This window comes from Carcharhinus amblyrhynchos, chromosome 1 (assembly GCF_965287045.1).
Source record: "Carcharhinus amblyrhynchos chromosome 1, sCarAmb.v2.hapA, whole genome shotgun sequence".
NCBI classification, from domain to species: Eukaryota; Metazoa; Chordata; class Chondrichthyes; order Carcharhiniformes; family Carcharhinidae; genus Carcharhinus; species Carcharhinus amblyrhynchos.
In genome coordinates this window covers 79,102,389-79,246,567 of record NC_137324.1, presented here as the reverse complement: position 1 = coordinate 79,246,567, position 144,179 = coordinate 79,102,389, and the positions used below count along the sequence as shown (strand labels likewise).

At 41.0% G+C, this 144,179-nt stretch overlaps 1 protein-coding gene across 1 annotated transcript; it reads right to left on the bottom strand.

Annotated features, from left to right (window-relative positions):
• Positions 1–58,834: 58,834 nt before the first annotated feature.
• Positions 58,835–126,966, bottom strand: LOC145342189 (cysteine-rich hydrophobic domain-containing protein 2). The gene is made up of 6 exons (XM_080187529.1): positions 126,786–126,966; positions 97,862–97,916; positions 87,611–87,766; positions 66,450–66,506; positions 66,212–66,271; positions 58,835–61,733 (listed from the first exon to the last, which is right to left on the bottom strand). The coding sequence occupies exons 1-6, from the start codon at positions 126,929–126,931 to the stop codon at positions 61,683–61,685; spliced, it is 525 nt and encodes a 174-aa protein (XP_080043655.1). The 5' UTR covers positions 126,932–126,966; the 3' UTR covers positions 58,835–61,682.
• Positions 126,967–144,179: the final 17,213 nt, after the last annotated feature.

Here is a 144,179-nt window from a genome sequence, read left to right as displayed (position 1 = left end):
ACTGAAAAAAAAAAGCTGCAGTGTGGAATCACCGCATTGAGACCAATCAGAGGACAGCTAACCATTTACCCCTTTGTTTTATCTTCTCCATGAACTGTAAACATTCCTTAAATCTATCCTCTTATTCTGCCATCTGGACTGGTATATGTGTGGGTCCAAGTAAGTGTGTGTGGTGTAGGAATGGTGGTTGTGATTTACCTAGTGCTTTTTTTAATTCATAAACTGCAATAAGCTTATCTTGTTCTTTGTTTAACTTCAGGATATCTGCCTAACTACTTTATTCCAATCTGCAAACGTAAATAGTGGAACTCCAGCAGCATTGGCAAAGTACATCCTCTCTAAGTTTCCATGGCAGATTTCCATCTCATAAGATGATGGTTTGCATTTTGCTGGTCAACTATGTGTTAAGCATTGCCTGATGTGGCTTGGGAGCCCCACTCTGGATTGGCAGTCTCTGCTGCATTTGCTACAGAGGAAAACAATGGGTTGAGAAGATAAGAACATAAGAACATAAGAAATAGGAGCAGGAGTAGGCCATCCAGCCCTTCGAGCCTGCCCCGCCATTCAATAAGATCATGGCTGATCTGTCGCTGCTCAGTTCCACATTCCCGCCCTCTCCCCATAACCCTTAATCCCCTCTCTTATCAAAAACCCATCAACCCGCGTCTTAAAAATATTTAGCGAGGCAGCCTCCACCACTTCAACAGGCAGAGAATTCCAGAGATTCACCACCCTTTGAGTGAAGAAGTTCCTCCTCAACTCCGTTCTAAACCGCCCCCCTTTTATCTTGAGGCTGTGCCCCCTAGTCCTACTGTCTTTTCTGAGCGGGAAGAGTCTTTCCACCTCTATCCTTTCCATCCCATTCATCATCTTATACGTCTCAATGAGATCTCCCCTCATTCTTCTAAACTCTAACGAGTACAAGCCCAGTTTATTCAGCCTCTCCTCATAGCTCAACCCCCTCAACTCCGGTATCAGCCTAGTAAACCTCCTCTGCACTCCCTCCAAGGCCAAAATATCTTTGCGCAGGTGCAGCGCCCAAAACTGCACACAGTACTCCAGCTGCGGCCTCACCAATGCCCTATACAGCTGCAGCAAGACCTCCCTACTTTTATATTCAATCCCCCTCACTATGAAGGCCAGCATCCCATTCGCCTTCCTGACCACCTGCTGCACCTGCAAGATACACAATTCACAGGCTGTTTTCTCTCAACCCTTTTCTCAACCATCTGAGCTTTTCGTTTCTGCTCACCTCTTCCAATGCCTTAACAAATGGTCAGCCTCCAGAGGTCATAGCCATCAGCGAGTGATTCCCAATTGTCAATTTCAATGTCAGCAATCCTCATTTCTCACTTGCATGGGGTCCTGTTGTGAAGGAAACTCAGGAGGTTTTGACCCAGTAACGCAGGTCTTTGTTTAGTTGGCCATAATCCATCCAATGGACATGGCCAAGCCAGTGCAGGGGATCATTGACTTATCAATCAGTGTACACTGACAAGATTAGCACCCTCCAGGACTTCTGAGTTAGTGACCTTGTCCCGCTGAGGATGCATCTGTGACCACAAAGCTGGAAACTCTTCAGCTTTTTCTTCTGCCTAGCAAATGCTGTCCAGGACTCACAGAGTGAGTATGCTGAGGATGCAGGCTTAGTAGGCTCACAGTTTACTCAGCTTGGGCATAACTGCTGTGGCTTTTGTTGCGTGTGTGTGAGATTCAGCATCAAGTGTCAGATTGCTGGTGATTGTGAAGCTCCAACTTCACATGTTGGAGCTGACAGATGGAGGAATAGCAACATCACATTGTCTTCCTGATGCTGATGGTCAAACCAAACTCTTCACTGATGTGAGTTTGTCCATTTGTGGTTAAGGTGTTTCTCCATATGGGAAGCTGGTGTGGCCTTGTCAGCACAGAGCAAACTCTTGATGAGGATTTGGTGCGCCTTTGTCTTGAGTTGAGCAAAGCTATACAGCTCTCACATGTAAATAAATGGTCTGAATGGAGCAAAATAATATGCCACAAAGTGTTGGTGCCAGAAGTGAGATCTCAAATGATTCCACTGTTCCCCTGTTCTGGCTGACCTTATCAGCCATGCTGTCATGTCAAGAGGGGAATCACACAGAGCAGCTCCAGTAGGCAGCCAATATTCTCCAGCTGAAACACACCACCTCTGCCCATGTGGCCAAATGCTTTGATCAGATTAATGAAGGTTATATGTATCTCAGTTCTTTTGCTGAGTTACTGAACTAACATCATGTCAATTGTAAATCCTTGGGTTCTGAAACAACACTGAGATTCAGGGTAAATGTGTTTGTCAGACTTTGCTTGTACTCGTTAGAGTTTAGAAGAATGAGGGGAGATCTCATTGAGGCGTATAAGATGATGAATGGGATGGATAGGATAGAGGTGGAAAGACTCTTCCCGCTCAAAAAAGACAGTAGGACTAGGGGGCACAGCCTCAAGATAGAGGGGGGGCGGTTCAGAACGGAGTTGAGGAGGAATTTCTTCACTCAAAGGGTGGTGAATCTCTGGAATTCTCTGCCCGTTGAAGTGGTGGAGGCTGCCTCGCTAAATATATTTAAGACGCGGGTTGATGGGTTTTTGATAAGAGAGGGGATTAAGGGTTATGGGGAGAGGGCGGGAAAGTGGAACTGAGCCACGACAGATCAGCCATGATCTTATTGAATGGCGGGGCAGGCTCGAAGGGCCAGATGGCCTACTCCTGCTCCTATTTCTTATGTTCTTATGTTCTTAAGAGCAATGGGGAGATGCCTCAATGGTTGTTGTACAGGGTCACAATCTTTGCATCGTGCACACCTGGGGCACTGCCCCCTCCTTTCAGCATAGACAGAGAATCATAGAATCCTTACAGCCCAGAAGGAGGCCATTTGGCCCATCGAGTCTGCAGCGACAACAATTCCACCTAGGTCTTATCCCCAGAACCCTACATATTCACTCTATTAATCCCTCTAACCTACGCATCCCAGGATACTAAGGGGCAATTTAGCATGGTCAGTGCGCCTCACACATCTTTGGACTGTGTGAAAGAAAACGGAGTACTCCGAGGTGATCCACGCAGAAGTGGGAAACGTGCAAACTCCACACTGTGACCCAAGCTAGGAACTGAACCCAAGTTGTTGGAGCTGTAAGGTAGCAGTACTAACTCTGTGCCACTGAGCTACTCTGAAGGATTCTGCCGATGTTATAGGGATGCCAGCTTCCCATGCTTGATGAATTCAGTCAGTATAACTTCAGCATATAGAACTTTGGCAATGACAAGTAAGTCAATCGCTTTGCTAAGTTTCTCAATATCTAGCTCTGCCATGATAGACAGGCTTTCTATGGTGTTGTGTTTCCTTAGTGACTATGCTCTCCCCAGAGAACAATTCAAGAGAGTGTTCCATCCATCTCTCCAATAGTTTATTGTAGTTGGTGATGATCTCACTTGTATTTGTTGGAACTGTTTTCTATTCCTTTAATCCCTTCATACATACCCCTCAGCATTCTCAGTGTCAAAGGACATCTGGATATTCTGGCAAGTTGTAACCAGTAGTCATTGATGCATCACCTAGCAATCTGTTGGACTTTACTCTCAGCAGCTCTTAGTCCAGTCATAATGTTCTCACTTGGATTTCTCTGGGCTTCACTTGGATCACTGGGCTTCAGTGACAGATTTCATCTCAGTGATTTTGAACCAGTCAGCACTTTTCAATTTTTGCTTTCCATATGTTGAGCATAGTACCTTGCAGTCTGATCCATTTCAATTTGACACCCTCAAAGGGAATGCTGGAGAGCACCTATTCAAGTTGAGGAACTGTTGTTTTCTTATCTGGGTCAGCAGTATGGTTAACTCTCTAGAAGACAGCATCTCTGCTTTGAATTGCAAGTTTCAAGTGTTGCATGCAACTCTGGTGCATACCAGGGAGTGATCTGTATCATGGTCAGAGCTGTGACAGCGGCTTTTGTTGAGAATGTTGTTCAGAGAACCATGACTGTTGATGTCTAGATGCAGCTAGTACCAGTGTCCTGCCAATGGGTGTCTTCAGAACACCTTGTAGCATGGTTTATTCTGAAAGAAAATATTAGTTACACAGAGTTCATTCTAGCAGCAAAGTTTCCGTGGTCTCTGTCCATTCTCATTTACCTATCTGAAAAGGAGGAATGTGCAAAGTAACAGGGATAAAGTAGGGGAATGAGACTGGGTAGAATGCTTTTTCAGTGAACCAGTGCAGATAAGATGGGCTCAATGGCCTCCTTCTGTGCTATAAAGATTTTGTGATTTGATGACCTTTGACAGGTTTGATGTTTGAGGCTGGAGGACCATGCCTCCTGGTCTATGCCCACTCTTGCATTGGAATCCTTCAGTAGGTAAAGATGTTCTGACTTGGGGATTCTATTGATAGCAAAATCAAGCTCTTTACAGCTGGTTTTTGCCTCTGTAATAGAGCACAGCATTAGAATGTGAGGTAATTTCATAAGGTTAATTATGTGAGTGGAGAGCTGGGCAGAGAGAACACGTTCTGAACTATTTGTGCGGATGTTCTATCATTGAGTGTAGCAAGTTCCTTATAGCAAAGTCTACACCTTGCGCACACATTTCTTCTATTCCCCTGCCAGATGAATGTGGCATGTTTATCTTTCAGTGATCCACTCATGGTGAGCCTAGGGACTTGTATGGATGCTAATTCGATATTCAGTCTATCAGGTTTATGTTGTTCATGGCTATCGAGGTGTGTTATTTACCAACTGCATATCATCTGTTAGTCCTGTGTGTGTTGCTGACATTTCAGTATGCTAATCAAAGAGATGGCATCTTCTTTCTTTCCGTTTGGTTTGTTTGCTTGCCTGGTGACATGGTTACAATCCACACGTTGAGCCGAGATTCTAAGCTCCAAGCACCTACTGAAGAAGGTGGATTGTGTTGGGTCAACACCTTACTACTTGGGGTCTGCCTGACTTGAGGTGGATGATGGGTGACCAGTGAGACATGATGGTGTCTCCCCCCCATCAGAGACACCCGTTCTCAACATCAATCGAGCACGCCTTATCACTCATAAATGTTGTCCCTGGTGTTGATGTTCTGTAGCGATACTGGAGTATTCTGTCCAGGGTGCAAGCCTGGGCAGAATTTTTGGAGGCCTTGGCTATTCAAATGTTTGGTTGCTCTCTTAATCTCCCCAGCTGAATCATTTGACACAAGGTTAGTTGCAGGAGCTGCTGGAAAGATGACATATATAGACATCAGCCTTTGGGCTGTCCTCAAGACTATTTTGTCAGTTTTTGCTGTTAGTTTTCAGCTGTCCGAAAGTATCCACAAGGCAATGGAACTAACCTCCCATAGCTGGAAGTTTGAGTCTTGAGTGCTAAGGAGTGTCCACATGCCTGTGGCCCCCTGCCAGCTGCATGTCTGGGGGCCAAACCCCTCCAAGTTTCTCTGAAATATTATCCTGGAACCCAGCTTCTGTGTCTCACCAGGAGCAAGTGATACAGAGGCTGTGTACTGACAGGGAGAGAGTTACACATTTAGCTCTATTTTTCACAGTACTGCTAGGAAGAGGTGTGGACTGAAATTAAGAAGCAAACTAGAACAAAATGCAAACACTCTTCACTCACACAATAGCTGTACTACATTGATCTCTTGGACACACATAGGATATTTTTAATATTCATGCCATTACACAAAGATAAGTTTTACTATTCAACATTTAAAAAGAGTGTGGGGGATAGGCTAGATAACTATAGGCTAGCCAGCTTGACTTCAGTCACGGGCAAATTATTGGAAACAATTCTGAGAGACAGGTTTAACTGTCAGTGAGAAAGGCACAAAATGATTGGGGATAGTCAGCAATGTTTGTTAGGGGAAGATTGTGTCTTACTAACTTAATGGAATTTTTTGAGGAAGTAATAAGGAGGATTGATGATGGTGGTGCTGTGGATGTTGTCCACATGGATTTCAGTAAGCACATTTGACAAGGTCCCACATGGCAGACTGGTCAGAAAAGTGAGATCTCATGGGATGCAGGAGTAGGAGACACATTGGGACCAAAATTAGCTGAATGACAGGAAACAAAGAGTAATGGTTGATGGATGTTTTTGCAAATGGAAAACAATTTTCAGTGGTGTTCCACAGGGCTTAGTGTAGGGGGTCTTGTTATATATATTAATGATTTACAATTAAATGTGGGTAGCATGATTGGGTAATTTGCATATGACACAAAAATTCGTTGTGCAGTTAATAGTGAAGAGAATAGCTGATGACTCCAGAATAATATCAATGGTTTTGAGTGGGTATAGGAATGGAAAATGGAATTCAATCTGGAAAAGTGTGAGGTAGTGCATTTGCAGAGGGCAAACAAAGCAAGAGAATACTCAATAAACAGGAAGATATTGAGGTGAATTGAGGAAGTGAGAGACCTGAGAGTGCATGTCCACAGGTCCTTGAAGGTGGTGGGACAGGAGAACAAGGTGGTCAAGAAAACATATGGAATGTTTTTCTTTATTGGGTGAGGTAAAGGTGAGGGCAAAATATACAGAAGGTTATGCTGATGGGGTTAGATGAAGTGAATGCTCTTCTGGTGCAATAACACTGGCACAATAACACTAGGCCAGTTGGAACAAATGGCCTGTTTCTAAGTGTAATTTCTATGTAATATATAGTAAACGACTTAATTATCTTGCACAAGTCATGATGTAATGCTGCTGTTACATTTCTGTATTATGCTATTGCACCAACAGATACAAGGCAGTCTGAGTCAACCCCCCTAAAGACATAAGATACTAAAACCACCTTAGGAAGTGAATGACACTACTAAACCCAAGAAGCCATACGTGGTGGATCTAAACTTGTCTTACCATTGTCTTAATAGGTGGTTTAGTCCAATATGTATGGAGGGTGCATGATCCAGTATTACGGTTCTTGTAATTTATAAAATTATATCCCTGCATAATGAACATTCCTCTGTTAGAATCTGGAGATTTTTTGATTGACCTTTAAACATCAGTACTTGTAATATTGGCCTGTAATTTATTCTCTCAACTTCTTTTACTTTGTACATAACTGCATATAATTTAATAGCTAATTAAATTCCTTAAACCTAGACATTAGTTGTCTTTGCTGTTCCTTTACAGTACAGTCAGAGGAAGAGTTTTTGCATCTGTTTTCACAATTAAAGGTACATCTAGTGGAAATTCTTTCTAGAAACAACCCTGCAAGGTAATGATAAACATGTTATGAAATGCATGGGCTGTTGTGCACCAGCAGCTTTCTGAGTTCTCTGATATAGCTATTAATAGATTACTGCACTACAAGACACACATCCCATGGGAGCAGGCATGAAAACATATTACTGTACCCATAAAATTACCAAACAATAATTATTTTGACAGGTGTTTTAATACTTGAGTAAAGTAACTCTACCTGAAAATATGGATAAAGCAATTTTATTTTTGCTCATTACAAGTTATAAACCTGTTAAAAATGTGCTTGGCAACAAGCACAAATGCAGTGTGAAAGAATACTATTCTTATTCCATCATGTGTACAGGAAATGTTATGAAACAGTTTGGGTGAACTACCTCCAGTTTGGACTCCCCTGAAACCATTGAAGGCAAACAATGAGGCCATTGACTATTTGATTCAAAACCACCAAATATGTTTTTACATATGTGGTATCGTTGGACTGGAAGCATGAAGTTGGCCCAGGCAGCCATGGGAACATTCAATTCAAAATCTGATAGATTGCCAACAACATATAACACAATGTGCACTAGTTTATAATTCGCTCTCCATGACAATTTATGGGCAAGATTTAATGGTTCAGCCTTGCAAAATCATCATATTTCAATTTATTATGCTTGTCATTTGGAACAAATTATCTCTTCTTATGTTTCTCTGACATAACAAAAAAAATCTCAGTCGACTGAATTGCCTGTGCCAAATGATCTCACAACTTAATGCGTGTGTTGTGGTAACAAATCAATTCAGCGTCTGCTTTAAGTGATGTTTCATTACTGGCTGTTTCATTATGGAATACCCTTTTCTATCATTTATTTTTCACTCCTTTCCAGCTAAGTAACTTCAGAACTTGTTGCTTGCACCATTGTTGACTGCTGTCTGAATTAAGAGTGGAAATTGAGGGAGAACACGTTAAGCCATTAGTGCTGGCAGGATTTCTACTGGAAAATGTGAAACTTAGCATTTTATCGTTCCAAATGCAATAATTATACAGGTCAACAGATTTCTCATAGTTGTCAGTGTTTCCAAAAACGTTCTCAAAATCCATCCATTCAGTTCAAAATTGTAGTTCATTTTTAACATCGAACCGGTTACAACATGTCAAAATCTCCAATCTATCCACATCCTCGGTGAACCAGTTTAGCTGCTTTATAACCAGATGAGCAAAAGAAGTTTGCCTTATTTATACGGCAATTTATAAATTGGTATCTTAAGGATATTCTGCTGATGTAGTGCAGAAACGCTTCTGTTCAGCTTTAAATGTCAGCTTCAACAAACCAGCTCGGAGCATTCTGTTTGCCAAGGGTGAGAGGAGTTATAAATTCTTTTCAGCCAAAAAGAAGTTGGGGAAAAAAAACACTTACCCACACCCACAGATTTCAACCACACCAAAAGTACTGTAATATGAGAGAAAAAATGGAACTGCCAGAGTATATCACTGCACTGGCAATCAATCCTCATCACAAATGCAATAGAAACACCATCATGTTGAAAGAGAACAGATACAACCATGGTTACTGGGCCCTTCATTTTAAGTATCTGCTGTAAACTACGAATTAAAGATGTGCTGGCACTATTAGTAGCTCTTCTTAAAAGTAAGTCCTTACAAAGGATTGTCATTAACATTCCTTTATCTAATTGTGCTCATTTTTATTGCGCATTTATTTTAAATCTGTGAGTGCTGGTGATATATGTAAGGCATTGACTGCAATGTGAGACCAGTAGAAGCTGACAGTTTGAGGGAGCTGAATTAATATCAGAGGTACAAGTCATCAATCTAAAGCAGGCATTTCATCCTCCAATGTTTCCTCCTCCTATAGGAACCAACTCATACTGTGTTATGCTTCCATGAGCATTGGGTTGCCACAGATACCTCAGGCCAGTATATCATGTCTTGCTCTGTTGTGGAAGGCCAACCTAGGCTAGTGAGTGGGCCGCAAGATTGAAAACAGGGCTGTTCACCAAATATGACTCTTGAATAAGAGTGAATGCATTTAATACAAGCTGAATATTTCATAATAAGTTATAGAAATTGCACAATCATTCATATGTTAGCAGAACTGTTATCAACTTCACGTGGTAAAAATAAAACAAATATTTACTCTTGATTGGACACAGAGGGAGTGCACAGCTCTCACAGTTATTGTTGTGTGAATCAACACGCAATTAACTTTACTTGTCCTTACTTGACATGCGTATCACTTCAGTCATATCAGTAGGGAAAAGGCTATGCACAAGGAAACCAATAGTATGTGGCAATTCTGAATGCGGGCAACAGTCAACAAAATGCCTAGTGGGCTGAATGCAGAATCCTGATGGACTGCATGTCTCCACCACTGCTCTATAGAGTGAATGGTCAGTCATAGAAAACAATAGAGCAGACCGGGTGTTAACGATGGAAAGATGGTAGGAGTTGAGGGCCTGAATGAGATCATTGTCACTAGAGAGGTAGTGCTTGACAGACTAGTGGGACTGATGGTGGACAAGTCCCCAGGACCGGATGGAATGCATCCCAGGGTTCTGAAGGAAATGGCGGAGGTGACAGTGGATGCCTTAGTGATTATTTACCAAACCTCACTGGATTCCGGGGAAGTGCCAGAAGATTGGAAAACAGCTGATGTTACACCGCTGTTTAAAAAGGGTAGCAGGCAAAAGGCAGGGAATTATAGGCCGGTTAGTTTAACGTCTGTTGTAAGAAAAATGCTTGAATCCGTCATCAAAGAAGAAATAGCGAGGCATCTTGAGAAGAATTGTTTGATAGAGCAGATGCTGCACGGATTTGTTAAGGGGAAGTCGTGTCTGACGAACTTATTGGAATTCTATGAGGATGTGTCTAGTGCGGTGGACGGAGGGGAACCGGTGGATGTGGTGTTTCTCAATTTTCAGAAGGCGTTTGATAAGGTGCCGCACAAAAGGCTGTTACAGAAGGTTAGGGGGCATGCAGTTGGGGATAAAGTATTAGCGTGGATAGGGGATTGGCTGTCAAATGGGAGGCAGAGAATTGGTATCAATGGGTGCTATTCTGATTGGTGGTTGGTGATTGGTGGTTGGTGGTTGGGCCGAGAGGTGGCGGATGGAATTTAATGCGGAGAAGTGTGAGGTAATTCACTTTGGTAGGAGCAACAGATGTGTCGAGTATAGGGCTAACGGGAGGACTTTGAATAGTGTGGATGAACAGAGGGATCTAGGTGTGTGTGTACATAGATCCCTGAAAGTTGGGAATCAAGTAGATAAGGTTGTCAAGAAGGCATACGGTGTCTTGGCGTTTATTGGTAGGGGGATTGAATTTAGGAGTTGCAGTGTAATGTTGCAACTGTACACTACTCTAGTGCGGCCGCACTTGGAGTACTGTGTGCAGTTCTGGTCCCCGCATTACAAGAAGGATGTGGAGGCGTTGGAGAGGGTGCAGAGGAGGTTTACTAGGATGTTGCCTGGTATGGTGGGGAGGTCCTATGAGGAGAGACTGAGGGATTTAGGGTTGTTTTCGTTGGAAAGAAGGCGGCTAAGAGGGGATCTTATTGAAACATATAAGATGATTAGAGGTTTAGATAGGGTGGATAGTGATAGCCTTTTTCCTCGGATGGAGAAAGCTAGCACGAGGGGGCATGGCTTTAAATTAAGGGGGGGTAGCTACAGGACGGATGTCAGGGGTAGGTTCTTTACCCAGCGGGTGGTGAGGGATTGGAATGCCCTGCCTGCTGCAGTTGTAAATGCGTCTAGTTTGGGGGTGTTTAAGAGATCTCTGGATAGGTTTATGGACGAAAAGGGATTGGTATAGGCTAGTGGGTCATTGTTTTTGTAACTGGTCGGCGCAACATCGTGGGCCGAAGGGCCTGTTCTGCGCTGTAATGTTCTATGTTCTATGTTCTATGTTCTATGTTCTAGTGGAGTGCCCCAGGGATCGGTGCTGGGGTCTCAGCTATTTACCATTTATATAGATGATCTGGAGGAGGGAGCTGAGTGTAAGGTGTCGAAATTTGCTGATGACACAAAGATAAGTGGAACAGCAAATTGTGCGGAGGGTGTAGAAAGTCTGCAGAGGGATCTAGATAGGCTGAGCGAGTGGGTGAGGACCTGGCAGATGGAATACAATGTTGGCAAGTGTGAGGTTATCCACTTTGGCAGGAATAATAGTAGGAAGGACTACTACTTACAGAGCGAAAAGCTGCAGCATGCTACGGTGCAGAGGGACCTGGGGGTCCTTGTGCATGAGTTGCAAAAACCCAGCCTGCAGGTGCAGCAGGTGGTCAGGAAGGCAAATGGGATGCTGGCCTTCACAGCGAGGGGGATTGAATATAAAAGTAGGGAGGTCTTGCTGCAACTGTACAGGGCACTGGTGAGGCTGTAGCTGAAGTACTGTGTGCAGTTTTGGTCGCCGCACTTGCGCAAGGATATTTTGGCCTTGGAGGGAGTGCAGAGGAGGTTCACTAGGCTGATACCGGAGTTGAGGGGGTTGAGCTATGAAGAGGGGCTGAATAGACTGGGCTTGTACTCGTTAGAGTTTAGAAGGATGAGGGGGGATCTTATTGAGACGTATAAGATGATGAATGGGATGGATAGGATAGAGGTGGAGAGGTTCTTCCCGCTCAGAAAGGACAGCAGGACTAGAGGGCACAGCCTCAAGATAAGGTGGGGGGGGACAGTTTAGAACAGAGTTGAGGAGGAACTTCTTCACTCAAAGGGTGGTGAATCTCTGGAATTCTCTGCCCGTTGAAGTGGTGGAAGCTACCTCGCTAAATATATTTAAGATGCTGGTAGATAGGTTTTTGGTAGGCAAGGGAATTAAGGGTTATGGGGAGAAAGCGGGAAAGTGGAACTGATCCACTTCAGATCAGCCATGATCTTATTGAATGGCAGGGCAGGCTCGAAGGGCTAGATGGCCTACTCCTGCTCCTATTTCTTATGTTCTTATACCTGGTTCAGTCCTCATCTAATATTCACATGTAGTCACTTTCCATATGGAGTTACTTGACATTGATCACTAGTGGAGCCTGGCTGTTTTCCCCTTCTCTAGCCCAGGGATATTGCAACACAAACTAACACTCTAGCTGAGCTCAGTTAACACTGAACAAGAATCGGATCTGTAATCCGCTCGATTTCTATGGCTTAGTTTTACACTCTAGAGGCTCTACTGGTCCCTCTGAAGTCAACAGATATTTGAATGGCTTACCATATCGAGCTGGGAAATCCTTACCTAAGTCATAGATTTATCAATTAAGCTATTGAGGGAGCTTAAGCGTCAGTTTTATTTTGACCACACCTGTCAGTTCACCTCCCTCAATAGCCGCAACACCTCTCAAATGATGATTTCACCAAATGTTGAATACGTTTTAAATGAACAGGAAATGGATGGGACGGTGAAGTTACTAATCCTTTTCACCTAAAGTAAGAATGATGACAACATAATTTCACCATTTACCAACACTAGAAAAAAACTTAAAAAATCAATAATAACATAGTAACAAATGGTTAAGAAGCACTTCATCGAAATACTGTTACATACTGACTAATATCTCAGCAAAGCTATAAAACAATACAAAATAGTTCATAAAAATTTGAAACATTGTCTAACATCTGTTACTAATTTGAAATGTAGAAAGGTTCTACTTATTCCCTTCAGGCACCGAATGAAATAAAACCCAATACCACTTCACTTCAAATCGTATGGTTAAACATTATATGAGTTTAAACCACATGATCTGATTGGAGACTCCTTTTATTCTAATGTTGCCTTGTCAGGCACCCACTGCAGACAAAACAAAAACTTGCAAAAATGGAATAAGATTGTTCTATGAGTTCTACATTTTGTTGATCATATGCATAATTAAGATTGGAATATTCCATTTCCAATTCTCTTTTTGCACCTAGTGGTGTACTAAGGCAAACTTTCATTCACTCCCATAATTAGGAATGCCTGAAAGAGGTTGTTACTCTGTCACCAGAAGCTTATAGCTTGAGGGGTACCACTCCGCATCAAGTGTGGCTGACCAGAAGTTTCAGCCACACTTACTACCAACCGTTGGCATGTTGGAAGGATTTGCAGGTTGACACAAACAATCTGTTTGGACGTGTTACGAATGATCAAGTGCTAGGGTGAGATTTTTGAACCCAGAGCTTGTGGCTCAGAGGCAGGGAGGTTACCCATTGAGCTACAAGACCTCCTGGTTGGAAAATGTGCAAGAGTATAACATACCCCTATGTTTGAAAATTGCTGATAACACATGAATTTTGTTCATAGGCTCTGTTCATTGGCTGTAAAGCACCTTAGGTTTTCCTGGATTCACAATGTAAACACATTGGATTTTTTTTCTCAGTAATAGACGTCTCACAATGTTTCAGCAAGAGCAGGAGGGTTTGAATAGAAAACAAGACAATGCTTCCAGAGGAAGACTCATTTATAGGATGGAATGTTCTCAGAAAAATTCTAAGTGTAAAATAGGCGAAGAAACAGGAGGTTTTCTCACCTGTTTTTCCAGTGGGTAACTGGTGGCACCCTGTGTAATACAGAGGCCATAATGTAATCCTCACTAGTTGGGGGTAGACCTGAGAGATTGGTCACACCCAACCATCACAGTCATTGCCCCCCCTAAAGACATTGCCCTCCACCCGCACCCCCCGCAACATGGACTGCCCAGCCTCCAATTTCCATCCCCTGATCACCATCCAACACCCCCCAATCAGCTCCCACCACCCCCTCTGGATCAGACCCCACCCCCTGATTGTCACTCCCAATGCAGAGGTATTCCCTTCCCAACCCCCCTATGGATCTCTCCCCTCATCAAGCTCAACCCCATCAGACCCTGGCCTGTTTCAGCCCCACCACCTCCAGCCACATCTCAGTCAGGCCCAACCACCTTGGCAGTGCCAGGGACCTAGGCTGGCAGTTCCAGTCTGCCATTGCTAAAGGGGCATTGCCTCCCTGCCCCTGACCACCCAAATGCTTCAATGGCCTCCTGTCCCATCAGTGAGGCCATCATATCAGATCCCCATTGGTGGGGACCATCTATGGTCCTTGCCAGTGAGGACTTTGTCCAGCGGGATCAGCAAGGTAAGTGCGCCCAGACAATTGTGTCTTGGTCTAACTAATGACACGCTAAGCATGTCACTCATATTTAAATCACCCTTGCACCCTCCGGGGGCCTGGCTGATTTCGCTGGCAAAGGCGAGAAATTGGGCGTGAACTTGATTTTTTGTCTCTCGCTCATATTTCCCACCCGACTACGCTACTCAACCAATGCAGTGGGGCAGAAAAATCCCACCCATAACCAAAATGTCTTTCAGATTGAGGACAAAATTTGCCAGAGGTGAGAGGTGAAATGGATTTGGCTTTCCTAACTGAAGGACTTGTATCTTCTCTTCCTTCTCAATCCAGACAATGTGAACTCTGGTGATATTCCTTACAAATGGAAGCCCTCGTATAGCTAAGTGAGTACACTTGAAATTTGCACATATTTGCTCTTCTGATTGTCCTTATTTATATCTTTACAGGAATGTCACAATGATTAGGCCTTCGAATCTGGGTTATCGACGTAAGATTCTCACGGTGAGGGAGGTTAAGATAAATGTATTTACTTAGAGAATTGTTGGAGCTTGGAATGCTGTGGTGTAGCAGGGAATTGAGGCAGACACCAGTGCATCGTAGAAGAGTAGATAAACATTTGAAGCAGTGAAAGATGCAAGGCCCTGGGATTGGTTATAGATTGCTCTTGAAAAGACTTGCTGGTGTAACTGCACTTTTCAATTCTCCACTTCCTATTCTGTGTTTGCAAAATGGAAGAAGTTGAAAATGGGCAATGAGGAGGTGGGGTTGTGATATTGAAGCTTGTCTGTAAAAGACCAAGCGATCCTGCTGCTTCAATCAGAATGTAGGGCACTTAAGAATACTATTTAGGTCCTAGCTTGGGTATAGGACTGAGATTAAAATTTAGACACAAAAATAACAGAGTTGATGGTGTGTACATTCTGCCCTGCCCAGGCCCCGAATAGCCTAGCCACTAGTATCATTGAATCATACACACTCTACAGTGCAGATGGAGGCCATTTGGCCCATCAAATCTGCACTGACTCTCCAACAAAGCATCCTATCTAGGCCTATTTCCGTGACCCCACGTATTTACCCCACTAATCCCCCGAACTTACACATCTTGGGACACTTGCATGGCCAATCCACCTAACCTGTACATCTTTGGACTGTGGGAGAAAACTGGAGCACCCGAAGGAAACTCATGCAAACAAGGGGAGAACATGCAGACTCCACTCAGTCACCCGAGGCCAGAATTAAACCTAGGTCCCTGGCACTGTGAGGCAGCAGTGTTAACTACTAAAGGGACATAAACAGGGTGTCTTCAGCACTTGCAGTTTCTGTTTCAGATCATCAGCATCTACAGGATTTTGTTTTCTATTTTTAAAGGGCAGGATACTTTTTTAGTGGTCGATGGCATGCTCCATTTGGGGCCCATTTAGCCCACTTCAGGCCCTCCCTCTTTCTCCAATCCTGATTTGCCAGCTGGCTTGCGTGAGATCCAGCACATTTACTGTCCTCTCTGATTGGCGAGCAGCAGCAGGGCATCGATTTGGCTCAGCGAGAAATGCACGTCTCAGGCTGGTATAGACTGGCAAGCAGAGATGGCTGACCTTTACGGGCATTGGTCCAGTTCCTAGGCAAATGTGCTGAAAGGACACTTCCTATCCTGGAACTTGCTTTGATTCCATGTTGGTTGCAAATGGTTTAAGTCAATTCTCTTTAGTGCCACTATCCAAAGCTTATTTCTTCATGTATAATTCTCATTTAGTACTGCCCAAGTATCAAGTTCAGTAGATTTTTCAGCGTAGATCGAGTAATCTAGTTACTCCAGTTATCTTTCACATCTGGTAACAATCTCCACATAGCAAGAAGGGAACAAAAACATTCACTTCCTGTCACCATCTTACTTTTTAAAAAACTTTCTGCCTTGTAATGTTAAGCCATATGGAAAATCTCAGCAGCTGTACCAGTGGCAGTGAGTGAATGCAAGAAAATAGTTGGCAGTTATAATGGAATATCCAATCCTGCATAGCGAAACATCGAGAGGGAAGGATCACTGATGGCAACATGCTGAAATATGCACAGTATAAAGTATAAAAACGTCCGGGAATGTACTGGAAATTGATATGCCCTCTTGGGATTTGTCTGATGATCTTGCCTATTAATTGCACAAGCTTTGTTCGTGTGGTTTCTGACATTATTTGAACTATAGTTTGCTCCTTCAAACACCAAAGGGAATATTCCATTCCATAACCAAACTCATAAATGTGCTGGAAATATTCAATGCTTGATGGCGGTATTGAACCAGTTTTGATTTAACTGGTGCTGATTAAAGGTAATCTCTGTTTTGTGCAGTCTTGTATTTAGGGTAGTTCAGACAGCAATTTGTTAGAAAGCATTCCCATCAAAGAACTGAAATGAAGTATAATCAATATGAGCAAAGCTTGACACAGCGCAAGCTATGATATATCCTATTCACCTATCACCACATTAGTTCTGGGACCAGCAATGCCTCAATTTTAGAATGTTCACCTTTAGGGGATTTTCACAGTAACTTCACTGCAGTGTTAATATAAGCCTACTTTTGACTCTAATAAAAACTTCTTTTAAAAACTTCCAATTCTTCATGGCCAAGCCTCTCCCTATCTTTGACATCTATTATCCTACAACCCTCTAAGATCTCTGGATTCCTCCGATTCTGGCCACTTTTTCATCTCAATTTTCTTCAGTTCACTATTGTATTTTCAGCTACCTGGGTTGTAAGCTCTGAAATTTCTTCCTAAAATGTCCCTGCCTCTTCATCTCTCTCACCTCCTGTAAAACTCAAAATCTACCTCTGGTCAAGCTTTTGATCACCTGTCCTAAAATTGCCTCATAAAGTTTGGTGTCAAATGAAGTTTGATTGCACTCCTGTGAAGCACCTTGGGATATTTTACTATGTTAAGGGTTTCGATTTCAATACGAATGATGTGTTAGATCCTTGAATCATAGTCATGTTACTCAATCATTTTTAATCAATTGGATTTGACTGACTTTCAGCAAATCATTGTTCTTGCATGCACAGGAAAATAGGATCATGCAATTCAAAACACAGGTAAATTAATGAACTTACAATATATTTGTTTACCTCTTTATCGACTATACAGAAGAATGTGTACAAAAAGAATGAACTATAATAACTGGCTCTGTGGATTAAATACAAAATTGGAGCTTGGGGTTTCGGGTTTAAGGTCTTTTTGAATTAAGGTTGAGATACCACAAATATTTGGAAAAACTTGATTGCAATTCTTGCCACAAACTATGTACATTTGAAGAAAGTTGTTGGCTCAAAAAGGGAATCTACAGATGCATTGCTCTTTAGTGAGTGTTTAATTATACTGAAACTGTATATTAGGCTCTTGCAATCTCCATTCATAGCCACCTGTACAGTTGTTGGACTACAAGCTTATGATCATATTCTTGTATCCTATCTCTATGTGGTATATCATGCTTTTGTGCGCAAACGGATATTTTGACCGATTTGTTTTCAAGATGCTGCCCAACCATAAAACAAGTATTGCAGATTATCCCTCTGTTATAGAAGCTGATCTGTTTCAATTTCCATTGATTTAAACAGACAAAAATGGAGCAGTTTCTATACAGACAGTATTGTGGATCCTGTGTATTGTCAACTTCATTTATGCAAAGACTTTATTTTAAGATACTTCTGCCTATGCAATTACATTTAAATGTTAAGCTTTTAAAGTTAACTTGACCACATTTTAAACTCAGCAGGCATGCTGGGATTAGCTGGAATAATTGACTGAAATTACAATGCACGCAGAAACAGGCCTTTTTCATAAGCCAAAACAAAGCTTCTCATGGCCAGAGCTACAAATTGTTTGTGAAAAATTAGCGACAGCTTGTACTAAACACTTTCAATACAAGATAACAGAAAACTTATAATTCTGTATTCAACTCTACACTTAGTTAGTTCAGTCCAGGGTATGTTTTGAGTTCTTTGGCCAGCACAATAATGGCTTTTGCTGGTATCTCTCTCTCTCCCCCAGTTTTTTTCATTTTCTGTAATCTATTAACTTTTAATTCTGTTCAATAAAAGAAATCCAATGTATCAGTGCTGTCTTCATCTATTCTGAGGAATGAATGGACCCTATAGGCAGCTAAGCTGCAATGATAGTTTTAGGCCTGAATTAAATATCTAACCCCTTATCTCCCTGTTATGTTACCATCTAGTTATTAAGATATATTTTAAAAGTAAGATGGTAAAGCAACTGTTACAAAAAATAAAAATATCCATTTTTGTACAAAAGATTGATTTAACTATACTTTGTAAAACATACTCGAGATCCATCTCTGCTGAAGTGAAAATGACCTTCATAAACTGCAGGGAGCAGAAAGACAATTGCACTTTGCTCAGTTCTGTACAGTCACTCATGTTACAATCTATTCTTCATTTAGAAATGATAGTCAGAAAGGAAGGTAATATAAATGTAATGATGCCATTGACATGGTTCTGCTATTAATGGGAGTTTTTAAAATATTCGCCCATGATATAGGGGAATTGCTGGCTAGGCCAGGATTTATTGTCTATCCCTAATTGCCCTTGAGGAAGTGATGGTGATCTACTTTGAACATGGTTGCCGTTAGGGAGGGAGTCTCCGAATTTTGACCCAGCAACAATGAAGTAATGGTGATATATTTCCAAATCAGGATGGTGAGTGGCTGGGAAGGAACCTTGTAGGTGGTGATGTTACCATGTATCTGCTGCTCTTGTCCTTCTAAATGGTAGTGGTTATGCGTTTGGAAGGTGCAATCTGAAGAGTCTTGGTGAGCTGGTACACACTGTTGCCACTGTTTGTCAGTGATGGAGGGACTGAATGTTTGTGGAAGTGGTAGCAATCAAGCAGGCTGCTTTGCCCTGGATGGTGTCGAGCTTCTTGAATGTTGCTGGAACTGCTCTCATTCATTCTATCACACTCTTGATTTGTGCCTTGTAGATGGTGGATAAGCTTTGGGGAGTCAGGACATAAGTTATTTGTCGCAGGATTCCTAGCCTATGACCTGTTCTCATAGCCACAGTATTTATACGGCTAGCCCAGTTCTGTTTCTGGTCAATGGTAATCACCAGGATGTTGATAGTGGAGAATTCAACAACAGTAATGCCATTGATTTTTGATTTGATTTAATTATTATTAGCATACAGTGAAAAGCATTGTTTCTTGCATGCTATATAGACAAAGCATACCATTCACAGAGAAGGAAACAAAAGTTGTGGAATGTAGTGTTATAATCATAGCTAGGATGTAGGGAAAGATCAACTTAATGCAAAGTGGTTCATTCAAAAGTCTGATGGCAGCAGGGAAGAAGCTGTTCTTGAGTCAGTTGGTACATGATCTCAAACTTTTGTATGTTTCTCCTGACAGAAGAAGGTGGAAGAGAGAATGTCCTGGGTGTGTGGGGTCCTTAATTATTCTGGGTGCCGAGACAGCAGGAAGTGTAGACAGAGTCAATGGATGGGAGGCTGATTTGCTTGATGGATTGGGCTACATTCACAACCTTCTGTAGTTTCTTGTGGTCTTGGTCAGAGCTGGAGACATACCAAGCTGTGATACAACCAGAAAGAATGCTTTCTATTGTTCATTTGCAAAAATTGGTGAGAGCCACAGCTGACATGCCAAATTTCCTTAGTTTTCTGAGAAAGTAGAGATATTAGTGGGCTTTCTTAACTATAGTGTTGGCATGGGGGGATCACGACAGGTTGTTGGTGACCTGGACACCGAAAAACTTGAAGCTCTCGACTATTTCTACTTCATCCCCATTGATGTAGACAGGGGCATGTTCTCCACAATGCTTCCTGAAGTCAATGACTTTCTTCTTCGGTTTGTTGACATTGAGGAAAAGTTTATAGTTGCCACACCAGTTCACCAGATTCTCTATTTCATTCATGTACTCTGTCTCATCATTTTTTGAGATCCAACCCATTACGGCAAATTTGAAAATCAAGTTGGAGGGGAATTTGGCTACACAGTCACAGGAACGATGGTTAGATCCTTTCTTGTGGAGATAGTTATTGCCTGGCATTTGTGTGGTACTTATATTACTTGCCACTTGTCAGCCCAAGCTTGGATATTATCCAGGTCTTGCTGCATTTGGATATGGACTGCTCAGTGTCTGAGGAGCTGCAAGTGGTGCTGAACATTATGCAATCACCAGCAAACATCCCCAACTCTGACCTTATGATGGAAGGAAAGTCATTGATGAAGCAACTGAAGTTGGTTGAACCTCAGACATTATCCTGACAAACTCTTGCAGTGATGTCCTGCAGCTGAGATGATTGACCTCCAATCTCCACAACCATCTTCCTTTTTACGAGCTTTGACTCCAAAAAGCAGAGAGGTTTCCCATTGACTCCAGTTTTGTTTGGGGTCTTTGGTCCATAGGCAGTTAGATGCTGCATGTCTCTCTCACTTCATTTCTAGAATTCAGTTCTTCTGTCCACGTTTGAACCGTGAGGTCGTTAATGAGGTCAGGAGCTCAGTGACCCAGGTCACTCAGCTCCTGAACTTATTACCAACCTGCATGAATACATTTTCCCTTGAGGGCAAAATTCATTCATGCATTAACACTTCAAATAATTTAAAGTTTGTCATTTTAACTCAACTAAAGTTGTTTGGTGCTCTTCAATGTCATCTCTTTTCTGGCACCTCCTCTTGTGATGCTGTGGGCCTGTATGCCTTGAGGTCCCTACTTATATACCCTCCCAAAGTTTGCCTATGTGCAGTTTGGCGCTAATCCCCTGCCTATGTGTGACCCCCTTGGCCATGTGAGACCTAGTTTTCTGATCGGATCTCCTGATGCTCTGTCAAAAAGAAGCAGGGGGTATGAATTCTACCATCACTCTGGCAGGACAGAGCCTGATAAATTCCAAAAATAATAACCTTCTGGGAAAACGCCTTGGCTGGGATTTCTGGATCCAGCCACAAAGGGACTGGAAATTCCCACTTGAGGTCAACAGACCTTCTAAAGGTCCATTAAATTGTCCATACCGTCCGCAATGATTGCCGTGGCAGGGTGGATTGGAAAACGTACCTGTGTGTGTCATACATTTGAGACAACAAATTGTAATGAATACAATAATAGTTAAATCCACTTGAATGGTTAGCATGAATATGGATGTGATTCAATAGCATGGCCATTGATGCACATAATGGACAGGATTTTATAGTCCCACTCATTCCTAAACCGTAAAATCCTGTCCTGGTCAATGGACCTTCCCATTGACCATGGGCAGGATGGACCAATGGACCTTCTCACCTGCTCCAATTCCTTTGACGGGCGGGGTGGTAAAATTCCAGCCTACATGTTATGAGTCTTTTCCATGCTAGTTGTGTCAAGATTCCATATTGTGCTGTTCCTGGTTCTTTCTTGACAATAACGACTGTACATCAGACCAGTCATGAAGAGGACCTTCCACATACCAGCTCAGCTTACGTGATAACGAAACATGGAATCATATTTCACAGATTCAAAATGGTTCAGGTGATCCCATTTAGTTACTTTCTTGCCCACTTTTGCTTCCTGCAGGAACTGAATTAAATACACAGGAAGATCTAATTGATCAATTATTGGAAAGGTCCCTTCTGTTTGGGATTGCATGTGTTTTCCTTTTTAACTATAGCTTCATGCCATTATAATATCCCCACCTCTCTTTCAAAGGGTCTAATTTTTTTGTCACAGTATTTTTGACTTGACTTTTTGATTTTTTTTTCATGTTTTTAGCCACATATTTATTCATGTTCTACCCATTTGCTCCAACCATCCAGAATTCCATGGTCTGTGCAGAAATGGGATGGCACCAGTCAATGTTAAATAACCAGGTACTCACATTAATCATCCTGTCATGGCCTGGTATGGTGACATATCTATGGTTCTAAGCACGTGAATCGAATTGCCATTAGACACATAGGTAAAATGTTCACTCGTTGAGTGGGGCGGTCTGTATACAATTTTTGCAGCATGCTTTTTATGATACGACTGCTGAGATCCCAGAGGACTGAGAATGGTGTGCTATATTCAACTTGTACATAATTCCCTCAAGTACCTGTAATTTGGAAAGCACTGCACCAGCAAACACTACACCCTGATTACTACCAGCTTGTACTGGTAGTGCCCTCAATCAGCAGGATATTCCTCCCTGCTTCATTAATGGTTCCAACACAATAAGAGTTTGATGGCAGTAAGCATGGTATTTGACCTGCAAAGGAATCCTTTAATCTACTTAGTGAACTGGTAGATAACTACAAGGGCATATATAAAATTATTCTGGGACAGTGGTAGGGGTCCAATAAACTCTATATGGAGATGAGTCCAAGTTCTATCTGAGGCTATTTGACTCCGAAGGACAGCCCAGGACAACACAGTGGCACAGTGGTTAGCACTGCTGCCTCACAGCACGGGATCCGAGTTCAATCCTGGCCTCGGATCACTGTCTGTGTGGAATTTGCACATTCTCCCCATGTCTGCGTGGGCTTCCTCTGGGTGTTCTGGTTTCCTCCCACATGCCAGTGATGTGCAGGTTAGGTTGAGTGGCCATATAAAATTGGCCCTTAGTGTACTAGTAGGGTAGATATGTAGGGTTAACAGGGATAAGGCCTGGGTGGGATTGTGGTCAGTGCAGACTCAATGGGCCAAATGGCCTCCTTCTGTACTGTAGGGATTCTATGATTCATACATTAGAAATTTCTGCTGTAAACAAAGTAGAGACAGGGAGATATGGAGATTTACAGCCTCTTTTATTCCACTCCACTATGCAGCAGAAGCACTTCTTTCAAGTAGTTTCAGCAGAATAGTGACCGGCCATATGGTGGGAATGAAACAAAAACAAAAACTCATCTCCCAACACAGGGGAAACACAGACCACAGGACGACAAAGCACAAAGCACAGGATCCTGGTCCAGTGTTGCCTAATACATGAGCAACAGTAGTGATCTTTCAGGAGAAAGGTAGGTCTGAGAATCCAATGAGGTAGGTGCAGGCAAAGGTCGGCCTTGTTTCTGTTCAAGGATAACAATCTGCTACAGATCATAGTCAATTTGGAGACAGACAAAATCAATTGTGGGACCAACAATGGACCAAAAAGTTACTATTTCCTCGCCTTCTGGCAATGGGTCTCTGAAAAGAATGGCTGCCATGCCTGCAGCAGTGTTGCTTTGGATACGCGTGGAACTATCTGGCCAGTGGGCAGAAACTTCCCCCCGAATGGCAAAGCGTTTGATGTTCTTTTCTGCCAGAGGAGAAGGACACGTGGTCCACGGATGAAAGGTTTCTTGTCAGTAGTATGGTATAAATGTTTGTGGGAACGAGGGAGAGATTACATTGCATTGATGGCATTTGCACTGTCAGACCATACATTCAATGGCTGGGGGGTTGAAAGTTTCCCAGAAGAGCAGTATGGATGGCCATACATATGGCATACTGAGATGAATGTGGAGAACATTAGAACTTGATGCATTCAGGTCAGGCCACTGTGAATCCTGCATAAGGAGAGGCCCTTACTGGGTATGATGTTCCATCAACACAGACATCATGTTCTTCTTTATAGGTGCACAAAGTACTGCAGGCAGAGGACTTGTGAGGATGATCTTCATTGGCCATCACTGTTGATAAAAGAGTTGTCTGTTTTGGATGTCAATATCACAATTAAGTAATTCTAAAGTTTACTTGCTCAGTCTTTGTGAAGACTGCAAATTCAAAGGAGTGTGTGGAGAATGGATGATGATCTTCCATCATTAATAATGTAGGTAAAGTGCTGATTGACCTAAAAAATTGCCAGAAGGTGGCGCTTGTATGCCAAACATGATCCCTGTAAAATCGCTGTAAAATAAATTGCTTGAATTTGGTTTGGATGCTCTTGGCAGAGGACAGCTCTGAGATTCAGTTCTGAAAAACACACTTCAAGATGAGGCAGTTGTGTTGGGTCAAGTCATGTAACCTGCAAGACTACATTCTTTATGTTCTTCACTTTCATGGTTTGCTCCAGGATCTAGGACACACGTATCTGGTTATCTTTCCCTTCAGATGTTCATAAAGAGGATTGGCCAATTGTTCTCCTGAAATAGAATTATGTTGGCTTTCCATCAATCTTAAGAACAAACGAAGAGCAGTTTTAGACAGATGAAGAGGTAATCGCTGAATAATCTTGACCTTATGGGTATTTGGACTAAGACCTTGTGGAGGTTAATGGAGAATCTCAGGAAGCTGACTTCTTCCTGCAACAACTGAGTCAGGGTTTGATCTTTACACCTGCCTCTGACAGCAAAGTCAATAGTAGTAATTAGTAGTAATTAGATGACAAGTCATCCACATACAGTAGCAGGCATTCTGGCTGAGGGAAGCTTGCAAAATGTCATTCTTGTGTAAAATTAGTTGGAGCATTGCAAAGGCCTTGAGCCCTTCTTTGCTCTCCTCACTGCCTTCTTAAGATTCACCCTGCATTTTCTGTACTCCACTAATACCTCTGCTGATTGGAGCATTCAACAGAGGCATTAGTGGAGTCCAAAAAGTGCAGGGTGGATCTTATACCTGCTATACCTTGTACCAGCTAAAAGCCTCTCTTTCCTTCTCATCGTATCATGAATATCTCTGGTCATCCATGGTTTTCTGGGCTTGTTACTCCTTCCTATCATCATGGAGACAACTCTCTTCATAGCTAAAACCTTTTAACTTTGATTGACTCCTACCCACCACCACTTGGGGCTCAGCTTGTGGGTTATCGATAATGCTAACAGTGGAGTTGGTGTCAGTAAGCATGGTTTATTGTCAGCCTCCTGATAAAGCAACTGGCATGACTGCTCATCCATGATCATTGAATCAAAGTCCACTTCCAATCAGGAGAGGGGCTCAGACTTTCACGCAGGCCTTTGTCTGGCTGACTGGCAGTTGAACACATGTGAAAGCCTTTGCTTCCTCCCTGAGTCAGGGCTTGAGGATTCATAACTGCTACTACTTTGTCAAGATTCCCATTCAATTTGTTCATATTACATCCAATCGATCTAATTGGTCTCATTAGCACGTGGAGATTGAGAAGTGTACGGGGGTAATCCTGGATGTTCACTATTAGGTGGACCATTCTTTTCTGGGTTCGTAACACTCCTGCAGTCCCAAGCTTTTTCGCCAAGTCATCCACATTTGTGACAGGGTCCCTGGGCTTTACCAAAAGCAGCAGTGGATGCCAAAGGTACCAACTCCTGAATATCACCCCAGATCAGACCCTCAACCTCACCCATCACTGACTGCCCAAACCTTTCACCCTGACTGTCAGATCCCATTCCTCTCTGTCCAAGTGTTGTAAAAAGAGGGGCTTGCCTCCTTACATCGAATTCTGAAGGCCCTAATGGAAGGCCCTGGGAATCTGGTCCAGCCTGAATCAGAAAGTTGGGTAAGAAAGGAATGGAAAGATTTTAAGGTAAAAATGTAAGAATAGTATTGCAATCCAACTCTGATTGCTACTGCATGGAAGTTCAGGTCCCTTGTCTACTTCAATGTGTTTTTAGTCTAATTGCTGCCAAATAAAATTAACAATCATCTCAAAGGCTTTTTGTTCAGCAGGCAGAACCCAAATACCTGAGAAATCATTATAATTATACTCTATGGAATATATCTCAACTGAAAAACAAAATTGAAGAGCCGAATCCATGAGCAATTTGATATGTCATCAGGATAGTATGCTTAGAAGGAAATGTTGAGTTTGGACTTACAATTCCCAAAGCTCTCCACCACTGGGGGCTTCCTCTCATCAGAATTTTTTACAGACTAATTGGTTGGTGTAATTTTATTGCTATGATTGCTTAACAATTCCAATGTCAATGGTTCACAAAATTACCAAGGTTGTAGAAAGCCAACGAGATGGACCTTGGGCCTGCCTTATCTAACATATCCAATGTTAGTAAGAGTCAAAGAGAAAATTATGTTAATCAGAAAACCATAAGAAGTTGCTAAGAGGAAGGTTTGGAGGTCCTCGGATAGAGTCAGTTAAAGGAAGAGTCTATGTGGTGATTTTAACAGTGGCGATTTTTCTTTGTATCTCCAGGTGAAGAACTTATACAATGAAGCCAATATATGACAGCTTGCCCACACACAGAAACAAAACTAAAATACTGTGGTAGCTGGACTCACATAAAGACAGAAATGCTGGAAATATTCAACAGCTCAGGCAGCATCTGTGGGGAGAGAAACAGAGATAACATTTCAGATCAATGACTTTTCTTCCTATCTGGGAGAAGTTAGTGGCAGAATACATTTTAAGCAAGTGGAAGTTTTTTAAAGTTTATTTATTAGTGTCACAAGTAGGCTTACATTAACACTGCAATGACGTTACTGTTTAAATATCCCCTAGTTGCCACACTCTGGTGCCTGTTCGGGTGCACTGTGTGAGAATTAAGCATGGCTAATCCACCTAACCAGCATGTCTTTCAGACTGTGTGTGGGGTGGGGGGGGGGGGGGGAGGTGGGGGGGAGGCTGGATCACTTGGAGGAAACTTACGCCGATGAGGAGAGAACATGTAAACTCCACACAGTGGCGCTGTAAGGCAGCAGTGCTAACCACTGTACCCCTGTGTGGGGGAATGTATTAAAATAGCGAATAGGTAAATGTGTGAGGGTGAAGAGCAAGGGGGATTAAATGACAAAAGAATTGATGGTGTAGGACCAAAGGGAGTGATAATGGGGCAAATAAAGAAAGAGGCTAGAGGAGATGTGAATGGTAGAATGAAGAATGGCTCAAAAAAAGGAATAAAAGTTAGAAAAACAAGAGAGAGAAAACAGAACCAGCAAAGTGAAAGGGAATGAAATGAGCGCAGTGTGACGTTAATGTACCTTTAAGAGTTTTTTTCAAAATCATGTTTTTTGCAGTTGTAAGCAGGCCTTTTTGGCTTCAGTTGTTTTCTCATTATTACACCAGTTTGTCTGGAGGAGTCTTTTTATTGCTGCTTCAATGGGAGTTTGTTTATTTTTACTGGGATGTTTATGACTCTGCATTATTAGGAGAGAACCTGGTTGGCAGGTCTGGTGATAAGAGTTTTTTCACTTTCAGTTTGAGCTGCTGTTTGGTTTTGTTTTAGAAGGGACAGCAAGCTGAAAAAAGGTGTTTCTCTCTCTCCCTGTCTTGGAAATCCTGCGGGTTAGCTGCTGTTGGTGGCTTGACCAGAGTCTACCTGAGGTCCTGGGAATGTGTTCTGACTTCAAACTGTTTTGGGTGTGACAAGGGGACTACTAGAACTTACAAAACTAAGAGTTTTCAATTCTCCAACCAAAGGACTCAATTTCAGTATCATGTGAGCATTAGACTCTGTTGTGTTGAATTTGATTAAAGGATTTTATTAATGGGGTTGGTTTGATTGGAACATCTTAGATATACTTGTTAAGGACTATACAGTATTGTGGTTGTTCTGTTTTTGTTTGTAGTTCATAAAGGTTATTACTAATTTTCTTTCCATACATGTTAACTATATTCTTAAATAAACTTTGTTTAATAAAAGCTCCCTTGTGGGTCATTTGAATCATACCTGAAGTGAAACATATCATGCAAGCAAAATTCAAGGTGCAAAACTTATAGTCCAGGCAGGCTCTTTAAAACATTTTGGAGTTTTTGACCTTGAACCATAAGAGCAGCAATTATGATCTGAAAGTGTTGAAGTCAGTGCTGTGTGTGGAAGATAAGGTGCCATTCCTGAAGTTTATGTTCAGTTTTATTGGAACACTGCAGGAGCCCGAGGGCAGAAAGGTCAGAGTGGGAGCGAAGTGGAGAATTAAAATGACAGGCACCCAAGCTCAAGAACAGGTTTGCAGATTGAATGGAGGTGTTCCACAAAGCAGTCTCTCAATCTGCATTTGATTTCCCCAGTGTAGCTGAGGCAACATTGTGAGCAGCGAATGAAGCATAGAACATAGAACATAGAACACTACAGCACAAACAGGCCCTTCGGCCCACGAGTTGCACCGATCACATCAACACCTACCAATCCATAGACCTATCTATAATCCCCAATCCCACTAAATCCCATATACTCATCCAGAAGTCTTTTAAAAGACCCCAGCGAGTTCGCATCCACCACCACTGACGGCAGCCGATTCCATTCACTCACCACCCTCTGAGTGAAAAACTTACCCCTAACATCACTTCTGTACTTGCCTCCCCGCACCTTAAATCTGTGTCCTCTCGTAGCGACCATTTCAACCCGGGGAAATAGCCTCTGAGAATCCACCCTATCTATTCCTCTCAACATTTTATAAACCTCTATCAGGTCACCTCTCAACCTTCGTCTCTCCAGGGAGAAGAGTCCCAGCTCCCTCAACCTATCTTCATAAGGCATGCCTCCCAATCCAGGCAACATCCTTGTAAATCTCCTCTGTACCCTTTCAATAGCTTCTACGTCCTTCCTATAGTGAGGCGACCAGAACTGCGCACAGTGCTCCAAGTGAGGCCTGACAAGGGTCTTATAAAGTTGCAGCGTTACCTCCCAACTCCTAAGCTCAATCTCTAGATTAATGAAGGCCAGTACACCATACGCCTTCTTGACCACATCCTCCACCTGCGAGGCTGATTTAAGAGTCCTGTGGACCCGGACCCCAAGATCCTTCTGCTCTTTTACACTACTAAGACTCCTGCATTTTAAATTGAAAGAAGTATGTGCAAATTTTTGCTTTTCCTGGAAGGAATGTTTAGGCCCATGGATGGTCAGAAGGGATTGTGTGAAAAGATACCATGGCAAAGGGAGATGGTGTTGGGGGTGACTGAAGAGTGGAGCAGAGTGCATTGGAAGGGAAGTGCCCTTTGGAATGCTGAAAGGGGAAGGGTAGGAAAAGATAGATTTTGTGGTGGCATCACATTTGAGGTAGAAGAAATGGTGAAGAAAAATGTGTTGAGTAAGATTCCAGCGATAAAGAACTGTAACTAGAATAGATTGGACAGGTTTTCCTTGGAGAAGAGAAGGCTGGGAAAAGACTTGATAGAGGTATTCAAAATTCTAAGGGGTATGGACAGGCTAAATAACAAGAAATTGTTCCTACGAAAGAAGGCGTCAAGAACTAGAGGGCACAGATTCAAGATAATTAGCGAAATGAGTAAAAATGATGTGAGAAAAAGATATCTTCACCCAGAGGTGACTGGAGTCTATAACAAACTTCTTGAGAGGGTGGTGGAGGCAGTTTCAATCAAAAAGAAATGGATTGCTATCAGAAAAGAATGTGCAAAGTTACAGGAATAAGACTGGTGAGTGTGACTAAGTAGAATGATCTTTCAGAATCAATGCTGCTGACTCAATGGGCCAAATGGCCTCCTTCTACCCTATAAAGATTCTGCTATATGAATGTTGGTGGTGTGGAAGGTGAGAACAGGGGAATCACATCTGGGAGGAAAGAAAAGTGATGTGAGAGCAGAAGTGTTGGAAATGGAATAGACTCAGTTGAGGGCTCTATCAACTATGGGTGGGGGAATCCTCAGATGAAGAAAAGGGAAGACATATCAGAAATGCAAGTGTGGAAGATAGCATTGCTAGAAAAGATGCAACGGAGGGGGAAAAAGGTGAGAGAATGGGATGGAATCCTTACAGGATGCAAGTGTGAGAAAGTGTAGTCAAGATAGCTGTGGAAGTCAATGGGTTTATATTAAATGGTCATTTTTGGACTGAAGATGGCATAGATTGAACATTTCCCTGTGTGTGTTTAGAATAACTTCAGACCTGTGAGTAATTTGCTGGAGGTGGGGTGTTGTATTGCAGCAAGGGAAGTGAAGAAAAGAGTTGGTGCAGTGACACAACCTTGTTTGCCCCTGTCTTTACGGAGAAGGGGTTTGTGCTGGTTCTGTTGGTGAAGATCACAGCTGTCATGTCATTGTGGAGTAAGTGAAGGATATTTCTGAGGGTAGCCAAATTTGAGGAGGATACTCCGTAAGCCTCCACAATTGACAGTCAAAAGCTTTTATGAGATGAAAAAAGGCCACACACGGTAGTTGGTACTGTTCCATACACTTTTCTTGAATTTGCTGTGTAGAGAAGATTATCGCCGGAATTCTACCACAGAATCGGAATGGGTGCAGGGCGGACAATGGAAATGTCCTTTGACCTTGGGAATGATTTTCTGGTCTTGTATCGAGCAAGGCCGTAAAATCGCGCTATATATCTGTTTTGCCTATCAGATGAAAATCATACTGCAACTCTGGAAAGAACTCCATAGAAGGAGATGTTTGAGGAGGATCCCTGCAATGATCTTCCCTGTGGCAGATAGTAGGGAAACACCAATATAGACACTGCAATTGGACTTGTCTCCCCTTATCAATATAATCAGAATGACAGTGTCCCTGAGATTCCCTGACTTGATGGGGAATAGGAAGTTTTGTAGCCATGTTGGGAATGCATCTTTGTGATGTTTCAGAATATCTGCAGGGATTCCATATTTTCCAGTAGCTTGGCTGTTTTTAAACTTCAATTGGCTTTTTCAACTTTGCTGCAGACCAGGGTGGTGCTGAGATTGAAGCAGAGGGAGTACTGAGGAAAGGAGCTAAGGACTCTGAGTCAAAGATAGAGCGTTGCTTGAGGAGTTCTTCAAAATGATCCTTTGAGTGAGCACGGACTGCCTCCTTGTACTCGGTCAGCTTTCCTGCCTGTGCAGTGGTAATTCCCACACTGCTTGGACAACCTGCAGGAGACACCTCAAAGCATTGGAGAAAGCAGAGCCTTGGCAAAATCCTCCAAATGTGGTAGCAAGAAAGCTCCAACCACAATGTTCTCTTTCAAGCCAATAAGCCCAGTACCAAGGCACTGATCGCCCAAAACTAGCTCCATTGAGTGACACATGTCACTTAGATACCTGATACCAGATTCCTGAAGCAATCACTCTGTTCACAACTCGGTCATGATAGAACTGTGGAAACACTTTAGGTATGTCCTCAATGCATCAGTGAAGAGGTCAAACATACCCGCTGACTCATGGGAAACACTGGCTTCTGACCAATTGAAATGGAGGAAGGTTAATTCAGGAAGGCACCAGACACACCAGAGGCAAAATTGGGAATGTGCTGAATCATTGCAGAAAATGTACAATCCTCCAACCAACCTATTCATCCAACCCTTGTAATACCATATGCCCAACATGTGAGAGTCTGCAGATTGTACACGGACTTACCAGTCATCTTGGAATCCACTGAACCAGAGTGGAAGCAAATCAGCCTCGATCCCAAGGGATTGACTAACAAGTAGCTTGAATAGTGGATGATGGTCTATCCCCAGAAATGCAGACTGAGAACTAGAGGATGAGAAGACTTGGAGATGGACCAGGTGAAAGTAAGAGAAGGGGGGAAACTGGAAGCAAAGTTGATGAAATGTTCCAGTTCAGGGCAACTGCAGGAAATAGCACGGATGCAGTCATCACTGTAGCAAGAAAAAAAGGTGAGGGAGGGGACCCATGTAGGACTAGAACAAAAATGTTTCACAAATCCCACAAAAAGGCAGAGGTAGAATCCATGCAGGTTTCTATGGCAGCACCTTTTATTTGGGTAAAGTGAGTGGAGTTAAAAGAGAAGTTGTTCAATGTGAGAACAAGTTTAGCCAGGCAGAGGGCAGTGATGGTGATGGAGGGTTTCTGTGGAGGAAGAGGCTAACAGCTTCCTGCTGGGGTCTGGCAGTATGGAGGGATTGGGCATCTGTGGTAAAGAGAGATGATTAGGGCCAAAGAAGTAGGAGCTAAGGTGAAAGTGATGAAAGAAAAGCCAGGTTCAAAATTCATTGAGGCAACATGTAAGGGATGAAGCTGAGGCCTTTGCTAAGGACAAATCTTCCAGAGTCGGAGGGTTGAAGGTCAAAAAGTGTTGTGAATGCGCGACAAGGTGTGAAATTGGAAGAAGGGACAGTGTTATTTGATAATGACAGGGAATAAGGATCTTGACTTGCCATGAGTTATGGATGTTTATGATCCTTCCTATCTGAAAGGAAGAAAAAATGTTTTTGTTGAAGCATGCATGAGATAAGGATGAAATGAAACTGTAGAACAAGACAGCTTTGAGAAAGAGGGAATTAATGCTGCTGAAGAGAGAGAGAGAGAAGTTGAGAACAAACATAGGGTATCTCATGGCATGGAGCTTGGATCTCAGGATACAGTTTGAAGGACACTGAATACCATGGAGATGCCATCATGGGTGAATACAAAACATCTAGGGTGGAATTTCAGATGGAATCCACAGAGAATACTCAGACCGGAGATAGCTTCTGAAGAAGGAGATGTGATAGACATTAGCTTCTTTCCAAATAATAATATGTAGGCTTTTATATTACTTCACAATTACATTGGCCAGGAATTTTCCTCAGGACAATTCCTTCTGCCTGTGAAGCACATTATTGTTTTACACTGGTGTTACACACCAGTCAGCTTAACATCTGTCATTGGGAAAATGTAAGAGTCCATAAAGATCTGGGGAAAAATGAGGGTGGTAATAATGTTTTTTCTCTTTTAATTGACAGATTTTAAGTCGGTCCGCCTTGTTGTCCAACGAAGGGCATACACGCGATGGGTCATACTTGGGCTGCTCTTGAATGTTCAAGATTGGCCTAGTGCTTCACATCGTTAGTGCGTGCTTAAACTGGACCAGATGCTGGGCAACACGACAGCTCAGTGACTATCACTGTTTGCTGTGCAGACACATGGATTTGGGCCAGTGTCTGTGGGAGTTTGTGCATTCTCCCCATGCTTGCGTGGGTTTTCTCCGGGTGCTCCGGTTTCCTCCCACACCCCAAAGATGTGCTATTAGGTTGATTGGAAGTAATAAATTGTCCCTAAATTAGTTTCCCTCAACGTGGATTGCCATAAAACAATAGTTAAGGGTCATGGGTGGAGGGGGGGACTGGTAATGTTAAAATGGCGGCGTGGGCTTGTTGGGCCGAAGGGCCTGTTTCCCGGGCTGTTTTTGTTCTTTGTTGGTTTGATTAGTAAGTTTTCGGATGACATAAAGATTGGTGGAGTTGCTGATAGTGCCGGGGATTGTCAAAGATTACAACAGAATATAGATAGATTGAAGACTTGAGCACAGAAATGGTAGATGGAGTTTAATTCAGAGAAATGTGAGGTGATGTATTCTGGAGGATCAAATTTAGGTGTAAATTATACTGTAAATGGTAGAACCCTTTGGAACATTAACATATAGAGAGATACAAAGATCAAAGAACAACACAGCACGGGAAACAAGCCCTTCAGCCCAACGAGCCCGCGCCGCCATCTTAACAATGTGTTTTTCCTACGCCACCCTTGACCCATGTCTATGCTTATGGTACCCCCATTGGAAACCAGATTAAGGGGAGAATAATTTAGGGACAATTTGTTACACCAATCAGCCTAAGAGCACATCCTTGGGGTGTGGGAGGAAACCGGAGCACCCAGAGGAAACCCACGCAACCACAGGGAGAATGCGCAAACTCCCACAGACACTGGCCCAAATCCATGTATCTGCACAGCTAGCAGTGATAGTCACTGAGCTGTTGTGGTGCCCATCTGTTGGTCCAGTTTTAAGCATACACAAACGACGCAAAGTACTAGGCCACTCTCGAAACATCTAAGAGCGGCCCACGCAAGACCCACCGTGTGCATGCCCCTTGTTAGACAACAATCTGGGCGTGCAAGTCCACAATTTCCTAAAAATGGCAACACAGGTGGCCAAGGTGATTAAGAAAGCATATGGCATGCTTGCCTTCATTAGCCGAGACATTTAGTACAAGAGCTGTGAAATCACATTGCAGTTAATCAAAACATGCAGTTAGGCCACATTTGGAGTATTGGTGCAGTTCTGGTCACCACATTATCAGAAGGATGTGGAAGCTTTGGTGAGTACAAAGAGGGTTCACCAGGATGCTGCTTGGTCTCAAGGGTGTTGGTTCTGAGGAGAGGTTGAATAAACTAGGATTGTTTTCATGGAAAGACAGAGGCTGAGGCGAGATCTGATAGCGGTCTACAAAATTATGAGAGCCATAGACAGGATGGATAGTCAAAGGCTTTTTCCCTGGGTGAAAGTGTCGATTTAAAGGCGGCACAAGTTCAAGGTGAGAAGTGGAAAGTTTAAGGGAGATCTGCAGGGATGTTTTTCATACAGAGAATGGTGGGTGCCTGGAACGTGCTGTCAGAGGATGTGGTGGAAGCAGGCACATTAACAACATTTAAGAGGTACCTGGACGGGTACATGAATGGGGAGATATGAATCGAGTAAGGACTGAAGGTTTTTTTCAGTTTAGTTAGGGTGTCATGGTTGTCATGGACTTGGAGTGCCGAAAGGTCTGTTCATGTGTTGTACTTTTCTTTGTTCTTTCATTGTATTATATAGAGGATGTAATAGCAGAGCATTTTAAAATGGTTTCTTTAAGAAGAAATGATGCCTGACAAATATATTAGAATTTTTTGAGGTGGTAACAAACAGCATTAATAAAAGTGAACCAGTAGATATATAATATTTGGATTTCCAAAAAGTGTTCAATAAGATACTACACAAAGGTTATTTAGATAAGAGTCCATGGTGTTGGGGGTAGTATATCAGATGGATAAAAGATTGTCTTGTATAACTTAACCAGAGAGTTGGGGTAAGAAGAGCATTTTCAGGGAGGCAACTTGTAACTAGTAGAGTACCACAGGAATCAGTGCTGGGGTCATAATTATTTACAATATATATATTAATGACTTGGATGAGGGAAGTGAATGCACCATTGCCAAGTTTGCGGAACACATAAAAATAGATGGAAAGGCAAGTGGTGAGGATGACACAAAGACTCTTTTGAGGAAAATAGACAACAAGTAGGTGAGTGGGCAAGAACTTGGCAGATGGAAAATGATATAGAGGACTATGAAGTTATGCACTTTGATAGGAAGAATAAAGGAAGTAAAAATGAAGAAAGACTGCAGAAAGCTGCAGCACAGAGGGATTTGGGGTCATCATGCATAAATAACATAAAGTTAGCATGCAAGTTCAGCAGGCAATTGGGAAGGCGAATGGAATATTGGTCTTTATTTCAAAGGGAATGGAGTGTAAAGTAGAGAAGTCTTGCTAAAACTATATAACACACTAGTTAGGCCATACCTAGAATACTGTGAACAGTTTGATCCCTTTATCAAAGGGATTTACTGACATTGGAGGAAGTCCAGGGAGAGTTCATTGGGTTAATCCCAGATGTGGAGGGGTTTTCTTATGAGGAAAGGTTAAATGTGCTCTGGTTTCCTCCCACAGTCTAAAAGACATGCTGCTTAGGTGCATTGGCTGTGCTAAATTTTCCCTCAGTGTACCTGAACAGGTGCTGGAGTGTGGCGACTAGGGGATTTTCACAGCAACTTCATTGCAGTGTTAATGTAAGCCTACTTGCGGCCAATAAATAAACTTTAACTTTTTAACTTTATATAGGTTGGGCCTATTCTCCCTGAAGCTTAGAAGAATGAGAAGTGACCTTATTGATACATCCAGGATTCTCAGAGGACTTGAGAGGGTTGATGCTGAGAGTTTGTTTTCCCTTGTGGGAGAGTCTAGGAACAGAGGGCATAATCTCAGAGGTCACCTATTTAAGACAGAGAAGTGAGGAGGAATTTCTTCTCTCAGAAAGTAGTGAATCTGGAATTCTTTACTGCAGAAGGCTATAGAGGCTGGGTCATTAAATACTATCAAGGGTGAGAAAGACAGATTTTTAATCAGCAAATGTTCAAGGGTTATGAAGATAAGGTACAAAAGTGGAGTTGAAGATTGTCACATCAGATCTGTTATGATTTCACTGAATAGTGGAGCAGACTCAATATGTCGATTGGCCTACTTTTGCCTTTACATCTTATTGTCTTAATGGAGGGGTCAAACACTGAGACAGTTTCAGATCCTAAGTTCTTATTTTCTTCCTGTATTCAGTAAAGGATAAATGTTTAATGGAGTATAACATGTGGCTAATTTGTTAAGATTCTATCCAGAAAAATAGTCATTACACTAAAATTGCAATACAGATCAGCCATAATCTAACTCATTAGCAAAGCAGACTCAAAGGGCTGAATGGCCTTTGCTGTTCTTATGACTGTAATTATTAAATTGATATCAAAATTCGCAGCAGACTTGAATGAAAGAACAGTATGTAAACAGACAATGGAAACAAAAGTTTAATGAGCTGCATTTCCACAATACAATGCACAGTCTGTCAAATGCTAGTATATGGTGAAGAAGATCATGACTCTGTGGAAATCTCTTCCCAGAGTGAGGTGGAAGCCAGGTCACTGAATTTTTAAGGCTGAGTTAGATTGATCCTTGCGTACCATGGGAATCAGAGGATTTAGGGGGTACATAGCATGTGGAGTTGAAACCACAATCGGATCAGTCATGATCTTACTGAATGGTGGAGCAGGCTTGAGGGGCTGAATGGCCTATGCCTGCTCCTAATTTGCATACTTATATATATGTAAGGTTTCTTGGCTATATAGGCACAACTGGTGAGCTCAAACTGTTAGGCATTCCAGGCTGATGGATTTCCTTACTCTCAACACATCCAGAGCAGTGTTTGCTAATCCTATTCAGTGAGTCTTCAGGCTAAGTAAGTAATATAAAATGTTTTGCATTCTGATTCATATGGCAACCATATGCTAGGGACTGTCCTGTGCTATTGTTACCATTCATTTACTGTTAATCACAGTTCATTATCACTGAAGTAATCCAACACTTCATGGTCATTATCATTTCTCTTTTTTCACCTAATTGTATTATATTAGAAAGAGAATCTGATCAAAGCAGGAAAGATATTTACCACAGTTAATAACTTCTGGATTCATATATAGGATTTGACTAGAAGAAGTGCAGATTTTTTTTATATTCATTTGAGGGATATGGGCGTCGCTGGGTGGCCAGCATTTATTGCCCATCCCTAGTTGTCCTTGGAGGGCAGTTGAGAGTCAAACTGCTGTGGCCCTGGAGTCAAATGTAGGCCAGAGCAAGTAAGGATGGCAGATTTCCTTCTCTAAAGGACATTAGTGAACCAGATGGGTTTTTCCAACAATCTGCAATGGTTTCATCGTCATCAGTAGATTCTTAATTCCAGATTTTTTTTATTGAATTCAAATTCTAGCATCTGCCATGGCAGGATTCGTACCTGGGTCCCCAGAGCATTAGCTGACTTTCTGGATTAATAGTCTAGTGATACCACTAGGCTGTTGCCTCCCCATAATGGCACTCGCTAGACTCAGTTTTATTATTGTTCTTGTGTTTTGAATTGGAATGGAGTGTTCACTGGTAGTTGATGCTGAGTATTATATCGACGAATGATTAAAAGACTGAATGAAGGACGAATACATTCTTCAGAAGAGATATGGATCAAGGATAAAATACATGGCATTGACTGAATGTACATCTCATTGAAGGCAGCACGTTGGCACTGTGGTTAGCACTGCAAAGTGCCAGGGACCCGGGTTCGATTCCCAGGTTGGGTCACTGTCAGTGTGGAGTTTGAACATTTTCATCATGTCTGTGTGGGTTTCCTTCAGGTGCTCCAATTTCCTTTCACAGTCCAAAGATGTGTGGGTTAGGTGGATTGGCTATGCTAAATTGCCCCTTAGTGTCAGAGGTCTAGTTGGGGTAAATATATGGGTTTATGGGGATAGGACCGGGGTGGAATTGTGGTCAGTGCAGACTTGATAGCCATATGGCCTACTTCTGCATCATAGAATTCTGTGATTCTGTGAAGCTGTTATCATTGTAGATCAATTCATTTACATCTGTTGTGCATTAAGTAAGAGTTAATCTCTCTGGCAGTGGCAGCAATGAATGTAACTAATTTGACTGCCCTATTTCAAAGGTAAATTTGAGTGCAAGTTAGAGCCGATTAAGGGGTGGAAGGAAATTCTTACATGTAGCTATGGGTTCGAATATAGCAAAAGAATCACCTATATATCAGAAATACGCAAAGAGTAAGAGGTTTGGACCCATTCCATCAAAAACGCATTTCTCATGAAATCCAACAAAAATATTACATGTTATATTCGAACACATAGCCACATGTAAAAATTTCCTTATTCCCCTTAATGGGCTCCAACTGGCAGTCAAATTTACCTTTGAAACAGGGCAATCGAATTAGTTCCCTTCCTTCAACATGCTAGTTGGGAAATCTACCAATGGGTTACTTCCCATAATCTACCACAAGCCCACTTTCATTGGTGAATATACATGTTAAAAGATTGGCCTTACTGCCAACCTAGTAAATAAGCCCAAGCATTTGCTCACCATGCAAGCGTGATGCTGAAGTAGGATGCATCAAAGTCATCCAGAGTCATAGAAGAGGGAGGACATTTGGTCCATCGTGTCTGCACCAGCTCTCCAAATGAGCATCATGACTTAGTCATCCTGAGAGAGGACAGGAGGTTCATGCTCCACCAAGACACTGCTACTTCCAGGGACAGCTTGTCATTCCCAATAATCTGCTGGCAGAGAACTGTGAAAACCTGCCTGCTGCTTTGAGCATTGAAATCTACAGCCATAATGACAACAAGCTGAGCCCACATGGCAACAAGCATGGATCTTACAACTACCATCTAAATTTCCAATACAGCATTGAGACATTGGGTAGCCACTGCTTCTGCTACAGTGGAAACTGTGACAGTGGGCTGCATTTTACCTGTCCTCACCAGCCGTGCTTTTGTGGGGGAGGGGTGCTGGCAGGGAGCTGTGGGGGCCACGTAAAACAGGGTCCACATGTGTAAAATTGCAGCAGTAGTATTCAGCAGCACCTTTCAGTTCAGCGTAGCTTCTCTTCAGAAGGATTAGAGTGACTTTAGGAGTTGAAGGCTAGTCGCAACCTTGGACACTGTTAGGCCTTCCCTGTTGAGCATGCAGCCAGCCAGCATCTCGGGTTGTGCTGGACTAGACATTGAAATCAGTCAAATAAGGAGGCGGCCTCAATAGGAACAGAATCAAGTATGGGCAATTCCTGGATCATGCCCAAAAACAGGTGTGGATAAATTTTTAGTTCATTGAGTGTTAAGTTTACCAGTGTGGCATGGTGGCACAATGGTTAGCACTGCTGCCTCACTGTGCCGGAAACCCGGGTTCAATTTCAGCCTCGGGTGACTGTCTGTGTGGCGTTTACATGTTCTCCCCGTGTTTGCATAAATTTCCTCCGGGTGCTCGGTTTCCTCCCACACTCCAAAGAAGTGCTGGTTAGGTTGATTGGTAATGGTAAATTGTCCCTTAGTGTCAGGGGGATTAGCAGGGTAAATACATGGTGTTAGGGGGATAGAGTCTGGGTGAATTGTGGTCGGTGCAGACTCAATGGGCCAAATGGCCTCCTTCTGCACTGTAGGGATTCCACGAACTCAAGCATTTTGTATTTCACCCGAGAACAACTTTTATTTATAATGTATCTTTAACACAATAAAACACCCCAAAGCATATCACCAGATGTCATTAAACAAAGTATGACAATGAGCTGCACAAGGAGATATTAGACCGATCACCAAAAACTTAAACGGGGTAGATTTTAAGGCAGTGTCTTAAAAGAGGACATTGAGATATAGAAAGATGGACTGGTGTAGTGAGGAATTCTAGAGCTCATGGCCCAGGCAACTGCAGGCATGGCTACTAGTGATAGAGTGATTAAAATCAAATATGCTCCGAAGTCCTAAATTAGAAGAGCACAGATATTGCAGAGGGTTGGCAGAGATTACAGAAATAAGGAGGTGAGACCATGGAGGGATTTGAAAACAAAAGTGAAAATTTTAAAATCAAAACATTGCTTAAATGGGAATCAATGTAGGTCAGCAATGATGGTGATAGAGGAATGAGGCTTGATGTGAATTAAGACATAGACAGCAGAGGTTTGGGTGACCTCAAGTTTACAGAGGATAGATTGTGGGGGATCAGCCAGGAATTCATTAGAACCTTCAAGTCCAGGGGCAGCAAAAGTGCATGATCTGAGACGGGCAATGTTACGGAGGTGGAAATAGCTGATCTTATGATGATATAAATATGAGGTTCTTAGTTAGTCAACACCAGTCAGGCACTCATGGAATACATGTATAGCCTATTTTTCTTCTTATATTCAGCATCTCACATTTTATGTATTAAGCTTCATCTGCCATTTTGTTGCCTGTTTATAAATCTGATCAAACTCCTCCTATTAGACAGATTTTTGATAGAGAAGGAAGTCAAGGGTTAGGGAAGCAGGATGGAGGGAGCAAATGGAGGTTAGACACAACCAAGTCAGCCATGATCTTATATAAATGGTAGAACAGGCCCAAATGGCTGAATGGCCTACTCCTACACCTGAGTCCTATGTTCCTATGTAGTGCTTCTTATGGATGATACATACTGATAGCTACTACTAAGCACCAGTGGAGGAGGGAATGAATGTTTAACATGGTGGATGAACTACTAATCAAGTCTTAACTTTGACAATGCCTCTTAAAACATCCTCACCACTGGTTACTTTTCAATCAACACCTTACCTATTTCTAAGATTTTATTTGAGTCCTTACAGGCTATTACTTAAGGTCAAAGTTTTCATGTGGAATTTTGTCAGATACCTTTCGGAAATCCCGGTAATAGCATTTTCCACACTTCATCTAGGATGTTGCTTTCTCAAAGAAGTAATGGAGATTCGTCAGGCATGATTTTTAACTTTCAAATCCTTGTTAACCAAGTTATTAAGAGTATGGATAATCTTTATATTCACTCCTAATAACCAATTTCATTATTTTACATGTGATTAAAGACTAATGAACTTTAAATGGTAATTTAACAAGTAAGAAATAACAAGCATATTGGAGTAATTTTTCCGTAGAATTTTGATATTCTCTGTAACAAAATAGGAGGAATTATCTATTATTACAGCTATGGACTTTCTCCAAAGTAACGTATGCTGATTTCCACTTGAATTATTACAAGTTTTGAGTATCAAATAAATGATTCAAATAAATTGCTACACAGCTAATGGCTTATTTGACAGTATATTTTTATTTACTTATGTTTGGTCCAATTGAGGTTGGTGGAACTCATGTCTAATCCTAGTGAGTTGACCTCATTGATGGCTGTGTTATGACATTATGTTATTCTAACTGATCAAAACCCCATGAAATGGACTGGAGCAGAACCTCACAGAATAAGCTTGGCTGTACATTCGAGCAAAAAGTGACCTCAACGCAGTAACAAAATAAACAGAATCAGGGTTTAGTCAGAAATTTGGCAAAGATTGCTGTCATTTTGCATGTATAAGATTGCTGTTATTTGGGTGTAAATAAGCTGTTGGGGGAAGTGATGATCATCATCCAGGCATCTGAATCATTTTTTTCCTCTTGAATTTCTAAACCAAGGGACTATTTTCCAACTTTTCTCAGACACATTTGGGAAATTCAAGTCCGTGCAGCTCATAGATTCTGATCGTTGAGTAATACCTGGAAAATCACGGGTTGTACGTACTTGGGAATTTGAGCAAATGAGGTTCCCTATAACCGTTTTACAGGTAGATTTTTGATAGATTTCTTGGTTCTTCCTTTATATTTTTCTTCCTAGTTAAGAAGAGACAGTAAAATGTCAATGCAATAATAGCTTATCAACAGGTTCTATAGATTAGAATTTCCTCTTCTAATTAAAAGTGGAGAAATATGCAAGTAACATATTGATGAAATTGCATGATTGTGCTACTTTGAAACGTGATTCTTCAACATACTTTTAGTAAGCAGTTTGCACTGCTGTTTGCCCTCTTGTTCATCTTAGGCAGTCTACAGGTTTGAGGTTGACATGCTTCTACACTGGTTTGATGAATTCTGAGATAGCTGATGTCCATGCTCTGCAAATTGCCACTTGTGGGACAGGAAGTGTTTGAAAGGTGTCAAGTAGATGGAGGCTTGTGTGATCTTTTTAATGCCTTGGCTTTGCCTCTGTGTGCTCCTGGAGAAGTTTCTCAATGTGTTCTGTGCCTTACTGAATAAATCTTCTCCATTTTGGTCAGTCCTAAGTCAGGGACTCCCATGGGTCAGTGGGGATGTTTGATCTCTTCAGGGAAGCTTTAAGAACATTCTGAAAGCATTTCCACTGTCCTCCAGGGAGTTCCCTGCTGCAATGAAGTTCCAAGTTACTTTGGGAATCTGATATTAGGCATACAAACGGCATCCCTCCTCCCCCAAAATGAGTGGTTTTGAGTAATGAGCACTCAGACTTACTGAGCAAGTTACCTTGGAGCACTTTTCTTGCCAGTGAACTTGGAAGGTTTTGTGAAGGCACTGTTGGCAATACTTCTCCAGTGCTTTGAGGTTCAATTCTCAAAAGTATACAGGAGTGTGGGGAATCACTGCCATCCAGTAAACCATGATCTTAATCTCTGGTTTGAGATCCTCAAGTACTCTTTTGCTCAGTTAGCCGAAAACTGAACTGGCGCTTTGGAAATGATGCTGAATTTCATTGTCTACATCTGCCTTCAACATGAGTAGGTTTATATGGAGAATGGTCCACATTTCCAAGATCCTTATTATTGATCAAAATCGTGAATATTGTTTAGTGGGAAGTCTTTAGAAAAGGATCTTAGTTTTTCAGGTTGAGAGAAGAATTTGATGACTGCTGGCTATCAATGAGCACAAGCATAGTGGTATCACTTACAGTGGAACCTTGAAGGCCAGACTGCAAACATGTTAGTAACATTTCCACATCTGCTTTGGAATCAAGACACTAAGATGCAAACGTAATGAATTTCGGCTTACTTGGGGAGTGATTAATTGCAGTAATTAGGGACAGATTCCAAAATCCCATAAATAGCAGCTATTTCATATTCTAATAGATCAGTGGGGGTCATAAGGAGGTGTTCACTAATAGTCAAAACTGCTCTGGTTGGTAGGGAGCTAATGTAATACAATTGCTGCTTTAAGAAAAGCCTGCATAGCACAGGAGGGATAGTCACCAGAGCCATCAGTAGGCTACGCACTCTTCTGGACTGGCGAGCCAAAGAATCAGAGGCAAATGTTGACTTTGCTCCCAAAAGATTTTGATACTTTTCCTAGGGACATAAACAATTGGCTTGTGATTCTATTCCGATCTCTTGTGACAATCCTGGACAATGTGAACCATTTTCTCCATTGTGGGAACCTCCTCTTGATGAAGGCAGACATGGATGATAAAATTCAGCACTGCCTCTAATGTTCCTGCTCAGCCTTCAGTTGATTGAGAAAAAGAGTTTTTGAGGACCAGGAAATCAAATTCTAGATTAACATCATGATTTACTGTGTAGCAGTGATCTCCACACTCCCAAATGTTCCAGCAATGACAAGTCCTGACCTGGTAAAGATGTTTCTACTATATTAAGGACAAACGCTGAGGACCAGGACAGAGTTCTTGCACGTCCACCATCACAATGAGCTTTTCCTCCCCCGTACATGCCCACTATTTCATATTCTAATAAATGTGTGGGGATCATAAGGAGGTGAACACCAATGGTGGACTTCAATGCAAATATAAGAGCCGCCTACCAAGCTTGGGATAGTGTCCGGGAGAATCAAGTGTGGTAGCGTGGTCCCTTTAAAGGGTGATCCTTCACAGATTATGTGACCAGGCCAGAATTGGGCCTGTGAACTTGCACCAATCAGAAACATCCTCAGGACGGGAAGGCTTCAGCTGCAGTCAGGGCACTGTGGGGAGTAGACCTGTATAGTTGTGCTAGTAAACCCTTAGTTGAATGTAGTTATTCAACGTCACTAAATTTTTTGGTTTGTTACTTGCCACATCAAACTGCCTCGACTTACTACACTGGCGCAGAGTTAGAGGAGGAGGAGAATAATCTCTTGGAGTTCAAAGGAGAAAAGGTACCACCTCAATTTTAAAGATGCCACTATTTGGGAAAATAAGAGCCATTTTACCCCAAAGTCAGGGGTTGAGGGACAGTACATTGAGAGACTGCATATTTGTGGCAAATGAAGTAACAACTGAGGTGAAGCAGGAGATGATACTGCTCAGTTTGCAACCCACAGGTTTACAAGCTGGTGAGGAGGTTGCTGTCACCTGAAACTCCAGACACAAAACCCGTGGACCAGTTAGCCAGTTTAGTTAAGCCTCAGAAATGGTGACTTTGAGACTATCAAATGTTGTGAAATCCCATCTGGTTCAAAAATTTTCTTTAGAGAAGGAAAGCCTTTCTTCCCTGGTCCGTACTACATGTGACTCTGGACCAACAGCAATGTGGTTGAATTTTAACTGTCCTCTGCAATGGGCTAGCACACTACACAGTTCAAGGGCAATTAGGCTTGCCAGCAACACCCATATCCCATGAAAGAATTTTAAGAAGTCACAAACATTGAAAGGAAAATACAGCAGCAAGATATAAACATCACTAACATTCCACAACTGAATACATTTAATTCACTTTGATTGAATTTTGCAGTGCAGGGAAAAGAAAACATGGGAATGGGATTTTCTGGCATATGGCTAAAAGAAAAATCAGAACGTTATGATTTATGGCTCCAAACACGAGAAAGCCTAAAAGCCAAATAACACGGTCAACTTCTTCAAATGCTCCAGTTAGTGAAGTGAGTATCTTCACTTATACTGGTGCATGGTTCATTGTTTACTTTCCCTGCAGGTCTCTGTGGCTAAACTGAATCACATCCTCTCTACTAAGCTTGAGCACAACAGCTCCATCATTCCCATGTCACTAAATCTGTGCAATTCACCAGTTCCCTAGCTAAGTACCAACTGCTGGATGTGTGCCTTCTAAGTCCTTCACATTGCAAAGTTATCCATCGCAGTATACCCACCAAGCCTTTGGTGTAAAACATAAAGCCTTCACTTCTTCAATAAAGCAAAATGTACCTTTTGAAAGGATAGGAATCCTCAGAACAGCATTACTATTAGGTGCGTATTAGATGTCGAGGGAACAGGGCCTGGGTAAGATACTCTGTCAGAGTTGGTGCAGACTTAGTGGGCCAAATGGTCTCCTTCCGCACTGTGGGGATTCTATGATTTTTGTGATGAAATAATCCATGGGTGCTTTCTGCTGCCAGTACTTATACATATTCAACAAGAGGAGGATTGTCACACATGAGCTTCCTCAAACCTTAGGCTGAGAATTTAGGAGCACCTCCGACGATGTAAATGCCTCATATACGCTGAAAAAATAAATTCACGAAAAGCAAAGGGATAAATCATGACTGAGGAAATGGAAAACATTACTTCCTTTGACTCTATCCACACATTGTTTTGCACTTTCATTTCATGATCTAACTAGTTTTTATACAAAAAGCAGGAACTTTGTAAATTCAAAATAAATGAAAAATGTTATTTGATTATTTCAAACTTAATGAATTAATCTTTGTGGTCCTAACAGTTGAGGGAAGCAAAGCCTAACAGCACAGAGAGCATATTGACGTGAAAGACTTCCCAGAGAAAAGGATAGGACAGATTATTTTTATTATTAAATTTTATAGCAGGAGTTTTGGAAAGATCTCTTTTCTGCACCAGTATTTCACTTGTATGAAATATTAATAGCCATGTAATATTAGCAGTAGATGAGTTGCATCTATAATAAGTTTAAACACATTTATTTTCAATGGAAACATGACCATCAGTATTTTACACAACAACCTCTAACACGAGGTAAACCTGCAAAATTGAGCTTAAAATCACATTACAATAAACATCTTTGTGAGAAACGGGTACAAATCCACCACAGAGTGTTTGAATAAATGAAGTGGAAGAAGTGAAGAGATGTCAAAGAGTAACTTGAATTTAACCAGTGTCAGTGCAGATTTGCCACCGGACTGGGTAGCACAGAGAATACGAACAGTGTCCGCACAGATCTCAGACTTGGGCTTTAATAAGAACATAAGAACATAAGAAATAGGAGCAGGAGTAGGCCATCTAGCCCTTCGAGCCTGCCCCGCCATTCAATAAGATCATGGCTGATCTGTCGTGGCTCAGTTCCACTTTCCCGCCCTCTCCCCATAACCCTTAATCCCTTCTCTTATCAAAAACCCATCAACCCGCTTCTTAAAAATATTTAGCGAGGCAGCCTCCACCACTTCAACGGGCAGAGAATTCCAGAGATTCACCACCCTTTGAGTGAAGAAGTTCCTCCTCAACTCCGTTCTAAACCGCCTCCCCTTTATCTTGAGGCTGTGCCCCCTAGTCCTACTGTCTTTTTTGAGCGGGAAGAGTCTCTCCACCTCTATCCTATCCATCCCATTCATCATCTTATATGTCTCAATGAGATCTCCCCTCATTCTTCTAAACTCTAACGAGTACAAGCCTAGTTTATTCAGCCTCTCCTCATAGCTCAATCCCCTCAACTCCGGTATCAGCCTAGTAAACCTCCTCTGCACTCCCTCCAGGGCCAAAATATCCTTGCGCAGGTGCGGCGCCCAAAACTGCACACAGTACTCCAGCTGCGGCCTCACCAATGCCCTATACAGCTGCAGCAAGACCTCCCTACTTTTATATTCAATCCCCCTCGCTATGAAGGCCAGCATCCCATTCGCCTTCCTGACCACCTGCTGCACCTGCAAGCTGGGTTTTTGCGACTCATGCACAAGGACCCCGATGCAAGCCCAACTAACAAAATAACATTCTGATGGAAGGTTACAGACCAAGCATTACCTCTGTTTCTTCTTCTCTCCAGATGTGCCAAACCTGCTGGGTATTTGCGGCATTTTCTGTTTCCATTTCAGATTTTCAGCATCTGCACTATTTTACTTCTGTGGCAAAATAAAACTTTCTTCTTCCAGCTGAAATTACCCAGATCAATCTCAGTTGCAAATGGCAACAAGCCATCTAAGATTGCCTGTAACTTGAGTGAAAAAAGGAGGTTTTGCTCCGAAGCCACTGGAGGCTATTGGAGGAAATGGCAACGCAGTAGTTTGTGATGAAGGTGTACTACCTGTTTACACCTCAGCTGACAGTGCTTAATGCTGACACTGAAATTTCCGAATTCTTGGCCCTGCATAATAAACTGCAATGAGGGCCAGAGTATGAAGGTTGGACTTTCGATTCGCCACCTCTACTTGAAATAGTGAAACAAGAGGAGATGGACACTTCTTGCATTGCAGTCTTTTAATGTGGACATCAGAAGAGGAGGCTTCTATATATCCCAAATGCTGTGCCTCTTTTCCCCTAATGCAAGTAAATGTGTTGCAAGAATCCAAACTGCTAGTTTTCTAATGGAAATTGACTGCCTTTTTATGCTGCAGCAAAGTAATATTCAAATTCATGGCTGTACCTGGAACCAACATGCAAAGAGTGTTGGGTGCCTGGAATGCACTGATTTGATTTATTATTGTCACATTTATTAGCATACAGTGAAAAGTATTGTTCTTGCGCACTATATGACAAATTGTACCATACATAGGGAAGGAAAGGAGAAAATGCGGAACGGAGTGTTGCAATCATAGATAGGGTGTAGAGAAAGATTGACTTAATAAAAGGTCATTGTTAGAGAGTTTAAAAAGGGTTAGAATAGAGTTTTAAAAGCATAGAATGAGAGTAATAGAATTAGAGTGTATACTGGGCACAGCTCGCAAGAAGTCACCATGCTCCAACACCATCTTGAAGCACTGACTGTGGAGGTAGTGGAAGCAAACATGTTAGCAATGTTTTAGGCATATCTCGATAGTTACATGAACAGGAAGCAAGCAGAGGGACAGAAACCGTGTATTGACACAGGCTTGGTGGGCCGAAGAGCCTGTTCCTACGCTGTATTGGTTCTTTGTTCTTTAAATGCTGAAAATGGCACTGACACAAAGCCTTTTTATGCAAATACCCCTATCCTCAGGTTTCAGCTCAAGGCTTGGAGGAACTTATACTCTATCACACATTCGGTAGTAGAGCAAGACTCCAGGAATTTGGACATCAATTTCTAAGATAAAAAAAATTCCATTTGCAAGCACAATCATCCCTTGCGCTTGTGAAGGCCAGCATCCCATTCGCCTTCCTGACCACCTGCTGCACCTGCAGGCTGGGTTTTTGCGACTCATAGCGAGGGGGATTGAATATAAAAGTAGGGAGGTCTTGCTGCAGCTGTATAGGGCATTGGTGAGGCCGCAGCTGGAGTACTGTGTGCAGTTTTGGGCGCCGCACCTGCGCAAGGATATTTTGGCCTTGGAGGGAGTGCAGAGGAGGTTTACTAGGCTGATACCGGAGTTGAGGGGGTTGAGCTATGAGGAGAGGCTGAATAAACTAGGCTTGTACTCGTTAGAGTTTAGAAGAATGAGGGGAGATCTCATTGAGACGTATAAGATGATGAATGGGATGGATAGGATAGAGGTGGAAAGACTCTTCCCGCTCAAAAAAGACAGTAGGACTAGGGGGCACAGCCTCAAGATAAAGGGGGGGCGGTTTAGAACGGAGTTGAGGAGGAACTTCTTCACTCAAAGGGTGGTGAATCTCTGGAATTCTCTGCCCGTTGAAGTGGTGGAGGCTGCCTCGCTAAATATTTTTAAGAAGCGGGTTGATGGGTTTTTGATAAGAGAGGGGATTAAGGGTTATGGGGAGAGGGCGGGAAAGTGGAACTGAGCCACGACAGATCAGCCACGACAGATCAGCCATGATCTTATTGAATGGCGGGGCAGGCTCGAAGGGCCAGATGGCCTACTCCTGCTCCTATTTCTTATGTTCTTATGTTCTTAACGAGCACAATCACAGAACTTGGGGGAAAAAAACAGAAGCAACATGTTGACTGTGTGCTAAGGAATATCAATCATCACAGATAAGTGAGACTTGTTTCTTGTCTTCAGTATTTTTGAAACTTCAAAAAATTACAATATGTGTGTTGTTTGTATGTTCATATGTATGTTCTAAGACATGTCACTGAGGCATGAGGAAAACAGAAACAAAGCCAAAGAAGGAGAGATTAGGTGGGTAAAAAAGAAATAGTAATAGATGAATATTAAGGAGGGTTTTTAAGCAGGAGGCTAAGGAGGAAAGGAAAGGAAGGCTTAACTATTATATATATTTATAGACATGTATAATATTCTATATTGATTACATTTATTATAAACTGTGAAAATAATCTCCATGTCTATTGATTCAAGTGATGCACATAAAGGTACATCAAGAAAATGCTTATAGAACACTCAATTTTCAATTCAGCATATTGAAAGTTTGCTTCTAGGTTAATTCATCTATTATAGAACTTGTGAGGCTGCACAGGCTATTACACCTGTGCCAGTCCTAACTTTTCACATGAAAATCCCATTTCTCTGTCCTTTCCCCCATCATGTTCCTCTTCAAATACGTGCACAATTCCCTATTAAATTAAGTTAGACTTAAGAAAAGCATTCCATGTTCTTAGAGGCGGTGTGAAAGCACTTCTTTCACTTGTCTATTCATATTCTTCTTGTGATGAACCTTTTAATGCCATTGATTTGCTAACCAGAATATATATTCTTACATGGCTTTCCCTTCAAAAAGTTTACATAATTTTAAAAACACCCCAATTTTAAAGTTGTTCTTCATGACTCATTCCAGTCACTTGTATCTACCTAGCCTATTTCTTCTTATAGTAGAATCCAGAACAACAGGGAATGATGTTAAAATAAGAGCTAGGCTACGCAGTAGTGAAATTAGGACACACTTTTCCCACAGAAAGGGAAATTGAAACCTGGAATTCTTCCCCAAGATTGTTGAGGCTGTATCAGTTCAAATTTTAAACACGGATATGAGAGATTTTTTTGTTATGTCGGAATATTAAGGGATATGGAACTCATTGAATGGCAAAATAACATCATGGTTTGAAGGGGAACTTTTGTACCTAAGCCCCACCTTTGGTAGCTGTACTTCCGGCTGTCGAGCTGTCTCCGGATTCCGCTCCCAGAACTATCTTCCTTTCGTTTCCTCCTTATTCTTCTGCGTAAAAACCTTCTTTAATATTCATCTATTACTACTTCTTTTTTGCTCATCCAATCTCCTTCTTTGAATCATAGAATCCTAAAGTGCAGAAGGAGGCTGTTTGGCCCATCAAGATACACTGACCACAATCCCATGCAGGCCCTATTCCCGTAAAGCCATATATTTACCCTGCTAATCCCCCTTACACTAGGGTCAATTTAGCATGGCCAATCAACCTTACCCACACATCTTTGGACTGTGGGAGGAAACTACAGCACCTAGAGGAAACCCATGCAGACACAAGGAGAATGTGCAAACTCCACACAGACAGTAACCTGAGGCTGGAATTATACCTGAGTCCCTGGTGCTGTGAGGCAGCAGTGCTATCCACTATGCCACCATGCCACCCTTTGGCTTGGCCTCTGTTTTTCTCACACCTCAGCAATATGTCTTGGGATATATGAACATATAAAACAACATGCATTTTCATTGCAAGTTTCTGAAGTTTCAAAAATACTGAAAACAATAACAATACTGGCACAGTGGTTAGCACTGTTGCCCAACAGTGTAAGGGACCTGAGTTCAATTCTGGCCTTGGATGACTGTGTGGAGTTTGCACGTTCTCTCTGCAACTGCGTGAGTTTCCTCTGGGTGCTCCAGTTTCTTCCTACGTCCAAGGATGTGTGTCAGGTGCATTGGCTATGCTAAATTTCTCCTCAGCGTCAGGGGAATTCGCAGAGTAAATACGTGGGGTTACAGAGATGGGGCCTGGGTGGGATTGCAGTTGGTGCAGGCTGGATGGGCCGAATGATTTCCTCCTGAATTGTGGGGATTCTATGATTCTAAGAAACCATGGATACTTACACAGGTCTTACTTATTTGTGATGACTGATTACCCATAGTACATAGATCTCGGTCAAGCTTATTTTGAGTCTTACTGCTTAATGTATATTTTTATATTTGTTTGGAGATAAAGTTAGTACTGTAGAAAACAGCTGCTAATGATAGCCTACATGAATTACAGTATTCAAGCTCAATACTTAAAAGAATTACACAGCATCCTTTCTGAGGGCTTTTGCAAGGGAGGAACTTAAGAGTTAGGGAAAATAAATAGCATGTTTCTAGAATTCTCTACAGTATAGGAATATTATTGATCTATTTTCAATTTTCTTGAAGTTGGATTGTACTCTTTAGAGAAAGAAGCCACAGTAACATGCTGGCATAATTGAATAATTGCAGACCAGAACAGACTGTTCTTGTTGCTGTAGACTGCAATTATAACCGATGTAATTGCTATGTACTATCTATAAAACGAATGTTTCGAAAGTTTCATTCACTGCTGTTGACCACTTTGGACTACGGTGCTTGTACTGGGCAAGATATTAAAAGTTCGACATCGTTCCCCTTTTAGTGAAAATGGATTGTACAAAGGAAGCCTATTCCAGGTCCATTAACACAATTCTCACAATAATTTACAAGAAACTCGATTGAAATGACCCGAAAGAAATCAGAGCCCGTTCTTAGAAGCAGTAATATTTACTCTTGAAAACATGTTAAGAGTAGGATGGAACTGGTTCCAATCAATTCTACAAAATGAATTTCACTTCATCTTAATACAGTTTCACTGGATTGTTTAAAAATGTACTTAAGCGGAGGGTAGGTGAACCAAAGTCGTTGCTAGATTTTTCAGCATTTTGTCCGGAACGTACTAATGATTTTGTGCAGAGGGTTTGAGTGAGTGGGTGGTCGGTGCTGATGGAGTCGCTCGATCTCCTTTCTCCCCCTCTTCCAGCTGATTCTGAGCGCTCTCAACTCAACAACAGCAGCCTGCAGCTCACTTCATTTCTCACATGAGTGCCCTTCTTTAGCCTCTTTTCTCTTTCGCACTTTATATCGGCTTCATTACACGACCGATTCATTTGTAATGTAAATTCCGAAACTTAGGAAAGTTTTCCTTCGCCCTTGTCTGAAAGAATACTAAGAGGTATTCAATACGTATTAACACAAATCAGTGGTAACAGTAAAGCAAATCTCCTTAGCAACATAATCTTGATTGCAAAAGGAGAGCCGAGTGTCACGGCGAGAGCATTTAGGATCGAACAGCCCACATGGAATGGGCATTTATCTGCGCGAATGCAGGACAATACCTAGCAGGCAGACAGACTATGAAAAATTCAAAATTAACTCACAGAATTGTTACTCTTTTTCACACGTTAGACAATCGGCTATATTAAATCGATCGTGCAACTTTTCTTCTCAGCAACTTTGTACTACACCCCGGCTAACTGGAAGCTAAGCTACTAATGAATGTGCAACAAGAGGCCTCTCCTTCCTAGCGTTTGATTTCCAGCAGAATCCGCCCGAGGGACGTTTATGTGGAGGGCGAAACCTTCCACACTGCAACAAAACAGTGCCCACTTTACGTTTTACAGTTGAATGTGTATGCCAAATCTGATTACATCGATAAACGTTTTGTTATTGTTGTTTTCTATGCACTTTTACAACGGCAGAGAGTGTCCCCTATAATTCCCCCGTATTTTACTGAATTAGGCAGGAATTGGGGGCAAAAAATAAAGTGTGAAAATGCAGAATTTTATTCAACACTCTAGTGTACTTCAAATGCAATTATAAGGAAGGTCGAAGCTGTGCCACAGTTTCTTTAAAATAATAACCACATGAAGAGACAATACGAAAAAAATGGGGAGTCCTAGTGTCCTCAATATTTCAGTGTTTTACTTGTGGAAGTGGGAGTAGCTGAATGTCCCCAGTAAATTTACTGTTCTACAATTTTGGGTCATTTCGCCTTTTTGAGATTGTCTGGTTTCACACATGCTGCATTTTCAGTCCATTGACTACGATACACTGGAGAACATTATTTTTAAATAAGCGGTTTGCAGTCAGGCTAATGAACCCCAATGCCCAAAGCGGGTTGAATATCATCGGGTAGTGCGAAACCCGGGAGCAAAGTAATTCACGATAAAACATTGCGGAATCAACTTAAATTTCCCAGTCCCACTTTTAACGTGCCGCAGACAAAACAAAAATAAATGAAAATCCAGTCAAATGGACTGCCACTTTGGCCTCGGGATCTGCTTTAACATACAACACACACCAGTCAGGCGTTTCAGTTTTTGACCAAGAGTCATTCAGATTTCAAACATTAGCCCTGTTCTCTCTCCACAGATGCTGTCAGACCTGCTGAGATCTTCCAGCATTTTCTAGCCAGACATCAAACGTCAGAATGCAACAGAAAGTCACTAGAATGTCGGCACTTGCAGCCTCTGTGTATATTCTGAATGTTCAAAGCGCCCAAAAATCTTAATTGAATATTAAACATTTCAGGAAAAGCAGGAGAAACTCTCGGCGAAACGAGTGTCGATGGGGACTGGTTAGAATGATGTTAAGCAATCGACTATTGAGGTCCTGGCAGTTGAAAAATATTTGAGGCCATAAATGATTGTTCGCCAAGATTGCAAATGAGGAACTCGGGATAAACACAGTAAAAAGTCTGACAACACCCGGTTTTAGTCCAACTGATTTATTTGACAGTGAACGCACTAGCTTTCGAGGGGATTCCCTCTTCATCAGGTGAATGGAGAGTTCTGGCCTCAGACAAAGCATATAAAGCATATAAAACCTGCTGTTCAGGTTAGGTGTAAAGATTTGCATTCTAATCAGTATTCTGTAAACTGTCTGTGCTTTATATACTTTGTCTGAGGCCAGAACTCTCCATTCACCTGACGAAGAGGGAATCCCCTCGAAAGCTAGTGAGTTTACTATCAAATAAATCGGTTGGACTAAAACCTGGTGTTGTCAGACTTTTTACTGTGTTTACCCCAGTCCAACGCCAGCATATCCACATCATGAACTCGGGATATGCAGGGGCTGGATTTTGGTTCGTGTAGTGAAGCTGATGTGCTACAAGTCTTTTATGGAGGATGAAATTGGCAATTGCATGATGTTGGAATTGGATAGGTTAGATAAATGAGCAAAAGCATGACAAATGGAATACAATGTGATGAAGTGTAGGGAAGAAAAACATACTATTTGTTGAATGGTGAGACAAGAAAACGTTTGCATTCAGAGGGAACTGTACATCCTTGTCCATGAATCACAAAGTTAGAATGCAGATACAGCAAAAAAAAAGGAAGGCAAATTTTATGCTAGCTTTTGTTACAAAGGGTTTGGTTAATAAGAGTAAAGAAGTCATTATAATCATACATTATATATAGGTGAGATCACGCCTGCATGGTGTGTGTATATTTTTTACTTAAGTACGTACATACTTGCCTTAGAGGGAGTGCAACAAAGGCGGACAATACTGTTCCTGGGATGAGATTTGTTTTACATGGGTGAACTAATGCTGGGATGAGATTTGTTCTATGAGGGTAGATTAGGCTTTTGTTTTTCTGACAGAAATGAGACATGATCCAACTGAAACATCTAAAATTCTGAAAAGGACTTCAAAATGTTTCTCCTGACTAGGAAATTTATAAAATGAAGCCACATTCTTGAAATAATGGGACAGTCCATAGAATCCCTACAGTGCAGATAGAGGCAGTTTGGCCCACTGAGTCACCATCTTACCCAACCCCTCTGCCTTAACCCTGTAACCCTTCATATTTACCATGACTAATCCACCAAACCTACATATCTGTGGGAGGAGCACCTGGAGAAAACATGCAAACATCTCAGGCTGCAATAGAACCTAGGTCTCTGAAGCAGTGGTGCTAACCAGTGTGCTACCATGCCATACACCTCCCAGAAACAGTTGTTTATGATTGAAAAGAGGAATTTTAACAGTAATTATGGGGATAGTGCAGGAAGGTGGATTTGAGATATCTTAGTCATGAGTTTGTTGAATAGTCAAGCAGACTTTAAGGAGGTATAAATGTCCTACCTACACTGCTCTGATTTACGTCACTCTGAAAAGGGAAGGAATATTGGGTAGGGGTTGCCGGATGGGTTGAGAAGTGGACAGGGTGTCACAAAATGCAAGGTCCCTTCCGAATACTGAGACGTCTTTATTCCCAGCCCTGGAGGATAGCCCACTTCTACCTCCTGCTCAAGATTTACAGACTGGGTCTAGCAGCAGTCCTTTCAGGCCTGCTCCTACCTGATTTATTATGCAATTTCTTCCCACCCACATGCAGGTCTCTTTCCATGCCCTTTGCTACAGCAGTTTTCAGGTTGTAAATGAAGTGTCTCCTTTTCATCAAGAAAGTTCAAACTCTCCAACTTCCACTAGATGGGCTAAGGCTTGATGCTTCTTCCTTAAACGGAGACCCAACCAGTCCCCATCCAACAGTATCCTAATCTGAAATAAAAACAGAAATGTTGTAAAAACTCAACAGGTCTGGCAGTTTGTGGAGAGAGAAAGAGTTAACTGCAAGTCTGTACGACTTCTTCTGAGATCTAATCTGCCTGGCTTAACTGCTCACGTTGAACAATTTTTCCTTTGACTCTACTTCTCCAAAATAAAGAAGTATTGCTACATATGCCTTTGTTCCAGTTTTATTCAGGTCCCTCCCTTACATCTTATTCTAGCATATGACTGCATTGGTATAGTTTCCAGCTATTGCCCCAGATTGGAAAACTTCATTAGCTTTGCTTCAATTTCCACCCTTCCTTTGCTTTCACACAGCCCAATTTTGATTCTTCCCTTCCTGGATATTTCTGTTTCCATTTCTGGGGATGGGTTTTCGACCAATGTCCACCATAATAAGTCCGCATCACTCCCACAGCTACCTTGACTACACTTCTTCCCACCTGCTTCCTGTAAGAATCTACTCTATTCTCCCATTTGTTCCATCTCTGTTGCATTTGTTGTGACAGTATCAATTCTTCCAATATTTCTTCAACTGAGAATTTGACTCCATTGTGTTTATGACAGGAGTGTGCCTACTCCATTACACACACACTTTCAGCCCTTTTCCTCCATCTGCTTCTCATCTTCACATCCATAGTGCACATTCAAAGAATCATCTTCTGTCATGCCTTCCATCTCCAGCATGATGCCATCACCAAACACATTATTACCTCCATTTTCACTATGTCACTGGGACCATTTACTCCACAATATCTTGGTCCACTCGATTGCACCCGACACCTCTACCCATACCATGGTATCTTGCCTTCAAAGCATAGCAGATGCAATACCTGTCCTTTTAACTCCTCCCTTCCCATTGCCCAGGACATCAAATATTCTTTCCTGTTGAACCAGTAACTTACTTTCACTTTTTTCAATTTAGTATACTACATTTTCTGCTCACAATGCAGCAGTCTCTATACTGGTGATACCAAATGGAAATTAGATGAACTCTGTTCAGTCTTCAAATTTAGTACAACAGCTCATGGTGGGTTTAGACTTAATGTATTAGCATGGATAGTGGATTGGTTAAAGGACATAAAACAGAATATGAATAGGCCATTTACAGGTTAGCAGGGTGTAACTTCAAGATTCATGAGGGTAGGTACAGGAGTATCAGCTATTTACAATCTATTTTAATGACTTAGAGGGGGACAGAGACTAATTTAATTTTTCTGACAATACAAAAAGAAAGCCAAGACTAAGGGTCTGTAAAGAGATACAGATGAGTTAACTGAGTGACACAAGATGGCAGATGGAGCATAACATAGGGAAAGATAAACCTATTCATTTTGGATGGAAAAGGAGAAACTAAACTTTAAATAGTGAGAAACAATTTAAGTTGGTGTTAAGAGATTTGAGCATCCTTACACATGAAACTCAAAATATCATGCTGGCCTTATTGGAGGGGGTTGGCGTACACAAGGAAGTATTGCTGCAATTGTACACCTGCACCACTATGAAGTTCTGATCTCCATATCTAAAGGTAGAATGATTGTGCTTTAGAGGCAGTGCTACACTGGGAATGTCACTAGACTGGTAACCCAGAAGCCTAGGCTATTACTCAGATGGAATTGAAATTCAATTGATAAATCTGGAATTAAAGAACGTGTCTCAGAAATAGTTACCATGAATTATCACATGTTGTAAAAACCCATCTAGTTCACTAATGTCCTTCAGGAAAGGAAATTTGACTTAATTATCCAGCCTGGCCTACATCTGATGCCAAACCCACAGGATTGTGGTTGACTCTTACCTACCCTCTGAAATGGCCTCACAAGCCACTCAGTTCAAAGGCAATTATAAGGATGGGTAACAAGTGTTGTCCTTGTTAGTGATGTCAACATCCTAAGAACTTATAAAAAAAGGTTCAAATTAATTGATTCCTGGGGTGAGAAGTTGGCCCTATGAGGAGAGATCGATTAGAATGGCCATATAGTCTCTAAAATTTAGAAGAATAAAAGGCAGTCTCCTTGAAACATATAAATTTCTAAGGGAGCTTGACAAGAGATGCCAGGAAATCATTTGACATGGCTAAATTCTCAGGATAAGGGATTGATTATTTTGGTCCGAGATGAGGAAAATATTTTTCACTCAGATGAATATGAATCTTTGGAATTTTCAATCCCAGAGGGATGCGGATCTTCAGATGGTGAGTAAGTTCAAGCCTGAGATTGATAGATTTTTGGCATATGGGATACAGCAGGAAAATGGAATTGGAGGTCAAAGGTCAGCCAAGATCCTCTTGAATGGAAAAACAGGTTCAAGAGGTCATAGGACAAGCTGTCCTCCTGACTGTGCTGCCTTTTCCCAATTCATTAATAATGATACTGAAGAACAGTGGTCCCAATACTGATCCATGCAATCTCTGAAGAATTTGAAAAATAGCCTATTGCCTACAAAAATGTAATAACTTCCTCATAAAATAAAATTTGTCCATTAGTCCATAGGGTTACCTTCTTTTGTTTTTGAAAATTTAAGTATGTGCAGTCAACCAGGTTACTTCATCTATTGGCCTCAGAGCTCCTTTAGTAACCACTTCAGTATCCAAATGGCGACAGGAAGGGAATTTGGGAATACCAATTTCACCTGTAAAAAATTAGCACTAGGATACTGGAACTTGGGTTCCAATCTTGTATTCTTGCTATGGGCACAAAATTCATTTTAAAATGAGGACTTTATTTGGTGTTCTCCAAGCATGGCTTATAAAGAAACAGGAAACAGTACAGCACAGGACCAGGCTCTTCTGCCCACCAAGCCTGCACCAACACATGACAAGCTTTCTAAAAACCTATCATATACTTCCGTAAAAACAGTAATCCCCATCGCAGCACTCAACTCCTTCAAACATAACTTCTCTCTTTTCTTCCCCTCTTCTCTACAATGATAAAGAGATTCAGTTGAGTTCAAACAATTTCAACTCACCTAGTTAGAAAATGTGAATATTGCATTTTTGATATAAATGCGCTAGTTTACCACACCATGTGGTTGATTACATAATTAATTCAGTAATAAATGCACAGTGAATATCTTGTAAAGGATTTCCATTAACTGCCATCAGGGAAAACATTTCTCAGGAATTCTCCTTCAGCAACTAATTCTTCTGTGAACTTTCATATGAAATCAGAGTTAATTCTTTATAAACAACTTATGATTTCCTACAATGCACTGGTGGAAATCCTTCTCATAATTGCTAGATTGTTTAGAAAGCATCAACGTGCATCTTTCACATCTGTTAATTTTGCATTCACATCTAAACAAAATGAATTTCACTGAAAATTTTAAAATTGACTTTCCACAAATTTCTAAAATCTGGATTAAATTATTGCGGAGAAAACAGCATCAATTCACAAAAGGTGTAATGATACAAGGCTGATGTTTTAATTTTTGCAAATATGTATAACAAATTTCAAAAATTCCAGTCTTGGGTCAGGTTCTCTGATAAACTATAACAAAATAGTTACACAAGAAAGATTCCAAATTTACAGTACAGTAAGATCTTTCAAAGTTTGCTGCTGTTACATAAAATCTACACTGTAAAGATTAAACAGGTTTGACCTACAACTAGAAAGCCATCGATTCCTAGATTTTGAGATCTTTACTCTTAGGTAAGTACTAGGTTTTGGCCAATTCCAAAGATAACTGCCTCAATTAGCCAAATAGCATTTGGCATTTATATATATAAAAAAGCTACTAGACCAAGCTTTGAACACCATCAGGAATAGCTGTATAGGACTAGCTTGAAAGGAAAAACATTTATTATCACTGCTTATGTATCTTTTTCCATGCGCAGTTTCTCATTAACATTTAGTCCTTTTCAACCAAGACGATGCTTTAGTCCAGGTTTCAGATCACTTCATGCCTGCCAACTGGTGTCTGTAGCAAGATTTAGGCCGGTAATGATTTTGTTCTTCTCCAAAGTATAACATTGATCATGTGAGGTAGTTACCCACAGGCCCACAAAAAAAAAAATTGCTGAAACTCATTCAAACTCAAAAGAATGATAGGCAGTGCTGGTCTTCCAACTAATGAACAATGTGTTCCACTACTTTGATGAAATCATGACAAATCTGCATTCATATTTAAGATAAAGTAGCATTAATATTTCAGCGTTAAATATTTCTGACCAGTGTCTTTTATTTCTGAAATAACTCGTTCTCATTTATCCATTTGTAGTCAATTGTTTTCTGTGTACATTGCTCTTAGGAGAGTCACTTTCAGCCACATAATCTAAGTGAATTTGAAGTAAATGGAGAGCACAAAGAGACATAAATGCAATAAAAACAGAGCAAACATAACATCTGAATGTGCATATGATCTGGCTGACATAATTAGCCAGCAATACAAGATGAACAGCTGTCAAGTGACCATACTTCAACAGAAACATTATTGCTTATAAAATGATTACACGATTAATTCATTGACTAGGTAGTACAGTTTTTGGGAGGCAATAAATGGACATGTTTTACTACAGAGAGAACGAATCAGATAAATTACCAAACTGCTATTTATCAAACAAACTTTCATTAACTTTGGTCTTTCAGATTATTGTAACATTTACACAAAAAAAATTTCTTTATCACAGCAGAATGAGGCGTTTTGTTATCCAGAATGTAAAAGAAGGTTCAGTGAATTCCCCATCTTTTCCCCCACCCTGTACCTCAGATTAGGTATCAGCTTAGTATACATGCATACTGACTGGGACAGTAATACATCATTACATACAGCAAAATTCTCAAGTCAATTATGAAGCTTTTTTGTAATTAAGAAATTATAGATGTGTTGGACAATTGCACACTTTTGATCAAATCTGATCATTCAATTTTCATATACTTCACAAACTGATCATTGAAGGATATTGGGAACAAATACAAGAAATAGCTAATTGTGTATAATTTTTCAACATCAGCCAAAGGTGCTAACAACATATGGGAATTTAATTTTGTATAAATTCCAAATGTTCCAGATATTGTATTTAACAGTAAAAACTGACCCTTTAAGTATCAGGGACCAACCTCTGAAATAACTGACTTTCTAGAACTCTCAGCAAGACTATAATTAAAAAAGCTAAAAATATAAAAACATTAACCTGCACCATAAGTCCTGGTAGTATTCAGTGAAATACTAAGTGGAAAGCAGCACCTCTTTGAATACATTGACAGGTTCCACTATCTGAGGTGCAGAATATATATATATATATATATATAATATATGACCTAACCAAAAAAATCTATACAATATACATAAGTCCGCACAATGAACTATTTGTTAACATCTGTACAAGGCAACAAAAATCTACACATCTATATGAAAATCTAAATTGTGCAGAAAAAAAGTAAACAAATAAAGTAACAGAAGTCGTAAAAGCCATAATTTATGGCAGCTACATGAACAAAATATCCATTTTTCAATTGTGATACTGCTGCATTTTTCACAGTCTTGGCTCCAAACAACCAGACAATGCATGCAAAAGCCTTCATCTGATTTTGCTACAGTATTACTTTAAGGTATTTTATTCCCTTTGTTTTGAGTTCAATATTCAGGGTATAGGCAGAGCCAGATGACATGATTTCTTCACATGAACGTTGTGACTTCTGTAGCTACGGTAGAATGTGTTTCTGAATACGTGCACAGTAGATCTCAAGTTCAATTTTAAAAGGACAAGGAGAAAAGTGTTATATCAAAATGAAATAAGAATACTGCATGGAGAAACTACTTGGCTCTTCAGGTATTGGGAGAAGAATGGAACATGCAGAAAAGTTGATCCTTTTAAAAAATCCAACTTATAATTTTAATTCATTATCAAAAATCTCCTAGGAAAATGTGGGGTGATTCACAGGCATTACCAAATTGATTATTTTAATGACCATAGAACAATTTTAGATAATTTTAGTGAGTCTTGTAAAAGTTGTTGAATGTGCAAAAGGAAATCTGTATCAAGAAGCATTAAAGGGAGACAGTCAGATGACTATTAGAAGCATTTTGGAAGAGTGGTGAGATCCAAAGAAGAAAAACAAGATCAATGCATCAAGTGGACAACTAATAGAAAGAAAGTTTGGAATGTAAGTTATGAGAAATACAAAAACAACTAACTTGAGCAAAAACATATGGACAGAAAAACTGGATAATAACCATAAGAATCTGTGAGACTGACAATCTTCACTAGGAGTACCAAGCAAGGCACCATTGGAAGGACAACACACTTCAACAAGTCTCTGAAAAATCTGTTGCTAGTCTGGTCGAAATATTGGCGTCTTCGGTAAAAACTCTATTAAGATGACCTGAGAAAGAAGCAATTAAAAACATGATTACAAAAGCAGTACAAGCATAGAAACCCTAAAGTGCAGAAGGAGGCCATTCGGCCCATCAAGTCTGCATCAACAATCCCATCAGGCCCTATCCTCATATCCCCACTAATCCCTCTAATTTATGCATCCTGGGACGCCAAGGGACAATTTAGTATGGCCAATGCACCTAGCTTGCACACCTTTAGACTGTGGGATGAAACCAGAGCACCCAGAGGAAATCTACACAGATATGGAGAGAGCATGCAAACGCCACACAGATAGTGACCCAAGCTGGGAATCGAACCCAAGTCCTGGAGCTGTGAGGCAGCAGTGCTAATCACTATGCCACCATGCCGTCCCTATTCTTTTAATAGTTTATTCCCAATCATGTTTTAACAAGATTGAAGGAGTGAGCCAGCAAACATCACACCATTTAGTATACCTTTCTTTGACTTGAAGGTCATTAGTCAACAATGTCCCCAGCATGTGACTAACAATAATCAAGATTACAAATATTCAACAGTATCATTAGCACTACACAAACACCTAGCTAATATAAGCAGAAAGAAGTTGAGTATAAAAGCAGCATCTACATGTTTTAACATAATTCTTATTTAATTTGATTTTGAATAATGCCAACAAATGATCTTTTGAATATTTTTCTGGAAAGTTCTGAAGAGATTTGGCACTATTAGCTTGATATTTTTGGAAATTTTCACTAATAAAACCTAACCAAACGTGAGTCAAAAGAGAAAACGCTGGTCTGGCTGCACATGTAAGGAGAGAAAAGAGCTGACATTGAGTCCAGGTGACCCTTTGTCAAAGCTCGAGGCTGGACGCAGGAATGGCCAGGAACCCAGCGAGTGATCAAGCTGGCTAGCAACTAGAAGGCCATCAGTACAGGGCCACTGCACGTGTGCCAACATCGGCACCAACAGATCGACGTATGCGCAGTTATCCCCGCAGCGCGTTGATTTCAGACTCTCCAGCGGGAATAGGCCCCACCCCCTAGTTTTAAATGATATTCACGCTGGTGGCCTTTGACGTGCATACAGTGGGAGATTCTCTGAACCCTCACGAAAAAAAATGTGAATTACTCCAGTTTTCACACAAACTCAACACATTCTGGCCCTCTTTCTTTGTGTGTACAGGATGTACCAGAGAAATCTTTCACAGTGCAGCCACTGTTGTAGTTGTACCAGGTGTGCTATAGTGGCATTTACTACCAAATAAAGCTGTTGGACTTTAACTGGTGTTGTGAGACTTCTTACATAGTTGCACTAGAACAGCTTGGTTAGGAGTACAGCAAGTCTAAAACTTGATTAATCTGCAAGATAGCTCTCCTAACTTTGACCCCAGCTGTCAGTAAGGAGAGCTCTGGAGGGTTGATAGAGCTAAGTTTGTTGCTGGCGATTCTGGTGCTGAGATCAGCTTGGTGGTCTATTCGGTTTTATTCCTTTGAGGTATTTAAGCAATCTGATACAATGGAGTGTATTACTAGGCCATTTCAGAAGACTGTCGGTCTGGAGTCACATGTAGCCATATCTGGTAAGGAAGGCACATTTCTCTTCTCTGAATGACATTTACAACAATAGAATGATTTCATGATTACATTTTTTTAATTTGAGGTATTTATTGAATTGAAATTACATCTGCTATGATGAGATTCAAAGCTGGGTCCCTAGAGAATAACCCTGGGTTTCAGGATTACTAGACCAGTGACTACACTACTCCGCCACTTCCTCCCCATAATATTAGACAAGAAAGAATTAATTGTGAGAAAAAAAGAAAAATTTCAGCTCTTTTCAATATATTTCATTTAATTTCATTCTGCAGTGAAGGTCAAAAGGGCATCTGGTAGCATATTCAAGATTATGAAGACCTTATTTCCTAATGTACGTGGGGATAATTATTTTCACGGGCTATTGATTCAGTAACTGTAGGGTATAAATTTCAGACAGCCGAAAAGGGAGAGGTTCAGAAGAGATTTTTTAAAAATGCAGAAAGCTGTTAGGAATAGCAGGAATGCAACCCATAACAAGTGAAATGAATAACAGAACTGAATAGATACTTCAGAATTTAATAAAAATAGAAAAAGAACGTGAAAAATAGGGAAATGAAAGTTTCAAGGGGCATAGTAACCATAATCTAAGTGGCTTCCTTCTGTGCTAGACAAGGTTATGATTCTTGAACCTCACCTTCAGTCACCCTTTCTAATTTCCAATTCCTACTTGTAGTCAACTTCTGACTCCTTTGTGAAATGTCTAATTTTACGTTATGTTAAAGACACTACGTAAATGCAATATTTTGCTGCTCTAGTTAGAGCAGTCTGTGCATGTCCAGAAAAACAAGTAATATGACACCAATGATTGTGGTCATTTATTTTTGATGCTGTGCATCTGCTTAGGTAGAGAAAAACACGAGGCAGCACTCCACTTGTTTGGAGACACTGCTGACCAGGTTTGCGGGGGGTGGGGGTTGTTGCTGTTGTAAGTGACTATAGGAGGTCTCAACTCTGGACTTCAAAATGATTTTTTTCAAATAAAACTAAAAATCAGAGATACATTTTTTCTAAGTGCAGAATGAAAGTTATGCGCTTTGTTGTTTCTGCTATCTTCCATTTAGTATTTATAATTAATTATTCTCACTTTTGCTAAAAATAATTTAAAATTAATATGTAACATTAACTTCAATTTTATGAAATTTAAAAATAGTTCAGGACTTTGTATACATAGGATTACTAGTTACTTTTTAGCTGCAACTATAAAGAAAACAGTTCACACCAGCAAAGAAAGAATCTTAATTCAAACACTTTCTTGTTTGGAGACTAGGGACATGACATTGCTATCTATGAAGAGAAAAACCTTTAACAACTCACTCAGGTCCTCCCTCCTTTGCATTACAAAAAACTCTTCACGTGCCTTTCACATTCTCATAAATCAACATGTTTGATATAGTTGCTGATGTTACAAATAATCTATAGCAACCAATTCAGCGAATGGGTGCTGTTCCACACAAAAAAGCATTTTGAAAGGCCTTTGTTATCTTGTAGACTTTGGTTTCAAATAGGGTTTTCAATAAGGTTAACAGAAGAAAGGTGATGAGAAAAGCAGATATTTAAATAAGACATTAAGTAGAAGTTAACTAACATTTGTGAAATTCTACATGGAAACAAAGTTTTAAATGTTACATTTTCTAACAGCAAAACAAGGAGTGAAATTGCTATTTAAATATAATGGCTTTCAAAATCTAAGTTTCCTTAGAACAGAAAGAGACACAATTTTAGAATGAAAATTCCCCGAAATCATTGTGCAATTTTTAAAATAATTCAATTAAAATGAAATAGATTAGAAGTTAGGATGCAACAAAACAATGTGTCAAATTGAGCAAAACAGAGAAACAAGAGGTCTGATCTTGTAACTAAATGCAGTAGGCACAATGCAATTTATATATAAAGTATAGTCAAAGTGATGAGTTTAAGATTTTAAAAAATATTAAACAGCACCGCATTTGGACAAAGGATAAACATCATTTAAGTATTGGCCATCTGCCTGAAATATTCAATGTTAACAAGTTATCCTTAATTTGTTCCCCATTCCTGTCACTCCCTCGTCAAGTCTTCCTATATTAAACCAAGATCATTACCAGGCGTACAAGAGTGACAGCAAATGATGTGCCCCTTCCTATAGGGACTTGGCAAATGGGGTATAGCAAGAAAAGTTGCTAAGCTTACCTGAATGCAAATAATATTTGGTAGCTGGAGGAACTGTGGGAGTTAAATTCTTTTCCAATAATTTGTCACAATTTGAGCTGCTACCCTGTTTTTTGACTAGTCAATGCCAATTTTACAAATAATCAGAGCATTTCAGAAAGTAAAATCCGTGATAGATGCACTACCAAATTACCTAAACAGTTTTCCTTTGGTGTCTTCAAAACAAAAATGGAAACTGCATGGATACAAATTTTGCTTTAATCACAAATTTGATGAAAAAAAGAGTTAATAAATAGTTGCTTGTCTAATCATTAATTGCAACAATGGTTTTACTTGGCTGTCTTGGGACCCATCACTGTTCCAGTGGATTATTGCAGTGTGTATGTGCTTGAAAGAGAGATTACCATTTTACTTTGCATGGTTAGCTAAATCATGTTTAAAGATTTTTGTGATGAAGTTGTATAAAGATTCCTCTTTTTGGATAGACATATCACTTCCCTTAATACATCTCTGTTAATTCATTCTATCAATTAATTTATTATTTTCAGAGCACAGTGCAGCCTTGTTTTCAGACCATTCATAACTTTATAAATCTGCCTTGCACGTGAATATGTGCATCTGTGGACCGTAATAAATTTTTCCACTCAAGCGACTAAGTAGGCTGACACCTTTCTGATTAATAACTGCTGAAAGAATAAGATCAGAAGCAAAATAAATGATCATTTAATAGAGAAAGTAACAAAACAGCCCTTTAACTTACATATTCCATCATGTTATTGGTTTCACATTTCCTTTTGCTCAGTCTCCAGTGCAAGCACAGCTGGAAAAGAAATGGAGAAAAGGAAGAAAAATGACTTCCATTTTATTCCTACATCCAGACAAACCCATTTATCCATCTTTCATATTTTTCTACCAACAAAAGCATCTGTTTCCATACTGTGCAATTCAGTCCCCAATGGTCTGAACCCCATGCTAAAGTTGCTCCCTGCGGCACTCACCTTGTGGTATAACCTATTGTTTTCCCATTCTAATAACTTCTCGATCGATCTTCGTGTCTGGAAGACAAATGAGGTAGAATTTTACTCTTGACTGGCTTCTGAAAAACTTTGCAGTGCAGCTGCTTGTGTGAATGGAAGAGGCAGAGAGGTGTGGGGACAGTGACTGAATACAGGGTGGTCCTATGCCACAGGCTGTGTTCTGCCAAAGCACCTTTAGTGTTAAACAGTAACTAAAAATGGTGCTCATTTCTAGTCTGCCCCCTCTCCCCTGCTTACAAACCAACAACCTTTTAAAAGGATTTTAGTTATGACAGAAGAAAAAATTACTACTGTTATAAAGTAATTAAGTTTATTACGTTGATTACTAAAATGCTATTCAAAATAATGCTTGCAATAAATATTAAACTGATGCATACAAGCACATATACAAGAAATTTACTGTCAAAAGCTATGTAACCGGAATATTAAGGAGGGTTTGCATATATGTGTTAAAGTCTTAAATCACGAACCAAACCAAAGGTTCTGCTCAACATTAATTTGGCATTGTATCTTTTTTAAAGATTTTATTGCAGTGTATCAACTTGAACAAAACAATGAAGATTAAAAAAGGATTGCTTTATCACAACTTGCATCTATGATTAAGTTTCTTGTTCCAGTTATTAACATAAATCCCAAAGAATAATCAGTAATTAGGCTTGATACAGATACATAATATTGAAAAATAAGTTTAGCAGAATATACTGCTAAAATTCTGTTTTTTTCCAATGCAGTAAAATAAAACATCAGGTACTGAAATGTGTTTTACTATTTGCTTATAGCCTTACTTTTCAAAACACAGTTCTTTATTTCATGTTCCTTCATTTGATTTAATTGGGCAAAGTGAAAAGAATTGTTTTGCTACCCAACTTCTTCAGGGATGCCTATGACTGGAAGCTAGCTCATGTTTTGTTTGAATCAAAGATAGAACACGTAGCAGTGACGATATTGAATCTAATTGAGCAAAAGGGACAAAAGAATCCCTACTGGTCACTCCTTTCATATCACTAACATATCTATATATCAACAGGAATTGGACTAAGATAGCAGAGAAAAATTGTTCTTTTTAAAAAGGAAGGGGGAAGGGTAAATAAGTGATGAAGCCAGGTGTCAAAATAAAATTCTATAGCTGCAGGTGCAGAAAAGCCATTAAACATTGCCCTGCAGTTCAACTGCACCACTGATGCAGCTGCTGCTCACAAACCCAAGTACATCACTGTTTAAAAGGATGTCAGAAAACAAAGTAAAAACAGGTACGAGATATACATTTTTTCTTCCATGTTCTAATTTACAACTCAAGTTTCAGAATGTCAATTAAGAAATGTTGCAACTTCTCAAAGTATATTACTGGGTAACAGATATTCTCATAAAAATTTGCAAGGAACAATTTTCCCTTAAAGGCTGATTTTAGTCAACCCAGACATGCTCAGCACAGCTTTATTGGTGTGTTAACCATTCTTGTTCATTTAGTGAGGCAAGAGTGAAATCTGTGCCATCTTCATTAGAAAACTAAATAGATTTATGCATTTAAAAATACCTCATTCGTAAAATGTTATTCTCTACGTGAAGCAATGAGATGAAATTTTAACCAACACAAAAAACTGCTATTTAAGTATAAGACACTTGTTTTAAAGAATGTTACCAGTTTGATTTCACAGCTGGAATCTGAAAAATACAATATACTGATAAATAACATTTCCACTAAGTGCAGTGGAATATCTTGTAAATAGACAAAATGCTTAATAGCAGAAAGTTTTCTACAATCCACAATACTTCCTTATTACTATCAAATAATATTTATGCAAATAACTGAACATAACCAGGTGCCCAAATACCACTATTATTTTCAAAAATAAAATTACTGTGGAAAATCAAAATCTTAGACTGTTCCACTTTAATATGAATTTGAAGAAGAAAAAATGAAATGAAAGAAAATCCCCTTTTTGTGATTGTAGTGCAGATACATACACAGATTGGGATTTTTTTACTTAATAATTCAAAAACATTTTAAGAAGTAGGATGCAGATTTGAAAGAAACAAAAATATCCTTGAGGAGGTTTAACTCTACTTAATAGTTACATCAGCCCTCCAGATGCAGACTTTCTCCTCACTAATAATGTGTTGAACTACTGATGTTTATTACTGGTTACTGTCAGCTACACAAACATCATATAGAAACAACAGGGTAGAAGTTATATTTTTGGAGGAAAAACATTTGCTAGATATATTTCAAATATAAACTTTGCTAATGTAGCCCAATATCGTTTTGTGAACAGCACAATAACAGCAGAATGTAAAACATTGCCATTTATAGTTACACTTTTTAATGTTAGTAGTTGCTAGTCAATCTGAAATCAAAAGAAAATAAGTTTGTGGAGTGTAATTAACATTCAGTTCAGTCATTTTGGCCCTTGTCTAGCCCCAAACCTTTGTTAAGATTTGCTATTCTGAAGGCTTGAGGGAAATCGATTTGATTCTAATGGTACCATGAAAAGAACATGATCTAACTGCTTTCAGCCCTCCGTAAATCTGTACTTGGTCTTTATCACAATGCTACCCCAATTTAAAAAGCACTGAATGTCTCGTCAATGACTTTGTGAAACAGACAAGGAGCGGACATAAAAATTCCAATAGTTGTTTAAGCAGCAAAGTTCATTTGCATCACAGCGAATTTGAAAAGGCCTGACCTCTCAAACCGCCTCTCAGGTCTATGAAGTTGTAGCCTTGACAAGCTTGCATTGACAGAGCTCATTGACTCTGAAAGGCTACTTTATCAATGGAAAAAGACGGACTACGTTCTTCTACTTCAAACTGGCATCTGCCTGCCCACCCGCTGCTGATCCGAAGGTGACACTAATACAAAACTACAGACTTTACTCCCCAATATCCCTTCAGCATCGACATTAAGTACAGGATATACTTCATTTCTGTTTTTTTTTCAATGCAGGCTGGCTGCATTCTACGGTATTTGTACTACTTAACAAAAGCAAGTACCAATGGAACTACTGGGTGCAATCACATTATAGGCTGGAACAAAAACTCTGGAACACAAGCTGGAAAACTGCTCAGCCTCGATACCAGAAGCTGCACAAATTTCAATGTCAGGCTCTAAATAAAGGAAGTTTTACAAATTTTCTAAGGTTTTGTTTCCAGCAAAATTACCAACACACACTCTATCAAACTACAGCATCAACTAAGTTACAACACTGGGAAATAAGTGATCAGACTATAATCTGCCAAAAATTCGATCCACCTTTTTACAATCGGCAAATCTGAAATTAGTAATACATTTCTGCACTTTCATATAGTACCTAAAATATTCCTGAACTAAACACACATCACTGAATCTCAATTTTCCTTGCAATTTTCTGCTCTCTTTCCCTTTTAAAAAGCAGTTTATCTATGGGAGATCGTTTTGCAAACATTGGTAATCCTCTGGTACTTTTCCCAGATTGTTAACACAGCTTAATCTTATTCAACCAGACAGCACATCCTCAATTTTAAAAAAGATGTCATTAGAATAATGAACAGGTACATAGGCTGATTGTAGTGGCCTTATTCGTCTGGCTGCAATCAGATAACTCAGCAGAGAGGATGAACAGGGACTTTCTTATCCATAAGCAGCAACTCCACATTGGAAATATTCAATGATATCAAGAACGTTCTCTTAACCCCATTTACATAACTCCAGCAATCTTTGAAGTACAACATTAACCCTAACAATGGATGTTCTCCCAAAAGAGAAATATTGTACTAATTAGACAAAAATGCTATTAATTGGCAACTAGGCAGCTACAGTGGTAATACCAGGTAGGTGGGAGAAGAACCTGAAATAGGAGGGGAAGGGTCCAGTTGTTCTGAGCCACATGGTTCCAATAACATAGGTAGGGCTAAGAAAGTAGTTCTGCTGAGGGAGTAGGAGCAGCAAGGGGCTAAATTAAGCATAGTAGAACAATAAAGCTAATACTCTTTGCGTTACTACCCGAGTTATGACCAAAATGGCATAAACTAAATAAGATCAGAATTTATGCATGGCTTAATGGGTGGTTTCAATTCGTGGCATTCTGTCATCAGCACCAGGGAAAGAGAGCTGTACTGTTGGGGCTGCCTTCAGCTAAACCATGCGTTTGTTCGTCCATCATCATTGATGAGGACCTCGACATCATTAGTAATTTTGAGGCTGGTTGTGGTGTGTCCGAAGACGACTGATCAGGCCAATTCGGGCATGGAATGTCCTGGAACATATTGGACAGACTTGTGTAGACACTGTACTTGTTGTGCTAGTGGCTCTGGACTTGCGCAGGTCGCACTTAAATTGTGCTTCAGCAATACAGCTTGCTTTGTGAGCTTAACAGCCTTTGTGGATGGGGCAGCGCCAGGTAAGGCGGTTTTGTGCCAGCGTTTCCCAGGGGGTCATGTCAATGTCAAGCGACTTCAGGAATGCCTTGAGTGTGTCTTTGAAACATTTCTTCTGCACTCCACGTGAGCATCTTCGAGCAGAGTTCCCCAAAAAGGAGCTGCTTGGGTATGCGCTCGTCTGACATACGGATGACATGACCTGCCCAACGTGTCTACGCTCTTACCAGCTGTGTGTGGACTGATGGTAGACTTGCTCTAGAGAGAACTTCAGTGTCTGGTACTTTGTCTTGCCAACGGATGCGTAATATTCTGTGAAGACAAATCATGTGGAAATGATTGAGCTGTCTTGCATGCCTTCGATACACAGTCCACGTTTCACAGGCATACAGGAGGGTAGTGAGTACCGCGGCGCTGTAGACCTTCAGTTTTGTTGCTGGGCTGATTCCTCAACATTCCCATATTGTGGGGCGCAGTCTACCAAAAACAGAACTTGCCTTTGCTATTCTGCAGTTAACTTCTGTATTAATAGTCACTGCTTGGGAGAGGGTGCTGCCGAGATAAGTGAATTGGTCCACTGCCTGTAGTTTCTGCCCTTTGATTGTGACTATGGGTTTTGTGTACGGTGCATGTGGAGCAGGCTGGTGCATGACTTCGGTCTTTTTAATGTTGATGACGAGTTCAAAGTTGTCACAAGCCGTGGAAAATTTGTCCATACTGCCTTGCATCTCTGGCTCTGAGCCAGTGTACAGGGCGCAGTCATCGGCAAAGAGAAAATCTCTTAGAACAGTCTCTTTCACTTTGGTAATACTTGAAGTCTCTTCAGGTTGAAGAGTTTCCCATCCACTCTGTACTTGAGGCTGAATGATGCCTTCCACTGTCCTGGAAGGCATCATTCAGCATGGCAGTAAACCATGCTGAACAGCGTGGGTGCGAGCACGCAGCCTTGTTTGATGCCATTGGTGACTGGGAATGCCTCAGACGATTCTCTGCCATCCAGAATTCTGACCATCATGCCATCATGGAACTGGCATACCATCTGAATGAATGTGGGAGGGCAGCCAAACTTTGACATGATCCTTCACAGGCCTTGTCGGCTTACGTTGTGGAAGGCTTTCACCAGGTCAACAAAGGTTGTGTAGAGCTCGCAATTCTGCTCCTGACACTTCTCCTGAAGTTGGCCTGCAGCAAAAATCATGTCAGTAGTCTCATGACCTTTGCAGAAGCCACACTGTGACTCTGGAAGCAGGCCCAGCTCCAGATGAGTGACCAGACGATTTAGCAGGACTCTTGCTAGAGTTTTTCCTGTGATGGAGAGCAGTGAGATTCCTCGGTGGTTGTCGCATACTTGCCGATTGCCCTTCCTCTTGTACAGGTGTACGATGAAAGCATCTTTAAGTTCCTGAGGAATGGATCCTTGCTTCCAAAAGGACTGGAACAACTCAGTGAACTTCTCGGTAAGTGCAGGACCAGCAGCTTTATAGATCTCGGCGGGTATGGCATCTGCCCCTGGGGCTTTGCCACTGGATAGCTGGCTGACAGCTTTCGTGACTTCTGCTACTACCGGTGGATCATCCATGGCGCTGTTGATATCAACCTGTGGAATCCTGTCTACTGCTTCATCGTTAATAAATGACGGTTGGTTGAGGATGGCTTCAAAGTGTTCAGCCCATCTCTGCGGAATCTGAGCCCTCTCTGTAATGAGAGTTGTACCATCTGTACTCAGGAGGGGGGAACTCCTGAAAAATTGAGGTCCGTAGAGAGTGTTGAGGGCTTCATTAGAACCATTTCAAGTCGTTTCTGTCAGCATATCCCTGTATTTCATCTGCCTTGGCGCTCAGCCAGGCATCCTGCATTTTATGCAGTTTATTCTGGACTGTCCTGCGAGCACTGGTAAAAGCATTTTTCTTGGCGGCTGAAGATGGGTCGTTCTGACAGGCCCGATGAAGATGGTGCTTTTCAACAAGTAGAGCCTGTATCTCCTCATCATTCTCATTGAATCAATCATGCTGCTTGCAGTAGAGGGCCCGAGCATCTTCAGCACAGATATATGGATAGCATCCCTGAAGCGTTCCCAGTCGTCCTCAGCGCTGCCTGCAAGGTGTAGGTCAGCAAGCTTGATTTCTAAAGTTTTCAGCTAGTGCTGAAGCTATGCAGGTGTTCTTTAGCGTGGCTGCATTGATTCTTTTCATAACCTCGCTTCCTTGTGGTCGCCTCTTGGGTCTGATGCGGAGCCTCATTTTGGAGACAATAAGCCTGTGATCTGTCCAGCAGTCAGCACCACACACGGCCCTGGCCACTCTGACATCCTGCCTGTCTTTTCTCCTGACATTGTTGATAAGATGCCAATGCTTTGAGCGGAGGTCTTGTTACGGGTAGGCAGACAGAAGCTTGTGTTGGTGATGAGGAGGTCGTGTGCTGCACAGGTGTTCAGTAAGAGCCGTTACTGTTACACTTGCCCACTCCATGCCTCCCAATGACTCCCTGCCAGATTGCAGAGTCAAACCCTATTCTTGCATTGAAATCGCCAAGATCAGCTTGTCGATACTGCTCACTGCTGATAGTAGGGCATCTAGCTCTTTACAGAACTTGTCTTTCATCTCGTCCGGGTTGTTCATTGTGGGGGCAATGGCGCTGATCAGGGTGGCTTGACTTATGTTCTGTAGCGGAAGCTGTAGTGTCATAAGCTGGTCGTTTACACCCTTGGGTAGATTATCAAGCTTCCAAACAAGGTGACTCCTGATGGCGAATCCAACTCCAGCATCACGACGCTCATTGCTGCCGCGACCGCTCCAGAAAAAAGTGTATCCACCTCTAGTTTCAGTCAACTGACCTATGTTGACAAGACGAGTTTTGCTCAGGGCTGCAATGTCAATGTTGTATCTTCAAGCTCTCCGGCAACTAAGGCTGTTCTTCTCTCTGGTCTGTCTGCTGTAGGGTTGTCCAAAAGCGTGCGCATGTTCCAAGTGTCAATGGTGAGTGGTGTCACCTTGTGTTTTATTTTTTTTTCCCGACCGTAAGATGGGTTCCCTGCGAGTCACAGTAAACTGGTCAGGGTGTAGTGAAGCAGGCAATGTTTAGGGCATGTTTTCTAGCCCCTTCCTCATTCTACGGAGGTGAGCAGTGCATTCCTGAAGAGGCCTGCTCAGTCGCCCAGGTAGACGTCAAGTTCCACTGCTGCCTTGGTCAGCGAAAAACGACCATTAGACCTGAGTGCCTGCGTGCAGGTCCGTGACTACAGCTCCCAGTGTATCCACACCTGCTGCTTCACCGCTTGCCCATCGCCACAGGACTTCAAGGGTTGAACATGACACTGATGATGATGATGGTGTTGAAACGAGTGCTTGATTTGGGTTAAAGCAAAGGAGAGTTGCGCAGCATCAGCCTTACTCTTCCCAATTCCCATCTAGATCCAGTGGCAAGACAGGAGTCAAGACGCCTGGAGGTGGGACTAGGCACAGTGGACAACCAGGACATCTTGTGTCCTGTCCTGCTCTTCGCGTTCCACGACGCTTGCAGAGACCACCTTCTTGACCGTTGGACCTTCCATTGCTCAATCCGCCGGACTCTCTCTTCACATGCTGGGATAGACACCTCCCCATCTCACACAGGGTTGAGACCCGTTGGCTACCCTCACCTGGTTTAGCTGGCTTGTCGAGGCCTTTGCCTGGGGTGTGGCCACTGTCGCATGCAAATAGCTACGGGGAGCCATAGGTGAGAGTTGAGTGCCCAGATGGGGACAAAAGATGGACAAACCGCCCTGAAAGGACGCGACATGTTTCCCCTACCAAAGGTACTACCCCTCCCTGACACCCCATACACACCACACTCAGGCTAGTGTTCTAGCAAACTGTATAACTAGGGGGGGTACAGTGGGCTTTAAAGTAAATGGTGAGGGGGAGCTTTCACAAGAGGAGAGGTTTGGAAAGTTAAAGAGAGATGACAAAGCAACGGTGCAGGTTAGTCATATGGGTAATAATAATCAGATTGTGACAGGAGGGGACCGAGTATACAAAGAGTGCACCAACAAATAAGGTCAAGAGTAGAGAAAATTGGTAAAAGGCAGAATTAAAGGCTCTTGAGCTGAATGCACGTAGCATTCGTAACAAGATGGATGAATTAAGAACATAAGAACATAAGAAATAGGAGCAGGAGTAGGCCATCTAGCCCTTCGAGATATATCTTGAATCCTAGATCATACCACCGCTCTTACTGATTTTTAATTTATCCCGTAAGGCAAGGAGGTGAGCCCCAAGGGGCTCTTGCTTCAGGTTGGAAGGGCCGGGCACGACCCGCTCCATGGACAGTGGCAGGTGGGGAGTCTGACTGGGGCGCTATACCTGTCACACCGTAATGCAGGTGTTCTAAGGCGAGCTCAGGGAGAACGGAAAGCTCCCATGGAGCAGAAAGGCAAAAGCTCCCTTGATCTTGATTTTCAATAAATGAGTATGATTTAATGGGCATTACAGAGATATGGTTGCAAAGTGACCACACTGCAGGTCTAAATATTCACTGGAGTCTGACATTTTGCAAGGACAAGAAGAAAGTAAAAGGACTGTTAATCAAGGATGAGATCAGTACATCAGTGAGAACTGATCTTGGTTCAGTGGATCAAAACATACTATCAGTTTGTGTGGAGGCATGAAATAGCAAAGTATTGGGAAGGTAGCTACGCTGTAGGACAGAGTACAAAATAAGAAGTAATGTGGGTTTATAAAAAAAGGTATAGCAATGACCGTGGGAGATTTTAATCTTCATATATATTGGACTACTTTGCAAACATAGCCTGGAGCAAATATTCATAAGGTATATTTGGGAAAGTTTCTTATAACAAATAGTTCCAGTACCAACCAGGGAACAGGTTAGTTTAGATCTGGTAATGTGTAATAAAATAGTATTTATAAATTATTTCATAGAAATGATCGTCTGGGTTGGAGTGATCATAATATGACAGAATTTCACATTCTAGTCAACGGTGTGAAATTTGAGTCTGAAACTGCTGTCTTAAATTTAAAGAAAGGCAATTACAAGCGTATAAAGACACAGTTGGCTCCAATGGACCTAGAAAACAGGTTTAAAGGGAAGGTGGTTGAGAAACAGTGGCAGACATTTAAAGAGATCTTTCATGCTCTCAACAAAAATAAATTCCATTGACAAGACATGAGAAGTATACACCATCTGTGGCCTACAAGGAAAAATCAATACAGAATAAGAGACCATGATTTTGGGGATGATACATTAGTATGGAGAGCACCCTGGAAAACTAACAGGGAACAGAGTTGGGCTAAATGGAGGATTTTCAGGTTGGCAAACTAACGAAGAGTGCCACAGCTGAGGCCTTAATGATGTACCATCTACATTAATGACTTGGTAAAAGAAATGTGGCATAGTGGCATTGTGGTATTATCACTGGACTAATAATCCAGAGATCCAGAGTAATGCTCTGGAGACCAGAATTTAAATCCCACCATGGTAGTTGATGAAATTTGAATTTGATTTTTTTAAAATCTGGAATTCCAAGTCTAATGATGAACATGAATCCATTGTCAATTGTTAAAAAACCCATCTGGTTCACTAACCTCCTTTAGGGAAGACAATCTGCCCATGTAGAAACATAAAAAATTGGTGCAGGAGTAATCCATTTGGTTCTTTTGAGTCTGTTCCACCATTCATGATGATCATGGCTGATCATCCAACTCAATAGTCTGTTCCCACCTCCCCCACGAGCGATAGTAACTTTTTCTTGAAAACTTAATCTTTTTGGCCTCAACTACTTTTTATGGTAGCGAATTCCACTGGCTTACAGTCTCTGGGTGAAGAAATTTCTCCTCATCTCAGTCCGCAATCTAAGCTGTATCCTCAGAGTGTTGTCCCTAATTCTGGATTTCCCCATCATTGGGAACATCCTTCCTGCATCTATCCTGTCTAGTCCTGTTGGAATTGTATAGATTTCATGAGATCATCCTCTCCCACTCCCGCTCATTTTCTGAACTCTGGCAAACATAACCGTAACTGACTCAATCTCCTCATACGTCAGTCTCACCATCCTGGGAATCAGTCTCTGCATTCCCTCTGGAACAAGAGCATCCTTCCCCAAAAACTATACACAATATTCTAGATGTAGAGTCACAAAGGCCCTATATAATTGCAGCAAGGTATCCTTGCTCCTGTACTTGAGTCTTTTCACTACAAAGGCCAACATACCATTTGCCTTCTTTACCACCTGCTGCACCTGCATGCCTACCTCCAGCGCCTCGTCTACAAGGAAACCCAGGTCTCAATGCACATCGCCCCCTCTCAATTATGGCCTTTCAAATAATAATTTGCCTTCCGGTTTTTGCTACCAAAGGCATAATCTCATATTTATTCACATTGTACTGCATCTGCCATGCATTTGCTCACTCACTCAGCTTGTCCAAATCATACTGAAGCATCTCTGTATTGCCCACCCAGCTTTGTGTAATCTGCAAATTTGGAGATATTACATTTAATTCCCTAATATAAATAATTAATATATATTGTGAAACCTGGAGTTCCAGCACTGATCCCTGCAGTATCTCACTAATCACTGCCTGCCATTTGGAAAAAGACCAGTTTATTTCTACTCCTTACCTGGGCTGGCTTACATGTGACTCAAGACTCCAAAGTGGTTGTTTCTTAAAATGACTTTGAAATGGCTTTAAAAACCCATCTGTTATTCAGACATTGTATGGATAATTTCATTTGACCAAATGTGACTGGGATGCATTCTACCTTAGATTTGCACAGATAATTTTATAACTTTGCATGTTTGTGAGGAACTATAGTGTTTGACAGTGCATATTCAGCATATGCTGTGCAAAATGTAACGAAAATTTAAATGGGTTGGAAAGTCATCCAAAAATGAGCACCCAATTCAAACACTCATGCTTGTAACTCCTTGTTGACAGTGCAAAGTTGGAAATGACTAGTTAGGTGACCCAAAAAGGAAAAGCATATTCAGTTTCATAACAGATATCAGTATCCTCAATAAGTACTCTTTTCCCCTTCTACATTTTCATGATTGATTTCACAACTGAATCTTCTGTATTGCAATACTGCCATCAACTAATTTTAGAACTGTTATTAGTTTATAAATCATACATTCATTTGCATATTTCATGAAGACACTTGATAATTTTGATTATATTATGCATAGAGAAGGAAATCACATTTTTAAGCAAGACTGTGACTGCGCTAGAATGTATCCAGGTCTTTTGAATAGCAACTATTTTCAATGTTTATATTACATTTATATTTGTGACATCTCACACGTTAAGTGATTTTGTTATTAACTAAAAGGCAATCAATTAAATCTTTAAGAAAATATAACTGTCGTTTAGTGATACATGCCAGTGCAACAATTGGTGGTAATAATTTAATTTTAATTTGAGCTCAAAAAAGAAAGCCTTAGTGATACAGATCAACAATGTCCAATTCTTAGTTTGTATAAGTGGATTGTTTAGTTTTCAGTTCTTTACAAACTTAGAAAGAATTTGAGTCTGCACCTGAAAGCACTAAAAACAAAGCAGATAACGTGGTTAAGCTGCTCTGCATGTCCACTGAGAAATTCAGTGAACTAAAAGGCATCTCAGTCTCCAATAATGCATCTTCTTTACAGCTTGACAGGTGACAAAAAGCACTTGCACGTGCAGCCTAATTAATCACTATACTTGACGTCTCAGTGATTTACAGTGAGAAGCAGGTGAAAAGTACAAAACAAAATAGGAAACACTTGATTTTGAGTCAATGGAGGGAAATGTCACTAAATCACAGCCAAAATAAATGGTGTACTGAATTTAAAAGAAAATCTCCAGACTCTAAAATGACAAAGCTGAGAGGTTAGTTGTACAATGGATAACTAAATCACACTATTCCTCAAAAATAATGAAATGCTGAAAAGCAAATTTAATACTACCATGATTTAGACAGACTGAATAATATTGTTTTGTAAAGTATCCCATTTTGTAAAGTACTTCACGTGGGTGGCCTCAACTATTACTGTCATGTTTTCCATTTTTCTTTAATAAAAACTACAATAACACAAACCCCCAATATTTGCTGTCACGTCAATCACAGGATACTTAACAGCCATCCCTGAACTATGAATTAAAACTAAAAATGTACAGACTTCAGTTAAAAGGCCCATATTCCACTGAGCTGCATATTTAAATCTATGCAATATTTCTCTCACTGCACGATTATAACTTTCTATTTTTATTAGTTTTAATTAGTTGAGTGTTTGATGAAAATGTCTAATTTGTATATACAAGTATAACTCCATTATATTTTATTACTACTAACTTTTTTTTGTATTATTTTGTCAAATCTTAAGGAAGGTTTTCAGGATAAATGTTCACGTTTCTGATGTTAGTTTTTTCCTTTCACAAGATGTGACAGGGTCAACATTGTTGCCCATCTTCAAAAGATAGGGTGAATTGCCTTCCTGTACCACTGTAATCCATGTGGTGTAGCTACATTCACATTGCTGTTCGGATGGGAGTTCCAGGATTTTGATCCAGTGATAATAGTTTCAAGATGGTATGGGGCCTGGAGGAGGATCTGCAGGTGGTTGTACTACAATGCATCTGCTGCCCTCATCCATAGAAAGAAGTTTGGAAGGCGCTGTCGAAGGGACATTGGGGAGTTTGTACAGTGCATCTTGCATATAGTACACACTGCTACCATTGGGCACCAGTGGTGGGGGAGTTAATGGTTAGGTTGTTGGACAGGTTGCTGATCAAGTGAGTGGATGATGTTGAATCTCTTGAGGATTGTTGAAGCTGAACTCATCTAGGTAAATGGAGAGTATTCCATCACTCTCCTGACTTGTGCCTTATAGATGGTGAACAGGCTTTGGGAGGAGTCAAAAGGTGAGTTACTCACCACAGAATTTCCAGTCTCTGACCTGTTCTTGTAGCCACCATATTTATATGGTTTTCCAGTTCAGTTGCTGATCAATGTTAAGTCCCAGGGTGTTGGTAGTGGGGTAATCAACAATGATAATGCCAATGAATGTCCTGGGGAGACGATCATTTTCTTTCTTGTTAAAGATGTTTATTGCCTAGCATTTAAATGACACTTGTACTACTCATCAGCCAAGCCTGAATGTTGTCCAAGTTTTGAGCAATTGCAAATGGTATAGAACATTGTACAATCAGCAGTGAAAGCAAACATCTTTATCTTCATAGTTTACCCTCCTAAGCAATGTAAAAGCTATTAAAAGAAATCTGAGTGAATGCCAAATTGATACTGTAGAATCTAAAGGCACATATTCATACCTGGAATTCTCCAAAGAATGAAGTTTTTAGCCATAGTTACACATGAAGGAAGGAATATTTCACTGCAAGAATGGGAAGGTAACAATGATAAAGATGAATAATAGTGGGCAAGTCACAAACTTCCTGGAATCTAGATAAAAAGCAGCAATTGTTGATCACCTGCTGAACCATGGAATGGTATGGTGAGGAAAATGTGAAGAAAACCAATCTACTTCCTCAAAAAATGTTATATTATTAGTTAAATTGTTATTCAAAAGTATTAACTATTGATAACACGAATTAAGAAAATTTTAAATAGGAACACACTGGCATTATTTCAACCCAAATAAGTATGTTTTATATTTTACAAAATAAAGAAGTTGATTGATATCATGCCATGATTGTGCAACACTGTCTACATCATAAATTCACTATCCTGGTCATACTCTCAAAATGAAACATTATAAACACTGATATTGAAACAGTCCGTTAGATTCATGTCAAATCAAATTGTTAAGTGGAAGATGCTTAACACTACATCTGACTGCTTTGTGTGCACCTGGGAGAGTGATTGATGCAAGCAACGATTGCCATTTTTGTAGAAATGTTCCACTAACAAAAGCAAAAGCCATCTCTTCCACCTTCCCTCACAAGATGATATATAGTGGATGATTTGGATTGCTATCAGTATTGCCATAAAACTCATAAATGAACGTAAAATCCACCAAAGCAGTTGAATGCCCTTCTGAACTCCAAGAATGTGTGATTTTTATTTCAAATTCCCAGTGTTCATAATATTTTGCTTTTATGAACGTTCCTCTATTTTTTCTGTTCAGCATAATGATTCAGAGAATCATACAGTGCCGAAGAAGCCCTTTGGACCATCGAGTCTGCACCAACATGGGAGAAATACCAAGAACAAAAAAACAAAAAGTACAGTACAAGAACAAAAGTACAGTACAAGAACAAAAGTACAGTACAAGAACAAAAGTACAGTACAAGAACAAAAGTACAGTACAAGAACAAAAGTACAGTACAAGAACAAAAGTACAGTACAAGAACAAAAGTACAGTACAAGAACAAAGGTACAGTACAAGAAAAGTACAGTACAAGAACAAAGAAAAGTACAGTACAAGAAGAAAAGTACAGTACAAAGAAAAGTACAGTACAAGAAGAAAAGTACAGTACAAGAAGAAAAGTACAGTACAAGAACAAAGAAAAGTACAGTACAAGAACAAAGAAAAGTACAGTACAAGAACAAGCCCTTTGGCCCTTCAAGTCTGTGCTGACCATGACACCCTAACTAAACTAAATAAAACCTTCACCCCTTACTCGTCCATATCCCTCTAGTCCCTCTCTATTCATGTACCCATCCAGATGCCTCTTAAATTCTGTTGATGTGCCTGCTTCCGCCACTTCCTCTGGCAACACATTCCAGGCGCCCACCACTGTCTGCGTGGAAAAAGTCACCCTACATATCTCCCTTCAACCTTCCCTTTCTCACCTTGAACCTGTGCCCCTACGTAATTGACACTTCCAATCTGGGAAAAAGTCTCTGACCATCCACTCTGTCTATGCCTCCCATAATTTTGTATATCTTTAACAGGTCTCGCCAGGGCCTCTGCCTTTCCAGTGAAAACAAGACTAGTTTATTTAACCTTTCTTCATAGTCAACACCCTCAAGACCAGGCTATATCCTGATGAACCTTCTTTGCACTCTCCAAAGCTTCCATGTCCATATGGTAATTTGGCAACCAGAACTGCACGCAATACTCAAAATGCGGCCCAATCAAGGTTTTATATAGCTGCAGTATGATGAACTCTTGTACTCAATGCCCCAGCCAATGAAGGCAAGCATGCCATATGCCTCCTTAATCACCTTGGCCACCTGCACTGCCACATTTTAGCAAACTGTGGACCTGCACATCCAGATTCCTCTATATGTTAATGTTCCTAAGGGTTCTGACATTTACAGTATAATTCACATCTAAATTTGATCCATCAAAATGCATCACCCGCATTTGTCTGGATTAAACTCCATCTGCCATTTCTGTGCCCAAGTCTCCAATCTACCTATATCCTGTTGTATCCTCTGACAATTCCTGGCACTATCAGCAATTCCGCTCAATCTTTGTTTCATCTGCAAATTTACTATTCAGGCACCCATATTTTCTTCCAGATCATTTATATATACCAGAAACAACAGAGGTCCTAGCATTGATCCCTGCTCCAGATTTCTATTCTGAAAAACATCCTTCCACTTGTACTCTGTCTTCTATGACCAATATAGCCAGCTCATCCTGAATCCCATGAGATTTTAGTTTTTGTACCAATCTGCCACGTGGGACTTGTCATATGCCTTACTAAAGTCCATATAAACTACATCCATAGCCCTTCTCTCATCAATCACCTTTGTCACCTCGTCAAAAAACTCAAGTTCAAAACTCAATGACCTTCCCCATAAAACCATACTGCCCATCACTAACTAGCCCATTTTCTTCCAAATGTGCATACATTCTGTCCCTCAGTTTCTTCTCTGAAAACTTCCCTGCCACAGACATCAGGCTCATCGGCCTATAATTTCCTGGATTATCCCTGCTTCCTTTCTTAAGCAAGGGAACAACATTGACTATTCTCCAGCCCTCTGAAACATGGCCTCCCACCTAATCCTATTTATCAACACTTGGCCCATAGCCTTGAATGTTATGATGTGCCAATTGCTCATCCAGGTACTTTTTAAAGGGCATGAGGTAATTCACCTCTACAACCCACCCAAGTAGCACATTCCAGGCTGTCACCACCCTCTGGGTAAAAAAGTCTTTCCTCACATTCCTCCTAAACCTCCTGTCCCTCATCCTGGACCTACGTCCCTCAATGACTGAGCCTTCAACTAAGGGAGTCAGCTGTTCCTTATCCACTCTATCCTCTTATAATCTTGTACACCTTGATCAGGTTACCTCTCAGTCTTCCCTGCTTCAATGAAAACCCAAGCCTATCCAATCTCTCTTCATAACTTAAATGTTCCATCCTAAGCAGAATCCTGGTGAATCTCCTTTGCACCCCCTCCGGTGCAATCATATCCTTCCTCTAATGGCAACCAGAACTGTACACAATATTCTAGCTGCGGCAGCCTCACCAAAGTTGTATACAACTCTAACATGATTTCCCTGCTTTTGCAATCTATATTTCAATTGATAAAGGCAAGCATCCCATATGCCATTTTCACCACCCTACTAACATGCCCTTCTGCCTTCAGAGGTCTAAGGACAAATGCGCCAATGTCCCTTCCAAGCGTCATGTTGTTCTTTGAATGCTTCCTTGTCAAATTACTCTTTCCAAAGTTATCACCTCAAACTTTTCTGGCTAAAAATTCCACCTGCCACTTATCTGCCCATTTGACCATTCTGTCGACGTCTTCTTGTAGCCTAACACACTCTGCCACAGTTAACCACCTGGCCAATCTCTGTCATCTGCAAACTTACTAATCCTACTCCCAACATAATCATCTATATCATTTATAAAAAGAACGAATAATAGAGGAACCAGCACAGGTTCCTGTGGTAAGCCACTGGACACTGGCTTCCTGTCACTAAAGCAGTCTTCTGTCATCACCCTCTGTTTCCTATAACTGAGCCAATTCTGAATCCACTTTATCAAATTACTCTGTATCCCATGTGCATTTCTTTACAAGTCTCCCATATGGGACCTTCTTAAAGGCTTTGATGAAATTGATGTAATCTACATCAATTGCACTACCCTCATCAACATACCGGGTCCTCTCCTCAAAAATTCAATTAAATTTGTTAGGTATGACCTCCCTCTGATGAAATTATAACTATTCCTGATCAAGCTTGACCTCCAAGTGGAGGTTCCTCCCATAATTTCATCATAAAACTGGAAAATGACTTTAAATAATTTAGTTACATTCTGCCCAGTATGAAACCAGCAAAATTTTAAAAATCTTAGCTGTACATTAAGAAACAGCAAATTGTACAGCATTTTCTGTTTTGAGAAGAATAAAAACATGTCATTTTAGAGCTGAAAGAAGTATATTGAGAATAGATGACAAAGCAATAGATAAAAGGTTGGGTACATATCTAAAACATTACTATATACTATGGCTTAACTGGGCATTGACTAAATCACATTTGGGATACTGTGCTCAATTCAGCTCCCACCACAAAAATCACATAGGTGCAGGACAACAAGAATGTGGAATGAGCACTTAATTGGGAAAAACCTAGTTATTTAAAAAAATACTGAATATGCATTTAAAAAGAGGTTCCCTAAGCAAAGCATAGAGAGATCCTATTGGGAATCCTGCCAACCCACCCTGTAGGCAGTGAAACATGCCTCATTCCCAGCAGTTATAAGGACTGGCTTCAAGTTCTTCCAATGCTTTCAAATCACAAGGAGGGTTTTATAAGCCTTTAAAGTATTTAAAGAAATTTAAGCTGCTTCCCTCTACAAAGTTTTGTCACAACGTATCATCAACAAATTCAGGTACAATACAAACCCAGCACAGATCTCTCTGGCAATTCACCATTTAACAGTTTGCCAACCTGAAAATGATCTATTTATACTGACTCTATCCATGTTAATATACCACCCTTAATATCATAAGCCATTACTATTTGTCTTGTATAATAACCTAATGCCTTTTGGGAATCCTTGAAGTGCCCTTGCACCTGCAACCCCTATTCTTCTAAGCCTTATAATGGAGGAAAAGCCACTGATGAAATAGCTGAAGACTGTTCAGCTGAGAATGTTGCCCTCAGGAATTTCCACAGCGCTGTGCTGGGGTTGTGATTACAGGCATCCAAGAACCACAATCATCTCCCTTTGTGCCAATTATGACCCTAGCCATTGGGGAGCATTCAAATTCCTATAATCCTACTGTTCTGTCTCACAGAACCATAGAATCCATATAGTGCAGAAGGAGGCCATTCAGCTCGAGTCTGCACCGACCACAATCCAAACCGGCCCTAAGCCCATAACCACATGTATTTATCCTGCTCATCCCCATGACAGTAAGGAGCAATTTAGCATGGCTAATCAACTTAACCCACATACCTTTGGACTGTGGGAGGAAACACATGCAAACACAGAGAAAATGTGCAAACTCCATACAGACAAGTTACCCGAGGCCAGAATTGAACCAAGATCTCTGGCGCTGTGAGGCAGCAGTGCTAACCAGTGTGTCACTGTAGACACCTTGCCTCCTTACCCTTCTAAATGTCTAAATGTTTCAGTATATCTCTTGAACTGGAAGGCAGTTCCAGAATATATCAATCCATGAGACGGTATACTCCTCACAACCGAAGCATGGTACTGTTAACTATGCGGGCTGTGTAGTGGTGACATTCATTAATGTTATTTGCAAAATAGTTTCCCAAGTAAATCTATAAGCCTTTAATAACAGGCAAGCAGGTATATGCCAAAGGTGCTTCACAGTGCAGTTAATAAAATTGTTCAAATTAAAGCAAATTACTGCAGATGCTGGAATCTGAAAACGAAAGAGAAAATGCCCTCTGACAAAGGGTTATTTGGACTTACAGCATCTGTATGGAGAGACTTTTCTCTCCTTACAGATGCTGCCAGACCTGCTGAGAATTCTTAGCAACTTCTCTTTTGGTAATAAAGTTGTTCAGTTGGTTTCATTTGTGATGTTACATCCAGTTACAAATGATTCACATTTCATAAACAATGCAATCTGCAGAATTTAGGAAAAAAGAATCAATCCAATTTTTGGAGCTTACGCCAGTTTTCACACGGTTCTTACATTTAAAGCTTTATTTTTTGATCTCACTTCAGTATGTTACTGGAACCGAATTTGAGATTCTAATCTCGTAACACACAAGCTATTTAAATTACTGAAACCTTGCTAGGCACTTTGCCAAAAAACTCTTCCTGGCAACTCACACCCATAACATCAAGTCTAAAGATCAGTTCTGGGAACAAGTTTATTTTAACTCAAGAGAGTTTTAATCCCCAATAGCAGATGAGTTGTTCTTTCAAAAATTTCAAACTTAATCACAACTCATACATCTCCAGGTTTAACAGAGGTGGGAAAACAAAAGCAGGCAACCAATCTGCTCCAAGAAAGTGACTTGGCTATTTAAAAAATTTAACCAGATTTAACCCAAGCTAGTTGGGGTTCCTGGGAAATGCAGCAGCTGTGGCTTGACTACAGGAGCAGGAGGCAAGGGCAGCTTTAAGGAGTATGCATTTCTTGAAGGTGAGCAGAAGGGGTATTTCCCCTTAGTCAAATATGCCAACTGAACATTTCAAAGAAAATTAAGAACCAACATTTTTTTTAAATAATTTTTACCCTTACAATTTATCATAACTTTTGAATTCTACTTACATATTTAATTTACATTGGTATTGAAAAAATCTGAAATATTTAATATTTAAAATGCTTTATAATTTGAATTTACTACACAATTGCAGTTGCTGAGGTGTGGGACAGCAATGTTGTATTGAACTGTGATTAAACTATTGCTCAAAAGTAAAAATCAAAGCATTCATACTATTATCAACATAAATCATTGTTTAACAGCAGATTTTGTGGAAAGCCAATTGTTTTGAAAACTGATTGGATCTTAATTCAGTGACTGATAACTGTTATATACAATAAAATGCAACTCAATTCTAAGTGTTGATATCGCTCTCACTCTTCAGCTGCTATGCTGGTCCAAGAATATGCTTGGCAAGGTACTGCCATGGTTAGCTGGTGCCTTCTGCAAATGGCTGACCGGAAAATCCTCCCACTCATGTCATTTGCCATAGGCGTGTAAGAATGATTTATTGGTTGATAATCACCATGTTTGGCCATATTACAAATACACCTTCCAGGGACATCAAGTCCATGCTTGGGACTTGAACCCGGAACTTCTGGATCAGTGACAGGGACACTACCGATTGCAACACAACAGTTCCTAAGTTTAATATGCAAGTGTTTTGTTACACTTTTCAAGAACAAATGTATTTTGCAAAACTAATCCTCATTTGGAACAGGATGAGATAAAGGTCTTCATGGTTACCAAAATGCAGTTACAAATTATTTTGTCTTCCAAAACCACTTATCAAATTTGAGTCAGTCCAGACGAATAGTGTAAAAGGTTCTTTCCACTTTCCATAAGAGTTGTGTGTATAATTAATTTGGATAGACTCAATGCAGTCCCCGGTGGGCATGGGGCATGCAACGACACTCAAACTGGCAATAAATAATACAAATTGACAATTTCATACAGGGTAATCAACTATGAAAAATGTCACACCGGCAGAAGTGGAAGTGTTCTTCAAATTGGGATTGAGTACAGGGAGCTTTTCTCTGCATTTTATCATGCTATAACTGGCATGGGTATACTTGATGTTGAATCAAGAGAATTATTCAACAGCTAATATATTTCACTGTGGGTGCAGCATAAAATTCAACATTGACCAAGTGAGTTGAAGACCTATTAAAGACTTCAAAAAAAAACTTACTCTTTTACTGAGACAGATTACTGGCCACATGCTGCAACCTAAGGTACAGCAACAGCACAAGCAGCCACAAAGCAGCCATCGCACATTGACAGGAAGATTCTTCTTCAAACAGCTGTTAACTCGGCTAATGCTGGCCTTGAATTCCTCTGGTGCAACCTGTTAAAGCAAAACAGTTGAAAACATAATGGACGTATTCAGAAGTTTTCCAAGTACTACAAATGGTAGCAATTATTGTATTATACATGCTCGTTTTTAACCCTTGGGCACCTGACAAGTTCAGGGAAATGACCATCTTCCTGAGTTAGACAGTTTTGCAAGCTTTCAGCTTGCATTCTGCAATGCTGAAACATTTAAGAGTAATGTGGCTACTCAGATGGCACAAAGGCCTTAATCTTAATCCTAAATTCTTAAACCTAAAGTAAAACACTGATTAAAGAAGTTAAGCATTTTTTGCCTCACTCCAATAATATTTACTGCTGCCAGCAACTTGGTTTATTCTAACCATCTATTAATTATGTTATTGCAAAAGCCTGCACTTGTATAGCATCTTCAGTGCAGACAAAAAGCAACTCAAGTCACTTCATAGAGTGTAATCAGATAAAAATAGATGCCAAGCTATGGAGAAAATATTAGGAGCCAGTGAACAAAAACTAGATCACGGAGGTGCTTTTAAAGAATATTTTCACAAAGGAAGAGGGGGAAGGGGGGTAGTGATGGAGAGGAGAAGTTTAAGAACAGTATTCTGGAGCAAATGGCATAGATGTGCAGTTGAAGACATAACCACCAATACTGGAGAGGATACATAAAATGGCAGAGTTTAAGGAATGTAAAATTCTTAATAGTATTGTAAGACAACAGCAACTGATGAAAATCTGAAATAAAATCAGAAAATGCTGGATAAACTCAGCATGTCTTGTAGCGTCTGTGGAGAGAAAGAGTTAACAATTCTAGTCTGAGTGGTCCTTTGCCATGACCCAAGTCATTTACTCAAAATGTTAATTTGGTTTCTCTCCACAGACCTGCTCTGTTTGTCCAGCATTTTCTGTTTCTATATTATATACATATATTAACAATGTTAACATAGTAAAACATTCCAAGACACTTCACAAGTACTTTCTAACAACGTCTCTTAAACTACATCATGGTTCATAATCAAAGGCTTGGCCAAACAGATAGGTTTTACGAAGCATCTTAAAAAAGGAAAGCGAGATAGAAAGGTTAAGAAGTTGAGGGAGAGAATTCCAGAGCTCAAGGACCAAGGCACAGCCACCAGTGGCAGAGCAATTAAAATCAGGAATGCTCAAGAGGCCAGAGTTGGAGTGCAGATTATCAGAGTGTTGTAGGGCTGGAGAAGATTACAGAGGTAGGGAGCGGAGAGATTTGAAAAGGGTGGGAATTTTTAAAAACTGGAGCATTGTTTAAACAGAAACCAATGTAGATCAGGGGGTACAGGGTTGATGAATGAATGAAACAATACAAGTTAGGAAAATGGCAGTAGAGTATTCGAGAACCTCAATTTAGGGAGAGTAGAACAGGAGGAGCTCACTAGCAGTGTTAGAATAGTTAAATCTGGAGTTAACAAAGGCATAGATGACGATTTCAGTGGCAATTGAGCTGAGACAGGACTGGAGTTAGGCAACATGAACAAGGTGGAAATAAGAAGCCTTCATGATGGCACAGATACATGGTCATAAGCTCATCTCAGGGGGTAGGTTTGGAGTTCAAATTTGATATAAAAGTTGCAAACAATTTTGTTTAGTTCCACATAGTTGCCAGGAAAAGGGATCAGCCAGTGTCTAGATAAAAGCTTGTGGCAAGGAGTGAAGATAATGGCTTTAAATCTTCAGAATTTTAGCTGGAGGAAGTTTTTGCTAATCTTTACAATGACTGTGGAGACCAGTAAAAAAACAATTCAAATTTAGCAAAAAGGATAACACATTTTAAGATTTTACTGTAATAAACAAATTTGGAGGAATGTTGAATAAACACTACTTGTGTAGACAACTTGTACATTAAACGACTAAACAGTACTTTTTCTTGATTTTTAAAACAATAAAAAAAATCCTACTACACAATTACACTTCCTCTTTGCAGAAATATTCAATTCTCTTGTAGCCAGTCCAAATAAATTCACTTTGGGTTCCCAATTAAACCCGTTCTTTTCCTTTACCAGCCTGGTAAGTTCCAATTCCAGAACTGTTTTTCACAAGGAAGGGTTTATGCCCTAGCTTAAGCTAGCCAACTCTGCCAACCTCATTCTAAATCCTCACAAATTTGGTTAAGGACAAGTCCTCAGGTCCTGATGGCCTTCATCCAAGGGTCTTTAAAAAATGGCTGCTGAAATATCACATGCATTGATTGTAAATTTTCAAAATTCACTTGATTCTTGAAAGGTTCCATCGGACTGATAAATTGGAAATGTATGGTGCTAAATTTGCTGATAACATAAGAAATAGGTGCAGGAGTGGGCCATCCAGCCCTTCGAGCCTGCCCCGCCATTCAATAAGATCATGGCTGATCTGTTGTGGCTCAGTTCCACATTCCCACCCTCTCCCCACAACCCTTAATCCCCTCGCTTATCAAAAACCCATCAACCTGCGTCTTAAAAATATTTAGCGAGGCAGCCTCCACCACTTCGATGGGCAGAGAATTCCAGAGATTCACCACCCTTTGAGTGAAGAAGTTCCTCCTCAACTCCGTTCTAAACCGCTCCCCCCCCCCCCCCCCCTCTATCTTGAGGCTGTGCCCCCTAGTCCTACTGTCCTTTCTGAGCGGGAAGAGTCTCTCCACCTCTATCCTATCCATCCCGTTCATCATCTTATATGTCTCAATGAGATCTCCCCTCATTCTTCTAAACTCTAACGAGTACAAGCCTAGTTTATTCAGCCTCTCCTCATAGCTCAACTCCCTCAACTCCGGTATCAGCCTAGTAAACCTCCTCTGCACTCCCTCCAAGGCCAAAATATCCTTGCGTAAGTGCGGCACCCAAAACTGCACACAGTACTCCAGCTGCGGCCTCATCAATGCCCTATACAGCTGCAGCAAGACCTCCCTACTTTTATATTCAATCCCCCTCGCTATGAAGGCCAGCATCCCATTCGCCTTCCTGACCACGTGCTGCACCTGCAGGCTGGGTTTTTGCGACTCATGCACAAGGACCCCAAGGTCCCTCTGCACCGTCGCCTGCTGCAGTTGACAGAAATATACATAGGACAGCAAGTTGTGATCAGGACAGAAAGAATCTGAAACGAGAGAAATGTAGATTTAGTGAGTGGGCAAAAATGTGCAAACGGACTATAAATAATGTAGAAAATGTGAACTTCTCCACTTTGGTAGGAAGCATATTACTCAAATGGAGATCGCAGAACTCTGTGGCACAGTAGGATTTTGGATGAGTCACAAAAAGTTACCATGCAGGTAAAGCAAGAAGAATGGAATATATAAGTAGAGAAGTTTTGCTACAGTTCTACAAGGCATTACTGAGAACACATCTAGAACTCAGCAGTATGTACAGTTTTGGTCTCTCAATTTAAGAAACAGTTGCATTAAAAGCGGTTTAGAGAAGGTTCACTTGGCTGATGCTTGGGATCATGCTTATCTGATAAGGAATGATTGAACTCATTTCCAATGGAGTTTAGAAGATGATGTGATCTTATTGCAAATACAAGATTTTGAGAAAATTTGAAATAGCTGGAAGGCTATTTCAGCTTGTGGGAGAGGCTGGAACTAAAGGACACAACTTTTTAAAAACTAGGTTTAGATGAAGAAAACTCACTGTATTTCAGTTCCAGGCAAGCTAACCGTGTCTGAAAGCTTCAGGGATATCTTCAAAAGCCTTAATCAACACAAATCCTGATATCTTGGTTGTAATACTGCTGCGCTGTCCTCAAGACCCCAACCCTCCTATCTTGGAAGTAATTGGACAATTTAAAGTGCAACTGTTTATAATGCAACAATCTTGACACCTTCCTCAGCCTTTGGGGATGACCAGTCTAACCACTGTAAACAGATACTGGTGCAATTATCTCCAAATGTGAATACTTCAGATCTTATTTTTAGCAAATAACCCAGGCCTCCCTTTAATCTTTAACAAGCATGTCATCCAGACCTGATGTTAGATAGGCTTCAGAGTAAGTCACAAGGCCCCTTAATTTTACCTTTAGTCACAGTCCCAAAATACAACATTCATATAAACATCATTCACTGGATGTCATACAAGCAGCCTGACAGTTTTGAGACAGTAGACTGTTGAGAAGGTAGGTAGTATGGTAAACCTGGATATAGCTAGACTACAAGCAAAGAATAAAAACAGCAAATACTCCACCAATCTGGCAGCATTTGTGGAGAGAAGGCTGCTGAGTATTTCCAGCATTTCTCTTTACAGCTGAGATTCCAAGCATCTTCAGCATATTGCTTTTGCACTAATGTGAAAACTTGTGCTGTATTATCAAATGATATCGCCAAGGGGCAGCACATAGATGAGCAACAGGAAGACGCACATGATGTAAGCTTTTGAGACACCAGAGTTAATAGTGTTGGAGCAGGAAGTAAAGTTATCAGTGACTGAATAATTAGGAATGGAATTAGATGAGTACAATCCCATCTAGCTGGAAAACATTGTACAGACAGGAGCAGAGCAGTGAGTTCAACAAATTAAAGGCTACAGATTTGGTTGAGAACGGCAAGGAAAGAAATATTACCTCCATCGCAGCCACATAGGATATCATTTATGATTTTGCTAAGTTTTGATACTGAAGCTAGATGGAAAATTGATTAGAAGGATTCAAACATGGGACTTTGGGGAAAGATGGCACAAATTTGGGAAGCCGTTCAAAATACCTCTCTGAAATTTCCTTATTTCCTATTATACTTTCTCCTAACTCAGCCTCCAAGAACTGGTGCACCTTTTCTGCCCTCTTTACATATTTGCAGAGGTTCTTACAATCTATTTTTAAATTTCTATTTTCTCCATTTAAAACTTTTTTAGTTATTCTTTGCTGGTATCTGAAACTCTCCCAATCTACATGCTTAATGCCCTTCTTGGTAATATTATACGTCTTTTCTCTCCATTAACCATGGAAGGATCACTTTGTCCTTGGAATTTTTATTTCTCAATAGAATGTTGATTAATTGAGAATAATGTAATACTGCTTTAAACGTTCACAATTGCGCATCTATTGCCATACCTTTTAATTTGATTCCTCAATGCACCATAGCCAATCCTCCCCATATAGCTATGCAATTAGTTTTAAATACAATACTTTAGTTTCACACTAATACGTTTCACTATGACCACACTTCCAAATGATCTCTGATTATTAATTAACGCTGTTGATTGAAGAGCTTCTTCCCTTGCCGTTTCCACACCATAATGCTCTCAAAACAGTCTTAAATACATCCTCCAAACTACTTTCATTAATTTGATTTGTCCAATCTATATAAATATTAAAGTCCCCACAATGATTGCGTTGCTTCATTTACAAACTCCTTTCATTTATTAATGCTCAATCAACAGTATACCATTGTTTTGGGGAGAGCCTATAAATTACTCTTAGAGTGTTTCTGACCCTTATTATTTCTCATCTCTAGCTATATTGATTCCATTATCGGCTTTTCTAAACCAAAATCCTTTCTCACAATGATCCTAATGCTATCCTTTTATTAACAGGGCCAGCCCCCTTTTTGGCTATCTTTTTAAAACATTAAATACCCATACGTGAAATATTGAGCTCACAGACTTGCCACTGTGCAGCTACATATCTGTAATGACATAATGGTTATTAGATCAATTTGCGCCATCAATTCATCTACTTTGCCGCAAATCCTTAATGCTGTCAAATTAAGTCCAATGCTCTTACTCACCCTTCTCTTTAGACATAACTGCTTAATTCAGTCTCACCTATACAACGTATAACTAATGGATACAACAATATTTTTAAAGTTACAGTTGCAAAGGAAAATGATAAAATGAAAAAAACTTAAAAGCTTTAACATTTTTCAGATATTGGCAAATTATTTATTAACATAACTGTGAAATTGCTGTACGTGCTTAATTTTTTTTCCAAGATTCATACACCTACATGTTGAGTATTAGAATATATTAAAAAGTGGTTGGTCTCCAGGAAGAGAGAGAAAATTGAGCATCCAAGGCTACCACACCAACGTTTACATTGAAAAAGTGAATGTTTCAAATTGTGGTAGCCACAGAATAATTACGCATATATAAAATAAGGCTATCCATAAAAATAGCAACGTTCACACATATCTTTATGCTAGCCTGGAAGTAATAATTCTTGTACTGGTATCTAATGCTGTTTGGCCAAATGATATTGTTAGTCACATTTTGGCATTCTGACATATTGGGAAGCCAGGAAAAGGAGAAAGGGGTAGCTTTATTAATTAACGGTGACATCAACACTGTCATCAGGGATGACCGTTGCTCAAAACAGCATGATGTTGAATCAGTTTAAGCAGAGATAAGAAATAGGAAAGGTAAGAGGTCACTTCTGGTAAGTGTTTATAAGACCCTAACAGTAGATACGCTATAGAACAGAATAAAAATGAAGGAACAAATGGAGTATATAAGAAAGGTAATCATGAATGACTTTAATCTCCATGTAGATTGGACAAATGTATCCAGGAAAATGAGTTTATAGAATATAGTCAGGACAACAACCCAGAGCAGTATGTGTTGAAGGCAACCAGAGAGCACGCTAGTCTGAATCTGGTAACTTGCAATAAGGATTAATTAATAACCACATAGTAAAGGATCTCCAGGCAACAGTAATCACAACATGATATAATTTCACCTCAAGACCCTTTGATGTTCATTTTGAAGATGAAAGTGTAGATCAAAGACTAGTGCTTTAAACCCAAATATAAATAAGGATACAGGGTAGAATTGGTTAAAGTGAACTGGGAAGCTAGATTAAATGTCAGGCAGTAGAGATGCTGTGGCTGACTTTTAAGGAGATATTTAATAGCTCTCAGCAAAATAAATATTAAATGAGGGAAAAAAACATTTTAGAAGGATGCATCATCTGTGGCTAAATGAGGTAGTTATGGATTCTACCAAATTGAAAGAAATACTATACAATTCTGAGAAGGTTAACGGTAGATCAAAAAATTGGGCATATTTTAAGAACCAGCAAAGGAACACAAATAAAGAGGGAGAAAGTAGATTAGAGAAATGTTGTCAGTATTATAAAAACAAATAGTGAGAGATTCCACATTATGTTAAAAAAGTAACTAAAGCTAGTGCTGGTCCTGTACAGGGTGCATCTGTGGAATTAATAATGGAAACAAGAAAATAGCAAAGATATTGGACAAGTATTGTGTGCTTGGCTTCATTCTTTAGGACTTGGAAAACTTTCTAGATACTTAAAAAGAGGCAAAACGACAGCAAATCTTAAAACAATCACCATCACCAGGAGAAAGGTGCTTGAAAAACTTGCAACTGATAGTCCCAGGGCTTGATGGCCCACATCAAAAGGCATCAGTTTAAGTCTTCCCAAATCCTTACATTCTGGAAGGTGCCAGCCGTGTAGAAAATAGCAAATGTAACTCGTCTACTCAAAAGGAGGGAGATAGAAAGAAGGAAACTAGGGGCCAGTTAGCCAAACATCAGTTACAGGGAATTTGCTAGAATCCATTCAGATTATTGCAGGATACTTAGAAAATCATAGAGGGATTGGCAAAGTCAACATGGTTTTGTGAAAGGAAAATCATGTTTCACTAATCAATTTAATTGATTTGAATTCTTTGAGAAGGTGAGAAGGAAACAAACAACATGGATAGAGGGAACATGTAGATGAATGTACTTGGATATCCAAATGGTATTTGATAAGGTGCTGTACCAATACTTGCTACTGTAACTTGGCCTAGATTTTAGATTTTATTTTTACTAAAATTTAGGTTGCCTGCTTAACTGGATCATTTTTGGAGGTTGTATTTTGCAATAAGCTCACAAGGTTAAACTGCCATTTTGGACCAAAACCTTTTCTAACAGAATGCATTTTGTGATTTGAATACCTGCTGACAAACAATGTAACATTTTAGTGCACTAACGACTAGTATTGTAAAGTAGCAACCAGTTAGTAACAGATGATTGTGTTAGACGTACCTCAATTACTCTAATTGAAAATGAGTAATTAATTAGATACTTAAATAAGAGTTAGAGTCAATTTATTTTTGTTTTTCTACTAACATACCTGCCTGTATTTTAAATACGCTGTTAGTCTATGTGGGAAACTATTCTGATTAGATCCCAATCAAAACAAACCACTAAGATTTTAGTGATTCTACTATTTTTAGGGTTTGTTGTTGGTCTGGAACATCAATGGATTTTATTCCTTCACCACTTTTTAAATGATTTAGTTTGAATTTCTGTTACAGAGACAATAGGCAGTCAAGGTAGTTGGGATGCTTTGCATCTGTTGTTTCAAGTGTAGCAACATTTAGTTGTTTTACAACTTAAATTGCTTAAGAGTCATATTCAGCAGCTGAATTTGAAGAATCATTGAAAAGTAGTTTTCTCTTAGAATGACACATTATGTTGAAAGAAACCATACACTGCTTTAACTGATCTGAAGAAAACCTTTATCTTCTAATATTATGATTGGAAATACTGTTCTTAATAGTGTTAGGAATGGATTAAATATACTGACAAAAGAATGTAACTTTGTTCATGACTATTGTATCTTCAGAAAATGTATTATTTGTTGACATGGAATGAAACTGAGGGTCCCAAAGAAACAAGGAATGGACCTTTGTCTTTAGTCAATGGGATGACATAAGATGGTGAGCATCCTAAGCCAACGGAGGAGATGAATTTGGACTATTTTCAAATAAACAAGGTGGAATAATGGGAAGTGGACACAAAAGTTGGAAAGTCTTTGTTGGCAGTATTACAGTGGCTTCTGGGGTATGACTGTTCTGGACACAATTCAACATCACGTCAAAGACATTGTTGGCAATGCTCAACGAATCCGAGGAACTTGAGAGATGAGGAATTTCTATGCTGTCTTCGCCACTGTGTGTTAAGTATTATGTAAAATCTTGCTTAATAAATTCTGCTCAATTTATTCAGACTGGCTATTCCTACCTTATTAGATTAAACACAATGGAGGGCCCTAGTGTTAGAAATTAAGAAATCAGACTTTACAGTTTCAATTTCATACGTTAAAACCCTCAAATCTATATGGTTCTTGACTGGTCTCATGATAGGCACTTTTCCAGTACTGAAATAAGGAACACATTTAAGTACTCCACTGTCGTCATGTTCAAGGCCATGTAGGCAGATGGATAGATCCAATAAAGTTAACCCTTACAACAATATTGATCAATTGGCTGTGAACAATAACTTAAGAAGTGGGTATAACCATCCAAGTAAAAGAACCCTTGTGATTTCTCAAGCGGGTGGAGCAGTTGAATTCCTGTTGATGCGAGATTGGGTAGCAGAGCTCCAGGCCCTCCTATTGACAGCTTACTTTCCTATCCATTTTGGTGTCATCAGCAAGTTTAGCCACGCACATTTGATCCCTTCATCCAAGTCATTGATATATAGATTGTAAACAGTTGAGGCACCAACACTGATTCCTGCGGTACCCTACTAGTTACACCTTGCCAACCTGAAAATGACTGATTTATCCCTTATCTTATGAAGAGAGGTTGAACAAGTTGGGCCTATATCCATTGGAATTTAGAAGAATGAGGAGTGATCTTACTGAAACATACTAGATCCTGAGGGAACTTGACAAGGTGGATACCAGATGGATTTTTCTTCTTGTAGGGGAGACTAGAACAAGGGGACACTGTTTAAAAGATGCCCCCTTTTAAAATGGAGATAAGAAGAAACATTCTGTCTCAGAAGGTGATTAGTTTGTGATTTTCTCTTCCCCAGGAAGCATTGAAGGCTTCGTCATTGAATCTATTCAAGGATAAGATGGATTTTTAATAGTCAGGCAAATCAAGGATTATGAGGCAGACAGGAAAAGGGAGTCGAGACCACAACCAGATCAGCCATGATCTTTCATTAAATGAAAGAGGAAGCTCAAAGTTTGAATGGCCTACTCCCACTCCAAAGTCCTACATCTATGGCACACGTTTTTAACAGGCTTTTGTTTTTCAAAAAAGTTAGCACTACTTACATTTAATATTCTTTTAATAATTTTAGCTTTAAAAATTGTTCAGTTGCAAGTTCTACTCCCATCACCAGGGAACTTTATTCAAGAAGAGAAATTAATGATTTACCTTTCCTGTTAACGATGAAGGGAATTCTGATTCAAATTTGTTGCTCAAACCAAACCTGAAATTACAGAAAAAAAGCACATAGAATCTACTCAACTCTGAAACACTAGTTCAAGAAATAAATTGTAAATAAATTTGTGAAAAAATAGATTAACAGCAAAATATTTCACATGCAAAATATCCAGAACAATGAAATAAAGAACAACATCAGAATTTTTTTGGGGGATGGAAATCTTGTTCTCAAAATATTAGTCAATAAAGGAAGACAACATTTTATTATATTAGCATCAAGAGTTCCTTGTGTAGCACAGCAAAGGCTCAACCAACTTAGAATTGTGCCTTCCTTTTACTTTTGTCTTGCAGGCCCTAAGTGGCACTATCCAAATATTGCCAAAATACCGGCATAATGACTTAGAAGCTACTCCACCAGGAAGGGAATCAAGGTCATCCAAACTTAAAAAAGATTGTTCAGTGAAAGGCAAATGTGCATTCATAGAATCAAAGAGTAGTTACAGTGTAAAGGGCAGCCAATTGACCTAATGGGTCCATGTCAGTTCTCGGCGGCAACAATTTAGTTAGTCCCAATTTCTTCCACCAGAGCTTTGCAATTTTTCTCCCTCAAATACTTATTAAATTTCCTTTTGAAAATCATCTGAATCTGCGTTTGCCACCCTTTCAAGCAGGCAATCCAGATCATAAATACCCATCGTACAAAAAAAACTTCATCTTATGTCACCTTTGACTTTTTTACCAATCACTTTAAATCTGTTATCTGGTTTTCAACATTTCTGCTAAAAAAGTTTCTATCTACTCTGTTTAGAAATGCCTCTTGAGAATAACCCCAGTTCCTCCAATCTATCCACTTCCCAGAACCATTCTTGTAAATCTTTACTGCACCTCCTTTAAAGCTTTCACGTTCTTTCTAAAGTGTGATACCCAGAATTGGACATATTGAGGCTGAACCAGTGTCTTATAAAGATTCGTCATAATTTCCTTATTTTTGTATTCTACGCTTCTGTTTATAAAAGGTCAGGATCCCAGATGCAATTTTAACTGCTTTCTCAACCTTGCCTGCCATCTTTGACGATTTACACACATGTACTCCTGATCTTTCTGTTCTTGCAGCCCCTTTAGATTGGCACCTTTTGGTTCATATTTTCATCTTCATTCTTCCTACTGAAGGGTATTACTTTGCATTTGTGTTAAATTGCCTCTGCCAATTACCTACACATTCTATTGTTCACTTCACTTCCAAGTTTTCTGTCATTGTGAAGTTTGAAATTATGCCCTGTCCACTCCAGTACAAGTTATTAATATAGATCAATAAAAGCAATGGTTCTAGTACTGATCCCTGGTGAATCTAATTTAATGCCTTCCTCCAATTCGACAAATTGTTCACCATATTCTATTTCCTGTCAGTCAGTCGATTCATATCCATACTGTGACATCCTATTGCTTCATGGGCTTCAGTGTTACCTACGGTTTCCTCCCACAGTCCAAAGATGTGCAGGTTAGGGGGACTAGAGGAGTAAATACATGGGTTATGGGAAAGGGCCTGGGTGGGATCCTCTGTCAGAGTCAGTGCTGGCTTGATTCTGCACTGTGGGAATTCTATGATTCAGTTTTCACCTTTCCAGAGCTTGTAGATTAAATTTTGAGTACATTTGCTAAAACAAAAGATATATGTTCTGTAATGAACTTGTAAAATTCAGGATCATTTAAAGATGAGGTTCTAAGATACCAAAAAAGGAATCTTTTGAACATGGGCTTTATCAATCCCCTTTTGGAAGTCCATACAAACTCAATTGCATTACCTACATCAACTCTTTCTGTTAACTCCCCAAAAATGTTAGTTAAACATCATTGCTTGAACAAATCAGTGTTTTAGTTAATCCATACTTGTCAAAGTGACTGTTAATTTTGCCCCAGACTACTTGTTCCTAAAAACTTTGCCCCCATGGAGGATTCTTCCACATAAGCAGCGTTTAGAACAATATTAGCCACGTTGGAATTTAAATAATGGTGAGTACTGTTCATTTGGAAGAAATGGATATGGTGCTAGAACTTCCAAAGTTAGGTATTGATAGTTTGGGCGTTTTCCACTTACTTACCTGGGAATATTAATGCCTGCTCTAGACATTGCATGCAGATTACTTAACATGCTTCCTCAACCCTCAGCAATAAATCAACGGAGGGTTGAAGTTTGACATGAAAACTCAATTCAATGGGACACAGTCCTTCCTCTTCCCATTACAACAAATATTAAGTTGCTGCCTCCTGACAACTATGTCTGGAAATATGACTAAAGCTACATAGGTTCCAATCAATGAATTTTAAGGTGTGTATTTTGCAATCAGCAGTAAAGTTTTACTGCTCATTGTTACTTGCCTTTTACCCATAAACTATGAAATTTTGCACGCCGTCTTGCAGCAATTAGTGTCAAATGCGTACAGCACCTTGTACAGGGGATCATGGACCAGCCTGAAGAATCCTTACTGAGACATGTAGTTTCTAAACCAGGAAGCACAGGTTAGAAATAATTAACTTAATGCCAAATCATGGTGGAAAGCAAAATTAAGAGATGAAAAGGAAGGTGGCATCAAGAGAGAGAGACAGACAGAAAACAAGGAAAATGCTTTAAAAATTATTCTACTCAAGTCTCCAGCAATAATTAAAATCTGACATCATAAGACACCATATTTTGGGAAGTAAATTTTCAGTGCCAAAGAGCTTGGTTGACAGCAATTAAAGACTCATACTGCCATTAGAAACTTACTTGAATGAACAAGTCCCAATTTTCTCTGGTATGTTTAGTGGGTAACAGTTGGACAAGGGCACAAATTCTTGCTCTTCTATGATGAGATTTTCAGTAAAATACTATTAGAATGAGATATCTTGAGGAAATCTCAAACAGCAACTTCATGATTTGTGCATTTAACTGTGTTTATACAGACCCCGGAAGATACTTTTAAATTTATTTCTTAATAAAAGCTGAGTACTGATTGTCTCACTATTATTTTTACTGAAAAATATGGGCCTTTATTGCCAAGACTTACTTTCTGCTAGCACACAAATACATTAACTAAAAATGCACTTTGAAAGCTAAGCTGCACCATAGGCAGATGATGTTAGAGAACTACACATTCTCTTTAGCACTAAGATATAGTTTGCAAATAGATATTATGTTTATTGAAGCAGAGACCATCAATGCCACTTACTACAAGAATATTTGCGAAACTGTTCTGCCAAACAGATGGCAAGCAATCTCAGACAGGAACTTGAACATAATGTCAGGTCCTGCACTGAATCCTCTCCAGTCACATGATACAATTGTTATTTCTGTACTAAAAAATGCCATGCTTTGGTAATACTTGTTCACTTTTGTCATTGGTTTTGAAATGCCAGCTATACTTTGACCATTAGTGACCGACTTTGGACAGTGAAATCTATTTTTACAAATATTGGTTCTGGGCGTTCTTCAAAGTTGGAAATTGACATATGTACACAAATTCATTAATTCAACACAAGGAGAATTATATCATAGACAGATTGATATTTGAAAGTGGTATTATAATTCTGTAGAAAGTGTCATATTGGATATGAAACATAAATTGTGTCTCTCTTCACAGATACCGCCAGATGTTGGACCCTTAGAGGATGAGAAGGGGGACTTAGTGGTAGGGGATGGGGATATGGCTGAGGTCTTGAATAACTTTTTTGTTTCGGTCTTCACGGTGGAGGACGTGAATAATTTGCCGGGTGTTAGCGATGGAAAGGTGGTAGGACTGGAGGGTCTCAATGACATTATTGTTACTAGAGAGGCGGTGCTCAACAGACTGGAGGGACTGATTGTGGACAAGTCCCCAGGACCGGATGGAATGCATCCGAGGGTTCTGAAAGAAATGGCAGAGGTGATAGTGGATGCCTTGGTGGTTATTTTCCAAACGTCGCTGGATTCCGGGGAAGTGCCGGAAGATTGGAAAACGGCTAATGTTATGCCGTTGTTTAAGAAGGGTGCCAGGCAAAAGGCAGGGAATTATAGGCCGGTTAGTTTAACGTCTGTTGTAGGTAAAATGTTAGAATCCGTCATCAAGGAGGAAATAGCAAGGCATCTTGAGGGGAATTGCTTGATAGAGCAGACGCAGCACGGTTTTGTTAAGGGGAAGTCGTGTCTGACAAATTTACTGGAGTTCTATGAGGATGTGTCTAGGGCGGTGGATAGAGGAGAGCCGGTGGAGGTGGTGTTTCTTGATTTTCAGAAGGCGTTCGACAAGGTACCTCACAAGAGGTTATTGCAGAAGGTCAGGGGACATGGAGTTGGGGGTAGGGTGTTAGCATAGATAGAGGGTTGGTTGTCAAATAGGAGGCAGAGAGTGGGGGTCAATGGGTGCTATTCGGATTGGCGGTTGGTGACTAGTGGAGTGCCCCAGGGGTCGGTGCTGGGGCCTCAGCTATTTACCATTTATATAGATGATCTGGAAGAGGGAACCGAGTGTATGGTGTCGAAATTTGCTGATGACACCAAGATTGGTGGAACGGCAAATTGCGCGGAGGGTGTGGAGAGTCTACAGAAGGATCTAGATAGGCTGGGCGAATGGGCCAGGAAATGGCAAATGGAATTTAATGTTGGCAAGTGCGAAGTGGTCCACTTTGGTAGGAATAATGGTAGGAAGGATTATTACTTACGTGGCGAAAAACTGCAGCAGGCGACGGTGCAGAGGGACCTTGGGGTCCTTGTGCATGAGTCGCAAAAACCCAGCTTGCAGGTGCAGCAGGTGGTCAGGAAGGCGAATGGGATGCTGGCCTTCATAGCGAGGGGGATTGAATATAAAAGTAGGGAGGTCTTGCTGCAGCTGTATAGGGCATTGGTGAGGCCGCAGCTGGAGTACTGTGTGCAGTTTTGGGCGCCGTACTTACACAAGGATATTTTGGCCCTGGAGGGAGTGCAGAGGAGGTTTACTAGGCTGATGCCGGAGTTGAGGGGGTTGAGCTACAAGGAGAGGCTGAATAAACTAGGCTTGTACTCGTTAGAGTTTAGAAGAATGAGGGGAGATCTCATTGAGACGTATAAGATGATGAATGGGATGGATAGGATAGAGGTGGAGAGACTCTTCCCGCTCAGAAAGGACAGTAGGACTAGGGGTCACAGCCTCAAGATAAAGGGGGGGCGGTTTAGAACGGAGTTGAGGAGGAACTTCTTCACTCAAAGGGTGGTGAATCTCTGGAATTCTCTGCCCGTTGAAGTGGTGGAGGCTGCCTCGCTGAATATTTTTAAGACGCGGGTTGATGGGTTTTTGATAAGAGAGGGGATTAAGGGTTATGGGGAGAGGGCGGGAATGTGGAACTGAGCCACAACAGATCAGCCATGATCTTATTGAATGGCGGAGCAGGCTCGAGAGGGCTAGATGGCCTACTCCTGCTCCTATTTCTTATGTTCTTATTATGTTCTATGTGCTGAGATTTTCCAACATTGTTTTTATTTCAGGTTTCCACACTATTTTGCTTTTATTATAATTCTGTATGTTGTCAGAAGCCTCAAAATTGAATTGGAATGTAACAGGGACAGACAGACATCAGGCCACTCTGCAGTTAAATAGGAAATAAAGGCACAAAAATGGAAGCTGCATGCCTCTCAATTGAGGATGGAAAAATGAAAGGGAGTAGTTACAACTAGTTGGCTTTTCTCACTTCTTGATTAGCTGCCAGGGGCTATGTGCTCTCAACCAAAGACGTTAGCCAAAACCATGAAAAAAAACATTTTTAAAAAGTAAAAGATTGGAAAGAGAAGAATTCATAAAAATAGAACATTTAGAAACTTTAGAACACTGAAAATGATCCTTTCCCGTAAAGTTGCTGTTAGTGTCAAAAAGAAGATTTAAAACATTCAGTGTAGAAGGCTGAAAAATTAACATATTTAAGGATATTTGCTTCAAAATGTGTTGTGGCTTTTTTTTTGAAGAAATAGCATATTAGTTTCAGACCAGGAATAGGGAAAGGCAAATGTAGGTTGGGTTTTACTCATGGTTGTTTAAGTACATTGTTGAGAGAATAAGTGGTAAAAATAGAACCAGTGGCCAAACATGACACACTAAATATTAGTCTGCAACTCTGTATTGAATATATTGGTATTCGGAGAAAAACCAAAGTACAAGGCTCTAAATCACTTCTCAAAATTTTTTTCTCTCCTTAGGTCTCCTATGGTTTCCTCCCACAGTCCAAAGATGTGCAGGTTAGGGGGACTAGAGGAGTAAATACATGGGTTATGGGAAAGGGCCTGGGTGGGATCCTCTGTCAGAGTCAGTGCTGGCTTGATTCTGCACTGTGGGGATTCTATGATTCAGTTTTCACCTTTCCAGAGCTTGTAGATTAAATTTTGAGTACATTTGCTAAAATAAAAGATATATGTTCTGTAATGAACTTGTAAAATTCAGGATCATTTAAAGATGAGGTTCTAAGATACCAAAAAAGGAATCTTTTCCATCATTGCCTAGTCCTAAAAACAGAGGCAGGAATTTTACCGCCCCGTCTGCCACGGGAATTGGTGTGGGCAACGGCCAGACAATGGAAAGGTGCATTGACCAGGGCAGGATTTTATGGTCTTGGGACAAGCAAAGCTGTAATATCCTGCCTAATAGTTTTATTTTATATGAAGATTCAAGAGAGCTGAACAAAATCCTCAAACAGATTTTGCTCAAGCCACCATTGATGTTGCAGTAGCTCAGCCAAGGAGTCATTCTTCATTTGTAAATCAGGACAATTAGGTATTTCCCAACCCCTTCCCTTCTTAATCAACACGCTTCAAAGTTGAGCCTTAATCTATTCTCAAACAGAATCCATACTTCCAGAAGGTGTCACTATACAGCAGCTAGTGGGAGGAGCCAAGGATGATTCTTTTCCTCACTGTTCCAATAAATTATCACCAGTCTAATCTAACTTGAGGGCTTCATAATCAGACTGAAGCCCTATGCAGCTAACGTTTATGGTCATTTTAAAATAGGGGTCATTAATAGCAATAAATAGGAACCAAACTAATTTTCCCCCTTTGCAGCTCTGCAAATTGAGACCAATTGTTGTGCTTCTTTGTGATCCTCTCTGAAATTAGCTACTTCAATACTCCTGGAGTTGAACCAGATCATTTTCCATGAACGCAATTCTAAAATTGTCAAATTGGTTTAAAATGTACAAAGCTGACAGCTTACTAATTCAATGGTTCACTCTCACACTTTACTTCTTTAATGCAAAGCAATTATGCTCATGTCTCCAACTAATGTGCTACTAAGTCTGAGTAACCATGCATGTGCTTCATCATATTTTCTTTAACGTAAGTTAAAGGCGTTAATTCAAAGAAATGCAACTGTATGGCTATTTCTGACTGCTCCATTTATTTGTTAATGTCTTGTCTTTTTTTGTAAGAGACAGAAAATCCATAACATTTTCTTATTTTTAAAAAATTTAATGGGAATATTTTGAACAGCGGATAATGCCATTTGCTTCCACATTATTTACATTTATTCAAATCTACTCAAATGATACTGCGCTTCACTGTACAGTATCCATACTTTCACTTTTCTTGATGTGTACTAATTTTTAGGATAAACAAGTAGACACAGATTCAAGTTTATTAATTCTTTAAAAATTTAATTATTGGCTTTCAAATACAAACGATATGTCATCAGAAACTGCACCCCCGCCTCCTCCCATCATGACCAGCCCTTTCAGGCCCCACCCCCTTTGCACTGCCAGCATGCCTGGTGGGCAGTGCCAGATGCCCAGTGCACACAGTAAGGCCTGCCCCCTGGTCTCAACGGTGGGGCCATCACCTCTGGTCCCAGTTGATGGGGACCATCTGTGATTCTCACCAGCGAGGACCTTAGCTGGCAAGGGGAGAAGTACAAGTGAGTGCAGACGATAATATCCCAGACTCACTATTTTATTTAAATGTTGTCATTCATATTGAAATCAATTTCGTGTGAACCTGATTTTTCACTTCTCACCCTATCTTACCTGCTCGCCACACTGATTAACTGGTGTGGTGAGCCAGTAAGATCATGCTCTACAAGCCAGATTAAATGCTAACTCAGGATTTTTAGTTTCTGCATTAATAAGCCAAGTGCTCAAGATCAGAAACATCTTCCAACATCTAAAAGGGATTTTGGTGGGGGTATTCACAGATATCTTTAACCTCTCCTTACTAAGACCTGAGATCTCTACCTGCTTCAAAAAGCTGACCATCATCCCTGTACCGAAGAAAAGTCAAGCAGCATGCCTTACTGACGATTGCCTGGTGGCTCTGACACCCATCATTATGAAGTCATGGTACACATCAACTCCGGTCTCCCAGATAGCTTGGATCCACTACAGTTCACCTATTACCACAACAAGGCCACAGCTGGCACCATCTCATTGGGATAACAAGGACATTTATGTCAGACTCCTATTTATTGACTACAGCTCAACACCATTGTCCCAAATACACTGATCTGCAAACATTTGTGGCCTAGGATTCAGCTCTGCAACTAGATCCTCGACTTTCCAACCCACTGACCGCAATCAGTAAGGATAGGCAATGTCACCTCCTCCACAATCACTCTCAACACTGGGGCCCGACAGCCTCCTACTATACTCCTTATACACCTATAACTCCATTTTCAAGTTTACTGATGACACCACCATGGTGGGTTAAATCTCAAACAATGATAGGACTGAGTACAGGAAAGAGAATCTGGTGAAATGGTCCAACAACAATAATCTTTCCCTCAATGTCAGTTATATGAAGGAGGTAGTCATTGACTTCAGAAAGTACAGTGGAGAGCATGCCACTGTCCACATCAACAGGGATAAAGTGGAAATAGTCAAGAGCTTCAAATCTTTAAGTGTCCAGGTCACCAAAAACCATCCTGGCCACTCCACACCGATGGTATAGTTAAGAAAGTCCACCAATGCCTTTACTTTCTCAAGAGGCTAAGGAAATTCGGCATGTCCCCTATGACTCTCAATTATTTTTACAGATGCACTACAGAAAGCATCCTTTCCAGATGTATCAGTTTGGTATGGCTCCTGCTCTAACCAAGACCACAAGAAACTACGAAGGGCTGTGAATGTAGCCCAGTCCATCATACAAACCTGCCTCCCATCCGTTGACTTCCAACTACCTTGGAAAAAACAGCCAGCATAACCTAGGACCTCATGCATCCCAGATATACACTCTCCCACCTTCTGCTGTTGGGGGAAAAAAATAAGGAAGTCTGAAATCATGTACCAACTGACTCAAGAACAGCTTCTTTCCTGCTGCCATCACTTTTGAATGGACCCACCATATATTAAGCTACTTTCTCTGTACTCTAGCTGTGACTACATTCTGCACTCTCTCCTTTCCTTCTAACCTATGTACTCTATGAAGTGTGTTTTGTCAAATAGCACACAAGGAACAGTACTTTTCACTGTATCCCAATACATGTGACAATAGTAAATCAAATCAAAAACCTGAGCATTTACATGCTTAAATCTTTGAAAGTGAGTAGACAAATTGATCTGGCATCATTACCTCATTGCTGTTTGTAAGGGCTTGCTGCATGCAAATTGACTGTTATTTTTCCCTCCATCATGACAGCTGACTGCAGTTCAAAAGTATTGCATTGGCTGTGATGTGCCTTGGGTCGCAAAGGACACCATTTAAATGCAAGTTCTTTAAAAACACATACAATTCCTTTTATTTAAATTCTTTCATTTGTACATCACTGGCTAGGTCAGCATTTATTACTTGAGGACATTTAGGAGTCAACCACATTGCTATGGATCTGGAGTCACATATAGGCCAGACCAGATAAGGCCCACAGATTTCCTTCCCTGACAGGACATTAGTGAACTAGATGGGTTTTTAAACAAACAATGGTTTCATGGCGATCATTAGACTTTTAATTCAAACTTCTATTGAATTCAGATTTTGGCATCTGCCATGATGGGATTTGAATCTAGGTCTCCAGACCATTACCCTGGATTTCTGGATTATTAGTCCAGTGATAATACCACTGTAATACTGACTCCCCCTTGGCTTACAGGCACAGGGCAAAGTAAGGGAGTTATACTGAACCTTTATAATTCACTCCTTAAGCTGGTATATTGTGTACATTCTGGTCTCACTTTCAAAGAAACGTTGGGGCTTGAAAACAGTATAGACATTTACAAAAATTATATCGGGGATTTCAAATACAGATTGTCTGCTCTCTCAGGCCTTACAAGCTACCAAACAAAACCTGAAACATTTGTATCAATTTAATTTTGGTATAACTGTAGCCAGCTGTAAAAAAAAAGCTCGTTATAATTGAACATCATATTAAATCCAAGTGAAACAACAGTACCAAAAAATACCTTTCACAAGAAGAAATGTCTACGCAAATTACAGATTGATAACACAATCATTTCTCCTCATATGTATTTTATTTAACCATAACCTGCTGCTGTATGAGAAAAAATATTTCTATAAAGAATTTGAAATGCTCCAGTTAATGCCACTTCTTTGTAAGTTTCAATTGCGTGCAATATATTTGCTCAGCTTGCTTTCTGGATCAAATAATCAATTCCGCATCAGCTGCTTTTGTTGGATGTTTCTTCCATACATCCACCAGCTGGGGCCAGGGACGTGGATGAGAGGAGAATTCTAATCTCTAATTTCACTCGAAGTTTGTCACCACTTCTCTGCTCAGTCCAAATCTAAGTCACTCATGCCTCTTAGCATTTTAAAGCCCTAAATCATGTCTTTTCTTTCAATTAAATATTTAGCTCCCTGAGTGCTTATTTCTTACAGGCCTGAGGCCCAAACAACCCTGGTTATTCTTCTTTTAACGTTTTCCAACATATCTATGTACAGAGTATCCAAAACTGCACACGCAAGTGTGATCTCAAAAGTGGAAACATAAGAGTTAGGACAATTTCTTGGAATTAAATTTCAACAACTTTGAAAATTAGCATTCATTAGTAATTGAATAGCCAATTTAACACTCTTGTATCAGATCTTTGTTGATTAGGGAATCTGAGTTTTAAAACACAATAGTACCCCTTAGCAGATAAAAAGGTCAGGGAGAGCTTGTAAAACAATAAACCTACAGTGTGTGTGAAGGAATGGTCAGTGGGGCCTCTTCTTGTTCCTTACTTCTAAATTCTTCAAAGATCAGCATCATTATCCACTCATATTTGTTCACCAAGGTAAGGATTAATTCCGCAGTGGACAAAATCATCATACTTACCCTAGTTAGTAACATAGCTGGGTATCCATGAGGCACTGCAGGACATCAGAAGTAGAATTACAGTCAGCTATAATCTGTCATCTCATGGTCTGCTATATTTCCCACTCTACCATCAACATCAAACCAAGGAGTCAACCCTGGTTGTATAAGGATATGCCAGGAGCAGCATCAGGCGTACATAAAAATGTGACATCAACCCAATGACGTACAACATAAGGCTACACGTATTAGCAAAAGCAGCATGCGATAGTCAAAGCTATGTGATCCTGCAACCAAAGTTTTGGAAACACACAACATCTAGTCATAAAAAACAGATAACTGGAGCACAAGGCTCTGCAAACATTCCCATTCTCAAGGATGGTGGAGACCAGCTTACTAATGCAAAATGCAAAAGACAAGGCTGGAACCTTGGCAGCCATTTTCAGACAGAAGTGCTTAGTGGATAATCCATCTTGGCTCCTTCAGAGGTCCCCATTAAGTGATAATCAGCAGGAGATTTCTCTACTCATTTTTGATTTGATTTATTATTGTCACGTGTATTAGTATACAGTGAAAAGTGTTGTTTCTTGCACCCTATACAAAGCATATTGTATATAAAAGGGGAGAGTGCAGAATGTGTTACAGTCATAACTGGGGTGTAGAGAAAGGTCGACTTAATGCGAGTTAGCTCCATCCAAAAGTCTGTTGGCAGCAGGGAAGAAGCTATTCGAATCGATTGGTACATGTCCTCAGACTTTTGTATCTTTTTCCCAATGGAAGAAGGTGGGAGAGAGAATGTCTGGGGTGCATGAGATCCTTGATTATGCTGGCTTCTTTTCCGAGTCAACGGGAAATGCTGACGGAGTCAATGGATGAGAGGCCAGTTTGTGTGATGGATTGGACACAGCCCTTCACAGTTTCTTGCGGTCTTGGTCAGAGCAGGAGCCATGCCAAGTTGGGATACAACCAGAAAGAATGCTTTCTATGGTGCATCTGTAAAATTTGGAGAGTTGTAGTGTACATGTCAATTTTTCTTAGCCTCCTGAGAAAGTCGAGGCGCTGTTGATCTCTCTTAACTATAGCTTCAGCATGGAAAGAACAGGATAGGTTGCTGGTGATCTGGAGACCAAGAAACTTGAAGCTCTTGACCATTTCCGCTTGGTCCCCATTGATGTAGATTGGAGCATGTCCTCCATTACACTTCTTGAAGTCGATGAATATCTCCTTCCTTTTGCTGACATTGAGGGAGAGATTATCGCTGCCCACTAGATTCTCTATCTCTTTTCTGTACTCCATCTAGTCATTGTTTGAGATCCAACACACTACGGTGTCATCAGCAAACTTGAAAGTCAAGTTGGAGGGGAATTTGGCCATAGTCAAATGTGTCTGAGGACACAGCTTTGTGGGGTACTGGTGTTGAGGATGATCGTGGAGGTCTTGTTGCCTATAATTGATTGTGGTTTGAGAGTTAGGAAGTCTAGGATCCAGTCGCAGAGGGAGAAGCTGAGGCCCAGGCCACGGAGTTTGGAGAGGAGTTTTGTAGAAATAATGGCAAAGGCTGAGCTGTAATCAATAAAAGGGAGTCTAATATAAATGTCTTTGTTATCCAGGTGTTCCAGGGCTGAATGTAGGGCCAGGGAGATGGTCTCTGCTGTGAACTTGTTGCAGCAGTAGGCAAACTGCAGGGCCGGAGTTCATTCATGCCACAACTAACTTTTCAAAGTATTTCATAATAATGGATGTCAAAGCCATCAAATGATAGTCATTAACATACACTGCCTGGCTTTTCTTTGGTATCAGGATGATGGTCATCTTCTTGACAGGGATCTCAGATTGGTACAAAGAGAGGCTAAAGATGTCTGTGAATACCCGCACCAATGGTTCCGTGGAGGATCGAAGTATTCATCCGGGTACCCATCCAGGCCACTTTCCACAGATTGATTTTTGAGAAAGCTACTCTGATGTCTGCGATGGTGACCTCAGAAACAAGTTCGTCCAAGGCTTCCGGGGTGGAGGGCATGTCCTCACTGACCTCTTGCTCAAAACGGGCATAGAAAACTCATCAGGGAGGGGTGCATTGATGCCAGCAATTTTACATGTCTTCATCTTGTAGTCTGTTATGTTGTGCAGACCTTGTCAGAGGCAGTGGGAGACCATGTGGCTAGACTGGGACTCTATTACCCTCTGAGTAAAGAACCTACCTCTGACATCTGTCCTATAATTACCACCCCTCAATTTAAAGCTATGTCCCCTCGTGTTAGCCATCACCTTCCGAAGAAAAAGCCTCTCACTGTCCACCCTATCTAACCCTCTGATCATCTCGTACGCCTCAATTAGGTCACCTCTTAACCTTCTTCTCTCTAATGAAAATAACCTCAAGTCCTTCAGCCTTTCCTCATAAGACCTTCCCACCATACCAGGCAACATCCTGGTAAACCTCCTCTGCACCCTTTCCAATGCCTCCACATCCTTATAATGCGGCAACCAGAACTGTATGCAATACTCCAAGTGCGGCCGCACCAGGGTTCTGTACAGTTGCAACATGACCTCACGGCTCTGAAATTCAATTCCCCTACCAATAAAAGCTAACACACCGTATGCCTTCTTAACAACCTTATCAACCTGGGTGCCAACTTTCAGGGAGCTATGCACATGTACACCAAGATCTCTCTGCTCACTGACACTACCAAGAGTCCTTCCATTAGCCCTATATTCTGTACTCCTGTTACTCTTACCAAAGTGAATCACCTCACACTTTTCTGCATTAAACTCCATTTGCCACCTCTCAGCCCAGCTCTGCAGCTTATCTATGTCCCTCTGCAAATTGTAACATCCATCCTCACTGTCCTCCGACTTTGGTGTCGTCAGCAAATTTACTAACCCATCCTTCTACACCCTCATCTAGGTCATTTATAAAAATGACAAACAGCAGTGGCCCCAAAACAGATCCCTGAGGTACACCACTTGTAACTGAACTCCAGGTTGAATATTTCCCATCAACCACCACCCTGTCTTCTATCAGCTAGCCTCAGATCTGGACTTCAGCAAGCAGTGGGTATCTCTGACTTGATTCCTCAGACTTCACAGGCCAGCAGTCAATGTTGAGAACTCCCAGAGCCACACTCTTTGAACTGTGTACTACTGGGTCATTACCTCTGGTGGATTAGTGTGACTCAACATACTCAGGAATGGTGATGGAAGTATCTATGTCAATGGTTGCAAGGTATGATTCTACAATTGTGACTATGTCTAGCTGTATGACCAGTCTGTGGAACAGCTTTCCCAATTGTAGCACCCGTCTCAAGAGGAGGATGATTTTGCAGGGTCACCTGGGCTTATTGCACATTTGTTGTGTTTGGTACCCCATCTGATTTTATTCTTATTGTAGTTTTGTGTAGCAGTTTGATACAACTGAGTGGCTTACTAAGCCAATTCAAAGAACAGTTACGAATCAAGTACATTGCTGAGAGTCTGGAGTCACATGTGGGCTAGAGTAAGGACAGCCGCTTCCTTTTCTGAAAGAGATTAATGAAGCAGGTGCTAACAATCCTGAAGTTTCATAGTCACTATTACAGACAATAGCTTTTTATTTCAGATTTATTTCAGTAATTGAATTTAAAAATTTGAATTCGTGGCTTCACATCACCAGACCAGTTTTCTGCATTACTTAATTGAGTAATATAACTGCTATGCTACCATATTGACACAGCTTCATAAAAATATGTTCAACAATTATCATGTCTCAGAAACTATAAAATACATGCTTATTCCCAGCTAGGCACTAGGACTCTGTTAGTAACCTCTTGCAATACAACATGCACCTATGCTTTTATTGGCAAGCGGTCTTCTGCTTCAAAAAGCATCATTTGGGTGTAGTTTCTCCAGGAGGATCTCCAGCTCCTGAGCATTAATCTGGTGAAGATACAATACAAAGCTCCATGCATGCCAAATAAAACATGTGATAAACAGAGCTAAGTGATCTCGCAAACAACAGATCAAATCAAAGATCTCTAGTCCTACCATATCCAGTTGTGAATGGCGGTTGATAATCAAGCAACTAAGGCGGCTCTATAAATATCCCAAGGTCAATGAATGGGGAAACCCAGCACATCAGTAAAAAGGACAAGGCATTTGTGCGTATCTTCAGCCATTAGTACCAAATGGATGATCCAACTTGACCTCTTCCAGAGATCCCCAGTGTCTTCAGCCAGTTGAAATCACTTCATGTAATATCAAAAAGCAGCTGAAGGCCTTGGATACAGCACAATTATGGATTGCAACAACATCCCAGGAATAGTACTGAAGATGCGCTCCAGAACCAGCTGTGCCTCTAGGCAAAATGTTCCAGTACAGCTACAACACCAGCATCTACCCAGTAATGTGGAAATAGCCTGGGTAATGTTCTGTACACAAAGAGCAGGATAAATTCCATACAGCCGATTCCTGATCAAGTCTTGAAAGGGGGTCATCAACAGCACTATTAGCAGCATTTGCACAGAAATAACCCATGTTCAGCTTGGGTCTGCCAGGGCCACTAAGCTGATTACATTGTAACCTTGATCCAAACATAAAAAGATGGGCTAAATTCAAGTGGGGAGGTGACAGCAACTTCCTTTGACATCAAGGTAACTTTTGACCAAGTGTATCATCAAGGCGCTCTAGCAAAACTAAAATCAATGGGAATCAGGCAGAAAACTCTGCACTGGTTGTTGTCATACCTAGCATAGAGAAAGATTGTTGTGGTTGTCAATCATCTCAGTTCCAAGATGTCACCACGTCCTAGGTTCATCTTCAGGGGCTGGATGACATTCTCACCATTAAAAGGTCATAAAAGGAGATGTTCACTGATGACTGCAGTGTTTAATGTCCCTTAACAATTCCACAGATACTTAAGCAGCTTGTGGTCATTTGCAGCAATGGATGAACAACATTCAGGCTTGGGTTAACAAGCAGCAAGTAACATCCATGCCACGCAGGTGCAGGCAATGACTACCTTCAAAAATAGAAAATATAACCATCTTCCCTCAATATTAATCTGCTTTACCATTGCTGAATGCCCCACCATCAACATCCTCAGAGTTAACATTGACCAAAAACGAACAGAACCAATCATATCAATACCATGCCTAACAGAGTAGGTCAGAGGCTGGGAATTCTAGAGCAGGTAATTCATCTCCTGATTCCCTAAAGCCTGCCCACCATTTATGAGGCATTGGTCAAGTGTGTGATTAAATACTCTTCACTTATCTGGATGAATTCAGCTCCAACTGCAGTTTCACATCATTTATGACAAAGCAGCTGGTCTGATCAGCACCCCATCTGCCATCTTTGGTATTCACTCCCTCGATCACCACACACAGTGGCAGCAGAGTGTTCTGTACACAACAGCAGGGCAACCTGTATCCCGTCACTGAGTAAGATGCAAGTAAGGCAAGCATTGCTATTTATTTTGCTTTTGCCATTTTAAGTTAATGGCAGTTTGGTTAATATAATGAATGAAGAAGCATTTTCAATAACTTGTTATGAAAAGTTCAGATTAAGAAAGATGCATTTAATCTTATTAATGGAATCACAGTTAATGCACATGCCTGATTTTAATCTCAAGGCCTAATGAAATTCCACCATCTGCAATCTCTTCTCCGAGTCACACATCATCCTAACTCAGAACTATATTGCCATTCCTTTACCATCACTGAGTTAAAAACCTGGAACTCAGTTCCTAACAGCACCGTGGGTGTAGCTACACCAAATCAACTATAGTGGTTCAAAAAGACTGCTCATCATCATCTACTCATGAGATATCACGGATGAGCAATGAATCTTGGTCTTGCCAGCAACACTCACATCGCATGAAAAATGTAATTCTTGTTAAGAACATTGCTCTGCAACAATGTGAGTTCACAGTTACCATCTGTAAATTATCACTCAATATATTAAATCATGACTCGGCTGATTAGGTCATGTGTTTTAGCATTAACGCCAACAGGTTCAAAGTAAGTAATTACAGCAAAACAAATAGAAATTGCTTTCATAAACTCTGCAGCATACAAAGCAATATCTTGAGGGTCAAAACAACCAGTGCAATCGCAATAGTGACTCGGAGTTCTTTATTTTTAATCACTCCTCCTGCCCACCACAAATGAAAATTGCACATACTTGTGATTTGACTTATTGAAATTAAATATTATTGCCTGGTTCCAAATACCATAGCTTGCAATATAACTAAATATACAAGATTGTTTAACAAATGATGTGCTTAGAAAAACAGCAAGAAATGTACAGCCCTCGAATATTCACTTGTAAAATAACATTTCAAAATACTGTTCAAAGTGATGCAGTAGGACATGAACAAACCACTTTATAACATAAAAGCGTTTGATGTGTTTGCAATATTAAGAAACAAGATTAAAAACAACCTGATTATGGTCAGATTTTATGATATCAGCATTAAGATGTAGAGGGCTACTGTACGAAAAGTCCTCAACATTTTGGCAGTGTTAGTTCACTATCGTGGCTTTCTGCCAGCAGTCATTACTGTTTTCTAGTTGATGGCAATCAGGTGAGACAGTTAACTTCCAGTAATGTTTCAGAGATGAAAACAGTGCTTCTATTTTTTTTGAAACAAAAATGCCACGAAACCACAATGTGGACCACTTGAATAAAGCGCATGTTTACAATCAATTGGCTTGACAGCAAGAAGAAAGTGGCTAAAACATGTTTCCACTCTTGTTCATTATTCTCTATAATAGGCAACAATTTTCCAATAAAACAGGCAATTACACTCTATTAATCTTACAGTAATTTTGTAAATTTAACTTTTTGATGACGCATCCAGGTCACTGGATCCCAGGTCATTAGATGCAGCACACGAGGTCAGACTTAATATTACAAAATATGAAAATAGATGTGAAAGAGTAAGCACACAAAATAATTTGATCCCAAGGCTCTGGTAATGGTAATATGCTCAAGTTTGCCTCCTGTGACTGTCACTCCCATTCACCACCCAATATACATTCACTTTATATTCCAACATCCAATTGTAGCTTCTCACCTGGTAAACCTGCATGGATTGCATATAATAATTAAACACACTCATATCAACTAAAACGAACTCAACTTTTATCGTCATAGTTACCACTAGAGAAGCAGAGCACAAAGATAATAAAACAACCTACAGCAAAATAGCAGTTATCTTGTTTCTGACAGACAAACAGAAAGCCAGATTGATTTGCATTTATATAGTCCTTTTCACAACCATCAGATATCTCAGTATTTTACAGCCAATTAAGTACTTTTGAAGCATAGTCACCGTTTCAATGCAGGAAACAGAAAGAATGAATTTCGACTCACATTTCTATGTCTTCCAAGCATCCCAAGTGTGTCCACAGACAATGAATTACTCCTAAAGCTTAACTCACTCTGCCATGCCGCCAAAAGCAACAGCCATGTTGTAGACAGCAAGACAATCACAAACAGTAAATGAGGCAAATAACCAGTTAGTGTGTTTTGGTTGAGAGATAAATGTTCGTTAATACATCAGCAGAACTCCCTTGTTCTTCCTCCTTCCATAGTGCATGGAATCTTATGTCCATTTAAGCAGGCAGACAGGATGTTGGTTTAACAGCTCATTCAAAAGATGACACTGCTGACAATACAGCAGTCCCTTAATAAGGCACTGAAGTTCCTAGCTAGACTACGTGCTTGATGTTAGTCAGCAGGATGTCACCAAAAAAAAAACAAAAGCTTAACTAGCTGATGACTTGAAAACAATAGCCAGACAACATAGTTACAACCTGGCTCTTTAGATGGATAAAACCAAAGGGCTGGATGAATAATGTTAAATCAAGAATGCAATGGTGAAGAGAGAATTTTAACGGGCTTAGTGGTACAAAAATTGCACATTTAAGTTTGCCATCAAATTAACCAAAATATCTGATTACTGCACAAGGGGAGAAGGTGACGTAGTGATCATGTTACTAGACTAGTAATCCAGAAGCCCAAGTTAACCCTCGGGAGCACAAGTTCAAATCCCATCATGACAGGTGGTGGAATTTAAATTCAGTTTTTAAAAAATCTGGAATTGAAAGCCAGTCTCAGGAACAGTGGACAGGGAATTATCATCTATAGTCTCAAAATCCATCTGGTTCACCAATGCCTTTTAGGGCTGAAAATCTGCTGTCATTACCCAGTTGTGCCTATATGTAACTCCAGACACAGCAACGTCTGCCCTTGGAACTTATCTAGCAAGCTACTTAGTTCCAAAGTATATAAAGACTCATTGTAACAGCTGTTGGCTTTGCGAGCTACACTCTCATGCCATGAAATAATAAATCTAAATTAAATTACAATTTTCAGCTGTCAATTGATAGCACTCCTGCTTCTGAATCACCAGATCAAAAATTAAGCCTGACACTCCGGTGCACTACTGAGGGAATGCTGCACTGTCTTTTGGAAGAGAAGCTAAACCCTCTGAGGTAAATGTATAAGATCCCATGGCACAGTTCTGAAGAGTAAAAGAATTATTCCAGGTATCCTGGACAATATTTATCCCTCAATCAACATCACAAAACTGATTAGCCAGTCATTGGAACAATATTAGAGTTGCTGTACTCAATACTTTCAAGCAAACCATTGGCCTAAAAGAAACAAAAGTGCTTTTCATTTTCTATTTCATTACAGAGTAGAGATTAGATACCATCCTATTACAAATAATGTGCACGTCTGTTGGACTTGACAATGTTCAAATTAAATACATGCCCAAGAGTCAAAATGAACACTTAAATATTCAATTTAATTGAGATGGACTGAAACCATTTAAATTTGACATGTGATCAATAAAAAGATCAATTCAGGCTACCAGCTGACTTTAGATATTTAGCATTTCTATTTTCACAAAATACACTAATTTCAAGTTGCTCCACATTTTGAAACACTACAACATGCATTGAAAATTTGAGAATTTATGGAAACACAAATGAATTCTGTAAAAGAAATGTTCCCGCTCTATAAGGGCTGCTGATTTCATGCATTTAGGTGACATTGGTACTCACAATAGCAGTGGAGTCCACTTTAAATTAGTTTTGCAAATTTGCATCCTATCTTATTCTTGCAATGTGATTATTTACAAGATTGTGTTAGAACTTTTAAACTCTATCAAGATAGACAAGTTGCTGGAACCGGATGGGATGTACCCCAGGTTACTGTGGGAGTTGAGGGAAGTGATTGCAGAGCCCCTGGCGATGATCTTTGCGTCGTCGATGGAGACGGGAGAGGTTCCGGAGGATTGCGGATGTGGTTCCTATTTTCAAGAAAGGGAACAGGGATAGCCCGGGAAATTACCGACCAGTGAGTCTGACCTCAGTGGTTGTTAAGTTGATGGAGAGGCTTCTGAGGGACAAGGTTTATGAGCATTTGGAGAAGTTTAGAATGATCAGAAATAGTCAACATGGTTTTGTCAAAGGCAGATCGTGCCTTACGAGCCTAGTTGAGTTCTTTGAGAATGTGACTGAGCACATTGATGAAGGAAGAGCTGTAGACGTGGTTTACATGGACTTCAGCAAGGCGTTTGATAAGGTCCCCCATGCAAGACTTCTTGAGAAGGTGAGAGAGCATGGGATCCAGGGGGCTTTGGCCTTGTGGATCCAGAGCTGGCTTGCCTGCCGAAGGCAGAGAGTGGTTGTGGATGGGTCTTTTTCTGCATGGAGGCTGGTCACCAGTGGAGTGCCCCAGGGATCTGTTCTAGCACCCTTGCTGTTTGTCATTTTCATAAATGACCTGGATGAGGATGTGGAGGGATGGGTTAGTAAGTTCGCAGACGATACAAAGGTTGGTGGTGTTGTGGATGGTCTGGAGGGATGTCAGAAGTTGCAGCGGGACATAGATAGGATGCAAGACTGGGCGGAGAAGTGGCAGATAGACTTCAACGCAGATAAATGTGTAGTGGTCCATTCTGGCAGGACCAATGGGATGAAGGAATACAATATCAAGGGTAGGAGTCTTAGCTGTGTTGAAGAGCAGAAGAATCTTGGGGTCCGGTCCACAGGACTCTTAAATCGGCCTTGCAGGTGGAGGATGTGGTCAAGAAGGCATATGGTGTACTGGCCTTCATTAATCGAGGGATTGAGTTTAGGAGTTGGGAGGTAATGCTGCAACTTTATAAGACCCTTGTCAGACCCCCACTTGGAGTACTGTGCGCAGTTCTGGTCGCCTCACTATAGGAAGGCCGTGGAAGCTATTGAAAGGGTGCAGAGGAGATTTACAAGGATGTTGCCTGGATTGGGAGGCATGCCTTATGAAGATAGGTTGAAGGAGCTGGGACTCTTCTCCCTGGAGAGACGAAGGTTGAGAGGCGACCTGATAGAGGTTCATAAGATGTTGAGAGGAATAGATAGGGTGGATTCTCAGAGGCTATTTCCCAGGGCTGAAATGGTTGCTACGAGAGGACACAGATTTAAGGTGCAGGGAAGCAAGTACAGAGGAGATGTTAGGGGTAAGTTTTTCACTCAGAGGGTGGTGAGTGAATGGAATCGGCTGCCGTTGGTTGTGGTGGAGGCGAACTCGCTGCGGTCTTTTAAAAGACTTCTGGATGAGTACATGGGATCTAATGGAATCGGGGGTTATAGATAGGTCTATGGCTTAGTAGGTATAGAAGTGATCGGCGCAACTAGTGGGCCGAAGGGCCTGTTTGTGCTGTAGTGTTCTATGTTCTGTTAACTTTTGTTTAAATTGCACGTTTCATCATCAGAACGCTTTTTAAAACTGCATATCTTGTAACTCTGAATCTTGCAATACTTTTTTCTTGCAAATAATGAAATCACTATAAATCATCAAAAACAAGGAGTAGCTAGCCACTTGATATGGATCTATAAATTGTGGATGAGCAGAGAAAGGCAATCAATAAAAGCTAGTGGATAGGTTTAGAAATAAGTTAAAACGGATAATGGGATGTTGACCTTAATCTGTACAGGGCAGGAATACAACCAGGAGGAAGTTACAGTTAAAGTTTAAAGTTTAAAATTTATTTATTAGTGTCACAAGTAGGCTTACGTTAACACTGCAAAGAAATGACTGTTAAAGTCCCCCAGCTGCCACACTCCGATGCCTGTTCAAGTACATCGAGGAAGAATTTAGCATGGCTAATGCACCTAACCAGCATATCTTGTGGACTGTGGGAGGAAACCAGAACACCTGGAAGAAACCCATGCACACACTGGGAGGACATGCAGACTCCACACAGACAGTGACCCAAGTCAGGAATCGAACCCAGGTCCCTGATGCTGTAAGGCGGCAGTGCTAACCACTATGTAGCAGTTATACAGAACTTTGATTAAATAGCATCAGGAGTATTGCATTCAATTTTTGGCTAAGCAGCTAAGGAAGGATTTATTGACGTTAGAAGTGCAGGTTCTACACAATTATACCTGGATCAAAATAGCTAAAATTTGAAGACAGGTTGCATAGACTAGATTAGTATTCCCTTGCTTATAGATTAAGGCATGATGGCACAAAGTTAGGTGGGCATGAGAGTTGTGAAGGGGTTGCAATGTAGCTGCTAGGGGATTTAGACAGGCTTACTGAGCAGGCAAGAACATGATAAATGAAATGTAATGTGGATAAGTGTGAAGTTATCCATTTTGGTAGGAGGTACCAAGATGCAGAGTATTTCTTAAATGGTGAGAGATTGGGAAGTGCTGATGTTCAAAGGGACCTGGGGTCCCTTGTTCATAAGTCACTGAAAGCTAACATGCACGTGCACCTAGCAATGACATGTGGCCTTTATCACAAAAGGATTTGAGTACAGAGTAAAGAAATCTTGCTTCAAATGCATAGAACTTTGGTTAGATTGTACCTGGAGTATTATGTACAGTTTTGATCTTATTGCCCAAGGAAGGATATACTTGCCGTAATGGTTCATCCAGTCTATTCCCTGAGCTGGCAGGTCTGTCCTATGAGGAGAGATTGAGGAAACTGGGCGTGTATTCTCTAGAATTCAGATGAATAAGGAGTGATCTCATTTCAAAACAGATTGCTAGAAGTTTGGTAGGCAAGGGTATTAAGAGTTATGAAGAATAGATAAGCTATGATCTAATTGAATGATGAATGAGGCACAAAGAGCTGATTGCCTCATCAAATAAGCACAGAATCTTGCATGTACCAATCAATACTCATCTTAAAAACATGAATGCACATTGTATAAACAAATTTTACATCCAAATTTTGTAATGATCATGTTACTGATAATTTCAGTATTTTGCTGTGATAATTTCAGTACTAAATTTTACAGATCTTATTGAGGCAACTCTGAAGTAGGTGTGAAAGAATGTAAACTACCTTAATGTTAGTTGCACTGTGTTACTGATTACAGCTATTGATTGCAATTCATCTGTTGGGCTTGCTCATCTGTTGGGCTGCTCTCAATAAAGGTTACCGGCATAGTGTTTATTTCAATAAAATAGACAAAAAGTGTTACTCTAAATTTTGTACAGGATTCATCTACAGGATTTGTCATATCTCTTTCTAAAATTCTCCACTCATCTTTCCACCCAACAGAGAGTGTAGCATTTGTGGAGCATTTTAAAGTGGGAAAGAGAGTTAAAAGAGTGGATACATTTAGGAATGGAATTCCAAAACTTAAGGCCTTGGTAGCTGAAGACACTTGTGGAGCTATATAAAGGATATCTGCATGTCATAACCAAGGCTGGCCAAGCAGAGTCTACTCATTTGCTTGGACAAAAGGCCCCACCACTTTTCTTTCAATTGTTAACAGTTGAGATGTTTAATAATCTCGGGGATGCAGACAAGGAATACATACCCTTTGTCTAAGACACAGGGAAATGGGAGTCATATGTCATGGACCTCTGGTTTGTGAAACCAGTAACATTGTCTTCTGGAAGTGCAAAGTCAGTCTGCTATTTACCATCCTGCAAGCAACCCCACAGAAAGGGAGCTCTGCCCATCTACATTGTTTCTGCTGGGTCATCCGTACCATTGCCACGTGAAGTCAAACCACGGAAAGGTGAATTATACAGCACTGGTTCGCAGCCCATTGATCTTCATAAAGGAATCCTTAATTGAAGTTGATTCTGGACTCTAGGCTCACATGAAACAACAGTTATTTTCTCTGCACTGTAAATCCTTTTTTTTCTCTATCCCTCTGTTCTTGTATGAATGCAAAGGAAGCAATGTTGCAAACCACCTCCCGTGTTTTAAGAACATAAGAAATAGGAGCAGGAGTAGGCCATCTAGCCCTTCGAGCCTGCCCCGCCATTCAATAAGATTATGGCTGATCTGTCATGGCTCAGTTCCACTTTCCCACCCTCTCCCCATAACCCTTAATCCCCTCTCTTATCAAGAACCCATCAACCCGCTTCTTAAAAATATTTAGCGAGGCAGCCTCCACCACTTCAACGGGCAGAGAATTCCAGAGATTCACCACCCTTTGAGTGAAGAAGTTCCTCCTCAACTCCGTTCTAAACCGCCTCCCCTTTATCTTGAGGCTGTGCCCCCTAGTCCTACTGTCTTTTTTGAGCGGGAAGAGTCTCTCCACCTTTATCCTATCCATCCCATTCATCATCTTATACGTCTCAATGAGATCTCCCCTCATTCTTCTAAACTCTAACGAGTACAAGCCTAGTTTATTCAGCCTCTCCTCATAGCTCAATCCCCTCAACTCCGGTATCAGCCTAGTAAACCTCCTCTGCACTCCCTCCAGGGCCAAAATATCCTTGCACAGGTGCGGCGCCCAAAACTGCACACAGTACTCCAGCTGCGGCCTCACCAATGCCCTATACAGCTGCAGCAAGACCTCCCTACTTTTATATTCAATCCCCCTCGCTATGAAGGCCAGCATCCCATTCGCCTTCCTGACCACCTGCTGCACCTGCAAGCTGGGTTTTTGCGACTCATGCACAAGGACCCCGAGGTCCCTCTGCACCGTCGCCTGCTGCAGTTTTTCGCCACGTAAGTAATAGTCCTTCCTACCATTCTTCCTACCAAAGTGGACCACCTCACACTTGCCAACATTAAATTCCATTTGCCATTTCCTGGCCCATTCGCCCAGCCTATCTAGATCCTTCTGCAGACTCTCCACACCCTCCGCACAATTTGCCTTTCCCCCAATCTTGGTGTCATCAGCAAATTTCGACACCCTGCACTCGGTTCCCTCCTCCAGATCATCTATATAAATGGTAAATAGCTGAGGCCCCAGCACCGACCCCTGGGGCACCCCACTAGTCACCAACCGCCAATCCGAATAGCACCCATTGACCCCCACTCTCTGCCTCCTATTTGACAACCAATCCTCTATCCACGCTAACACCCTACCCCCAACTCCATGTCCCCTGACCTTCTGCAATAACCTTTTGAATGTGTACAAATAAACTAACCCTTTGAGTTCATTTGTTCTGGGGTTATTAATAGAAAATGAGGTTACACTGAAACCACGGGGCTGGGAAATACGCCATGACTTACAAATGGGAAAGCAAATCAAAACACCTTTCAGCTTAGTTACGGGTGGAGAGAGGAGAAATCTGTGCTGTTTAAATTGCACCACCATCAGTCCCCCTGTCCATCCATAATGACATTTACAGGCCTGGTGGAATGTGTGGTGGACATGTTAGAGATGGCTTTTAAGACAGAACAAAGTGAAGTGATAAATTTTGACAGCATGAACAAGGACAAGAAATATGAACTATTGGGTACAATTCTAAAGGGGTGAGGACAGGACCTGGGAGCTAAGTGGCAGGGCACCCTGGAGTTGGCAGGATAGGTTGGATCATTCAGAGCCTTAGATTTTATAAACAGAGGCATAGCACACAAAAAGTATTCACACAGGAAAAAGACAATGTTGTTGAGGAGAATACTGAGATACAGGCTATCGGACTAGACGGGATTTGGTTCATAAGGAGGAGGTGTTATCTGTTTTCACACTTTCCAGAATTGCCAAGTCCCCTGGGCCAGATGGGATTTATCCTAGGATTCTCTAGGAAGCTAGGGAGGAGATTGCAGAGATTTTGGCTTTGATCTTCCTGTCGACAATGACAACATAAACAGTGCCAGAAGACTGAAGGATAGCAAATGTTGTCCCCTTGTTCAAGAAGGGGAGTAGAGACAACCCTGGTAATTATAGACCAGTGAGCCTTACTTTTGTTGTGGACAAAGTTTTGGAAGGATTATAAGAGATAGGATTTATAATAATCTAGAAAGGAATAATTTGATTAGGGATAGTCAGCACGGTTTTGTGATGGGTAAATTGTGCCTCATAAGCCTTATTAAGTTCTTTGAGAAGGTGACCAAAGAGGTGGATGAGGGTAAAGCAGTTGGTGTGGTGTATATGGATTTCAGTAAAGTGTTTGAAAAGGTTCCCCATGGTAGGCTACTGCAGGAAATATGGAGGCATGGGATTGAGGGTGATTTAGTGGTTTGGATCAGAAATTGGCTAGCTGTAAAAAAGACAGAGGGTGGTGGTTGATGGGAAATGTTCATCCTGGAGTTCAGTTACTAGTGGCGTACCGCAAGAATCTGTTTTGGGGCCACTGCTGTTTGTCTTTTTTATAACTGACCTGGATGAGAGCGTAAAAGGATGGATTAGTAAATTTGCAGATGACACTAAAATTGGTGGAGTTGTTGACACTGCGGAGGGATGTTGCAGGTTACAGAGGGACATAGATAAGCTGCAGAGCTGGGCTGAGAGGTGGCAAATGGAGTTTAATGTGGAAAAGTGTGAGGTGATTCACTTGGGAAGCAGTAACAGGGATAGAGTATTGGGCTAGTGGTAAGATACTTGGTAGTATGGATGAGCAGAGTGATCTCGGTGTCCATGTGCGTAGATCCCTGAAAGTTGACACCCAGGTTGATAGGGTTGTTAAGAAGGCGTACAGTGTGTTAGCTTTTATTAGTAGAGGGATTGAGTTTCAGAGCCATGACGTCATGTTGCAGCTGTACAAAACTCTGGTGCAGCTGCACTTGGAGTATTGTGTACAGCTCTGGTCGCTGCATTATAGGAAGGATGTGGAAGCATTGGAAAGGGTGCAGAGGAGATTTACCAGGATGTTGCCTGGTATGGTGGGAAAGTCTTATGAGGAAAGGCTGAGGGACTTGAGGCTGTTTTCATTGGCGAGAAGGTGGTTAAGAGGTGACTTAGTAGAGGCATACAAGATGATCAGAGGATTAGATAGGGTGGACAGTGAGAGCCTTTTTCCTTGAATGGCAATGGGTAGCATGAGGGGACATAGCATTAAATTGATGGGTGATAGATACAGGACAGATGTCAGAGGTAGGTTCTTTACTCAGACAGTAGTAAGGGCATGGAATGCCCTGCCTGCAACAGTAGTGGACTCGCCAACATTAAGGGCATTTAAATGGTCATTGGATAAACACATGAATGATATTGGAATAGCGTAGGTTAGCTGAGCTTTAGATTGGTTTTCACAGGTCAGTACAACATCAAGGGCCTGTACTGCACCGTAATATTCTATGTTCTAGTAAAATAAGGAAGTTATGATGAACCTTAGTGAAACACTATTCAAGCCTCAACTAGAGTACTGTATTCAATACAGGGCACCACACTTTAGGAAGGACATGATGGCTTTAAAAGGGTACAGAAAAGATTTGGGAATAATTTTAGGGATAAGGGATTTCAGTTACATTGGCAGATTGGAGAAGCTGATTCTATTCTCCTTAGAGAAGGTTGAGAGGAGATTTGACACAGATGTTCAAAATGACAACAGATCTGGCAAAATAGATAGCAAAAAACTATTCCATTAGCAGCAAGGTTGAGAATCACTGGACACAGATTTAATGAGAATGGCATAAAAGGCAAAGTCAACTTGAGGAAAAGTATTTTCATTCAGCCAATGACTAGGATCTGGAACGTAATTTCTGAGGGGGATTTGGAGGCAGATTCAATTTTGGCCTCAAAGGAGATTTGGATAAGCATCTGAAGAGAATAAATATACTAGACCACATTTAAAGGGTTGCTGAGTGGGGACTCCTGTACTGTAACCATTCTAAGATTTTAGAATTTCACCCAAGCAGACGCTGTGAATGAAACTCAAAACATTTCTAATATGCTATTTGACCACAATTTGCATCTCTGCCCAACCATGTTCTCACCTGACCCTATAAGGAAGGTAAAATTCATTAACAAATCTATCTGCTTTTTGTGCACATTATAATAATATCCATAAATACCACAGTATTTTCGGATGCATTAACACTAAAAGAATGCACATGACAAGACTGGACGAAATCGCAAAGGACAGAACATCACAAACCACTGAAACCTGATCAAGAATCTGCATCTATGCTCAGCTGTTCCACACTGCTGCAATGGATAAGATGCATTATACTGAGCATCATTTCCAGGTTGCTACCTACCCACTTCTCTCCTTTTTGTATAATGATGCTAACCTACGCTTCCCAGCACTGGCAGAGCTCTGTAGAAGCTCCTTTATTGGAAGTTACTTCTGGTTGAGTCAGACTGTTGACCGCAGCGTTTACCATCACCATCAACTTTTGGTGCCGAGGGCCGGGAGGACATGCCGCTGGTGCTGAGCGTCACTCACTCACTCACTCTGCCCCGGGGGGGGGGGGGGGGCGGTGGTGCGGCGTGTGTGAACGCGGTGTCGCCCAGTGCGGCCCGGCCCACGGCTCGCGCGGCTCCCGTTCCCGGTTCCCCTCCACTCCAGTTTTCCGGTCGCTCTTACACAGTGACATGTCCGGATCCCCGCACCACCACCGGGTCCGGCGCGTATTTCAGCAGCTGCTCCTCCAGCGCTCGCTCCTCGTCCTCTTCTTCTTCGTAGATCGCATCAAAATCCGCCATCATCATCCCAGAGGCCGCCAGCTCCATAGAGACACCGCCAGCTGCCCGGCGGCCGCCGCCAAACCTCGCGAGAGCGTCTACTCCACCTCTCCCGGGTCAAAGGGCAGGGAGACAGGAAGTGATGCACACACTACAGCGTCAACCGCCTCCGAGATATTCAGCCCGGAAGTGTCTGATCCAGAATAAATCATTACCTCGGTACAGGACCGGCGACGGCAACAGTGACTCAGTCAAGTTCTCACATTATAATGGAAACCTGCTGATTTCGTTGCTTCTATGCTCACCCTTAATTACTCATCTTTTCTCCTTCACTAACATTTGGAATTTTGACATGAATTTATCCAACACATTACATCCTAGGTTTTCATTCATTCGTATAATATGAGTGTTGCCAACATTGATTTCCCAACCTTAATTCCCCCTGAGAACGTGGTAGTGAGCTGTCCTCTTGAACTGCTGCAATACATATATTGTAGGCACATGTACAGTGGTATTAGGGAGGAAGTTCCAGGAGTTTCGAGAAAATAACAGTAAAGGAACGCTAATGTGAAGGTGTGCAGTGTTAACTGGAGGGGAACCTGCAGGTGGTGGTGGTGTTCCCAGTTGCCTGTTGTCCTTGTCCTAGACAGCAGAGATTGCAGGATTGGAAGGTGTTGTTGAAGAAGTCTTGGCAAACTGCTTTGGAGTCAATGGGATGTCAATCACGTGGGCTGTTTTGTTTTAGATAGTGTTTACGTTAAGTTGTTGGAGCTATACTCACTCTGGCAAGTGGAGAATGTCCATCACTTCCTAACATGGAAAAATTCTGTGAGTAAATAGGTGAGTTACACCCCACAAAATTCCAGCCTCTGACATGCTGTTACAACCACAGTGTTTAAATGATTGGGTCAGTTAAGTTTCTGATCAAAGATAATTCTCAGGATATTGATGGTGGAAGATTTAGCAGTCATCATCCATTAAATATCAAGGGATGAAATTAGATTCTCCTGTTGGAGGTGTTCATTATCTTACACTTGTGATGGATAATAAGTGAGTAAGTGCTGCATGATAAAACTGTCACCAATGTCTTTCAGTACCTTTTTGATGATTGAGAATAGCGTGATTATACTGTGCCTTTTGAAATATGTGTATCGTTTCTTGTAAGGGGTATATTTAGTATTCAGATCTGTTTTGCAGGGTGATGAATTGTCAAGCAAAACTTTTAAATTGGTCGCTGGAGCATGAGATAAGTATTCATTTTAGACTTGGAGTGTTTGTTTTATTTATTAATGCATTTATGTTCACCTGGGTCTCCCCTGGAATTTCAATATAGAGTTTGATTAGGTTGAATGACATGGACAGAATCATTTGCCTAATGGGAGGAGCTAGGTTTGCAGCCAAGAAATAAGAACATAAGAAATAGGAGCAGGAGTAGGCCATCTAGCCCTTCGAGCCTGCCCCGCCATTCAATAAGATCATGGCTGATCTGTCGCGGCTCAGTTCCACTTTCCCGCCCTCTCCCCATAACCCTTAATCCCCTCTCTTATCAAAAACCCATCAACCCGCGTCTTAAAAATATTTAGCGAGGCAGCCTCCACCACTTCAACGGGCAGAGAATTCCAGAGATTCACCACCCTTTGAGTGAAGAAGTTCCTCCTCAACTCCATTCTAAACTGCCCCCCCTTTATCTTGAGGCTGTGCCCCCTAGTCCTACTGTCCTTTCTGAGCGGGAAGAGTCTCTCCACCTCTATCCTATCCATCCCATTCATCATCTTATACGTCTCAATGAGATCTCCCCTCATTCTTCTAAACTCTAACGAGTACAAGCCTAGTTTATTCAGCCTCTCCTCATAGCTCAACCCCCTCAATCAGCCTAGTAAACCTCCTCTGCACTTCCTCCAAGGCCAAAATATCTTTGCGCAGGTGCAGCGCCCAAAACTGCACACAGTACTCCAGCTGCGGCCTCACCAATGCCCTATACAGCTGCAGCAAGACCTCCCTACTTTTATATTCAATCCCCCTCGCTATGAAGGCCAGCATCCCATTCGCCTTCCTGACCACCTGCTGCTGCTAGGGGTGATTCTCCCAAAAGTTATGTATTTAATTAACTGACTTAAAATTTTCCCACTGCTCTAATAGGATTTGAACTCATGTTTCTCAATTGCTAGTCCAGGAACATGATATTTAAGCTACTGTATCTGACAGATTCTTAAATTTTTCTCCGACAAATGCAAACGTACTTTGATTTTTTTCCAGTGATTACTGAGAATGTTAATTCCACAACTGGATGCATGAGATTCATCCCTGCTGTGCACTCCTCTCCATCGAACATCATTACTGTTTGCATGACATCAATGGCGGCAACTTTCATCCGTGTTAGACACAATTTTAGAAGATAACCAGAAAGCAGAAACTGAAAAAGTATAGTTTGCACAATGAACACATCAAAAATATTCACGTCTCTTTTTTTGCCTATTTTACTAACAAGTGCACAAATCAGTTAAAGTGCATATATCATGTGACTGAATAATGAGGGTACATGCCCATTTCTCTGTTACTCATTTTTATTTCCTAATCAAAATGCAGTTAACCACATCCGGTTTCCCAATTAATCATGAATGCCTAGCACTTAATGTAGTGGACAACACCGTGTTTCAGTTACTACTGAACTTTCTGGAAAATTCTAAAATGTAAATTAATTACCAAGTCTTGGATTTTGATCTTGCCACGTGTGTGATTTTCAACTTTTGGTTTCTCAGTGGATGGGTTTGGTTGAAAGGAAAATTATCAGGGGAAATGAGGATCCGAGTGGGCCTGGAGGGTTGGATTGCGTCTGTTTTAATGCGAGGAGTGTAACGGGTAAAACGGATGAGCTTAGGGCCTTGATGTTCGTGAGGAATTTAGATGTGGTGGCAGTGACAGAGACGTGGTTAAAGGAAGGGCAGGACTGGCAGCTGAATATTCCTGGGTATAAGTGTTTTAGGTGTGACAGAGGAGGGTTGAAGATAGGTGGTGGGGTGGTGTTGTTAGTTAAGGAGTACATCACAGCAGTGCAGAGGGAGGACAATATGGAGGAGTTAGGGATTGAGTCGCTGTGGGTGGAGTTGAGGAATAGGAAGGGAGCGATTACTATGCTAGGGGTGTACTATAGGCCACCCAACAGCCCAAGGGCAGTGGAGGAAGGCATTTGTAAAGATATTTTAGATAGGTGCAGAAAGAATAGGGTGGTTGTAGTGGGTGACTTTAATCTTCCTGGAATGAACATAACATAAGAACATAAGAAATAGGAGCAGGAGTAGGCCAACTAGCTCTTCGAGCCTGCCCCGCCATTCAATAAGATCATGACTGATCTGTCGTGGCTCAGTTCCACATTCCCGCCCTCTCCCCATAACCCTTAATCCCCTCTCTTATCAAAAACCCATCAACCCGCGTCTTAAAAATATTTAGCGAGGCAGCTTCCACCACTTCAATGGGCAGAGAATTCCAGAGATTCACCACCCTTTGAGTGAAGAAGTTCCTCCTCAACTCTGTTCTAAACCGCACCCCCTTTATCTTGAGGCTGTGCCCCCTAGTCCTACTATCCTTTCTGAGCGGGAAGAGTCTCTCCACCTCTATCCTATCCATCCCATTCATCATCTTATACGTCTCAATGAGATCTCCCCTCATTCTTCTAAACTCTAACGAGTACAAGCCTAATTTATTCAGCCTCTCTTCATAGCTCAACTCCCTCAACTCCGGCATCAGCCTAATAAACCTCCTCTGCACTCCCTCCAAGGCCAAAATACCCTTGCGTAAGTACGGCGCCCAAAACTGCACACACTACTCCAGCTGTGGCCTCACCAATGCCCTATACAGCCACAGCAAGACCTCCCTACTTTTATATTCAATCCCCCTCGCTATGAAGGCCAGCATCCCATTCGCCTTCCTGACCACCTGCTGCACCTGCAAGCTGGGTTTTTGCGACTCATGCACAAGGACCCCGAGGTCCCTCTGCACCGTCGCCTGCTGCAGTTTTTCTCCACGTAAGTAATAATCCTTCCTACCATTATTCCTGCCAAAGTGGACCACCTCGCACTTGCCAACATTAAATTCCATTTGCCATTTCCTGGCCCATTCGCCCAGCCTATCTTGATCCTTCTGTAGACTCTCCCCACCCTCCGCACAATTTGCCTTTCCACCAATTTTGGTGTCATCAGCAAATTTCGACACCCTACACTCGGTTCCCTCCTCCAGAATGGATTGGAAGGTGCCTAGAGCTGGGGGTACGGATGGTGAGGAATTTGTGAAATGTGTGCTGGAAGGGTCCTTGGAGCAGTACGTAACTAGCCCAACTAGGGAGGGGGCTATAGTGGATTTAGTTTTGGGTAATGAGCCGGGGCAGGTGGTTGAGGTTGCAGTAGACGAACATGTGGCTAACAGTGACCACAAGTCTGTCTACTTTAGGATAAAAATGGAAAAGGATGAGTGCCGTCCAAAGGGGAGGGTGCTGAACTGGGGGAAGGCGAGCTATAGCCGGATTAGGAAGGAGCTGAAGGACACTGACTGGGAGAGGTTGTTAGCGGGCAAGTCCACGGTTGGCAAGTGGGAGGCTTTCAAGGGCAAACTGAAAATGTTGCAGGAAAGACATGTGCCAGTAAAGAGGAAGGATGGGAAAGGCAGGATTAGAGAGCCGTGGATTACAGGGGATATTGAGGACTTGGTTAGGAAGAAGAAAGCAGCATATGCTAGGTCTAAACAACTGGGAACGGAGAGAGCGCTGGAGGAATATAGAGAGAGCAGGAGGGAGCTTAAAAGGGGAGTTAGAAGGGCGAAAATGGGGCATGAAATGGCTCTGACTGATAGGAGTAAGGAAAATCCAAAGCCATTTTACTCATATTAGGAATAAGAGGGTTGTTAGAGGGAAAATAGGTCCTCTTAGGGACAAAGGAGGGGAACTATGCATTGAGTCTGAGGGAATGGGGGAGATCCTGAATGAATACTTTGCATCGGTATTCACAAAGGAGAGGGGCTTGGTGTCTTGTAATGTCTTGGAGGGAGCTGTAGATCAGTTGAAGGAAATATCCATTACGAGGGAGGAAGTGTTAGAGGTTTTAGGTAGCATAAAAACTGATAAAGCTCCAGGGCCTGATGGCATTTATCCCAGGCTGCTTAGGGAGGTGAAAGATGAAATTGCTGGGCCTCTGACGCAAATCTTTGTCTCTTCTTTGGACACAGGTGAGGTCCCAGAGGACTGGAGGGTAGCTAATGTGGTACCGCTAAAAGGGGCAGTAGGGATAACCCTTCTAATTATAGGCCAGTGAGTTTGACATCGGTGGTAGGAAAATTGTTGGAAAAAATTCTTAGGGATAGGATGTATAAGCATTTGGAGCGTTGTGATCTGATTAGGGATACACAACATGGCTTTGTTCAGGGGAGGTCTTGCCTTATGAATCTGGTAGAATTTTTTGAGGAGGTGACAAAAATGGTCGACGATGGGCGAGCCGTTGATGTCATCTATATGGATTTCAGTAAGGTGTTTGACAAAGTCCCTCACGGTAGGCTGGTAGAAAAGGTTAAGGCACATGGGATACAGGGACAGGTATCTAGATGGATTGAAAACTGGCTAGGCAACAGGAGACAGAGAGTAGTAGTGGAAGGGTCCTTTTCTAGCTGGAGGTCTGTCACCAGTGGTGTGCAGCAGGGCTCAGAACTGGGACCTCTTCTCTTCGTAATATATAAACGACTTGGAAGAGGGCGTATGTGGTGTGATCAGCAAGTTTGCAGATGACACCAAGATGGCAGGATTGGCGGATAATGAGGAGGATTGTCAGGTGACACAGCAGGATATAGATAGGCTGGTATACTGGGCAGATAGATGGCAGATGGAATTTAATCCTGACAAATGCGAGGTGATGCATATTGGAAGGAATAATGCAGCGAGGAGTTACATGATAAAAGGTAGACTGATTAAGAGTATAGAAATGCAGAGGGACCTGGGAGTGCAAGTGCACAAGTCTCTGAAGGTGGCAACCCAGGTGGAGAAGGTTGCGAAGAAAGCTTATGGAATGCTAGCCTTTATAGGAAAGGGTATAGAGTATAAGAGCTGGCGTCTAATGTTCCAGTTGTACAGAATGTTGGTTAGACCGCATTTGGAGTACTGCATCCAGTTCTGGTCACCTTACTACCGGTAGGACGTGGAGACCCTGGAGAGAGTGCAGAGGAGGTTTACCAGGATGCTGCCTGGTATGGAAGGACTGGGTTATGAGGAAAGATTGGGTAAACTGGGGCTCTACTCCTTAGAAAGACGGAGATTAAGGGGGGATCTGATAGAGGTGTATAAAATAATGAAGGGTATAGATAGAGTCAACAGTGGCAGGCTTTTTCCTAGATTGGAGACAAATATCACGAGGGGTCACGAGCTAACAGTGAGGGGGGAGAAGTATAATTTGGATATAGAGGGAGGTTTTTCACACAGAGGGTCGTGGGGGTATGGAATGCACTACCAAGTAAGGTGGTGGAGGCAGGCACGCTGGACTTGTTTAAGGTTTACTTAGATAGGCACGAGTGAAATAGGGATGGAGGGTTATATGAGATGGTTTTAAAAAGGGTCAGAGTCTCGGGACGATACTGGAAATGTAAAACTACATGTTAATGTTTTGTCTCTTTTAATCCGCAGGTGTGTTGATCAAGGGTTATGGGGAGAGGGTGGGAATGTGGAACTGAGACACGACAAATCAGCCATGATCTTATTGAATGGCGAGGCAGGCTCGAAGGGCTGGATGGCCTACTCCTGCTCCTATTTCTTATGTTCTAACGAGGGGCATGCACACGGTGGGTCGTGCGTGGGCTGCTCTTGGATGTTTCGAGAGTGGCCTAGTACTTCGCGTCGTTGTGTGTGCTTAAACCTGGACCAGCAGATGGGCACCACAACAGCTCAGTGATTATCACTGCTAGCTGTGCAGATACGTGGATTTGGGCCAGTGTCTGTGGGAGTTTGCGCATTCTCCCTGTGGTTGCGTGGGTTTCCTCCGGGTGCTCTGGTTTCCTCCCACACCCCAAAGATGTGCTCTTAGGCTGATTGGTGTACCAAATTGTCCCTATACTATTCTCCCCTGAATCTGGTTACAATAGGGGTACCATTCGCATACACACGGGGCAAGTTAGGTGTAGGAAAATGCTTTGTTAAGATGGCGGCGCGGGCTCGTTGGGCTGAAGGGCCTGTTTCCCATGCTGGGTTGTTCTTTGTTCTTTGGGTGGCCAGAAAGGGGTGAGTTACGTCAATTGCCATTTAATTTTCTGCTATATGGTGGGTGGAAACACACAGCTTCAATTAAATGGCTGTATTTAATTTGAGTGGTAATAGCCTGGTGATGTTACACTTCAATTACAAATAACATATATGTAGTCAGAGGCAACTTAAACGCATGAGTGAGAAAGGAATCAAGGGATAAATTGATAAGGTGACATGAAGTAAGATAGGCGACTTGTGTGGAGCAAATGCACCAGCATGAACCATTTAGTATGAATGACTGTTTCTTTGCTGTAAATTTATATAATTCTATGCAACAATTGATTTCAATGGAAGAAAAATTGAAAGAGGTGTAAAACAGAGGCTGCCAATACATTAAAATCCATTTTACACATTTTGGACAAGTCAAAATTATCCACAAATTGTCTAGAGCAATGTTCCCTCTAAGTGACCACAGCAACTCAGAATTTCCCACACTTGCTGAGCATATGTCAGTTCTTTTAAGTTAAGTTAAACTTTAAGATAATATTTAAAGGGTTGCACATTAAACAAATCACCAACATGCTACAAAAAAATTAATGGCTCGTTGGTATTGGGTATTTGAAATGAGAAGGCTAATATGCTTGCTTTATGGGGATGATAGGAGGAGGGACAATTGGAGCCCTAGTGGAAATAACACAAACATAAAAAATCAATTCGCAACAGAAAGAAAAAAGACTAAGATTTGAATTTAATACCCTCTCCGTGGTGAGTTTGGTGGTCGAAGGGGTATTGAATCAAGCAGGAGGATGGCTGGTGCAATTAATACCCACTTCAGGCCCTCAACTTGTTGGCATTGTGTTCAGAGAGTCTTACCATAAGGGAAGAAGACACTTTTGCGGTTTCTTGGGGATCACTCATTCACTCCTCATGTCATCAATGTTTTCTATGCTCACCGTTCGCTGCCTAATTCTGCTCCTTTATCCTCTAACCTTTCACTGCCCCTTACTAATCTATCCAAGCTCCCACTTGACCACATTCTACACACCAACTCTCTGCTGCCTAATTCTTTCTTCCTATTTAGGCAGCACAGTGGCATAGTGGTTAGCACTGCTGCCTCACTGTACCGGGGACCTGACCTTGGGCGATGTTATGGAGTTTGCACATTCTTCTCATGTCTGCATGGGTTCCTCTGGTGCTTGGGTTTCCTCCCATAATACAAAGATGTAGATTAGCCATGGAAAATAAGAGTTGGTGCAGACTTGATGGGCCAAATGACTTCCTTCAGTAGGGATTCTATGGTCCTATTCAAACCTCTAAGAATTATATCTCCTCACCATTTAGCCCAAAATCTCCAATCTTTTCCCTGTGGCCATTATGGCTCAATTCACACTTAGTGCAGTGGATCATACCATTTTTTAAGTGCAGTCTCTCCCTGGCTTTGAAAGGGAACTGGCTTAATAAAAGCTTACCTAGAAAACTTTTGTCCCACAATATCTGTGAGCAGAGAATTCAACAAAGGAACATCTTTTTCAGAGCTGCAGCTCACCATGAAAGACTGATTTTGCTGAAGACATATTTATGTCACAGTGGAGGTACGTGGACAATATTGGTCTGTAATTTTTTCATGGGATGAGGGCATCACTGGCCAGACCAGTTTGTTTTGCTCATCCCTTATTGCCCTTGAGAATGTTGTAATGAGCCATTTTCTTGAACTGCTACAGTGTTAAAATTTCAAGTCCATTGATCCTTACATAGGCAGGTAATGGATTCAAACCATGTTTTGCTCTCCACAGATGCTGTCAGACTGCCAACTTTATCCAGTATTTTATGTTGGATTTCCAGCACCCACAGTATTTTCCTTTTATTCCCCCAGTTAGTTGTTTAATTGTCAACCACCATTCACAACTGGATGTGACAGGACTGCAGATCTTTGACAAAGAATCATGTGCACTTAAAACATCAGCTCTTTTCTGTCCTTACAGATGCTGCCAGACCTGCTGAGATTTTCCAGCATTTTCTCTTTCGATTTGATCTATTGTTATTAAGCCACTCATTTGTGTCAAACTGGTACACAAAACTACAATAAGAATAAAATCAGATGGGGTTCCAGACACAATAAATCCACAACGAGCTCAGGTGATCTTGCAAAATCATCTTCCTTTGGGGACAGGTGTTACAATTGGGAACGCTGTTTTAGAGACTAGTCATGCAACAGTCAGACATAGTCACAAATGTAGAATCATACCTTGCAACCACTGACTTAGATTCTTCCATCACCAGACCTGAGTATGTTGAGTCAAACGCGCAGCACTGATCCACCAGAGGTAGAGACCCTGTAGTATACAGTCCAAAGAGAGTGGCTCTAGGAGTTCTCAATATTGATTGCTGACCCATGAAATCTGAGGGATCAAGTCAAACATGAGCAGGAGTCGTGAATGAAGCCCAGTCCATCGTTCAAACCGGCCTCCCATCCATTGACACTGTCTACACTTCCCGCTGCCTCAGAAAAGCAGCTAATATAATCAAGGACACCACGCACTCCAGACATTATCTCTTCCGTCAGGAAAATGCTACATAAGTCTGAGATCACTTATCAATCGACTCAAAAACAGCTTCTTCCCTGTTGCCATCAGATTTCTGAATGGTCCTACCTCACATTAAGTTGATCTTTCTCTACACCCTAGCTATGACTGTAACACTACATTCTACACTCTCTCCTTCCCTATATACGATGTTTTTTCTGTATAATGCACAAGAAACAATACTTTTCACTGTATACTAATAATAATAAATTTTTAAAAATTGAAGAGACCTTCTGCTGATTATCATTTACTGTCCTCCCTCAGTTGCTCCTCCATATTGAACACCAGTTAGGAAGAGCACAAAGGTAGTTTGAGCACACACACAATGCAATCTGGTTGGGGTAATTCAACTTCCATCACGAAAAGTGGCTCAGTAGCTTCAACATATACTGAACTGGTCAAGTCCTGAGGATATAACTCCCAAACTGAATCTGCAGAAGGGGATGAGAGAACCAACAAGATGACAAAACCTATCTGCCTCATTCAGACTGATGTACCTGTGATAGGTGTATCCATCCATGGCACTATTGGTGGGAGTACTACTGCACAGTCCTTGTGGAGACAAAGTCCCATCTTCATACTGAGTACACACCTCATTATATTGTATGAGACTACCACTGTGCTAAACAGAATAGATTCAGATCAAAACCAACGGCACAAAACAGACATCCATGCTGCACTGCAGACCATTATCAGAAGAAGCAACAGCAGAACTGTACGTTACAATCTGTAACATAATGACCCAGCAAATTCATGACTGTACATAAGAACATAAGAAATAGGAGCAGGAGTAGGCCATCTAGCCCTTCGAGCCTGCCCCACCATTCGATAAGATCATGGCTGATCTGAAGTGGATCAGTTCCACTTTCCCGCTTTCTCCCCATAACCCTTAATTCCCCTGTCTATCAGAAACCTATCACCCTCAAGCCAAGGGATCAATCCTAGTTCAGCAGAGAGTGTGGAAAAATATGCCACAATCCAAGATAATGAGATTCTAACCTGGTGAAACTACAACACAGGACTACATGCATGCGTAACAGAGTAAAGCAACACGTTGTAGACAGTGTTAAAAAATCTCACAACCAATAGCTACAGCACTGGCATGAACCCAACAACATGGAAAATTGCATGTGCATGACCTGTTCACATAAAACCCAACAAATCCAATTCAACCAGCAAAGTGATGGACAATGTTGTTGACAGTGCTATCAAACAGCACATACTGACTGATAACCTGTTCATCAATGCTCAGTTTGATTCTGCCAGGACAATCTTACATGAATGAAAGAGCTGACTTCCAGAGGTGAGGTGGGAGTAATTGTCCTTGACATCATGACAACATTTGATCAAGTGTATTATCTGAATGGGGTGCAGAGGAGATTCACCAGGATGTTACCTGCAATGGAATATTTAAGTTATGAAGAGAGATTAGATGGACTTGGGTTGTTTACATTGGAGCAGAAAAGACTAAAAGGCAAGCTGATTGAGGTGTATAAGATTATGAGGGGCATGGACAGGGTGGATAGGGAATAGCTGTTCCCCTTAGTTGAAGGTCAGCCTCAAGGAGACACAATTCCAAGGTGAGGGGCAGAAAGTTTCGGGGAGGGTGTGAGGAAAAATCTTTTTACCTAGAGGGTGTTGATAGTATGGAATGTGCTGTCTGGGAAGGTATTAGAGATGGGTTGCCTCACATCCTTTAAAAAGTACCTGGATGAGAACTTGGTACACCATAACGTTCAAGGTTATGGGCCGAGTGCCGTTAAATGGGATTTGGTAAGTGGATCAGGTGTTTCTCATGTGTCGGGTCAAAGAATCTCATCTGCACTGTGTGATTCTCTGAATAAAGGAGTCAAAACAAAATTGAATTTATTGGGAACTGAGTGGAAAACTCTCCTAGGGTGGAGTCATACCTAGTACAAAGGAAGATGTTTGTGGGTGTTGGAGGTTAATTATTTCAACACCAGACATTGTTGCAAAAAGTTCTTCAGGGTATTGGAAGGGCAACAAGGTTCACTAAATTAATTCCTGGGATGGAGAGATTGTCCTTTGAGGAAAAAATAAATAGACAGCTCCTTTATTCTCTGGACTTTGGAAGAATGAGAAATTATTTCTTTAAAACATAAAAGACCTCTTAAGACTTGACAGGGTAGATGCAGGAAAGGTGTTACCCCTGGCTGGGCTGTCTAGAAGCAGGGATAATAGTCTCAGAATAAGGGAAGGCCATTTAGGATTGAAATGATGAGGAATTTCTTCAGAGGGTAGTGAATCTTTGAAATTCTCTGCCCCAGAGTGCTGTGGAATCTCAATCACTCAGCATGTTCAAGACTGAGAATGATAGATTTTGACATATAAATTGCAGCAAAGAAATAGCCTCAGAATTGTTCAGCAAGTGCTGCTCAATTACAGAATCACACACAATGTTCTGGGCTTTGCAAGCATGGGCTAGTTGAGTAATGCTCTTGTGAACAGCCAAAGGGACACACTGTTTGATATGTTCTGCCAGGCTTTGGAATGTATGGCCTATGTACATAGCATCACAATGTCATTGAAATTCATATACTACATAATTTATTTGTGTGGAAGGAAGAACATCATTTTGGCTTAAAGGGAGCATCCTGTTAGTGGAAAATACTACTTGTGTTACCACTGCATGGTCACAGTGTGAAATGGCTAGCTTCACCTGTTGCTCAAATTTATGAGATGCTTTACCTTTCCAAAATAATTTGAAGTAGACTGGGCATGTTTCAGTCCAGAAGTGGTGACTTTTAATTACTTTTGGACATGTGTATATGCCTTTGGTGATTAATATAAATGGACACCCAATCCCTTTCTTTCTTCAGAGCTCAAATTCTCTCCTCATTAAGAAAATACTCTGATTTGTCTTTCTTAGATCCAAAGTGAATGAATCTACATCAGTTCTCCACCCAAAAGCAGATGCAACACATAGCACTGCAACCTCCACCACAGGTAAGGCAAGGAGGCAAGTTCCACATACACCCCAACTGGAACAGGGGTTAACTGTTGGCATCAATCTGATCCACAATGGCCGTCCAGCCAACTGGCTCCTCCAAGGGGTCCAAGTTGCTGTGGCAAAATGCATTTTTACATGCTTGCTGTAATCCAGAGCTATGGTTAGAGATGGTTGAGGCACTGATTTTCTTTCCATCACATAGCTGAGTAGAAGTCTCATCTGCTCTTATTGCCTGCCATTGGTGTATGTTGGAAAGATTTACAGATTACATCATGAATGTACCTTCCTTGACCATGAAGTCCTGGAGTGGGAGCTTCTGGTTCAGAGGCAGGGTTGTTACCTACTGTGCCACTAGACTTATTATGTCCAAATTCTTCACATGAAACTCTATCTACCATAGTTTTGCATATTCATTTAGTCTTTTTTGTTGTAATTTCTTGCACCTATCTACAAAATCTGTGTTTCTCCCTATGGGCCAGAAGTGAAGGCGTTCTTAACTCAAAAATGTCAAAACCCTTGGCTGGAACTTCGTGGTAGGGTAGTGGAAGCAAAACCTTGCAATCCTGAGAAAAAGATTTAATGGCACAAAGAGAAATGTACAGTTTATTCTCTGAATGTATGAGGAACTAACAGCTTTTCTCTTCATTGCTTATCTTGTAATCCAATGAGTAATTTCAGGATGTGAACAGTTTCTAACATTGCTTATTTATATGACTGTTGCCTTTATCAAGTTTTTAGCTGTGATTCAAAGAAGGTTAAAAGATTCTGTGACAAGGGTCATGCTGGCCTTTGCTATGCAAGCAAATTGTGTGGTTCTGGGGCTGTAACTTCTATAGTTGTTAATGCATACCAACCATCCACCTACACCATATAGTTGCAGTCTCTTCTCCACACTAAACATCTGGAGAGAGTCAATTCTTTAGGATGTCTACAATTACACAGCAAGATCCTGCTTACAGTGGTGTGAAACTTGCATGATGCACTTTCGTTTCACAATATCTGAAGTACCCTCTGTGACTCTGCCCTGAACAAAACTCCCACTCAAGTGCACAGCATTTCAAATCCTGGACACACCAATTCACCTCATGTCAATCTCAGGAGTTTGAAACAATGGGAGTAAACATGCAATAAAGGAGCAAGCCTTTGCCCTTACTAGAATTTTTTCTTTTCAAACAGCTGTCCACGGATTGGGTGAATATGGAACAAATGTAAAGACCTGATTTTTTTTCAATTTCTTGTCCTTTTCTGAAGCCTTTCAATGACAAAATTAAAGATAGGTTTTAGCGTTGGGGAAAACAATTCTTTTTTTTGGATATTTCTCAGTTTTATCCTTGTAAACCCCGCCAACATTATTCCACAATGAACAAACTCGTATGTTTCCCTTCGTGCAACAACATAGGTTTACAGCCACATTAATATAACTACAATTTCTACTACTACAGCAGCAATAACATCAACTTTTATTTATGTAGTGCCTTTAATGTAATATAAAGCTCCAAGGAATTTGACAGAGATATTACAAAAGAAAACATGAATCAAAGCCACATAACTAGGTATCAGATGACAAAAAGTGTGTTCGCCTTAGGTTTTAAGGAGTGTCTTAAGGGAGGAAAGTGAAATGAAAAACTGGAGAGGTTTTGAGAGAGAATTCCAGTGTTTGGCTTGAGGCAACTGAAGGCACAGCCACCAATGGTAATTTGATTAAAGCTGGGGATGCTCAAGAGCCCAAAATTTGAGGAATGCATACATCAGTGGGTTATAGGGTAGGGGTTACAAAGATAAAATGAAGTATTTTAATCTGTTTTATTCCTCTGACACTGAATGCAATCCTTAACTTGTTTTCTTGATGAAAGGCCTTATAAAATTACAATGAATTGGAAAAATATACAATCAGGACTATTACATTTCTTTTCTATTCATCTTATCCTCTGGACAGCTCTCTGAAGAGGAAGTTTTTAGAGAGTCAGTATAGACCAGTAAGCACAGGCCTGATGGATGAATAGCATTTGGGCCAGCATTTTGCATTCCCCCACCCACAGATTTTCACATGGGGGGAGCATGAAATGGAAGGGTTAGTATTCCCTCCAGTTTCCTGCCTGCTCTGATCACACAACAATTTTACACTGCGACGAGCAAGACCACGGACAGGAAGCATATCCGTGCGCCATTTGAGACACTTAAGAGCCTTTTCCCGTTCAACCTTAAATTGTAGGCTGGTGGAAAGATTGAACTTGCATGGGGCAAGTCCAAAAATCAACAGTTATATCTCAGGCAGGAAGCAGTGGGGAAGTGTCTTCCTTCTGAAGTCAGGTTTGATCCTTAAAAATCTGGTGGACTCCAGACCTCCATCTCCATCCCCAGCCTCTTCCTCAAAATCCAGTTCATCCCTTCACATAATTGCCTCCCATGCCCTTCAATACCCTCCCTGGGACTTACCTGAGCATCTGGTGCATGGACTTGGTCTCAGGTGCCTTCCTGCATTTCTTCTATTCTTTGCTGCGCTGTGTCTCTAACACAAAACTTCCAGCCATATAATGCTCATTCAAATGTGAATCGGTGGGAATGTGTTGCTCACCAACTATTTGGATGGCATAAAACGAAATCCTGCCATCCAAAAAAATTCAGGCTTTTGGTGTTGTTTGGACACAGGCAGCAGATCTTTGGATGACTTTAAGTTTTCAGAGGATTTTAAAAATTCATATACAGGAAGTGAGCATCGCTGGCTAGGCCAACATTTATTGCCCATCCCTAGTTACTCTTGAGAAAGTGGTGGTGAGTAGTCTTCTTGAACCGTTGCAGCCCCTGAGGAGTAGGTACAGCCACATTGCTGTTAGGGAGGGAATATAAGAGACCAACAACAGTGTTTTAGAGTATCCCAGTCTGGAGGTAACAAGGGCATGGATTATCAACAGCAGGAAAGTTGAGGTAGGGATGGAGTTAAAGAAGTAGAAATAGGCACTGTTGCTGAAGTCACAGTTATATAGCTGAAACTCATTTTGGGGCTCAATAGGACACCGAGGTTACAAACTGTCTGTTTCAGATTCAGACAATTTAAGGTAGGGGAAAAGAATCAGTGGCAAAGGAGCAGAGTGTGTGGCAGGGGCCAAAGACAAAGCCTTCGATCTTTCCAATATTTAATAAGAGGAAATTTCAGCTCATCCGCTGCTGGCTGTCAAATAAGCCATCTGGCAATTGAGAGACAGTTGAGGGACTGAATGTATAAGTGTGGTTGGAATGTCTGCATCATAAGTACTTGTCACAACATACGGTGAAGTTGCTTCACTTCAAACACCCATCTACCTGATTTTATGTGAGGAATGTCAGCAATTATATGAAACACACAAGAAGATAACTCTTAGTAATGTATGAACAGAAAGCTGAAATGGTGAGCAAAAATTCCCGAAAATGCAGGATTACAATGGTGAAGTAAATATTATTTTGTACAAGGAATACAGTGGCTCTAGCTTTTAAACCAAGAAATGGTTACAGGGAGTTTAACATTTAGGAAATTTCATTGGTGGCTCTGGATTCAGATTAGTATTTGATTTTAAGATGCTTTTTCTCTATTCCTACTTTTTCTTCTGTTTCCTCTTCCTCCCTATCAATTCACTTAAAACTATTGGCTGGAAATTGCCTCTGTATCACCACCTGTTTAGGGGCAGATTCATTAGAGTTAACAAACCAAGTTACTTTTCCATAACCACCAAAGAAATGCTATGATATCTCTCCCCATAAATGCAGTTCCCTTTAAAACTTGCTAGCAACTCATTCTGCCACCTTGAAGTGGTATTGGTGACCAACTCCTGCAGCCAGCTGCTTGAGCAATGAGAGCACAATGATAGCTTAAGCTACTTATATTTCTCCTCTTTCGGTTATCTAACTACATACTCTTACTTCTGCTATGAATGCAGATGGTCATGTTTTGAAATGTACCTTTAGCTCAAAGGAAAACTGAAAATTCTGGATAAACACCTCAGCTAAGAGACATATCCCTGTGATCTGGCTGCCATGGGGAAAGAAACTCAAACAGGAATCCAATGAAGTGAGGTTGCAGTTTAAACACCTTTTCACAGTATCTCACAGAAAAAGGACAGCTACTGTTTGAGATGCAGAAAACCAAGACAGTACTTCTGCAAGAGTAGAGGGAATCTATTTTTGTCTTAACAACAAACCAGCCTTCTCTTGAGAGTTTGGTTTCCATCCAAAAGAAAGGGAAAGGAACAGATGGTGCTGTTAAAGTTGTAAGGAATGGAGAATCACTAAGATGTGCTTTGCAGCCATAACTATAACTGGAAAAACTTGGGATGAGTGAAATGATTGTCAAAAGACATTGAAAGTTTGAATCTGCCAGTAGGCGTTGAACTTCTGTTGATGAGCTGGAAGTGACAACGGGCCTGTTCCTGTAGTGCTATAATTGGTCTGAAGTGTGGCATTGCATAAAAGTATTTTGTAAGATATATTTCAGTTGCATTAATTAGTGGATGTGAAACATGTATTTTTCTTTTATTTGATTAATATTTGACCTATGTGAAC

Bases quoted from the DNA above. Each gene is read 5' to 3' on its own strand.
- LOC145342189 (XM_080187529.1), bottom strand. From the start codon at position 126,931: ATGGAGCTGGCGGCCTCTGGGATGATGATGGCGGATTTTGATGCGATC. The intron at 87,767-97,861 runs GTAAATCATTAA...TTGCTTTAACAG, and splicing joins CTTCATCGTTAACAGGAAAG to GTTGCACCAGAGGAATTCAA. The intron at 61,734-66,211 runs GTAAGTTAAAGG...CTTCTTTCTCAG, and splicing joins CCAATAACATGATGGAATAT to GTCATCTTAATAGAGTTTTT.